The sequence below is a fragment of the Stenella coeruleoalba genome (assembly GCF_951394435.1).
Source record: "Stenella coeruleoalba genome assembly, chromosome: 1".
NCBI classification, from domain to species: domain Eukaryota; kingdom Metazoa; phylum Chordata; class Mammalia; order Artiodactyla; family Delphinidae; genus Stenella; species Stenella coeruleoalba.
The window spans coordinates 68,259,617-68,403,795 of NC_137169.1; the positions used below are offsets into that span (position 1 = coordinate 68,259,617).

Sequence of the window (144,179 nt, forward strand, 5' to 3'; positions counted from 1 at the left end):
GTCCTTTGTAAACTCCTTTCTAATTGGTTAAAGTAAAAAAAAACCCACATCCTCATAGTATATACACACCCAATCATTGTATATATAATATTTACTGTTCATAGTCGTGTTCCCACTAGGCTATGGGTGCCTTGAAGGAGTGGGTGTGTGTCATGCAGGTGTCTCTCCAAGGCTGAGTGTCTAATACGTAGTGGGTGACAATCAGTGTTTTGTTACTGAACAAAGGAATGAGTGTTGCTTTTGGAGGTATAGCTCCTTTGGGTCACTATCTAGATTGTAGATCTTCCATCCCAGAACTTACTTGTTATCTGATGTGATAATGAATTGGAAGGAATTGCTAAGGTAGAATATGAATGCTTTTATTTTGTGAATACTCATAGTTGATACTCTTGATTTCCTCAAAACAGTAGTTCATTCCCCTGATTCTAGGAATATATGACATTAAACACTTGGTTGGACATGTTATTGGTTAAGTATTATTATATAGGCTCAGCCTCACAATAAATGAGTTTTCCATAACTCAGAGAGAGACAGAAATCCCAAACTACACAATCACATTTTCTTCCTCAAAAAGGCTGATCACTCTCATGTGCAATCGGTTTACAATAACTATATATTTTTTTAAGACTTAAGAATTAATTTGACCTGGAAGATAAGAATTCTTGGTTATTTCATTGATTTTATGTGACTGTCATTCAGCCCACATGTTCTATAGGTCAGCAATTTGATTTCAGCATTTCATCTTACTCAGTTGGCTCTAGCAGTGGGATTGATTTTCAGATAAGAAACCCAGAGAAGCTCACTTACTATTCTTATATTTCTCAAAACAACATATAGCTCTAGGAATGAGCTTCCTTCTACAGATAATGAAGAGCTGATGGTCAGATAGTTACTCTTTGACTTTTGACAAAGAAGTGCAGCTGGAGTAAAGGTTGTGTGTGAAAGCCAGTTAGGGAAAGGGGTCCCTGGAACTGCCTTTGTCACCCTAGCTGGAGGCAACCAGGCTCAGTCTGGGTCCTGTAGATATCTAACCCCTGACTGTCTTGTCTTTCCTACTGAGCCATTCAAATAGCTGTAAGGAGAGCCTCTTTTTTAGAACTGAAGAACTGATCCATGGTCATGAAATAATCTATTGCTGTCTCCACGCTGCATTTTTCTTTTAAAAAACACTCAAACTTTAAATTAATAAAACACTCCTTTCTTTGATTTCTTCAAAGGGCTTGGGGAAGCCTCTGAGTATAATCTCTCCTTAGGTTATTTCATTCACGCCCATGGCTTTAAAATCATCTATTACTATGACTCATATATTATAGCTCTTCCTTGATCTCAAAACTTGTATATCCACTACGTTCCTGATGATCCACTTGGATGTTTGTTGGAGTGAATGGGTAGCTGGAGATGAAGATCAATTCAATTTTGAACATGAGAAATATAAAATTTCTATTAGATGTCAAATTAAGATTGCAGAGGTAGAAAAGTGAAAAAAAGCTCAAGACGTCCAACATTTAGGTGTCAGTAGAGGAAGGGCCAACAAAGGAGACTGCTGAGACACCCAGAGAAATAGGAAGAACACCAGGAATTGAGGCATCACAAAATCAAGTGAAGATTGTGCTTTAAGAAGGTGGTCACATTTCATACTCTGCTGGGAGCCAGCGGAAGGTGAAAACTACGGAAGTGATCGTTATACTTGACAGCATGGAGGTGGTTAGTAACACAGGGGTAATACAGTGATATTGACAAGTACTTTCAGAGGTATGGGAGGTCAGAAGCCATACTGAAGTGGATTCTATCACGAACTGTCAAATCGGTAAGGCAAATAGCAAATAATTTATGCCATGCAATTTTACTCTGTAAGAACAAGCAATGATAGTAAAGGCCCCCAATCTAAAAAAAAATGGTACAAATGAACCTATTTACAAAACAGAAATAGGGTCACAGATGTAGAAAACAAACTTATGGTTACCAAGGGGGAAAGGTGGAGGGAGAGATAAATTGGGAGATTGGGATTGACATATACACATTACTATATATAAAATGGGTAACTAATAAGAACCTACTATATAGCACAGGGAACTCTATTCAGTACTCTGTAATGACCTATATGGGAATAGAATCTAAGAAAGAGTGGGTATATGTATATGTATAACAGATTCACTTTGCTGTACAGCAGGAACTAACCCAACATTGCAAATCCATCATACTCCAATAAAAATGAAACAAACAAAAAACCACAAAAACCTAAAGCATGCATATATACATGCATATATGTTTGCACACATGGAAGGGCATGTGGATGAATACAAACCATGTTATTAAAACATCCTTACATAAAACATCCTTATACCATTGCATTCCTTTACTAGGTACAATGAATATGCATATTTATTTAATTAAAAATTAATTAAAATGTTGAAAAGAAAAGGGTTCAGAAGATAGAGAAGTGGTTACAGGGTATTGTGAGACTTTTTGCTAAGCTTTGTTTTGAAGCAGAGCAGGAATATGGGACAGTAGCTTGTGGGTGGTGCCGAGGAAGGAAGACTTTTAGAGAATGTCTGAACACTTCAGGATGATTGAATAGACCTGGTGAGATTGACAATGCAGGACAAGGGGATAACTGCAGAAACAAAGTTTGGGGAAGATTTCCATGTCTTAATCTCCTAGTTGAAAAATTATCACAGGGAACTGAAGACAATTCAGGACCTTGCTTTGTGGAGTCATCTTCCTTATACGCCAAAGTGTCTCAGTGATGGAAAGTCAAGGACCTCAGGGTGAGAGAGGACAGCTATGTTTTCCTCCTTCCTCCTCCAATGGCTGTCACCCAACTCTTTGTCCAGAGATGTGACTGTGGTAACGCCTTTAACCTTTGTCATACTTGAATGTTACCACATTTTCCTCAATCCCATATTTCAATTCCATACTTCTGTTTCCTCCTGTTTACTTTATACTGTAAGCCTTCTTGTATGACTAAGTAGGTTTTACAAGCCTGCATAGATGCTTTATATACTTCTGCTTGCTTTTATTGGAACTTTTTTGTTAAGACAGTCTGTTACGAGCAATCTTTATAAATCTTTGGGGCTGAGAAGTTTCTCACTAATAATGAGCCTCATTCTTTCTCTCTCTCATCTCCCACATAGAAATGGGTGGAACAGTTCTTTTTGGTGACTCCTTACCCAAGAGATGGAGTCATTATGAGAGTTCTTGAACAACAGAACAAAATGACGAAGAATGTAGTTTTTGCTACTTGAACAACTTTCAGGCTGTGACTTATCCTAACCCCAGCTTACATACTTGATAAGCAGACACTTATTCTTTCAAAAATAGATTGAAATTTGAACAACATTGCTGTTTTAAATTAGCAAAGGCAGTGTAGCAAGAATGCTATGTCATAAAGTGATACTCCAGCTATTATTTTTACCATGCCTGTTCTTGTTGGAGAAAGTGGCCAAGACTATATTCACTTCTTTCACCCTCTAAATATGTTGAAAGATCTTTTCACACATTGAGGGAAATATTACAAATCTATGCCACCAAGAGGAAAGATGTAAAAAACCAGGAGATATTTTATCTGGAGAAAAGAAGAATAAATGCTCCATGCTTGATATCTTAAAAACTTTTGAAGAACTATTGTTTATAACTGGAATAAACTTATTCTCCATGACCAATGAATGGAAGCTATAGGGAATCAGATTACAGCTAAACACAAGAACAAATTCTCTCACAGTTGAGAAGTCTTCCTGGGAATTCTTAGGTCACCTCATTGGAGACCTTTGAACATGGAAGGGAAGAAGGCACCGGGAGTATTATTCAGGAGGACTAAAAACAGGTTTTGTGGTTAACCTACGTAAGTTAAATACCATTTATTAAATTTTTTTTGGTTACAAAGAATTGTGTAGATTTTGCAGATATGGGAAGCCTAAGAGGAAAATACAAGTCATCTTTATATAATCTTAGTATGTGAAAATAAACACCAGTAATATTTTGATCCATAGGGCATTTAGATTATTTCTGCTCAAAGGTGCCAAGAAAAGGGAACAAGTGGGGCCCTAAGTGTGTGAATTTGCAAAGCTATGATCACACAGTACACTCTTTTGTAGGTTACTTTTCTCTTGTACCACTTAGCAAACATTTCTCATGTGGTCATGGTATTTTTAAGGTCAGTTTAGTAAACACAGTTTAGGTACACAGTGTGGATGTACTGTAATTTCTTTAAGCAAATAGCCTTTGTGTGCATTGAAGTTTGCAATGTTGCACTCTTAAAATCTGATGTGAGCATCATGTGCATATTTTTGACTTCTTTCTAATGAGACATCCTCTGAAGTGGATATGTTACAGCAATGTAAATATTTATAAGGCTTTTGGTTCATATTAGGTGATTTGTAATTTTCTTCTTAATTCTGAGATTCAACCAAATCTTGCACCTAGGTAAGTTACCACGTCAAAGGTCACACAGCTAATTATAAGCAGATTTACTTCTAATTGTATTATCCACTATCATGTGGATTGATATAATTTTCTATGAATACAAAATTCAGAACAAGGGATATGTGTTTTTCCTCTAGTCTTCTTGCTACTCTTGAGATAAAATGGGGAAATTATTAACTGATTTATTTATGTTCAGTGATCTTTTTCCTTCTCTTATCCTTATTTTTCACCTCTTTCTGACTACATATACATTGGCTTGGATAAATTGTGAGTTCATTGAGTGTAGAGACCAGTTTACACACATAATTTAATGGACAATCTTGATCTTGAATTTTCTATGTAGGCAATTATATCATTTGCAAATACTATTTTTTCTTCCTTTCCAATACTTACCTCTTATTCTTTTCCTTTTATGCGTTGGCTAGGTCATCTGGAGTAATGGTGAATAGTAGCTGTCAGTGGGAATCCTTATTTTGTTAGTAATTTTACAGATTTCCTCAGTTATCTTGTTCCTTCATCTGGTACGTAGTCCTCTGCCTCTTCATTTTGTCTATCTTTCTGTGAATGTGGTATCTGTTCCACAGGCTGCAGAAGTGTAATTCTTCTAGCTTCTGCTGTCTTCCTTCTGTGGATGAGGCTATGTAAGAGGCTTGTGCAAGCTTGCTGATGGCAGGGACTGGTGGTGGGTACAGCTGGGTGTTGCTCTGGTGGTAAAACTTTAACCTATTTGTCTGCTGATGGATGGGGCTGTGTTCTCTCCCTGTTGGTTGTTTGGCCTGAGGCGACCCAGCACTGGAGGCTACAGGCTTTTTGGTGGGGTTAATGGTGGGCTCCGGGAGGGTTCACACCAAGGATTACTCCCCAGAACTTCTGCTGCCAGTGTCCTTGTCCCCGTGGTGAGCCACAGGGTCTCCTAAAGAGACACTCCCTGTCTCTTTAGGAGACCCTCCAACACTAGCAGGTAGGTCTGGTTCAGTCTCCTATGGGGTCACTGCTCCTTCCCCTGGGTCCTTATGTGCACACTACTTTGTGTGTGCCCTCCAAGAGTGGAGTCTCTGTTTTCCCCTGTCTTGTTGAATTCCTGCAATCAAATCCCGCTAGCCTTCAAAGTCTGATTCTCTGGGAATTCCTCCTCCCGGTTCCAGAACCCCAGGTTGGGAAGCCTGACATGGGGCTCAGTACCTTCACTCCACTGGGTGAACTTCTATGGTATAATTGCTCTCCAGTTTGTGAGTCACCCACCCAGTGATTATGAGATTTGATTTTATTGTGATTGAGCCCCTCTACTGTTGCACTGTGGCTTCTCCTTTGTCTTTGGATGTAGGGTATCTTTTTTTGTGAGTTCCAGTGTCTTCTTGTGGAAGATTGTTCAGCAGTTAGTTGTGATTCCAGTGCTCTCGCAAGAGGGAGTGAGCTCATGTCCTACTCCGCCATCTTGAGCCAATCCCTCTTGGGCCAATTTTGATAATTTATTTTTCTCTAGAATATCATCCATTTTATCTAGATTTTCAATTTCATCTGTATTTGTGACTATATTGGCTTTCTTATTGCTAATTTTGCATATTATTTGTTCTTTCTCTTTTTTGCTTTTCTTCAGATTTGCTAGATGTTTGTCTGTCTTATTCATGCTAAAAAGGTTTCATTTCGCAATTTCTAGAAATATTACATTTCTAGTTTATTAATTTCTGCTTCTATCTCTATGAATTCTTTCTTCTGACTCCCTTTTGGCTTACTTACTTATTCCTTCATTAGCTCCTTTAGAAGAATGGTGAATTAACTTGTTTGATATTTCTTATTTTCTAATAAATACGTTTGGGGTTGTATTATTTTTATCCCATGCTCCTCGATTTCATCTTACTGTTTCAATGTGCTATCGTTGCCTTTCACTTTAAAAATTCTATAATTTCAGAATCAATTTCTATTTAACCCAAATTATTTGGAGGAAGATTTTTAAAGTTGCAGATGTTTAGCTGGATGGTGGGGGTGTGGAAGACACCTGCTAGTAAGAATTGCTTTTATCGCAGTGTGGTTAGTGAAGCACACTGTAATAATTATACATTTTGGAATTTATTATGATTGCTTTTATGGTTTGCTATATCATTAATTTTTAAGATAATTCCATGATATCTGAAAAGAATGAGTATTTTATTGGGTACAAAATTCTACATACTAATAAATCAAGCTTATCGAGTTATTCTAATCCTCTGTTACCTTATTTAATTTTTCTCTCCTGGATCTAACAAGTATTTCTGAGGTCATAGTTCTTTTTCTCAGAATTCTATTTTTTTCTAGTAGCTACTAAGGGATCTATATTTTAAATTCTTATACTTAATAATATAGAATAGAAATCTAACACCTGTTTGATTCTCTTTCATTTGGGGATAATTTTAAAAAAAATATTTTTGTAAGTATGTAGCATTTTCTTTACAGCTATGGAGTCAAAAAAATCTCATCAGAAAATGTCTAGGTATCCTCCCTGACATTAAAGAATCAAGCCCTTGTTGGGGAAGAGTTTTCTCTTATGTTTTCAAACTGGCAAAGGAAAGAGTATGTGTGCAAATCTTGAAGATCTTTGTGTATCTGGAAAACTACAACTGGGCTCGTGTGCTTGGAGATGTGTGAGCTCAGGGAAGAATGGCAAAAGATGTAGTTGGGAGGTAGACAGGACCTAGATCATGCCGAACTTTTGGGGGAGAGAGGTTGGCTTTCATTTAAGCATATTGGGAAGATGTTGGTGCATGTCACGCAAGTCAGTGGCATTATTTAGATTTATATTTTAAAAACCTGTTCTGGGAGTTGTACGGAACATTGGAGGTAGACAAAAGTGGAAGCAGGAGACTAGCAAGAAGGCTATTGTAGTATTCCAGGTGAGACTTAGAGTGCGGCTTGAGCTATGTTGTGGGGCAGAGAAGTGGGAGGAATAGATGGAGTCAGGGTTTATATTAGAAGTGGGACCAACTAAATTTACCAATGGATTCGATAAAAGGGATTGGGGAGTTGAAGAATTAAGGAAACTGAGACAGTTTCAAATTATTCTGTTGGTGGAAAGGAGGTACAGAATTATAATGGAGTATTAGAGACACTGTTAAATTAACCCTGCCTTCTTATGCATTATCCTCATTCATTCTGCAAACATTTGTGGCGTATTTTGTGTGCCAATAACTGGGGTTGCAAAGAGGACTGCAATCCCTTTCCAATTCTCAACTAAGTCCCAGAATTATCCTTGATCTGGTGAGCATAATCTCAGGGGCATGCTGTTCCTTAAATGATATGAGCATGACAATGGAGCTGTGTTGGGAGCTTTTGTTGGGAGTGGATCTCCAGCATCAGCAGAAGCTCAGTTGCTATTCAACTGATTGATAAAGTCTGGCAGCATCTCCCAGTCAAGAAAGATGCCAAACTCTGGCTGCTCAGCAACATTCTGTTTCTATAGAGGCACAATATTCTCTGACAGCTATTTGGAAATAACAAGTATTCTTGGAAAATAATCCAACTTGTCGAATTGATAACAGTCAGAAATCTAAATTAAGGTGGAACAATACAATTGCTCTAGTTCACTAACAGTATATACATAAATATATAATATAATTATATATTAAATCAATATGTATTCATTTAATTTAAATTTATTAATATAATTTAAATAAATTAATTTTAAAATAAATAAATATAACTATATATAATATAGCATATTCCATATATACATAAGTGGAATAGAGAAATTGCATTGTTCTACCTTGATTTAGAATTTAGATTCTTATCAATTTTATATTGAATTATTTTCTGAGAATATTTGTTATTTCCAAATATGTGTCAGAGAACATGGCACTATTAATAATAACAAAAATATTATTATTCATATATACTGATATATATGTGTATATATATATATTACTCATTGTTAGTGGAGTTGAATATACACACACCATATATTGCAGAGACTATTTGTAAGTACACATAAATTCCTAGAGAATTTTCTAGTTTGTCAGTCCAGTAGTAAATCACTTGTGGAGAATTTGGGAAGCAATGCTGCATAAAAACCAAACATGAATGTTAAGAATTTGGCTGAAGTTAACTCATGGAAAAATCCTGTGATAAAATTAAAAGGTCTGGAAAAACATTAGGGCAACGCAAGGAAGAATATAAAAATTTACAGATTTATTTAATAAAAGAACTTTGTGATTTTGATTGATGTAGTAGAATGGACACATTGTGGTGTGATAATTGCTGGAAGAACTTAACACTGACGGAAATTCTTCTCAAGAACATAGGAATGGAAATAAAACACTCAATTGTATACCTCTTGAAATCCAAGCTAGAAAGTCAGGACATAAGAATCATTTAACAATGTGGTACTACATATTTTATAATCACATCACCTGTAAAGTGTGAGTATATACCTAATATATATGATTTTGAAGTCATCAGATGATAAAGGAGAGAAATGGATAAAGAGTGTTGAAACATTAACATTTCACAGTTTTAAAAGTGCCTGGAAAATAAACTAGACTTGAGTATTTCAAAATGAGTTTATAATAGCCTTGCAAATATCTCTTTCCACTGTCCCACATAGAAATATAAGCAAATTCTACCTAGATTAAACACAGTGCTGATGGTTTGGCTCATCATTTTAGCAATGCAGTAGCCAAGTGGGTTCAGGTAGTTGAGAACAGACAAGTCTTATGCTTGGTGTTATCTCACCATTGTGTTAAGTACACAGGAAGTGATGAGTGAATATTTCACGAATTTATTAACATTTCAGTCCCCTGTTATAAGTACGTTTTTGAATACTAAATCTAGTTTTTCAGATATTCAGAATTGCTTCTGTGTTAGGTAAACATCTAAGAATTTATAGTCTGATTTAACTCTTGTACATTAAACAAACGAATCACTGTATATCAAAATCTGTATTTTATCTTGCACTATGTAGCTTGCCATATTGAATAATAGTTAAGAGAATGGGCTTAAGAGTTAGAGTGACCGGGTTTTAAATTCCAACTCTAGCACTTAATAGCTGTGTGACCTTGGGCAAATTACTTCATGTGTAAAATGAGGATAATAAGAGTACCTATTTCACAAGGTTGTTGAGAGAATAAAATGAGTTAATGCATGTAAAACAGCACTCTTTTTTTTTTTGTGGTACGCGGGCCTCTCACTGTTGTGGCCTCTCTTGTTGCGGAGCACAGGCTCCGACGCACAGGCTCCGGACGCACAGGCTCAGCGGCCATGGCTCACGGGCCCAGCTGCTCCGCGGCATGTGGGATCTTCCCAGACCGGGGCACGAACCCGTGTCCCCTGTATCGGCAGGTGGACTCTCAACCACTGCGCCACCAGGGAAGCCCTAAAACAGCACTCTTTGAAAGAGATTTTTACACATGTTGTTCTTCCTCCTCACCTCCATTTACTCTTAGACCTCTTCCAATCTGGCTTCTAGCCCCATCACCTATTGAAATTTCTTTTGTTAAATTCACCAATGACCTCCATATTATGTTGATTTTTCTTCGTTTCTCTTATGCTCAACATCTTAGTAGCCTTCCTCTTTTACTTATCTTTATTTCTTCCAAGGTTATTTCACTCTCACCTACGATTTTAAAAACTGTCTACATGCCAACAGTCTCCAAATGCGACCTCATGAGAAATGTTTGCAATGTGGTACAAGAGAAAAGTAGCCTACACGATAGTACACAGTATGATCCCAGCTTTGCAAATTCACACACTTAGGGGCCCACTTGCTCCCTTTGTTGGGCACCTAAACAGCCACATACGAATGCCCTGCAGATCAAAATATCGTTGGCGCTTATCTATACATACTAAGATTATATAAATTGTATAAACAAAATTTGAGGTCTGAAGACCTGGGTTTGAGACCTGACTTCATAACTCACTTTCCAGACTTTCTCATAATACGGCACAAAGAACAAATTACAGTATTTAGTATTTAATATATATTGATTTATATATAGTATGTAGTTCATAATATACAGTACTTAGTATAGTATGTATACTAATATACATAGTATTAGTATAATATTTAGTTTAATATAGTATTTAGTTGTTGTTGTCTAAGTCACCAGATATTTCCACTTTCCTAAACATCAATTCTTAGAACTTTATTTGACCTCCTGGTAGCATCTGTCATAGTTGATTACTTTTTTGTCCTTTACCTTTACTTTTTTTTCTTTATTCCCCCACCCCCCCACCCCCCCGCCCGCAGAATATCACGTCTGTCTGGTTTGCCTTCTACGTATCTGCTGCTTCTTAGTTTTTTTTTTTTTTCCTGTTCCCTCGTCATCAACCTGAACTCAGTATAAAAGCCCTTCCTCTTCTTACCTCTGTCTATACTTATTACTCCTTTGGTGATCACATTTGGTTCCCTAGTTTTAAGCATAATCTATAGGTAGACATTCCCCATATTTACATCTTCAGTCGGATCTCCAGGCTTATGCATGCAATTGCCTGATCAACACTTTTACCTGTAGTTCTAACAGGCATCTAAAACTTAACATATCTGCAACTGAATTCCTGCCTCCCTCACCAAACCTTCTCTACCCCAGTCTTACTTTTCTCAGCTAATAGGAACTCCATCCTTTAGTTGCTTTGGCCAAGGTCTTGGAGACATTTTGGCTCTTCTTTCCACTCTGTGTCAAATCCATCGGTAAATCTTACTGACTCTACCTTCAAAATATGTTCAACCACTTCTCACATTTCCACCACCTGGTTCCAAGCTACCATCATATCCTTCCTGAGCTAGTCTGGTTACCTCCAAACTGGAGACCTGAAGTACGAGAGGGAGTCGACAGAAAACACGGTAAGAGCAGTTATGCCAGATGGAACAGCTAGTTCCAGGACCCAGGTCTCCTCCCTTAGAATGAAAGCTCCCCAAGGGAAGGGATTTTGGTGTTTTGTTCAGTACTATGTTCTCAGAGTGTTACCCAATGCCATAGCAATGCCTCAAAAATTATTTGTTAAGTAAATAAATTTTCACTTTTAATGATATCTTATGACAGGGAACCTATGGATTTCAGTTGTACAATTTCTTATACAGTTATGAAAATTTTGCAAATAATTATTTTTGTCAGTGTTACTTCTCTCTGCCTTGACTATCTTATTCTTTTTAATTCTACCTTCTAGTATGCTTTATATTTCTATGATCTTTCCACAAACTATTTTTTTACCTCAAAAAGGGAAGGAGAGAGAAGTAGGAGAGTGATATTTTGTGATCCAATTTTTTTGCAACTTGATATTTTTATTCTTAAGTGTGCATATTAAGATTTGTAATATTCATTAAAACAATAGGAAAAAGTTAAAAAAATTTATCTTCATGAACATATTTTTTCTTCATGAACATTTATCTTGTCATTTCTTGGGAAATATTTTCAATCTAATCATAATATATATTTTTATTTTGAAATTTTTGAACTTCTACTTAAAAAATAATAAGTAAAACATATTGCTATTAGCTAAAATTCCTAAGTTTCCATTAGCCATTTGTAAACTGTGTTTTTTAAACAGCAAAAAAGAAAATCTAATTAGAATCATATATATTTTCAGGTTTTCCTTTGATGAACAATGAAAAATGACTACTTTTCAAATGGAACTTTTTCATCTCTTCCTTTTTTTAATCGGGGAAATGAGAGTAAGACCCAAGCATTTGTTTGGAACCTTTTGCACAGTCAGTTCAGAGACGTTTAATACTCACTTATCCCCATAGGCCCTGTGGGTTGGGAGAATGGGACTGCTCAGTGCCAAACTTCTGCCCTGCCAGGTCAGCTGCCTGCAGCTGCTGGGAACAGCCCGAATTGGGGGGGATCCTCCCAGAGTCTTTGGACTTCTGCTTTCTGTCATTCTGAATCACTTGGTCTACATTCCTGAGTTTTCTACAGATGCTGGTGAATGGCTAACATTATTTTTCATATTATCCCTAAACCTTTCTTTTCTGGAAGATGTCCAGAGAATCTAGGCTTAGTTTTTATAAAATTATTATCTCAAACCTCATAAAAATACCAAGGAAGAATTTTGAGAGCTATGAATCATAAAATCTGTCTTCAGTGCTTGTAGACAGAAAATGCTAGTGGGCATAGTAATAGTTTCACAGTTAAGATTGTTACTGCTTCAGTAATTAAAAATCGTTTCCTTAATTGTTATTTGGTTTTAAAAGAAAGTGAATTCATTTGAGCCATTGGTTGTTACTTCTTATTTGTAGCTGGTTATTTTAGCCTGTACCAGTTTCAGCCTACTTCACCCTGCACACTGCACACACAAAGGTATGCAAATTTTGTTTTTGAACTTAGAACCCTGGGAACCATTAGGAGACAGAAAATGCTGTCACGTTATAAATACAGTTTTTTGAATAATTTTAAAATGAAATGTTTTTAAAGATTGAGTTATACAACTTTTTTCCCTCAAATATTCAATCTAATACTTAAAAAAAAAAGCTCTCTGAACTATTATTTTAAATCTTTTAACTTTTTATTGGTGTTAAAGAGCTCTTACTACTTAATTAATTTCTTATTGGACTCTAGAGAAAAGACACTTTAAATAAGCATTTATTATGTTAGAAAAGATCATATTTTACACTCTGAGAAATATAACTATATCTACACATAGCATCACTTGTTATTGGATGTACTCTTAACCCTTTCATATTTGTAATTCTAAGAAAAGCTATTTGTTTTGTATTATTAATATTAATAAGATCACATATTTACAAGTGAGCTTTTCTCAGAGGGATTCCTCTCACTGCTTGACTTTCACTAGTCTGAGAAGCACTTGCTTTTTCTTTCAAATAGCCTGAAGAATTGATGCTATGTATGGGTTCTGGCCCATTGGAATGAATTCAGGGCACTGAGCTGGAGCAGGGTAGCCAGGTTTCTGCTATTTAAAGCGTTAGCTTTTCAATGGTTAAATTCAACGTTTCCGATATAGAGGCGACCCAGGGGGTGTGGCCTGGGTGGAGGCTGTGTGCATGGGCACTGCAATGCTTGAGTTGGCACCTAGTTATCTATTGGCATGAAAGTATTTCAATGTTTTAAAAGCCAGATCTCCCATTCTGGTGCATATTGAAGAGTATTAGTACTAGTGGTAGCTCTGTTATTATCCCCCATTTGCAGTTAAGGAAATCAAGACACAGAGAGATCAAGTACCTTGCTGAAGGTCACAACTAATACATGATGAAGCTGGAGTTGAAACAGGAATGTTGGTGCCAGGACCTGTGCTCTTAGTGTGTAATACAGCTTCAGAGAAATGAGTGCTGCTTATCCTTTTTTTTTTTTTTATTATTTTTCAGTTTAAAATTTTGCTTTATTTATTTTTGAAATTGAAGTATAGTTGATTTACAATGTTGTGTTAGTTTCAGGTGTACAGCAAAGTGATTCAGATATATCTCTCTCTATGTATTTTATATATATTTATATCTATATTCTTTTTCAGATTCTTTTCCATTATGGGTTATTAAAAGGTATAGAATATAGTTCCCTGGGCTATACAGTAGGACCTTGTTTTTTATCTGTTTTGTATATAGTGGTTTGTATCTGTTAATCCCAAACTCCTAATTTATCCTTCCCCCACCCTCTTTTCCATTTGGTAACCACAAGTTTGTTTCCTATGTTTGTGAGTCTGTTTTTGTTTTGTAAATAAGATCATTTGTATCATTTTTTAGATTCTACATATAAGTGATATCATATGATATTTGTCTTCCTCTGTCTGGCTTATTTCACTTAGTACGATAATCTCTAGGTCCATCCATATTGCTACAAATGGCATTATTTCATTCTTTTTTATGATTGAGTAATATTCCATTGAATGTATATACCACATCTTCTTTATCCATTCATCTGTCGATGGACATTTAGTTTGCTTCCATGTCTTAGCTATTATAAATAGTGCTGCTATGACACTGGGGTGCATCTAACTTTCTGAATTAGAGTTTTTGTCTTTTCCAGATATTTGCACAGGACTGGGATTACTGGACCATATGGTAACTCTAGTTTTAGCTTTTTAAGGAACCTCCATACTGTTTTCCATAGTGGCTGCACCAATGTACATTCCCACCAACAATGTAGGAGGGTTCCCTTTTCTCCACACCCTCTCCAGCATTTGTTTGTAGATTTTTTGTTGGTGACCTTTCTGAATGGTATGAGGTGATACCTTGCTGTAGTTTTGATTTGCATTTCTGTGATAGTTAGCGTTATGCTTATCTCTTTAAAATAAATTTATTTATTTTTGACTGTGTTGGGTGTTCATTGCTGCACGTGGGCTTTCCTCTAGTTGCGGCAAGTGGGGATTACTCTTCGTTGTGGCACGCAGGCTTCTCATTGTGGTGGTGGCTTCTCTTGTTGCAGAGCACAGGCTCTAGGCACGCAGGCTTCAGTAGTTGTGGCACGCGGGCTCTAGAGCACAGGCTCAGTAGTTGTGGCACACAGGCTTAGCTGCTCCGCAGCATGTGGGATCTTCCCGGACCAGGGCTTGAACCTGTGTCCCCTGCATTGGCAGGTGGATTCTTAACGACTTCACTACCAGGGGAGTCCTATGCTTATCTTAAGCTTCAATAAACAGTGCAGGGATTGAGTGGAAGGGAGAGTGATGGACTCTAAAATAGACATCAAGCTTCTTGATTCTTTACCCCAAATGACATCCATAAGAAATTCAGTTGTGAAATGACCTTGAGAAACCAAGAAGGAGAAAATTGCAATAGAATGATGTCTGGTATATACTTTTTTAGCTTGCAAAAGTATGGAAGACTATTTTTTTTATTTTTTATTTTTTTGTGGTATGTGGACCTCTCACTGCTTGGCCTCTCCTGTTGCGGAGCACGGGCTCTGGATGCGCAGGCTCAGCGGCCATGGTTCACGGGCCCAGCTGCTCCGTGGCATGTGGGATCTTCCCGGACCCGGGCACGAACCCATGTCCCCTACATCGGCAGGCAGACTCTCAACCACTGCGCCACCAGGGAAGCCCTGGAAGACTATTTATGTAAGTCCATATTTCATACGGAAACAGGTTGATTTAAAAAGAAGTGAGAAGGGAGGAGCTTCAAGATGGCAGAAGAGTAAAATGCGGAGATCACCTTCCTCTCCATAAGTACGTCAGAAATACATCTACATGTGGAACAACTCCTACAGAACACCTACTGAACGCTGGCAGAAGACCTCAGACCTCCGAAAAGGCAAGAAACTGCCCACGTACCCGGGTAGGGCAAAAGAAAAAGAAAGAAACAGAGACAAAAGAATAGGGACGGGACCTGCACCAGTGGGAGGAGCTGTGAAGGAGGAAAGGTTTCCACACACTAGAAGCCCCTTCGCGGGCGGAGACTGCGGGTGGTGGAGCGGGGAATCTTCGGAGCCATGGAGGAGAGCACAGCAACAGGGGTGCAGAGGGCAAAGCGGAGAGATTCCTGCACAGAGGATTGGTGCCGACCGGCACTCACTAGCCCGAGAGGCTTGTCTGCTCCCCCACCGGGGCGGGCGGGGCTGGGAGCTGAGGCTCGGGCTTCGGTCTGAGCGCAGGGAGAGGACTGGGGTTGGTGGCGAGAACACAGCGTGAAGGGGGCTAGTGCGCCACAGCTAGCCAGGAGGGAGTCAGGGAGAAAGTCTGGAACTGCTGAAGAGGCAAGAGACTTTTTCTTCCCTCTTTGTTTCCTGGTGCATGAGGAGAGGGTATTAAGAGCGCCGCTTAAAGGAGCTCCAGAGATGGGCGCGAGCCACGGCTATCATCACGGACCCCAGAGACAGGCATGAGATGCTAAGGCTGCTGCTGCCACCACCAAGAAGCCTGTGTGCGAGCACAGGTCACTATCCACACCTCCCTTCCGGGGAGCCTGTGCAGCCCGCCACTGCCAGGGTCCCGGGATCCAGGGACAACTTCCCCTGGAGAACACCCGGCACGCCTCAAGCTGGTGCAATGTCACACTGGCCTCTGCTGCCGCAGGCTTGCCCCGCACTCCGTACACCTCCGTACCCCCGGCCTGAGTGAGCCAGAGCCCCCGAATCAGCTGCTCCTTTAACCCCGTCCTGTCTGAGAGAAGAACAGACGCCCTCAGGTGACCTACACACAGAGGCATGTCCAAATCCAAAGCTGAACCCTGGGAGCTGTGCGAACAAAGAAGAGAAAGGGAAATCTCTCCCAGCAGCCTCAGGAGCAGCGGTTTAAATCTCCACAATCAACTTGATGTACCCTGCATGTGTGGAATACCTGGATACACAACAAAACATCCCAAATTGAGGAGGTGGACTTTGGGAGCAACTATATATATATATTTTTTTTTTCCCCTTTTTCTCTTTTTGAGAGTGTGTATGTGTATGCTTCTGTGTGTGATTTTGTCTGTAAAGCTTTGCTTTTACCTTTTGTCCTAGGGTTCTGTCTGTCTGTCTTTTATTTTTTACTTAAAAATTTTTTTTCTTAATAATTATTTTTTATTTTAATAACTTTATTTTATTTTTATCTTATTTCCTTCTTTCTTTCTATTTTTTTCTCCCTTTTATTCTAGCAGTGTGGATGAAAGGCTCTTGGTGCTCCAGCCAGGAGTCAGTGCTGTGCCTCTGAGGTGGGAGAGCCAAGTTCAGGACACTGGTCCACAAGAGACCTCCCAGCTCCACCTAATATCAAATGGCGAAAATCTTCCAGAGATCTCCATCTCAACGGCAAGACCCAGCTTCACTCAACGACCAGAAAGCTACAGTGCAAGACACCCTATGCCAAACAACTAGCAAGACAGGAACACAACTCCATCCATTAGCACAGAGGCTGCCTAAAATCATAGTAAGGCCACAGACACCCCAAAACACACAACCAGACGTGGACCTTCCCACCAGAAAGACAGGATCCAGCCTCATCCACCAGAATACAGGCACTAGTCCCCTCCATCAGGAAGCCTGCTAACCCACCAAACCAACCTTAGCCACTGGGGACAGACAGCAAAAACAAAGGGAACTATGAACCTGCAGCCTGCGAAAAGGAGACCCCAAACACAGTAAGTTAAGCAAAATGAGAAGACAGAAAAACACACCGCATATGAAGGAGCAAGGCAAAGACTCACCAGACCTAACAAATAAAGAGGAAATAGATAGTCTACCTGAAAAAGAATTCAGAATAATGATAGTAAAGATGATCCAGAATCTTGGAAATAGAATAGAGAAAATACAAGAAACATTTAACAAGGGCCTAGAAGAACTAAAGAGCAAAAAAACAGTGATGAACAACACAATAAATGAAATTATAAATTCTCTAGAAGGGATCAATAGCAGAATAACTGAGGCAGAAGAACGGATAAGTGACCTGGAAGATAAAATAGTGGAAATAACTACTGCAGAGCAGAATAAAGAAAAAAGAAAGAAAAGAAATGAGGACAGACTCAGAGGCCTCTGGGACAACATTAAACACACCAACATTCGAATTATAGGGGTCCCAGAAGAAGAAGAGAAACAGAAAGGGACTGTGAAAATATTTGAAGACATTATAGTTGAAAACTTCCCTAATACGGTAAAGGAAACCATAAACAACACGAAAAGACAACTTTCAGAATGGGAGAGAATATTTGCAAATGCAGCAACTGACAAAGGATTAATCTCCAAAATTTACAATCACCTCATGCAGCTCAATATCAAAAAAACGAAAAACCCAATCCAAAAATGGGCAGAAGACCTAAATAGACATTACTCCAAAGGAGATATACAGATTGCCAAGAAACACATGAAAGAATGCTCAACATCATTAATCATTAGAGAAATGCAAATCAAAACTACAATGAGATATCATCTCACACCAGTCAGAATGGCCATCATCAAAAAATCTACAAACAATAAATGCTGGAGAGGGTGTGGAGAAAAGGGAACCCTCTTGTACTGTTGGTGGGAATGTAAATTGATACAGCCACTATGGAGAACAGTATGGAGTTTCCTTCAAAAACTAAAAATAGAACTACCATGCAACCCAGCAATCCCACTACTGGGCATATACCCTGAGAAAAACATAATTCAGGAAGAGTCATGTACCAAAATATTCATTGCAGCTCTATTTACAATAGCCAGAACATGGAAGCAATCTATGTGTCCATCAACAGATGAATGGATAAAGAAGATGTGGAACATATATACAATGGAATATACTCAGCCATAAAAAGAAACGAAATTGAGTGATTTGTAGTGAGGTGGATGGACCTAGAGTCTGTCATACAGAGTGAAGTAATTCAGAAAGAGAAAAACAAATACCGTATGCTGACACATATATATGGAATCTAAGAAGAAAAATAAAAAGGTCATGAAGAAACTAAGGGCAAGTTGGTAAGAAAGACATAGATCTACTAGAGAATGGACTTGAGGATATGGGGAGGGCGAAGGGTAAGCTGTGACAAAGTGAGAGGGAGGCATGGACATATATATACACTACCAAACGTAAGGTAGATAGCTAGTGGGAAGCAGCCGCATAGCACAGGGAGATCAGCTCGGTGCTTTGTGACCACCTAGATGGGTGGGATAGGGAGGGTTGGAGGGAGGGAGACGCAAGAGGGAAGAGATATGGGAACATATGTTTATGTATAACTGATTCACTTTGTTATAAAACAGAAAGTAACACACATTGTAAAACAATTATACTCTAATAAAGATGTAAAAAAAAAAAAGAAGTGAGAAAAGGTTATTAAAGTTTTCAATGAAATTTTAATGTGAGAAATGTTATGAATATATAAAATATTTTAAATATAAATAATATACATTACATCATTAAAATTTTAATGTGAGGAAATATTATGAATTCCTAAAGTGTTGTGTATCATAAAATGGGTAACAACATGTAGTGATTGTGCTCTAAGTTTTGCTAGATCCTTTAATTCTTACTCCTCCTGACCATATATTGTTTCATCCTTGATCCCATGTTGGATTTTTTAGAGAGAATGAGAGCGCAGCTGCTGTATGTGAGGTTAAGCTCTGAGTGAGCACCAAGCAGTGTGCTAGCTTGTGGACTCATTAGTTACGAGAGGACATTATCATGTTCCATGTCTAGCACAGCGCCTAGCTGGTGGGTGCTCTATAAATACTAGTTCCAAGTACCAATGTTTGAAAATTTGGGATGAACACAGAGGCAGATGAGCTAACCTTTCAGGGCACAATGTACAAATTCTTCAGTGAGAAGAATTCCATTCTTACATATTGCCTTTTTCTCTTTTGATCACTTCAGTTTTGTTAGAACAAAATGACAGTAATAATATATTCCAGTTTCTTTTGGCATATTTGCTGTGGGGTTAGTTAGCAGAATTTGATTCAGAACGCAAGCTCTGGATATTACTGCCTGAATTTGTCTCTCAATCCACCACCTACCAACTTTGATACCCTGGACACATTACTTATCCTCTTGGTAATTTCCTCATCTGCAAAATTGGAATAATAATAGCACTTGCCTCATAGTACAGTCCTGAGAATAAAATATGTTAGCGAGTTAATATAAGTAAAGTACTTAAGAAAGTTCTTGGGACCATAGAAAAGGCTCAAAAATGTTGATTACTTCTGAAAGTCCAAGCAGGCAGATGACCACCTAAAGTTTACTTATGAAAACAGGAGATGTTAAGAATTTGCAAAGTGTGCAATACTCGATGAGAACCATTATTAGATGTCTGATGAATGACTGAGAGAAATAAAGAGACTGCTCTAATTGATTGAGATCTAACCATCTTGTTAATCGCAGAGCAGGAGATCAAGACAAAGTGGCAAAACAGGGGGCCCAGCTTACTGTGCTCCTGATGGTTAAGGCTATGCTTCATTACTAAGTTCGTGCGGATAATAAGACAATGGCTCTGCCTAATGTGGAGATCAAATGAGCCACTAGAATGGAAGCATCATATTTAGTCAAACATTAAGTTTAATTAATTAATTCTTTTCACTGAATTGTTTTTGAAGGTCAAGTGTATGCTGCAGCAGAGGAGTACTGGAGCCATTCTCCTCATACATTTGAATGCACCCACCAGCCACAACTCTCCCAGCCATGGGGAGTTATTGGCTACCTCCCCACTCACACACTCTCCCCCACAGAGTGAAGATCTTCCTATGTTAGTTTTGCCATAATTACCTGAGGATCTTGGACAAGTCCCCAGTGTCTTCTAGGACTTCTTTCTCCATCTTTAAAATGAGGAGTTACGTTAGATGTTCTCTCATTGAACTTTCCAGTCTGCTATTATTATAAGGTTGTGACAATTTGTTCAATCAAATTTGGAGAGAACTAGAGTTATCAGTTACTTCCTTGCTGGGCTTGGTTAGGCAAGCTATTTAGACTTCTCGAACTTCAGTTTCTTTAACTGTACAATGAGGAACAGAATAGTATTTTCCTTATAGGGTTGTAGTGAGGATTCAATGATATGGTATGTGTGAATTACTGGGAACAATGTCTGGCTGTATGGCAGACACTCGATAATATTAGATATTACCGTTATTTATAGCAAAGTTGGCAATATATTTAGAAATTGTCAAATTAATTTCAGCCCATTGTTATTAATATAAAACAGTACACTAGAACCTCACATTGAAATTTAAGCTTCCAGTTAGGTTCCCAGGTAGGACATTTATCTTAGACATAAAATGCTAGTGGATGTTAATAATAGCCAAGATTGCTTGAATCTTTTGGTGCAGTGTCTATCGTGTGCCTGACACACTTGCATCACTTAGTCTGTACAGCAATCCTTTAAGGTAGATATTGCTATCCATGTTCAATTGCTTTGCATGTAAGACATAATTTACTCTTTACAATAATACTCTTAGGTAGGGACTTTAAAAAAAACCTCTGTTAACAGGTGAGAAAACTGAGGCTTACAGAGGTTAAGTAGTGGGGCCAGTATTCAAACCCAGATCTTTATGACTCTAGTGTGCTTATTCACCTTTGCACGTTACATGTCACATCATGTTATACATCTTCCATCATGGTATCTCTCATTCACGTGCTAGGAACAGTCCTCGCCCCCCCACCTTAAAGAACTGGCATTTCTCCCTTCCTTCTTTGTCTGAAACAACTATATGATTATTTCTTCCTTTACAAGAGACCTATTAAGAAGCTTAGATCCAAATATGAGACTCAAATACAGTAACTCTATAATGCTGACAAATTGCTTTATAATGCTGATAAGTTTCCCTGCTATCCTACTCTCTTATTTGTATTTTGCCCAGCCCTGATTTTTAATTCTAAGCTTGTCTTTTTTTTTTAGATCTTTATTGGAGTATAATTGCTTTACAAGGTTGTGTTAGTTTCTGCTGCATAACAAAGTGAATCAGCTATATGTATACATACATCCCCATATCCCCTCCCTCTTGAGCTTCCCTCCCACACTCCCTATCCCACCCCTCCAGGTGGTCACTAAGTACTGAGCTGATCTCCCTGTGCTATGCAGCTGCTTTCCACTATAAGCTTGCATTTTTTATTTAACAAACTATTAGATATAAAATAAACTACAAGGATACATTGTACAACTCGGGGAATATAGCCAATATTTTATAATAACTATAAATAGAATATAATCTTTAAAAATTGTGAATTACTATATTGTGCCCCTGTAACTTATTTAATATTGTACATCAACTATACTTCAATAAAAAATAAGTTAAAAAATAAACTTGCCTTTTTATTAGCCATCTGTTTATTAAAACAACCCCCTTTAGGCTACAGTCAGATCTTTTGTGGAGCAAGATGAATGAATAAATAAATAAAGCCTATATCCATAGCTTGATAAATTGCTTAACAGGGTGGATTAAAGATACAATAGTTATTAACTGAGAGTGACCACTGCTCCTGGTTGTTTCCACAAGGTTTATGAATCTCAAATAATCACCTGTAAAATATACATTTTTGAGAGTCAGTAGTGTGGGTTATTATCTAGAGTTGGAATTCTGTGAGGTAATAAACATTTTAAAAGCATGCCAAGACTAATATGTCATTCAATAACTGTTGACTGGTTAGTCAAACATTCTGAATTAGTAACTCTGAATGTATGTACCCCGAGAAGTAGTCCTTCACAGAGATTGTACAGCATATAGACAAAACGAAAAGGTGGAATAATTTTAAAGAAAGGAAACAAAAGGGGGTCATATTTCAATCTAATCATTCAGGGGTGATTCAATTCAATAGAGACTTCATTTCTTTCACAGAAAGAAATGTTCTAAGATGTGGCAGAGGTAAAGTAATTGTGTGAATAACGCTAGGCAGTAGGGCTTCTTTGGATGCCTTTACCACATTGTGAAATTCTCTGTGAGTGCTTCTCAAGATCACATATGATACAGTCAAATTCTCAACTAAATATTTTAAACTACTTGTATGATTTCACTTTATACAGTTTAACTTTATTAATGCAACTGGTATTTATTGAGTCCTTACTGTGTTCCAGGTTTGGGTTGAGATAACCTGAGGGAATTCCTATCCTCGTTGGGATAGGCTGAGAAATGCCCACCAAAGAAGTTGACATAGTCCCAGGAAGCTGTGAATATGTTAATTTCTGTGGCAAAGGGACTTTGCCGGTAGGATTAGGTTAAGGACCTTGAGACGAGAGGTTAGCCTCACAGGATTATCCCTGTGAGCCCTAAATGTGATTACAAGTGTCTTTACAAGAGGGAGGCAGAGAGAGATTTTCCTTCAGGAGAGGAGAAGGTGGAGATTGGAGTGATGTGCTACGAAGGTATAGGAAGGGCCCACAAGCCGCGAAATGAGGGTGGCTTCTAAAAGTTGAAAAAGAGAAAGAGATGGATCCTCTCATCAGAGCCTCCCTGCTGATACCTTGGTGTTAGCCCAGTGAAACTGGCTTTGGACTTCTGAGCTCCAGAACCATAAGAGAACACATTTATGTTGTTTAAGCCACCGAGTCTGAAGTAGTTTGTTATTGCAGCCATGGGATACTAAGGCATTCACGGAGATGTCATCCTAGAGGGGGAGAGAGCAAATAATAATTACAATAAAGAAAGAAATCATATATTATGTTAGAAGTTAATAAGTACTATGGAAAAGAGGAAACGTAGTGCATGGTAAGAGGGATGGAGAGGGTCTTATCCGTGCAGGGGTGCTGGTGAGGCATGGGGGGAACAGTTTACAGTATAACTAGGAATAGAACTCATTGAGAAGGGGAGATTTCAACAAAGACATGAAGTTGGTAAAGGAGTTGGCTAAGCGGATATCTGTGGGAAAATTATTCCAGTCGGAGAGAACAACAGTACACATGCCCTAAGGTAGGAAAAAAAGCCAGGGTGATTAAGATGATGAGGTAGAGAAGGATGATTAGAGAGGTAGTTGCAAGCTGATCGCGTAAGCCACCGTAAAGTCTACTGTTAGGAAAATGAAACCATTTTACAGATTTGCTGGAAGGTATTTTCTAGAAGATGATAAATATCTGGTCAGTTAAGTTAAATAGGCTTCAATTGAAAAAAATTATTGATAGGGTAAACTAGGGGATAACCCTAGACCCAGAGACATCTTCTAAATTAGTTTCGAAACACCAGTTTGGAAGAGTGAAATCAATTAACTGATGATGTGTGTGAGACAATAGTTTTCCATTGCTTTTGAGTGTAAATACATAAGGACTGTACTTAAACTGAATTTCAGCGGATATCACTGCCTGTTTTTATTTTATAAAGTTTTGATTGATTATTTCAAGGTCAAACTTCACAATTCTGAGGAAATAATTTCTTCTTAATTTTTTTCTTCTTCTAGCATATGATTTTGGATTACAGTGCAGTTTTGGTATAGTCTATATCTGGATTTAATGTACCTGAAATGGACAGATTCCACATGTGAGGCAGGGGTAACTATCAATACATTTTAGTTGGATGGGTCAGCCTCAGGCCCTCATGGCCGAACAGCCTGGACTGACCAATTGGAGCAGATATCTTGGTAAGTTGAAGGCACAATGACACAGTGATTGCCAACCTAATCCTGGCCCAGTGGTTCATTTCATATTCCAAGTACTTTCAGGCTTTCAGAGGCAGCCTGGTTTACCCAAAGTATTTTCCATACCACACCCTGATGTGGTTAAGTTCTAAAATCACCTGTAGATGTGGTGTGATTATAGCTCAACTCCTCTTTCTTCTTCACATGTTATATTTGGGTGATGTCTACCATGCCAATTCTATCAAAGGCCTCTTGCCCACTTAAATTTTAGCTGCATAACTTGATGGCAAACTTACTCCAGAAAGTCTGGAATCGTTGTATCCAGAATTTTGTTCAAGCTAAACCCATAAACATTTGTTGAATAAATTAGTAAACCAGTGGTAGAATTAGCAGGGAGTGCCTGTCTTTGTTAGAATCTTCTCTAGCAGATTCCTGGGCTTGTTCTGATGGAGCGGTCGGTGGACTCAGACCACAAGCAAAGGGGAACTGGAGTGGACTTTGCCCACGGGGTACGTGGGAAGAGTCCTAGGCACTTGCATGTCCGGTGGGCTGACTTACGCTAATTCCACTTCATTCACCCACTCTTTACAAACAGGCTTTTCCCTTGGTTTTTTATTCTGTCCTCTAGTTCCTTGTGTGACTGGTTCTCTGTACGGAATGCTGTCTAACTGCTGGTGCCCTGACCATCTTCATGGTGTATGGGAGGGTCGTTTTCATGTAGAGGCCAAGCAGTAGGATTAGGATTTTGTATCAGGGTTCTCCAGAGAAACAGAGCCACTAAGTTGTGTGTGTATATGTATATACACTGAACATCTGATTAGAGCAAAAAGGCAGGCGTCCCCAACTGAGAAGGAATTCTCCAGTGGTCTGCCTTTAGACTGGAACTGGAGCATGGTCCTTCTGGGTCTCTGCCTGTGGGCTGAACACTCATGTAGTATATTACATATATATGTATATAATATATACTTTATATATAATTTATATATATAATATGTGTAATATATATATGTAGTGTATATATGCACACACACGCATACACAAGCACACACACACACACCCCTTATTGATTCTGTTTTTCTGGAGAACTAATACAGAATCCTAAAGAGCATTCTAGCCTAGTCATTTCTCTTTTCTGTTCCCTTGCCTGTTGTTCTCCAGTGTGTAGATGAGACGTCTGAAGATCAGAGGAGTCCAGTGACTTGTCCAAGATGATCAGCTAATTAGTGACTGAGTTGGTATTTTGAGCTATCGGTGGGGTAGGGAGAGAGGGCGCATCAAAGATGACTACTATATTGACCTGCTGGATACCTGGGATTGTCTAAAGGAACAGAGATGTCAGGAGAATGTTCACATTTTGAGACAAAGTTTGACCCTCATTCAATTGTGTTTAAACCATCAGCTGTGGCAGAGACACAGAAGGTAGTCAATGTGCAAGAGAGGTGTTCTGGAAAGGGAGACATCTCTGTCTGATGATTGTCCTGTTGAGAATAGAGATTTATTCTCAGTTATGATGATGTGAAAGAACAAACTCTCAGCATGTGTGAAAAGAGCCAAGTTTCTATTTGTCAAGGCTGCAGCATTCTAACAGCAGCATTGTTCCCTCTGATTAGTGAAAAATGCCTCTGGCTGACATTTTCACAAGATGAGAGCCTCTTACAGTCGGAAAAGTCACACTCTGAAAGCCAAATTTTTTTTGAATTAAAAAAAAGTCATGACCATACAGAGCTTTCAACCTTCAATTTGATTAAAAAAATTTTTTACGATAGAAGAAGAAACAATGTCAACCACATTAGAATAAGTTCTAACTGGTCTTTTTGAAAATGAGATGTGATGCCTCAGCTCTGTCTGGGTAGGAAACATGTTGTGGAGAACGTGGCTAATAAGTTGCACAATTCAGTCTGAGAACGACTTTTCCTCTCAATTTTTTTTTCTGCCTTGTGTGTTGGATAACTTGAGAGTATTTTTTGGTTTTAATTTACTCAGCCTATAATTTTGATCTCCACTTCACATTGTCTAGAGAGATATGGTTACTGAGACAAGGGAAAACACAAATGTATGTGGTGATTCAATACACTCTAATGATCATCAACAAAGGAAATGTGCTAAGTTTAAGGGAAGATACAAAAATATAGATGACACAGCCTCTCTGTCAGTTTAGCAGGTAGAAAGCTTTTAGTGCCGTAAGGGAAAAGTTGTTACAGGAATTTATTCATTCACTTACCAAATGTTTATTGAGTGTATGTTATAGCCTAGAGGTACCCAGATGATTAGGATCCAGTGTTCGATGTGTGTAAGCTGAGAAAGAAATGCAAAAAGCAGAAAAAAGGGCAAAGATACTAAAATATAAAGCTTTTCCTTCCTTTGTGGTCTGTCTCTGGCCTTGTCTTGGTGTTGTTTATTTGCTAGTTGATGTTCTAAGAAAATAGAAACTAAAATAATACATTACTAGCATGAATTTCATTGTTCTCTATATGGTGCAATACCAATTCAAATGCAAATATCACATTTCACTTTGGGGTGGAGTCACCGAAATTACACAATTTGTATTTTGTGGCTTGTCCTTCAAGGTTTCCTCTAGCTGGTCAGAGACAAGCTCAAGACCGAATGAGGAAGGTTGGAAGGAAGAAGAGAAAATCCGGCAGCCTGGAGCTGGCTGAGGGAGCCCTGGGGGCATAGGGGCCAGTGCAAAACCCTCACAGATACCCAAGGGTCCCGTTCTGTGATTTGAGGTGTGTATGCATTTGCTGGGGCCTGATGGCTACTGGGTTCCTCCTCCCCTCAAACAAGGGACCCATGTGCAGTGTCCCGGTAGGGGACTTGGGCCAAGGGAGTCTAGCCAGGTGGCTCCCTGTTTCCACGGGCCCATTGCCCCACCCCACGGTAGATGGGAGACCCCTCAAGATCTTAAACTTCTGTGCCAGGATGTGCTCAGTACCTGGTTGAGGAGGTGAGAGGCTTGTCCTGCCCTGGCCCAGACAAGTCTCACCCGGAGTGGGAATGGCAGCAGCCATGTTTGGCCCAGAGATGCCAGAGTGTGTGCCTGATCTCCACCCTACCAAAGCTCGTGGCCAGGCCCCTTCCCAGGTAAAGAGTGGCAGCAGTCACCTGCTGGGGGTGTCAGAGGAGACTGGCTGAGGTCTGGGACAGGGGAATGAGTGGCCAAGAACCCATCCCAGGGAGGCCCATCCCAGGGAGGTGGGATTGTACAGGAGTTGGAGGTCTAAGCCCTTGGTTCAGGCTCCATTGTCCCACTGCACTTCACTTAAATACACAAGTTCAAAGATAAAATGATGAAGTGATTTCAAGGTCGCACTGGCTGCCTGCCCAAGAAGGCAGCCCTACTCTGGAGCTCGGCTTGTGGCTACTGTTTCCACAGCTGAGATGGCTCCATCTTTCAAGAAAAGCAGTTTCCCTTTTGTGCTGAGCTGGAGGAACAGTGAACCTATCCCTATTTTCTTCTTCAAGCTCTCTTTACTTAAATTGCAGTTCAAGGGACTCATTTGTAATGTTTTTTAAGGGGAGGTTTTCTTGACTTTAGCAAGGACGGTCTCATCATCTTTCATGGTGGTTTCAGATTTGCTCTGGATTTGGGTGCGGGTGTTTTGAAACTTCACTGAAGCAACATTCACGTGAAAACCCTGGACAAACACTGAATGCAGATGAGGAATCAAGATGACCCCTGATAACTACTTAGCCACAAAGGACATTCCGTGACAGCTGCCAATACTGGGAAAACCCTGCGTGTCCAACCACAGCGTGCGGGGGCGTCTTGACAGCTTATCATTTTCAGGGAGGCGGTTGGGCCAGGGGTTAGGGTCAAGGAGTTGAACAGACCTGGTACTGAGTTCCTCCTCTACCATTAAGCAATTTAACCCCTTAATCTTTCTGTGCCTCAGTTGCCTCTGTGCAAAACGAAGATCATGATTTTGCCTTTTTAAATAGAGTTCTAGGGTAAGTTAATTGAATATATATGTAAAGTGTTTAGCATTGAGACACAGCCAATTCTCAACAGATGTAAATTCTATATCTTTTCATATGCAAGCATGCAAAAAATAGTGAAGGAGACAAAGTTTCTTTGCATAACACTGTCTTCCTTTTTGGCCCCTGTGGGGTCCCCAGTGCCTTCAGGCATTTCTGTGATGCTGCATCTGGTCCATTCTCTCTCCTGATGCAAACTCTTGCTTGCCACTTTCACTTTTGTCAAACACTGTATGTCTTGTGTCTCACCTGCTCAGGGCCACTTAAAAATGATAGTTTACTGGGTGGATTAAATTTGCTTCTTAGTTGGATCCTAGCTATCTATATGAAATATTGAAGTCAAATAAATCAGGAAGAAAAGTATCAAAAGGGCAAATGGGAGCCAGGAAAAGGATGAAGGTGAAATGGAAAGAAAAGTGAAAAATCGGTCATTAACAAGAACTAGCATACTAGTTTAGATTTTAAGTTTCTTGAAGGCAGAAGCTGGGGCTACATGATCCCTGCATCTGAAAAGTCCTTAGCATAACACCTTGCTCAGTTCGAGTCTAATAAACTTGTAGAATAAATAAATAAATAGAACTTGTAGAATAAATAAATAAATAAATGCCTGGTGATAGGCATCCAGGGCTCCAGAGGGACTAGCCAGGGACAGGGTCCAGGCTGATGGGGAGGTGTGGGAATAGACGGGAGTTTTAAGAGGATCTGCATGGCCCCCTGTCCCTGAATGAAGCAGAAATTGCTGAGCACCTCATGGTTTGGGTTGCATCTCACTTTCATCATAGCTGTGTGATCTTGGACAAAGAATTTATGTTTTTTGGGCTTCGGTTTCTTCCTTTCTCCTCTGTGTAATGAGGATAAAATGACCATCTGATGGTGTTGATGTGTGCATTTAAAGAGCCTGTCACAGTGCTGGGCACAGGGCAGGAAGTCAATAAATATTATCTTGCTATTCTGCTTCCTTCCAACCTTTCCCATCTTTTCACCTCATAGACTTTCCATTCTGCCTGTCTTGAAGAGTTAACAAAAACATCAGTGCTAAAAAAGTGGCATTGTGGGTCTTGGATCTTGTGAAAGGATGTAGATGGATTATTGAAAAACTTCTTGCACCAAAAGAAAAACAATACAGGCATTTGTCCTTCTTGTGGTAGGCTTAGCAGCAACAAACCCTGTGCATAAAGGACAGCACTTTATGTTTTATTAAACCCAGAGGCAATACGAAGTGTTGGTAAGAATATGGGTTTTGTGGTCAGATAGACTTGGTTTTGTCACATGTACTTGCCACTCTAATCAGGCAAGTTACTTCTTTGTGCTTGGGTTTCCACTTCTGTAGTATGTCTACTTCATTCATTCATTCATTCACTCATTCATGAGCACTTCCACAGCATGTGCAAGGTGCTGGAAATACAATGGCAATGATAGACATGCAGTTAGCACGATGTACAGAAACCACAATAACTTTTGAGCACTGAAGCCTGAATAGGGATCAGGCAATGTGTGAGGGGTTGGAGGAAGATTGCTAAAGATAGAGGTGGCAGAAGGCCAAGGGACAGTTTGTAGGAGTTGAGGATGTCAGTGTTGCTGTGGCAAAGAGTTTAAGCAGTGAGGAATGAGAGTTAAACCTCGGGGCAGAAGTAGGGGGATAGATTAGGAAGAGCCTTGAAAACCACCCTTAAAGAATTCAGAGTTTATCCTAAGGATGACAATAGTACTTCCGAGGGGAACCAGAGTCCAGTGGGAACCACTGAGCATGGTAGGTCTGTCAATGAATAATAATTTCCCCATGCATATATGGAAACTCGGTCCGTGAGAGATATATGTTTCAGATTAGTGGGGAAGGGAGGATGTACAAATTTGATAGGGCTGCCATAACAAAGTACCACAAACTGGGGGACTTAAACAACTGAAATGTATTGTCTCACAGTTCTGGAGGCTAGAAGTCCAAAATCAAGGTGTTGGCAGCATTGGTTCGTTCTGAGGGTTATGAGGGCTATGATTCTCTTCCAGGCCTCTTTCCATGGCATGTAATTGGGTCATCTTCATGTTCACATGGTGTTCTCCTTGTGTGTCTGTCTCCAAATTTCCCCTTTTTATAAGGACACCAATCAGATTGAATTAGGGCCCACCCTGATGGCCTCATTTTAACTTGATTACCTCTGTAAAGACCTTATCTCCAAATAAGGTCACTTTCTGAGGTGCTGGAGGTTAGGACTTCAATATTTGCATTTTGGGGGACACAATTCAACCCATAATAGTGGGATCATTTAATAATGGCGCCACAAATGTTGGTTATCCATATGGAGAAAAACCCTGGATTCCTACTTCACAAATACTCAAAAATAATTATCTGAAGGATTAAAGACTCAAACGTGGAAGGCAAAAATGTTAGAACATTTAGAAAATATATTGTAGAATATCTTTATAATCCAGGCTCTGGAAGGCGTTTTAAAATGTGACACAAAAAATGTTAGAGTACAGCATAAAATGTGAGATTAAAAATATTTAAATTTGACACCATTAAATTAAGCACTGCTTGTAAAAAAAATGATAGCAAAGAAAATGAAAAGGCAAGCTGTGATTTGGAAAAAGATGTTTGCTCTACAACTGATAGAGGATTAGTATCTAGAACACATAAAGAATTAATAAGAAGATAAATAACCCAGTAAAAATTTGGACAAAAGAGACAAACAGATATTTCACAGAAGAAGAAACAGAAATGCAAAGAGAAATATAATTTAGTTTCCCAATGTGATATCACTTTACAACCATCTGGTTGGTAATAATTAAAGAGATAGACAATTGCAAGTGTTATCACAAATGTAAAGGAAATCTCTTAGGCACAGCCTTATCTTGGCAAGTTAGACATTTTCATATGCTATGACCCAGTAATTTCACTCTAGGTATATATCCTAGAGAAACTCCTACACAACGTGATAAATACAAGATTATTCATAGTAGATTATTTCCTAAGAACAAAAAACTGGAAATAATCCCAATGGTTATTAACAGGATGATATTCTAAAAATTTGGATATCCAAACATTGACTATAGAATTTTGTAAATGAATATTACTGTATACAATATGTGTGAATCTTATAAATCTTGCATTAAAGAAACAAGTTACAGAAGGTTAAGTTACAAAACAAGGAAAATTAAATTACATATTGGTTCATCTGGTTATTTATGTGATAAAACAATAAAAGGCAAGGGAATGATGACAAACAGTTCAGGATAGGGGTTATCTCTGGGGGATGGATACAGAGGAATGAAATGGAGGCAGAAATATGCAGATAGATGTAACGATATTAGTAATGTTCTAGTCTAGCCCTTGTTATGGATGGAATTACTCCCCGCCCTCCCCTCAAATATGTTGAAGTCCCAACCCCGGGTATCTCAGAGTGTGACTGTATTAGGAAATAGGGTTGTTGCAGATGAAATCAATTAAAATCAGGTCGTACTGGAGTAGGGTGGATCCCAAATCCAATATGACTGGGCTCCTTATAAGAAGATGGTCATGTGAGGACAAAGAGAGAGAATGGCACGTGAAGATGAAGGGCAGAGATTGGAGTGAGGCATCTAAAAGATAAGCAACAATAAAGATTGCCAGAAATTCATCAGAAGCTAGGCCAGGTTTATGGAACAGATTCTCCCTCAGAAGGAACTAACCAACACCTTGATTTTGGACTCTAACCTCCAAACTATAAGACAATACATTTCTGTTGTTTAAGCCACTCAGTTTGTGGTACTTTGTAACAGCAGTGCTAGGAAATTAATGCCGTCCTTAAATTAGATAGTAGGTGCATGGGTGTTTATTTTATAATTCACAACTTACAAATGCATTATGTATGTTACTTTTCATGTTTCAAAGAGTTACATAATAAAAGTAAAAAGACAAAAGAAGTTGTTATTAGTTTCATTACTACCAAACTGGGCATAGTTTCTAGTATTAATGTCAATGGCAAGTTCCAGAAAAGTTTTCCTAGACAGTTTTATTAAAACTATAAAAATCAACTTCCAATACTTCCTTTGATTTTTATGGAGTTTTAATTTCAGCCTCAGTGTTACTGAGTCCCAGTTTCTCTGACTTTAATTATAATGTGCACACTCTTCTGAGCAAAGTGATCTGCATCTTATCCTGAATGAAGATGATTGCCAGGTACACACCTGTCATGGTATGTTATCTCCTTGCAGACAGGCTGACATCAGCTTTGCCTCCATTAAAGGGAAGCCACCAAATCACATCAGGGTTTTGGACACATGCTCCACAAAAGTAAGTACCTCCCCCAGCCTAGAAGCCATACCAGAGCAGAGGCTTGGATTCTTTGTCCACACAGCTGTACCTCTGCCTCTTAGAAACAGTGCCTGACACAAAGTAGGTGCTCAAGAAATTTGTTGAATGAATGTATAAATTAAGAGTTTTATGTGCGTCCACTTAGCAGTAGCAATACCAACTACCACTTTTCAGAAGTTTATCAGCCATCCCCTCCCCCCACACACAATTTTTGATCTGTTTGTTTCTCTCATCTGCTGATTGGCCAGCTAGTCTTCCTTATATAAGCAGTCAGAGGCTGCCATTGGGAACTTGGAATAGGGGATCAGATTTGGGTGTGATAAGGCCAGACATATATTTTTTTCTTTTAAGAGTAGTTAGCTGTTTAATCTTCCATATAAATTAGTAGCTTTCTCTACTGATACTAATATATTCTTTCTATCTTGAGAAGAGATGTAGATGCTTTAGAATCTTTTATTGAGACTCAGGTGAAATGTGTCGATTAAGGAATGGATTCTAAAAAAGGAACTCCAAGAATACATGTGAAGTGGATGCTTTTTTTTTGCGGGCCTCTCATTGTTGTGGCCTCTTCCGTTGCGGAGCACAGGCTCCGGACGCGCAGGCTCAGCGGCCATGGCTCACGGGCCCAGCCGCTCTGCAGCATGTGGGATCTTCTCGGACCGGGGCACGAACCCATGTCCCCTGCATCACCAGGCGGACTCTCAACCACTGCGCCACCAGGGAAGCCCTACTGGAAGATTTTTAATCACAGTCTCCACTTCAGTGCTTGTGATTGGTCTACTTACATTTTCTGTTTCTATTTCTATTTCTTCCTGTTTCTGTATTGGAAAGTTTTTTTTTAATAGGATTTATCTAGTACTTTGAAAACTAAATTAATAATGTTTTGAATATATTACATAATAAATATTATGACTTGAAATTGCATTAACGAGAATTTTCTCTTTCTTTACCCAGTAGATTGAGCAGCTGTTGTTAGTGAGATGTGCCAGTGAGAGATGGGGACTGTTCAAGATTTTGAAGTGTGATACTGGAAATGTCGGTTATAACATTGATGAATTCAGACAGCGTTGGATAAGTGACAAGGCATAGTCCTGGGTGAGGACGGAGAGATGAATGAGACTTCTGCAGGAATTCAATTCAGTGGGAGAGACATAAGTAAATAGGTAATTGCATCTAATGTGATTAAGTGCTGTTAATCACTAAAGGAAAGAATAGTTCTCTGTGTCATGCACATTTTCCATGTGGTTTATTACATAGTTGTTTTTTGGACACTGGTCATCCAGATGTAATATTTCTCTACTAACCAGAATATTTGGTTAACCAAATTTTTCAATTCCCTGACCATACCTGAGTAACAGTTTATTTTACAAGTTATGATCATATCATTAAAAAAACCCTCAATATTTACCACAGGGGAAAGCTGTGCAATCATTCTTTTCTATAGTTAATGGCTAATTTATTTTATCTCACTGTAGCACTTTATGATCCTTTCCAATTTCTAGGAATTTAGAGGCCCTTTCTGATTTTAGAATGGAGAAAAGAGAGTTTATTTCCATGTGGCATTGGTTTTTCACAAAAGCCGTGGCAATATTTTACTGATAAAAGAGCAAAGGTCAGTAATAGATTTCCATAAGTGATTAGCTATAAAAATGAGATAGTTAATAGGTACAGATCAAAACAATATTAGCAAAAAGTGGTTACAGCATTAAAATGGCTCAAATTATAATTCCTAATGAAGTAGTGGATTTTTCTTTACTTGATCATAAAAATAATCTCCACAAAATTTAAGAGTCACATCTCTTTGGGTAAACATACCACTAGAAATTCTCTCACCATTGGGCTTTTTTGATCATTAAAATGTTACTAATGCTTTATCTGCATGTGTCCTGTGAGAATACTGCTTATCCCTTTCCCTTCTCACATTCTTTAGAAAGCTAGGAACAGTCCAGTCCTCTAAGTGACAGTGAATCCTAAGGCAGTGACTTTCCATTGACAACACGTGGCCCGAATACCTGTTTTTAACTTCCTGGGGATGTCGGTCCCTAAGCCCAAATACACCATCTCTTTCCTTCTACCTGGTTTCTTTATCCTTTTTGAGCTGGATTTGGGAGGAAGTGTCTGCAATCTGCAATCTGACAGTTCAAGACGCTGTCACGACAGCTTTCTGCAGGCTTTCCTCAGCTCTCCTTATTCCTATTTTACAGCCGTAGAGATGGCGCCTTTAGCTGGAGAATGAGTTTAAAACAAAACTTTTCCTTAAGTGGTCGGGCAGCTGAGGGGGCCGCTCTGATGCTGAGGAGGGGGACGTAGCACCCGAGCGCGGTTCTCAAGTCCCTCCGGGTCCGGCTCTGGACTCCAAGCAAAAGGGGCGGAGAGGAAGGGGCGGAGGTCAACCGCGCCCTCCACCCCGCCCAGGCGGTGAGCGCCGCTAGGTGCTAAAGGATCGGGGGAGCCCAGCGCACCCGGCAGGTTCCGCGCTGGGAGCGCGCGCAGAAACACGCGCGGCGAGACAGAGTCGGAGCCCGGGCCGGAGCTGGAGCGAGAGCGCGGCGCAGAGCCCCAGGAACCGGCGGCAGCGACGGAGCGAAGCCGGGCGCGGGATGGCCCACGGACCCGCGCGCTCTTCTGCTCCACCTAGAGCCCTGCCCGCGGCCCGGGATGCCAAGGTAAACACCCCTTCAGCGGCTGGATTCCCACGCGTTGGCCACCCGACTGAGGTTTAGCCACCCCACCTCGGATGCCCGGCGGCAGCAGCAGCCGGCGGCACCGGAGGGCACCTTAGCCTGAGCTGGCCAACAAGTTTGGACCAGATGCCCCAAGCTGGGGAGACCCGCAGAGCAATGTCTGATCCGTCTGGAGCCTGAGGTGCGCGCCTGGGGACCGGGTAGAACGGATCTCAGAGGAGGGAAACGGGTAAAGGAAAAGATCCCCTTCCCTCTCCTTGCTTCCCCGCCCGCGACACTTCGACTCCGGCATCCTGGCCAGCGCAGGCCTTTGGCGCCCCCCGGGGTGGGAGGGAAATCGGCCTCTGGCGTTTGAGCAATCGCAGAAAGTTTCAGGCAGTTCAGAGGTTTGGGAAGGATGTTGCAAGCAGAGGCCTGGGGGCGGTGGGGTAGTAGTGATCGAAAGTCGAGCTGTGAGTAAGACCGGAGGAGGCGGCCGCCCTCCGGGCAGTCCCGGGCGGCCCCACTTGGGCAGGTCCCAGGAAAGGCTGGCTCCGGAATTCCTAGCCTCCCAGAAAGCTGCTGGGGAAACGCCGGTGGAAATAGCTCGGGGCGGGGTGGCAGTAGTGGCGGGTATAGAGGGTCTGTGACTCAGGCCTCAACTCACTAGAGAAAGAGCGACAAATAAATAATTCGCCTGGGATGTAACTACCCTGAAGCTATAACTTAGATCAACAGCATCTAGGCAGATGCGCCCACAGTGAGGGCGGCCTGCCTTCTATGCTCTCATCAGCCAACATTTCTGCACAGGTGGTAGCTGGACCAGAAAATCTTCCTAGAGACTCAACACTGAGCCTTCCAGGGGTCACTGATGTGTGTGGTTTGCTGTTATTTGACCTAAATCAAATAGTTTTAGAACTTATTCAGAGACGCCCCATGCAGCGTCAGTGAGCTTGTGGCTCCACTTTGCACCCTCCCAAAGTTTGGAGAAGATGATTTTGTCTGCCTGACAGTCATAGGTCTCAGAGAAATAATCTGCACTTTGGGGACAAAGCTCATCAGAGAAAAAAGCAGAAACTTTGAAAGTCACCTAGTTATTAAAATAGACTATTATACTTTAAAAACTCAACTGGGTTTAAATCTAGCTTTGTTAAGCGACTTCGTAAACCTTAGGAGTTTTAAGGTGTCAGTGAATTGTCAGGAGGCAGTTTAGGAGGTGCCCAGTGGCAGAGTAGCCATAGAGGTTAACCAAGGGGTCTCAATTCTGGTAGCTTCTTTACCTTGAAAATGAAATGTGGAACTGCAGGCAGATGTGTGCTATTTTCAGTATGATGCAACCTTGCTCATGACAGGCCAGATAAGTCTGATTCCCACCACAGGGTGCTGGGGAGCTTTGGCCTTCAATGTCAGATGAACAGTTATCCAGGGCTCATAATTTCTCTGTCTTTATGCTACAGATCTCTGGACCGCAAACCTGCACTGTTTTGAGAGGGAGATGACTTGAGTGGCCAGCTCTTATCTCCACAACAATGTCCACGAACAATTCCAAACAGCCAGTGTCTCCTGCAGCCGGGCTCCTTTCAAATACAACTTGCCAAATGGAAGAAGAGCTTTCAATATCTTTTTCGATAACCTTCATGACAGTGGGAATCTTATCAAACAGCCTTGCTATTGCTATTCTCATGAAGGCATACCAGAGATTTAGACAGAAGTACAAGTCATCGTTTTTGCTTTTAGCTAGTGCTCTGGTAATCACAGATTTCTTTGGGCACCTCATCAATGGAGCTATAGCAGTCTTTGTATATGCTTCTGATAAAGACTGGATCCATTTTGACAAATCAAACGTCCTTTGCAGTATTTTTGGTATCTGCATGGTATTCTCTGGTCTGTGCCCACTTTTTCTAGGCAGTGTGATGGCCATTGAGCGATGTATTGGAGTCACCCAACCAATATTTCACTCTACGAAAATTACATCCAAACATGTTAAAATGATGTTGAGTGGAGTGTGCTTTTTTGCTGTTTTCGTAGCTTTGCTGCCCATCCTTGGGCATCGTGACTATAAAATTCAAGCGTCGAAGACCTGGTGTTTCTACAAAACAGATCACATCAAAGACTGGGAAGATAGGTTTTATCTTTTACTTTTTTCATTTCTGGGGCTCCTAGCCCTTGGTATTTCATTTTTTTGCAATGCCATCACAGGAATTTCACTTTTAAGAGTTAAATTTAAAAGTCAGCAGCACAGACAAGGCAGGTCTCATCATTTTGAAATGGTCATCCAGCTCCTGGGTATAATGTGTGTCTCCTGCGTTTGCTGGAGTCCGTTTCTGGTAAGGACCTACGGTTTTGACAATTTTTGCTTTGTTCAGTTAATCGATATTCAATACAAGGTTTCTTGTCTTTTCAAAGTTGGTAGTCTTGATGGGCAATGCTGTTTCATCTTTTAAATGCTGGAACTTACTTCTACTCAGAACTTACTTTAGTTCTCAGCTCTGGCTTAGAATTAAGCTATTTATGACATAGATGGTTATTTCCCCACAAGCCCAGAATTAAAAGAAATCTCTCCCTAAACAATTCTAACCATAGTGTTACCTGTTGCAGTGTGGTATAAAGTAATTTTCACAAAAGTAACATAGTTTTAATATACTGAATATGATTAGTTTCTAAAATGTGAAAAAAAAGGCTATAAAACAATATTAGAATGGACTCCAGTAAGTCTTGATAGAAAACCACATGGACTTGTAATTTATAGACTGGCTGCTTCTCAGCACACAATGACCAGGTCTCAGCTCGCAAAGGGAGGTGATGGGTTGAGATAGTTGGATAGTGTAGGTGAACTAGATGGGTAGATAAAGAATCACTAGTTCACTAACCCAGGATGATAGTAATGCAGGGAGAGGTATGATTGGCAGGAGAGCCAGGGATTCTTCTCTTATCATTTCATTCCTTCCTCTTTTTCAATTTAGCCAGCAGCTATATTTAACAGCTTGGTATTTTTATTTGGAAATGATGGCTAAGTTTAAAGAATTAGCAACAAACATAAATCATTTATATGACTTTCTAGGTAGAAGACAAAATACTTATGATTGATAAGTATGACCATAACTGTCTCCAACAGTTTACTTTATGATGGAAAAAGTGATAACATACAACGAAAGAGAAAACATCCTTCTGTATGTAGCTCCTGATGGCAGTAAAGATATTTTGATCCCTTTTTTTGTACCAGTGGGGAAACAGATTGGTATCCAAAGATAGTAATACAGGTGATACCCAGGTAGAGGTAAGGCAAAAGGGTGAGACAAAGGTAGACATAACACAAAGGTCATGGTCATACCTTGCTTCGTGTTATGCAGGTGCTTGTTAATAATGCAGTTCTTCTAGGCCCCCTTAGGTCCATTGTCCAAGAACTGTTGCCAGTAGGGTTTTAATAAACAATCCTGATGGTCCTGGTGAACAGAAAAGTCTTTGAGAGCTGTTGCTGCAGACAGATCCTATGGTAGTTGATTTTATTCTGCAAAAAGATTTCTACTTTTAAAATATTTCTTGGGCTTCCCCGGTGGTGCAGTGGTTGAGAGTCCGCCTGCCGATGCAGGGGACGCGGGTTCGTGCGCCTATCCGGGAGGATCCCACATGCTGCGGAGCGGCTGGGCCCGTGAGCCATGGCCGCTGAGCCTGCGCATCCGGAGCCTGTGCTCCGCAACGGGAGAGGCCACAGCAGTGAGGGGCCCGCGTACTGCAAAAAAAAAAAAAAAAAAAAAAAAAAAAAATTTGTTTCTATCTCTGTTATTTCCTCACAATTTGAATTTGGCTTCCGGAATTTTTGTATCATTTAAATATTTTTTTCGTGATGTTCCAGAACTGTCCTAGGGGCCCAACCGAGGAGAGGATAGGCTACATCTGTCAATGGCAAGTCAACGTTTTGAGGCTGGCTTATTGTCAATTTAGGAGGCCTTGGGTGACCCCAGTTAGGGGTCTCATCTGAGCTCATAGTTCAGTTGTTTGAATCTGAATAGCAGAGACGAGTTCTATCAACACATCGAGTCATTTCAGTGTTCATTCTTAGAGAGTTTAATTTATGCTACTTGACAAAGGAAATTCCCTTAGAGTAATGCTCCTCTTCTTCTTAAACTTTTAAATAGAGTAGCTTTTTAAAATAAACAGTGAGTCTGAGCAAAAACGAAATTAATTTGAGGGTTGGAAAGGGAATACTAAGAAAGGGAGAAAAGAGGTAGCTGAATATATTTAAAGAAAATGTAAAAATGAAGGTCCTAGCTCTGGAGAAAACCTGAAAACCATGAAATAGTGAACTTAATGAGAGACAGATAATCTGGACAACTGGGCTAATCACTGGTGTTTTGGTTTTTGCTTGTTCTGAGTCACCTTTAAAATTCTACTTAGTTCTGGCTTTTGACTTTGAGAAATAGGAGTTATAGGTTAACTACTGTAAGGGAATGGAAAGTAACAAAATTTCATCCTCACCATGGATATTTTGAATTTATGTTTTTCTCTAATTTCTTGTCCTGAATTTTTGGTTTTCTTTACTGTTAAAATAGATATTACAATTTAATTCATATTTTGAACATATTTCCTAGTGGAATATAATTTTATTTTTGTGAAACATTTTCTGAGGTCTGCGTTCTATTTAACTGTGAATTATTGCTACACCTATGACACCAATGTATCAATACTTCTAAAATGCTTTTTAGTGTGGAAAATTATTTCTGCATTAGATGTGTAGTAGGTCTACCACAGATACCCCTGCTGGATTGATGTTTTAAGTTGTTTCAAGCATTATTTTCAGTTTCTCTTGTGGAGTCTTGGGTCTTCATGGCAAGTTCTGTCTGAAGGATTTATAACTTGTGGCCTGGACATAAGTGCCTTGCACATTACATTAAGACCACCAGACAGTTCTAAATGGAACCTGAGTGAAAAACCCAGGCTTGGGAATGCCAAAATAACACCTAACACTGATTCCTCTGTTGAACCATTTCTTCTTTACTACGTAAGTGCCCAGGAGGAACTGCATAGGTATTAATGACTGAGCCATTATTCTCCACCCTATATTTTAAAAGCTTCTTGTTTAAAAAATATCTCTGAAACCAAGCTTCTAAATTCCCATAGATGCACTATAGTTGTGACATCTTCCATGTCAATGGCCTACTTTACACCATGTGCCTTCTCTCTATGATTGATGAGGATGAAATGTTGGATTTGTCATTTGAATGAACATCTGAAGACACTCTTTGACCTGTGTTCACTGTCATTTTCAAGCCTCAAACTGGAATGGGGTACAGGTGCATACACTAAAAGGAGGAAGTGAGTAATGCGGATGTTGGTGTCTGGGTTTGGCAAGATTTAATGCATCAAAACATCAATAGTGGCATAATTTCTAAAATTTTTAAAATTTGTAGCTGATGAAAAGGGGGATACTTTATTAAGTTTGATGATTGACTTTAATACAAAGGTAAGATGATCATGATGTTTGTTAGAAATCTCTCTTTTAATAGACTTAATTTTTCTTGAGTAGTTTTAGGTTTACAGAAAAATGAGTGGAAAACAGAGTTTACATATAGCTCCTCATGCCTCCACCCCTCCACCCCACAGTCATCCTTATTATTAACATCTTGCACTGATGTAGTACATTCGTTACAATCAATGAGCCAATACTTGTACATTATTATTGACTAAAGTCTGTAGTTTACATTAAGGTTCTCCTTATGTTGTACAGTGTGTGGGTTTTGACAAATGTATATTGACATGTGTCCACCATTGCAGTATCATATAGAATAGTTTCACCACCCTAAAAATCCCCTATAGCTTTTTTTATTAATTTAATGTTTGTTTGTTTTTTTCCCACAAAGGGGAAAATGTGTGTGTGTGTGTGTGTGTGTGTGTGTGTGTGTGTGTGTATTTTCAGGAACTGAAATTTAGAAATGTACAATTGTAATATTAGTTTAAAATATAACTTGTTAATGACTTAAAAAAATTTTCAATAACTGAATTTTATAGTTTTAAACATGGTTAACTCATATAAATTCATTTAATTACAATCCCAACTGAAAAATCCAGGAAAATACAATAGGTACTTATTAGCTTACAATTCCATTTAGCAACAAGTTAATACAAAAATCTTTGAGAGTCAAATGGCAATTATAAAATTGTCTTGCATGCATTCTAGGTAAATCACTTTTTCCAAATAAATCTTGAAGATTTTTTCTGATGTTTCTAGAGTGACGGAGAAAAAGAAGACATTTAACAGCACTTCTAAGTAACATTTCCTTAATAGTCTTTGCTTCTGTCTTTCTACAGGTACTGATTCTTTTTAATGTTCCATTTCTAGAATATGTAGTCCTAAAAGGAATTTATTATTATTGCTATGCTTATTTCACTAGTTTGGCAGAGCATTAAATACTTGTTGACTGCTTGACTGTAACTTAAGTAGTATGAATGTCAAGAGATTGGAAATGATTGACCAGAATGTGGATTCTGAGTTCTGTAGGTGAGCGTTAATTAAGCAAATATTGAAACCAAATGGTAATTTTTAATCTGTTCCTTAAGTCAGCAACTGTCGAGTTATGACACAATTAAACTTCAGGGATCTTTTCTGGAAGGCTGTTTAGTTTGTTTACCTTCTCTTCAAGGGTAGAGGTTCATTTTGAATTGGGAAAAGAAGTATAAAGTATATGAAGAGAAAATGATACCTTATGTAGGTGAGTTTACCCAAGAAATGTGTTTTCTTGTGTAGGTAGAGTTTGAATTTGATTTTTCTAAGGTTGTTACTCTTCTGCTAGTATTTCTAGTCATATAGTTAAACATTTGGTCACTAAGATGTTTGTCAGATATAAATCAAAAAATGAATGGTTAATTGAATTCTACTGAATTACTAAAGGTATTGGCATCATAATGACCAGGTCTTACAGGGCTAGTGGCAAACGATGGAACAACACAACAGAATAGGACATTTTGACTACTAGTGAAGATTGCTTTCTTTGAGAGGCTGGCTCTCATTATTGTATGTAAGACCTGTGTAATGGAAATCTGTGTATGTGTCTTGTGCACCTGCCTCTACACTGAAAGGACGGTGAACAGATGTATAGTTACATGCTTCAAGTGAAAAGAAAAATACGGAAAATGTATAAATATGTATATACATAATGTGTACATGTTTGAATTATTTCCCAAACTAAAAAAATTAACTAATTTTTAAATTAGTTTAAAAATTTAACTAATTAGATCCATCATTGGATCTAATTGTACCAAATAAAAAGGGCTTTGAATGGGTTTCATTCTAAAATTAAAAACAAAATGGACTCTCACTCTCATATAGTTTTATGTCAGATCTTTTTGGTTATTCTTGCATTGCTGCTGATCTTAGAGGCGATTTGTCGGAAATTGTTTTAGCTGGTTTCCTCTGTGAAGTGGGAATGCTCCCCGGTTTGGAATGTGGAAGTAGCAATCATGATGTCTGGAGAAAGGACTGGTAAGACTTAGGTTCTACTTTTAGGAAATTCGTAAACAACTCAGACTCATGCAGCTTAAAATTCATATCCAGACGAAAAGGTATGTTTTAGAGATACATTAAATATAGTTTCTATGATGGGAATTCAGGCTGCTCTTGTGTTTGGGTGGACGTGGAGTACGTGGTGTGAGGTCAGTGACAGGAGCTGGCAGAGGAGCAGTTCTGAGAGATTTGGGAACATATTCCTGTCCCTGAAGCCTTGGTGTTCTCTTGCCTGGAGTACTCTCCTCCTGACATCCATGTGGCTCTCCCCCGACTCCTCTCTTAAATCTCATGTTGTCTAGGTAGTCTATCTTAAAAAGTACCCTTTCTCTTCTCTCCTCCATTGCTCTGCCTTATTTACTCTCATAGCACTTAGCAGTATTCAATAACATGGGGTACATTTCTCTGTTTATTTTGTGTTTTGGCTTCTGCCTCTAGCATGTAAGCTCCTTGAAGGAAGGGACCTCGATTATTGCTGCGTCCTCAGTTCTGAGACCAGTGCCTGGCACAGAGTTGAGCTCAGTAAGTATTTGCTAAATGAATCTCCCATAAAGGAGGGCTCAGTGGGTAATGGCCCTCATTTCCACTTTGGACCCAGTCTGCTGATGAGGTCAGGACTTAATTGGTCGGTCTCGGGAATACTTCCAATACTTTGAATTGGGATTTGGATTGGAGAAGTCCGAGAGGGGAACGTGTGTTCAGAGGTTCCCCAGGAGTATTAGTTGGAAATGGTGTCCTGGAGAATCCTGAACATTCTACAATTTGCATCTGGTACTAGAATTTAGGAATTTTGTCAGCATCATGGATAAACTAGGAATGATATTATTTTGTTATGATGTTTACATGCCAATTTCCTCTGTTAGTCTCAATGGTCCTTGGTAGCTAGGAGCTATATTACTGGTTTGTGTTTTAGTTTCTACAAGTAGTAGGTCATAAACCAATGTTAATTGAATGAATGGACTAAGGAACCAAGTATTAAATACAAAGTATTGAAGGCAAAGGAAACAATTAGCTGATATAACTTATTCATAGTTATATTTGCCCCATTATTATCTTTAGCGCCACCTTTTTCTCTACATGCACACATTTTTTCTCCCAAAATGTATGTATTTTTTACTGGTGTTTTATCTTTGAGGGGGTCACTTCAGGAGACAGAAGGAAAAACTTTCTTTGAGTAAAGACCTGCAGATACTGGTTGTACATTGTTATAAATAAAATCTCCAGAGTAATTGTTGAAATTTCTCTATAAAATGGGCTTGCTTACCTCAAGCCTTTGCCAGCTGATTGAGTGACTACATGGCTCAATTTGTATTGCTAATCAGACTAAAAGATTGAGTAGGTCTTTTATTCATGGAGGATTAATTCTCAGAGAACTCCAACAGACCTGCTTAGTAGACATGGTGCCCCACCCAGATCCCCTTTGTGGTGAGTTTTGCCCCTGGGGAAAGTACCCTCCAGTCAAGGGAGCTGCCTTGCCCGTGGTTATGCCCCCCCTCTTTGGTCATTCTGCGTACAGTGACAGGTGGATGTGGGGATCCAAAGCACTTACCCCCTTGCCTCATTTGGGACATTTCTGAAGGGTCATATGCGCTTCAGAGCTTGTAGCTCCATTCCAGCTCTGCTTCTCCCTGTGCCAAGTCCTGCTTTCCTCATCACCTCACTGTGCTCAGAAAAATGCCTGCATGTAGATCTCTGTCTCAAAGTCTGCTTCCTGCAGTATCCGGTTTAGGACCGTTTTCTAGAAGTCCATTTGTTCACACATTATCTAAATATAAAGTATATTACACATAGGTTTACAGTGTGATTTGGTAAATATATTGAGTTATGCATAGGCCTTTGGAATTGAATTCATTTGAGTATGTGATCTCTCTTCATGGAAAAGTATGGTGCAAAATTGGACCAAAAGTCAATCAATTAAAAAAAGACACTGCTAGGTTGAGAATTTACACAAAAGTCTGTTGATTTAGTTGTGCACGGTTGTCTGGAATACTTAGGTATTTTAAGTTTATTTACTCTTGGCAAAATATGGCTTCCTGTTTTTAAGGAGAGAGACATAAAAACGCCCAAAGATATCAGACATTGAGACGGCACTTACAAAATATTACTTGAATGATTCAAGTGTAAATGAATCAGAAACATGTGGATTAAATTTATACCCGCATGAATCTAAAACTCTTCTCGCTTAATGTGTTTTGGGGTTTTAAATTAAGCCCCCAAACATTTCAAGAACAATTCAAGATGTTGATTTGCCCCAAATCTCTCTGGGTTGCCAGTTTTAACTTTATTTGCTTAGTCTCATCCTTACAGGAGGTATATAAAATGCATTTGCATTTATGTTTGCTTCGGAAATCATTTACAGCCACACCAGATTTTAACTGTTATTTCAATGCCATTTATCTGTATTTAGAGAGGATTTCATTCAATAGGAGAATTTTGTCTTTTGATATTTGCAAATATTACCTTTCAAAGCTTGTGTAAATTTGTCATTCTGTCAGTCCTCCGTCCTGGGTGTCAGGATGGTAATGCCACAGAGGAGTGGGTACAGTTGTGGCTTTATACAGACAGGGAGATATTTTTTCTCACTCCTTCTAAGCTATTGAATCCCCAAATTAAATTCAGATTGTGAAATGCCAAAACAGAGTATGGCTGCGGTGTGACGGCAAAGGAGACAGAGACAACTGGATTGTGTAAAAGATTCCCTTTAGCTTTTAGTGCACAGTCCCAAGTCAAGCATTTCTTTTAGAATGCTCTAGTTATTTAAGCACAGGCGGGGGGTGGGGCAGGGTCCCAGCCCCACCATCTCTTAGCTGTGACCTGGAGTTACTCTAAACCAATTTTGTACATCCGTGAACTGATTATAAAAATGGATCTTACTTAAAAGTACCACTGGAAAATATGATTTGTCCTCCTTACAATCTCATAACATAGTGATTGGCATACAGTAAATGCTCAACACAGTCCCCAGATCCTCAAGCGTCTATTGCCGTTATTGCTACCTGCCATCTCAGTTAAAAATAGTCATCTGTGTTTAGTCCGGATGTTTTCCATTTCTCCTGTCTTGAGAAGGTTTGGTCACGCTGGGATCAGAAAACGTTCCTGAACAATGTCCCTCGAAGGTTCAGATTATTGTGCCTCATTTCACTGTCTCACCAGAAGTAAAGATGTTTTTGTGCTAATCTTTCACATCTTATTTGAATTCAAATAATCTAATAATGTAGTATTATAATTATAATAATGTATTAGATATTAACTTATACATTGTTGAACCAAGCTAAAATTAGCAAAAACTATTGAGACTGTTATGTATAAAGTACTACTATTGGGGCTGTGCCCAAAAGATAAAGCTTTTTCCTCGAAGAGCTGACAACTTAGTTGGAGTAAAAGATATACTCGAGGAGCTAAACTATTAGCTCAGTGTCATGTAGTAGTTAAGAGCCTGGGTTCACGTCCTGTTTCTTCTGGTTCCTGTGTGTCCCTAACCACTCTGTGCTTCAATTTCTTCACATGTAAAATAGGTAGAGTAATAGTATCGCTTCATTGGGTTGTTGTGAGGACTAAATAAATGAATAGATGTAAGTTAAAATAGTGCCTGACATAGTACCATATGCTTCAGTTATTATACTATTATCGTTATGTTGCTATTACTGGCAAATATTAATGCTGTCGACCAATAAAAGCCAGCAAAAGATCATCTCTCAACAAGCTGATCAAAGGCACTTTTTAATTAGTTATTAAGTGAATAAGGGTGCTATAGTAGGAAGCCGTTACTTCCAATTTGGTAGTCCACAAGGAATTATTTGTCTACTTGTTTGACAAACTTTTATTGAGCACCTGCCAGGTGCCAGGCAGTGTTCTAGATGCAGAATAACAACCTCTGTGATTTAATTGGTCACTATATCTATGGCCTTAATTAACAGTGTTTATAGAAAAGGAAAAAGGAAGACATATATAGAAAATTGAAATATGAAGATATTTGATTATAATTTATGTTAGAATAAAATAGCAGATACATGTCAATCCCAAACTCCCCAACTATCCCTCTGCTATGTTTAAAATGGATAACCAAATAAATGCCTTTGCTTGAAAAAAATACAATAAAATAGCTATGGCAAAAAAAAAAAAAAAAAGAAAAAGAGTAGCAGGCATACTGTTATGAATGTAGTGGATAAGATTATTTTTGGTAACTTATAAATATCTATAGCATATCATTTAGAAGGAAATATTACTGGAAAAAATTGTGATCCAAAGTCAAGTAATGTAAATTGTAAGGTAAAACAAGGAGAAAACAGATACTAATGTATATAATTTCTAGAGATATAAAAGTGTAAGAATAACAAACTCTTTAGTATTTGGGACAGGCTTGAACAAGATTAGAATACAGCAGGTTGTAATAAATTAATATTAAAAGCCAGATTTTTTAAGTAATGAAATATGAGTAGTAGAAAAATTAAATCAGATGATAAAAATTTCATAATTCAAAGTAATATTTTATACTATCTTTTGACAAGGGAAGTGACTCAGGATATAGAAGAGAAATAAATGTTGTTGAAATGAAACATCACAAAACCCAATCATTCCATCCAAGAATTTAGGTTAAGAAAGTGTTAGCAAGGACTGAAGGTAAAGAAAAACAAGTTGCTATGAACATTAATAATATAAATGAAGAAAATTAAAAAATCATTTATTCTTTAATCTACTTGTTAATTTACTCACTGATTTATTCTTTGAGCAGGTTTTTACTGAACAAAAGGCTGGGTGTCTCTCCACGGGATATGCTGCAACCCAGCATATCCCGTGGATAGGCTTAAATTAGAAATGCAGTAAAGCATAGAGACAGAGACATGACCTGGGAAAATTTTCCTGAGCCAAATTCTAGGAATCATATTTTCTAGCTCCTTCAATTTACCCACAACCTTTGTGCTCGCTCCTCCAATCTCTCTTATGTGCGTCCTCCTTTTCCTTTTCTTTCTTCTTTTAGTATGACATAAATAAAACTATTTGTATTTTTTTGACCTTGCCTGGGAGCAGGGTAGAGGGTTAATTGCTTTAGTAATAGTGGAGGAACCTCTGGGTCCAAAGGTGTATTAGTATTAAATAATAAATAATAACATTGCTGTAGCAGCAGCAGCAACAGTCATTGTTGCTATTACTTTGATTACATCTTCCCCTGTTTTGCTTCTCGCATTTTTGTTCATGGCAGAGGACCAGAAAACAAGGAAAATAAAAACCACACAACAGACAGAGAGACGGAATGCAGGATGGGGAGCGAAGCAGGGATGAAGCAGCGAAGGCAGCAGAAAGCTGGCATATATAGATGTGAGGGTGGAGAGGCACTCTCATGTTATAGGAACTCTGCTGGAAAGGAAAGACCTCGCCTTATTTCCACGGGCATCTTATCCTTATTAAGGAATATTAAATTTCATGTGTTATATTCCTTCAAGCTACTTTGAAATAATGCAATGTTTTCTTTAACTATAAAATTTTATTGTAAGAAAGTACATCAAGCTACAAATTAAAATTTTAAAAAATCTTCCAAATCTGAGTACCCAGAGATAAACACTATTAACATACTGGGTGCATCCTTTTACTCATCTGATACAGAATACATATTAGTTTAATTTCTTTGATTAACAGAGTGAACTTTTTTTCTTATATTATTGGGCATTATCTCCTTTCTTTTGTGAATGTGTGGGTATCTGTAAATGATTTTCAAGAACTTTTTGGATAACAAAGACCAGATAATGCTAATATATAAAAATAATTATAAAATCAATTGTTATAAAAGCAATTGTTTTTCCGTATTCATTGTTCGCCTTTTAACTTAGTATTTTAATTATACAAGTAGTGAATGAATCCATAATTTCTTTTGTAGTTACTGCTTTCTGTTTCATGTTAAGAAATACTTTTTCAGGCTAAGATGACATTGGTATTCATTTCTTTTTTCTTCTAGCACTTTTGCTTTTTCATTTTTTTGTATTTATGTTTTTAATACATTCATAGTTTATTTTGGTTTAATTTGCAAACTAATAACATGAATTTTCTTTTGAATGGTTAGCTAGTTATTCCAAATCATTTATTAAATGGTCTTTCTGCAGCTGTTCTAAATTCCTACCTTTATTACATATGAAATTCTTAAATGTGTTTGGATCTTTCTTTTTTTTTTTTTTTTTTTTTTTTTTTTTGCGGTACGCAGGCCTCTCTCTGTTGTGGCCTCTCCCGTTGCGGAGCACAGGCTCCGGACGCACAGGCCCAGCGGCCGTGGCTCACGGGCCTAGCCGCTCCGCGGCATGTGGGATCCTCACGGACCAGGGCACGAACCCATGTCCCCTGCATTGGCAGGCAGACTCTCAACCACTGCGCCACCAGGGAAGCCCTATTTGGATCTTCTTTATTTCATCCTATTGATCTAAATTTAACTTTACGTACAATTACCATTTTCTTCACATTTTATTTAGACTTGTGTTCAGTTTATCAGTTACAATATAGAGTGTCCCCTTTCGTGATCATAATCATGTTTTGAATAATAATTTTGTAGTTTTGTCATAACACAAAATTTGAAATTTTTCTTTTAAAATTAGTCTTTCCAGAGGGCTGTTTAGTTTAACAGTTTAAAAATGCCTTATATCCTTTGTCAGTTGCTTCACCACTGTAAAGCAATTATACTCCAATGAAGATGTTAAAAAAAAAATGGCATACATCAACTTACAAACCTTACTGTTTTCAAGTTAGTTAACTTCTTGTTTTTTTTCTTTCTTTCTTTCTTTTTTAGTTAACTTCTTATTATCAGATTTTGTAAATATCCCATGGGCATTTGAAAAGAATTTACACTCTTTTTTAAGCTACAAAGTTCAATACATAGGTATTAAATCAATATTATTGGTAATAGAATATTATTTTCTTATTATTCTTTCTAATTGTTCTGTCAAATAATGTGTATGAGGGCTTCCCTGGTGGCGCAGTGGTTGAGAGTCCGCCTGCCGATGCAGGGGACACGGGTTCATGCCCCGGTCTGGGAAGATCCCACATGCCGCGGAGCGGCTAGGCCCGTGAGCCATGGCCGCTGAGCCTGCGCGTCTGGAGCCTGTGCTCCGCAACGGGAGAGGCCACAGCAGTGACAGGCCCGCGTATGGCAAAAAAAAAAAAAAAAAAAAAAAGTGTATGAGAACTTGGAATTTTATTATATTTGTGTTTTGTTAGTTTATATTTGTATTTCTAATGGTTTTCATTGGATTTCGATGATTTAGATTTCAACATAATGTCATCGGGGTTAATTCATGTCTTTTATATCTTTGTTGTAAATTATTCCTTTTATAAACATAAAGCAACCTTCCCTCTCACTTTTAAAACAGTTTGCCTTAAATTCTTTTTATCTTATACTGAAGGTGAGCATTATTAGTGCAATGAAAGCAATAGAATTTTCGGGTTTTTTGCATTTTGTTTGTGCGTTTACTATTATTGGGATCGTCTAAGAATCTTTTTGTGCCATTCTTATTAATGGAATACAGCATCATCATAACATTCAAGCAGAACAAGAAGAGCTTTTCTCTCCCTCTCTGTCATGCCCCCAATACCTCTTGGTTGAGCTCTAGAATTCTGACATTGAAGAAAATACAACATGGGGAATAAATTTTCTGATATTCTGTAGTATGTACTCTGGTGGGTGCTTTAGTTCTGCTAATTTGGGAAGCATGAAGTTGAATCAGAAGGGGGGGGTCAGTGAAGGGAAGAGCATGGCTAATTTCCAGTTTAGAAAGTAGGTCAGTTCTACCTGTTCCCACGAATTTGTTACAGACCACAGTGGACCTCAGCACCTGTAACTGGCCTGTCCCTGCTCCAGGTTGTAGTTTGGAATTGCCCAAGACCTATGCACTAGGAAGAAACTTCTGAGAATGTTTCTGCAACCCAGCATATCCCGTGGATAGGCTTAAATTAGAAATGCAGTCTTTTTGGGGAAAAGCCAGATTAGAATTGCATATAGAAAGAAAAAACAGTGTGAATGCCTTCTTTCTCCTCATTTCCTAATATGAAAGCTTATTTCCACATTGCAACACAGAAGTAACAACACATATCTCTTTCATTATGCTTGTGTTCAGTGCAGTGAACAGAAAATTAGTTTCTGATACAGTTTAATATTTATATGCTTCTATAATGACATTTTTGTGACTGACCATTTCAGTGTTTCTCTCATATACTATTTCTGAATCAAAAAATGACCTGACATACAAAAGAGCTAAAAAAAAAATTCCATAGTCTTTATAATCTTTGCTAGCATGAGGTGGTTTTGAAGCTATTATAGGGTGTGTGGTGATTGTTTTTTCCATTGAAAGTCCAAAGACAGCTAAGGCAGACTCTTTCTTATTTCAAGGGAATATAAAGAATTGCTGTTTTCAATCAAGAAAAAAAAATACTAAGCAGCTCTAAATGTATGACATTTAGAGGACATCTTTGCCTTTCTAGTTCATCTCTCTAAGCTTGTATCAGGCTCATCTGTGGATACGGATGCCAGGGCCAGCTTGCTAAAAGCATTCCTGGATGATGGAGAAGACAACAGTATGTCTCAGAGTAATTTCCATTGTGTGCTATTGACCTCCTGATTGCGCACTTTAGGTTTGTCTGTCTAAGATAAATGGTAGTAATACAAAAGCTAGCCTGCTTATTTCGAGGGTTTTAGATTGACGTGGATTTCACGTTTGATTTGGCAAGCCATTTTATATTTGGCTGTTACGATGAATGAATAACCAGCTTTACCTATATCGGTGCCCTTGTCTCGAATACCTGCTTTGAGTATGAATTGACTTAATCTATAACCACAGCATTGGAGTCACCTTTCTCTTGGAATTCTTGGTTTGTTTTACGTGGTTGCCGAAAGCTCAAGTTTATGTCAATTCAACTTGCCCAGAGCTTATTTATCTGCTAAACAAGATAATGAGACAAGTAAGCAATCAGTGAAAAATCACGCATCACAGTGATTTCTGAAGGATGCCCAGCATATTCAGGTCCTGAGCAGAGTAACAAAGCCTCGTGAGTCCTGAGGAGTTTCTTTGTTACCTCCACCCCCCTACCCACCTTTCTCCAACAGCAAAACCAAAACGTTTCAGCTTGAAGGATGAAGGTGTGTATTCTGGGATTAAGCTCATTTTTCCTGTCCACTGAATGCCACTGGCATCTGTGGGAAACAGGAGCCTTCTTTGTGGTAGGTAGAGGGAGAAGTTTGGTCTCCCTATTCGGTGACAGATTACCACCTAGCCTGAGGAGGGGACAGAGGAATTAATGTGCTAGCATGACTTTAAGTACAGGTGAATACAGTTCCGTAAATAATGCTTTTATAATTAAAATCAGAACACTCATATATGAATGTTGCTTAAGTAACTTAAGTATTTTTCCTTCCAAAATTTCTTGAAGAAAATCTAACGTTTCATAAATGAAATGCCGAAATTGCATGGTTTAGCATGAAGTATATAGTCAAATGTATATACGGCTGGTGGCTAAAGATCATCTCTCTAGGAGAATATGTCGCTATAGCATGTTACACTGATGCAAATCTGATTTTGTTTTTATTAGAGAAATTACAATTCTGGAAGTCTTGATTTGTTTTTATTTATATCTAATGATTTTCTTCATGAAACCTGTTCTGATTATTCTAACCCACATTTATCTCTCTTTCTATGGATAAAGTATAGCATCAAATTCTATATAGTCATAAATTTGCACTACTTGTCTTGTGACTGTCTAATATCTCAAATGGACAGGGAGCCCCTAATGACAGAGTCAAGGCCATATGTTTCTACTCTATTTCTTGTGGTGTGTGGTACACTACTTGGAGAGGTTCAAGGAAAATGCAGCTCATCCATTAGAATCCTTTCGTTACAAAAGAAATTAGTGAATGAAGCAACATCCTTATAATGATGGTTATTAAATGCATATGATGTCACATAAGGATTTTATTTTTAAATGTTAGTTTTGGAAAAAAGCAGTAAAGTTCTTGAAAGGTAACTAGAAACTATAACTGTGGTGATCATTTTAAACGTAAAGTTTTTGCCTAGAAATTTCATTTTGTAGTGTGAGAATTAATTAAAACCCCTCATCTATATAGCTCCTGCCATATGTCAGACAATGCTCTCAGCAGTTTACAGATGTTAACTCACTGAATCCCTATTACCTTTTCAATTGTATATTTCTTCAGACATGGAAACTATTTACGATTCTGTATGTTCAGAAGGTTTACCCAAAGAATACAATCGTATTCTTGGACATTATTTGCATTTAGCTGGACATTATTTGCATTTAGCATCATGAGCAGTTGTAACATCACTGGCCATGTGTTACAATGCAAATTTTATATAGTTAAAATTAAGATATCTTCAGATTTCAGTCAAGAGAAGAGCTCTGACATGAAGATAGCTCAAAGACATTGAGATGGTTGTAATTTGTGAAGAAAGATGAACAGGATTAAAAGGAGGATTATTTTTGTACTCTACTATTTTTCTGACATAGGCCTGACTGGGAGTAAGTCCTTGAACAAATTTGCTAAAAAAGTCTGCCTTAAATAAATTAGAAAAAAAAAATTGCTTCTCTTCTTCCTATTGATAATATCCTTAGTCTCCTACCTTTTCCTGCTGTCCCCAAGCTAAATGGGTCCTAATTTATCTGGGTAAATTACAAAAATGATAATAGCAGCTCTGTTAGTTGCTATTGAATATCAAGAATAGCGTGCCATGAAGAGCCAGTTTCAGAATTTTGATTACAGCAAAACAAACTTTTATCCTGAAAATGTGTTTATCTCTCAGTGAACAGCCTCTTTGTCCCAAATGTCTTGCAGTCATAACCAGGCATGTTTGCAGCTGGAAGAAACCATCATCCTTGATTTTTAGAGAGAGCTGAAGATATGGCCTTAGTGAAAATTCACTCTAAAAAAACCCTAAAATGCATCCGTAAATATAATATGTTTAGAAATGTTCATTTATTCAATAAATATTTTTCTTAGAGCCTTTCATGTGTCAGAGACTGTTCTGTGTTCTAGGAGCATGGTGCTGGATAAGACAGGCAATATTCCGTCTTTTATGGAGGTTACATTCTTCTGAGGGTGGTGGTAGCCAGGGGTAGGGACTATTTGGGGGGAGAGAGAGAGAGAGAGAGAGAGAGAGAGAGAGAGAGAGGAAGAAGAAGTAAACAAAGAAATTAACAGAATGACTTCGTATAGCTGTATGTGCTATGACAGAGGGTGGGCTGGGACTCTTTTAGATTGGATGGTCAGGGAAGGCTTCATGATGAGGTTAGCCCTGGATGACAAAAAGGAGTCAGCCACAGGAAGATATATGGGCAGGGTGGTCGGGTAGAGGGAACAACCAGCACAAAAAACTCAGTGGTGGGTATAAGCTTCTTGTAATGAGAAGCAAAACCATTTGTTTTGGTTTACCTAACCACAGGTAAGGGTGGTAGGATTTGAGGATGGAGAGGAAGGCAAGGGTCAGATTTTCAAGGACGTTTTAGGTCACTGTGAGTTTGGATTAAATTAGGTTGAAATGCTTTCTTAACAAGAGAAAGATATGATCTGACGTATGGCTTTAAAAGATCATTTTGGTTTCTACATAGAGAATGGATTACAGCAGAGCAGGAATATGGCAGAAAGTTGTTTGAAAAATTTCATTTGAAATATAAGTAATGTATACATTGCTTTTCTAGAACTTATATTGGGAAGTAAGGCAAATAATAAATCACTGTTAAATAAAGATTAGCTTGTGAGTAACAAAGGAAACACTTTCGAAACAATTCTCCTTAAGGCTTAAAATACAATTATATTGTGTGGCAAAAGTTTTAAAGGAAACATTTAGTTTCATCTTATCTATTCTACTTGGTTTATAATCTCAGTACATCTTCTTTGCTGCCTTAGCAAAGGGCATTTTGATGAACATTCATTTGGTTGAAATATGCAGTTATCCATCCTATTTTGCTTTTGAGATGAGGTTATTTGGCTCTCTTTTAATTCTCTCTCTTTTTTTTTGCGGTACGCGGGCTTCTCACCGTTGTGGCCTCTCCCGTTGCGGAGCACAGGCTCCGGACGCGCAGGCACAGTGGCCATGGCTCACGCGCCCAGCCGCTCCACGGCATGTGAGATCTTCCCGGACCGAGGCATGAACCCGTGTCCCCTGCATAGGCAGGCGGACTCTCAACCACTGCGTCACCAGGGAAGCCCTAATTCTCTTTATTATTGTAATCTTTTTTGATTTTGGTTTTGCACAGCTACACACACACACACACACACACACACACACACACACTCACACTCACACTCACAAATTTGATAACTTCATGCTTTAGTTACAAATGATTTTCTGTTTCTTGACCCTAGAACAGTGGTCCCCAACCCTTGGGCTGGGGACCGGTACCAGTCCGCGGCATTTTAGGAACCGGGCCATACACAGGAGTGAAGCTTCATCTGCCACTCCCCAGCGCTCCCCATTGCTTGCATTACTGCCTGAACCATCCCCCCTCGCATCTATGGAAAAATTGTCTTCCACGAAACCAGTCGCTGGTTCCAAAAGGTTGGGAACCGCTGCTCTAGAGAAATCAGCTTTGAAATGCCCTAATAATTATTTTACAACAAAAGAAAAATGTTCAACCATTATTGTGTCTATGATAACAGTATGAAGGAAACACATGTACATGCATTTCTAGAAGAGTGTGTATTACATGTCAGATGGACCATGGGCCAGGAGTTTACATATCCCTTGTTTGGGGTTTTTAGGTTTTGACTCTGGAATTAAAAACTTTTTTTTTTTTTTTACTATTGATTTTAATACTATAGTTCCCATTGTTTAAACTGTATAACGCAGGAATGGGGCATATCCTTTTATTTTACAGAGCTTTTCTACAGGGCCTTAAAGTATTTAAGGGCAGAGAAAGAGAGCAAACCCCACCATAACAAGCCTCAGCTAATTCTGACTTGAGAAGAGGCTGTGTTTTCTGAGTCAAGGTGCTTAACTATTCTCTAGCTTCTGTTGCTGGGAAGAAAGGATCAGTATTCATTCCTTGTTGAATGGCATAGTTAGGACCTCAGTACAATTCTTTGACTTGGAAAAATTGTTGTTTCCCACTTTAGTTCTGCATTCACTTACCAAATATTTAGCAGGCACCTACTATAGTCAAAGATGTCTTGATTTTTTATGTTGTCTACATCAATGAGCATCTTCATCAGAGTTGACTCCACAACATAATGACTATACTGAGTCTCTGTAGCCTATTCTTGAATCTCTACTACTAATTAGGTGAGTTCCCATAGCCTATTGTAGTGTGCAGAAATTTCTTTTTCAAAAATTTTTAAATTTTATTGAAGTATAGTTGATTTACAATGTTGTGTTAATTTCTGCTGTACAGCAAAATGATTCAGTTATATATATATATATATATATATATATATATATATATATATATATATATATATGTTCTTTTGCAGAAATTTCTCACTACCCAAGTTTGGATATGCTAGCCACATCTCCTTTGACAAATTATTAAGGATTTTTGTAAGCTTAAATTTTAACTTCTGTAAAATATGGTTAACAGTACTGATTATATCTATATACTGATTTAATCAAGTAACCTGTGAATTTTCACATGACATCTGGTAAGCACCCAGCGAAAGGTGCTGTGTGATTGTTCTGATTATTATTATAACCATTATTCCAAATGATACTCTAGTAAAACTCAGTGGTAATTTGAAAAACATTCACTAAGTGCCTTCCATGGGCATTTATTTGCACATGTGCTACATGGGTATATAAACATGAATAAAATGAGATCCTAACTTCAAAGGAATTTGTAGTTTATTTGGGGAGGCAGGAGCAGAACTGGCTCTGTTACAAGAGAACCCTGTGAGCAAGTGCCCATGACCTTCCAAGGAGCAGCTTTGCTGGAAACTTCATCTATGTTTAGTCTACACCAAACAATGGAGGGTAGAGAGTTCTTGACCAAAGCCCCCTTGACTTCAGGCTTATGTGGTCTCTGGTGGTCTTTGGGTTTAGTGAAATAGGCGCTTAACTACCAATCATGAGATGGAGTTCTCTTCTAGAATTGCAATTCTTGTCTTTTGATTCAATCATTGATTTATAAACTTTCTGTTTTCTTTTCTTCCTTGGATTAAATGGTCTCATCTTTTCCTTACACTGATTTCTTTTCCATAAACTTGTAGTAAACACCATTTTCGGTTTGTACCGCCTCCTTTCTTTTCATGATGTGTTTCTTAATATGAATGTATTTAATAAAGTCAATTCTTCTCGAAGATGCCAACCTGACATCGTTTCACCTTTTGGGATTTTGGACCTTTGCAATTCAGGGTTTTGGATCTTGTATCTTTCACTGGTTAACCCAACCAGGGAAATCTGGAGGCTAGTTCAGCTCTTCTTTATCAAAACACTTACCTGAATGCAAAGCCTAATTTCTTGTTGATTACATATGTTTATCTCCTCTTGTTTACTTCTGGGAAAAATCATGTTCTTTTAAGCAAGGCCATTTTTGTGGTATTATTTGCAAAACAGCTTAGGAATCCAATGTCTTCTATATTACCACAGAAGAAGGGCTTGGCTTTCTGGTATTGCAAATAATGCCACAAAACTTGGTAGCTTGATGGAAAAAATAACAGAGAATTTATATACTGGAAAGAATGGAGTGGCATTGGAACCAGTTTGACAGTACTGCAAGGATGAAATTTCCTGAGCATTTTCTGAGACTCTCCTAAGGGAAGAACAGTCTTGATACCTTTGATGGTCATTTTCAGACCTACTAGACCTTTCTTAGTGATATGAATGAATCATTAGTGCAATCTGGCAACAAACTGCCTTCAGTTTGGGATCAATCATGATTAAAGTATACAGAGGGTGTCTCTATTGCCTTCCTTGAATGCGTTTATAAAGTGAAAACAACTTGACCTCTTTGGTCATCTATTTTAAATATAGTAGCGTGTACATGTCAATCCCAAACTCCCAATCTATCAATCCCCCCACCCTGACCCCCAAGTAACCATAAGTCCATTCCTTATGTCTGTGAGTCTGTTTCTGTTTTGTAAAGTGGATCTTTCCATTTCCTCAGTTTTAAATATTTTATGGCTTTGTGCAATGCCAACTATTGTTAGTTAGGCACCATTGATGTTGTGATAGTGAACAGCTGCACAAATAATATTTCAAAAATTATCCAAAGATGGAAAGGAATAAGTGCAAAATTCTGAGATAGTATTTTTTAGAAGTCATTTCTTGACATTTCTAAAACAATTCTATGTTAAGAGGAGAAACAAATTATCTGTTGGGAAGACCAGGATTGTGATTAAAAAAAAAAACAACCCACCAATTTGACCTCTTAAGCTGCTTTTTATGTTAAATTTACTTACCAATCTGGTGGATTTTGTAAAAGTACTTATTTAGTATGTTGACATGCTTTAATTACTATTTTTGATTGCCCCTGGGGTCTGAAAATCAAGCTCCAAGGATTATTACCCTAGTCATTTCATAATTTGAAGGCAGGTAATGGCAAGGTCCCCAGCATTTGCATTCTCTGAAGACTGAGTTCATGTGGGGAGATGTAATTTGAGCTACACGTTTTTACTCTGTCCCCTCAGGCAGGATAGGATGGTCAGCTTGCTGGTCACGCGCAGGCCACATGGGTTGGTTTTGATTTCTTTTTTGTTTTCTGGCTGAGCTGTGCAGCTTGTGGGATCTCAGTTCCCCAACCAGTGATTGAACCTGGGCCACCGCAATGAAAGTGCTGAGTGCTAATCACTGGACCGCCAGGGAATTTCCTGGTTTTGTTTTCTTACTTTCCCATTCGCCATCCCTGTAGACATGTCTTTCTCCCTTCTATGCCAGTTCTGTTTTTTGTCTCATGCATTTTTTAAGTAAGCCAGCTTGCCTTGTTGATCTAATTGCACTCTCTTACCTTTCTTTGTAAGTACAGGAAAAAATAGTTAATTGACAGAAATTCTTCAAAGAAAGTGGAAGGCTGAAGTTTGTTCTTCCCAGCCAATTCAGGGAGAGAAATATAATGATTACTTAATTAATAATTATAAGTCGTGAAGCTCTTCTTCACCTGGCATATACCTGTATGGCTGAACTACTTCTTTATTGCCCGTGCCATTCTAATTGATTGGTAGCAATGTTCTAAACATTTTGAATATCACCATTGATATGGTATATTTTTATTAACAAAGTAATATCTGTTCATTAAATATGGTTTGGAAAATACAGAAAAAGGAGAATTGAAAAATGTAAGCCCCTGGTTTCCCTGGTGGCGCAGTGGTTGAGAGTCCGCCTGCCAATGCAGGGCACACGGGTTCGTGCCCCAGTCCAGGAAGATCCCACATGTCGCAGAGCGGCTGGGCCTGTGAGCCATGGCCGCTGAGCCTGCGCGTCTGGAGCCTGCGCTCTGCAACGGGAGAGGCCACAACAGTGAGAGGCCCGCGTACCGCAAAATAAATAAATAAATAAATAAGTAAAAGTAAAAGAAAAATGTAAGCCCCTTTAAAGGGCTTGTTTATTTCTTGATTAAGTAAATTCCTAGTTTATAATTTCTATGCTATTTTGAATGTTTTTTTCTTTTTCTTATATTCTCTGGTTGCTAATGTTAGTGAGGAGAAGTGTTTTTAATTTTTCTGAGTTGGTCATGTATTCAGCAACTTGCTGAACTCTTTTATTGGTTTCAATCATTTATTGACTCTAATCATTTCTAGACAACAAAGGGTTGATCCCTTTTCTTCTAATTCTTATATACCTCATTTTTAAAATAGCATTGGCCAGGAATTATAATACTAAGTTAGGCGATGGTAATAATAATAGATGTTCTTATTTTATTCCAGATCTTAAAATGCATCTATATTTTCTCCATCAAGTATAATGCTGTTGTAGGTTTTTAATACACAAATTTTAGTTTCCTAATTCTAAGTCCCTCATAAGTACTGTATTAGTTTTCTATTGCTAGATAACAAAGTCCTACAAACTTAGCAGCGTGAAATTGCCCACTTTATTATCTCACAGTTCTGTAGGTCAGAAGTCTGGGTGGGTTCAACTGGGTTCTCTGCTCAGGGAATTGAAATCATGGTAAGAGTGAGGTTGGGCTCCAACCTAGAGGCTTGGGGGAAGAATTCTCTGCAAAACTGATTAGGTTGTTGTCAGAATCCAGTTCCTTGTAGCTATAGATCTGAGGTCCCCATTTCCTGGCTGGCTGTCAGCTGGGGGCTGCTCTCTGGTCCTAGAGGCAGCTGAACTCCCTTCTCATGTGGTCCACTCCATCAACAAAGCAGAAATGGTGTGCTGAATCCTCCTTACATTTGGAATCTTCGCTGGCTTCTCGTGCTACCTGCTGAAGAAAATTCTCTGCTTTTAGAGGAGCACCTGTGGTTAGATTAGGTCCACCTGTGATAGTTGCACTGTGTTAAGGTCCACTGTGCCTTTTAATATAATCGCGGGAGACATATCTCATTGTATTCAGGGATTGGGTTGGGACACCTTTAGGGAGTCATTCTATTGTAAAAATTTTGCTTACGACAGGTACATACCCAACTTCTCTTAAGTACTGTTGATATTCTTCCATGCTTTCCTCAAGGCATATACACAGGTATTAGAGAGGCTGTATTAAGGGTGTGATTTTGGGAGCCAGATTATCTTTACTAACCATTTGACCTTGGGCACGTTAATTAACTTTGTCTCTTTTTCCTTATAATTAAAATGGGAATATTTGTAGTACCTATTTCAGAAGGTATGTAGTAATTATGCAATAAGTTTCAGCTATTATAATTATTATAGTAATCAAACTAAAATGCTACTATTTTGTAATCTTTATTTGCTTAACTACAATATAAATGTTTTATCTTATCTGTAAGCATTCTTAGGCAACATCATTTTAATGGCTACAAACTGTTCCATTGTGTAGGTATCCTATAACCTATTTTACAAATCCCTGCTTATTGGAGGCTGCTTCTGCTTTTCTGTTTTATAAAGAACATTGAGGTGTGCATCCTGTGGATTTTTGCACACTAATTCTATTTACTTCCTTAGAATAAATTCATAGACATGGAATTGATCGTTTCAAGGGGAAATATCTTATGAAGATGTATGGGGTATTTTGCCAAGTTGTCCTACAGAAAGATTGAACTAGTTTGTACATTTCCCTCTCCTTTCTCCCAGAAGTCTGACTTACTTTTTAAAAAACTTAAAATTATGGAATAATATATTTAAGGAGTGAGCCTAGGGTGGTCAGTACCTTGAAGCAGTGGAAGGAGGAGAATTAGTACAATTCAGAGCTCATGGGGAAGTGGTCAGAAATAGAAGTCTGTGTTGGAGAATAGCATCTGGGGAAAAGGAGAATGTGAAAGACAAGTGTAAGTACCTTTGGACTACCTAGGAAATTGACAATCTAGGGGTCAGAACCCTACATAGCTTTCAGATATGACATAAAGTTCCATTTAGAAAATAACTCTTTTTGTGTGTGTGTGTGAGGATTACTAACATTGCAACAGAATTTTATTTTAGTTATTTTTTTGTGTGTCAATGGCACAATATTTTAAACAAACTTATATAGTAAGTAGATTCTACATTGTTATGTGAGCTGTATTCTGTGCTCTAAAAAGTAACTGATAAATGAATGCTATTTCAAAAGTTTGTAAATCAGGGACTGTCTATGGTTCGTTGTTTAAAGAAGTGATCCAGAGGATTTTTAAAGTACTCAGGTCACTCATTAATTCGAATGTTGTACTGATACACTGCTAACTCTTGGGAACTGTATTCCTAGCATGTATAAAAGTGGCCTCCAATTCAGCAAAAATATCAATACCAGATTTCTGGAAACAAAATCTCAACAGCTCTTTGGAACACAAAGATCTGGTTGTAATTGATAGCATAAAACAGTGTATGGATTCCTTAATCTTGATGGTGCCTTTTAGGCAGCTGGTGTAGTAGCTTATTGAGTATAATCATCTATTCATTGAAAAAGAATGATATAACTTGATAAGGGCACTTGTTAGAGGCTGGTGAAACCTTCTCCATCTCTGTACTTGCCCTCTTCAACCTCCACACTCAGCACACTCAGCAACTGCACACACCCAGGCTTGATGAGTTAGTTTACCCCAGAAGGTATTAGAGCCAGTTTACTCCATCTGACTCCAACAGAATGAGGAAGAGAGTAAATACATGCTATCTATAGTATTACTGCATTTTTATTAGTTCTTGAACCCAGAACCAGAAAATCCTAATAATATCAACAATAATAATGACATCTTTAATAATTATGCTAACGCTCATAAGCAAATACTAGATGTACCTTTTCAGGAATTTATTATGTACCTGACGTAATACTAAGTGTTTAAATATTTTATTTAACCTTATTCACTTATAAACTTGTTTTTTTTTTTTTTTTTTTTTTTTGCGGTACACGGGCCTCTCACTGTTGGGGCCTCTCCCGTTGCAGAGCACAGGCTCTGGACGCGCAGGCTCAGCGGCCATGGCTCACGGGCCTAGCCTCTCCGCGGCATGTGGGATCTTCCCGGACCGGGGCACGAACCCGTGTCCCCTGCACCGGCAGGTGGACTCTCAACCACTGCGCCACCAGGGAAGCCCTAAACTTGCTTTTATTATTCCCATTTTACTGATGAGGAAAGTAAAGCACAGAGAGATTAAGGAAGTTGCCCAGGCTACATTGCTAGTAAGAAATAGAACTATGTTTTAAACCCAAGACTCTGACTCTAAAACCTATATTCCTTAAAACAACAACAACAAAAACAATCCAAAAAAAACTATACAAGCTTTTTTTTTTTAATTTAGATTTACTAAATAGTTGCAAAGATGTTAAGGAGAGTTTATATCTATCTATCTATCTATCTATCCCCTTCACCCAGCTCCCCCTAATGTTAACATCTTGCTTTACCATAGAACAATTATCAAAACTAAGAAAATCACATTGGTACAAGATAATTAACTTAAATATAGACTCTATTTGGATCACTGGTTTTTCTATTATGCCCTTTTTCTGTTCCAGGATCCAGTCCAAGATCCAGCATTACATTGTTGTGACTCCTTAGTCATGTCTTCTTAGTCTCTGTGACAATTTCTCAGTCTCTCCTTGTCTTTTTTTGACCTTGACACTTTTGATGTATTCTTGTCTTTATTTTGTAGGATGCCCCTCAATTTGGCTTTGTCTCTGGATAGTAAACTGATAGTATTAATTGCTAGTTCTCTTAACAAAGATTGAGTTCATTTTTTTGTATAATTAATTTATACTTGTGTGTTTGTTTTGATGGACTGTATCACTTTTCATCCCTGGAATCCTGAGAAGCTACCCAAGGATTACATAAGCGGCAACATGCCTCCCACTGTTTCTTATAGAACTGGAGAACTCCATGCTGGAAGGACTCCTGCAGCCAGAAATATTTTACTTGTTTTTCCTCCCAGACAGTGCCTCAGTGACTCAGTGGGCTGGAGGTCTGTGAGGGATCTCAAATGTGCTTACATGTTCAAGTGGGTGCCTGATTCCTTTACTATCTGCCTCAAATTTCTTCGTGGCCCTCACTTGAGCCAGGAATTACAGAACTCAGTTTTAACTGTTCATACAAGGAATTGGTTATACCTTCTTTATCATAAGACTTCTACAATAGGGACTGAACAATACTAAGTTAGAGTGTATCTGGCCATCTTCACAGTTTTGGCAAAACCATTGTGGTTGCTGAGGCATGTAGAAAGAAAAGCAACAAGGAAGCATTTCTATTGAGATCTTCAAGCAAGTTGGCAAGGTCATGTCCCATGCATGCCTTAGGGAAGGTTTTTTTTTTTTTTTTCCTGTTTTTTGTTTTGTTTTGCTTAAAACCCTTTAATGGCTTGTCAGGTCTACAGAATAATGGCCAAATTCCTTAGTCAGCCAGAAAAGACCCACCCATGATATCCCCAGCTTTCTTTTCTGTGCTCTCTCTCTGAGGCCTTGATCACAGGACTTATACAGCTGTGTTTATTTTTTAATGAAGGTTGAAGTTCTCACTAGAAAAGAGGGGCTTAATAATTAATCTTGATATCTCTAAGTACCTAGTACTGATTTATAATAGATGCTTTATAAATGCTTATGAAATGAGTGAATATCTGCATTGGCTACCTCTTTTGTTAGGTAAGTCAGCAGAAATGTAAAGAAGACATGAAAAGGGCTACTTTAATGATCAATAGAAGAAAGGCAAAACATGTGATTGTATCCTGCATGCTATTTTTTGCTCTCTCTCTCACTGGCAAGACAACTAGACTAAAATAGATCTGCCTCAGTAACTGAATATGTTTTGCCACAAGGAGCTTGGGAATCACAGTTTGATTTGAGATGTTGCAGATCTAGTCCCAGCTCTGACACTAAATATCTATTGGGCAAATTCCTTATCTCCTTGGCCCCAGTTATTTTCTTCCCTGTGAAATGAACAACTTAAGCTACATGATTTTTAAGGTTCTTTCCAATTCTAACCTTTTATACTTTTCTATAATAAAGTATTTGTCTTATGTCAATCGGAAGGGGATCATAATAACTTTATCTAAAACTCTATACTTTGAACAAATGCAAGAATTTTTTCTGCTACTAGTTATGCCTAGGGTATCCACCATGGCTTAATTGAAAAGTTCATGTATATCCTCCGACTGCTTTTTAATGGTATGAAAATGGTATCCCAATCACCAGTTCCGACATGTAAGATCAATATCAGGATGCCTAAAATGAAGCAGTCCATGGCTATTATAATATTTCCAGCCTTACTTAACCTTTACCACACTTACGTGCTTGAAGATGTAACAAGGGACCTGCAGTGCAATTCTGATGCTGACTGGCCAGAGTTATTTCAGATTTTACAGATTAAGGGCACAATCCCCTGCAAGATTGCCCTTACTTCAGACACTAACTGCAAGCTTGGGGATTCTCAGGCCACCTGCATTTCTGACCAACTGGAAATAAATTCAGGCATTCCTACTACCTCCTCAGGTTTGATAATTCTCTAGAATGACTCATAGAACTCAGGAAAGTGTTATGTTTAATGTTTTACTGTAGAGGGTATAAATCAGGCTAGCCAAAGGAAGAGACCCATAGGGCAAGATCAGGGAGGGTCCTAAACATCAAGTTTACATGTCTTCAGGGTGCTTCACCCTCCCAATACATCAAGGTGCAGCACCAACCAGGAAAGCTCACCCAAGCTTTCGATGTCCAGAGGTTTTATTGGATTTCATTACTTAGTAATGATTGATTGAATCATTGACCCTGTCACTCTCCAGGAGGTCAGGCTGATCTCATGTGGTTCAAAGCTCCAACCCATTAATTACATGAGTGGTCTTTCCAGCATGGCCTGACCCCATCCTGAAATTATTTATGGGTCCACCATGAGTCACTTCATTAGCACAACTCAGGCCTGATTCCAGGGTCCCATCGTAAATAATAAAGACAAATCTATCATTTGGGAAATTCTAAGGGCTTAGAGGCTCCTGCCTAGGAACCAGGGGACAATGGCCACCCAAATTCTTTTTTATATTACAGGACCAAATGTGGTATTACAATATTTTGTTTGCTGTTTTGAAATCTTAGAAACTGTTTCAATTCGCTAGTTATAAAGTGTAAGCAATCTTCTGAAATTAGTGATCGGCTTATGTAATAAATCTACATCATGATCATACCAAGGAGTACTATTGTTGATTTTGGTCTATTACTGAGACTTATTTATATTAGATTGGCAATATGCCTTTAAAAGCAAAACATACAAACAAAAAATCCCAGGTCCTGCCCCATACTGCAAGAACTATACACAATTTAAATTATTCACTGGAACTAAAAGCTTATTGCTAGATCTTTATTTCAAAGTGGTGTCCTATTCAGTGATAAACAATTGAAGACAACCAATACATTTTTCCAAGAGGCCGCTTAAGTGTAGGGTGGACGTAGCATCAAGTTTAACACCACACTGAGAGTGGAGAAGGCAGGAACATTCCTGAACCTCCATTATAGGCATGATTCATTTCTACAGAGAGTCTTAAATGAGGTGACTGAATCCTGCTAGGCATGTCTTAGTGCTCTTGCCTTTTGCTTTGTTTGACGTCATTTGTCAGCAAGGAATGATAGAAATGTGTGGTGTGAGTGGACAGAGTAGAGGTAGCCTGGATAGCGCTAACATCCAGTTTGCCACAGACATCCAGGGTCCCAAACAGTTTCACCTATAGGTTCTCCTGAACACTGAGGGGCACGACAAGAACACCAGTGATTTTACTGGAATGAAGCCAGGTCACCAGCATTTTCGTATACTCTTTAAGATGTAGATCCTCATTTGGGACAAATAGAAAGAATGGGGTCACCACCTATGTCATTCTTTGGCAAGCTACCAGTGAGGCAGTAAGCAATACCTCAGTCAGTAGCATGGCAAGGAAATGCTCATAACAAACACCGTGATTCGTGAGAGTAACGTGAGTGAAGTGTCTTTGGTGGAGCAAAAGTTTGGGGTCAGTATTGAGTCAAGGAGATGTTTCATGGATGGGTTGCAGTCACCCATTAAAAGGGATAGAATGCACTTGTGTTCACTGTAGAGATAACCAGGACTTACCCATAAAATAGGTGGAAGACGCAATCTGCTTCATAAAAGGCCGATCTCAAAAGGCCGTGTAGCTCTTGTTAAGGATTAATGACAGCATGGCTCATGTTTCTTTTCTAGTAGAACACGTTGGCAAATTCTCAGTCTTCTTCTTATACTTTACCAAAAGCCATACACTTCAGCCACAAAGGCAGCTGATATAATTCACATTATCAACTACGAATTTTTAGGTAAGATAAAATGCTTTATAAAACACAGAAATGTTGCAGTCAGTACTTTTTTTTTTTTTTACATCTTTATTGGAGTATAATTGCTTTACAATGGTATGTTAGTTTCTGCTTTATAACAAAGTGAATCAGCTATACATATACATATATCCCCATATCTCCTCCCTCTTGCGTCTCCCTCCCACCCTCCCTATCCCACCCCTGCAGGTGGTCACAAAGCACCAAGAGGATCACCCTGTGCTATGTGGCTGCTTCCCACTAGCTATCTATTTTACATTTGGTAGTGTATATATATCCATGCCACTCTCTCACTTCATCCCAGCTTACCCTTCCCCCTCCCCATGTCCTCAAGTCCATTCTCTACGTCTGCATCCTTATTCCTGTCCTGCCTCTAAGATCTTCATAACCATTTTTTTTCATAGATTCCATATATATTTGTTAGCATACGATATGTTTTTTGTCTTTCTGACTTACTTCACTCTGTACGACAGACTGTAGGTCCATCCACCTCACTACCAATAAGTCAATTTTGTTTCTTTTTATGGCTGAGTAATATTCCATTGTATATATGTGCCGCATCTTCTTTATCCATTCATCTGTCGATGGACACTTAGGTTGCTTCCATGTCCTGGCTATTGTAAATAGAGCTGCAATGAACATTGTAGTACATGACTCTTTTTGAATTATGGTTTTCTCAGGGTATATGCCCAGGAGTGGGATTTCTGGGTTGTATGGTAGTTCTATTTTTAGTTTTTTAAGGAACCTGTTCTCCACAGTGGCTATGTCAATTTACATTCCCACTAACAGTGCAAGAGGGTTCCCTTTTCTCCGCACCTTTTCCAGCATTTATTGTTGGTAGATTTCTTTTTTTTTTTTTTTTTTTTTGTGGTACGCAGGCCTCTCACCATTGTGGCCTCTCCCGCTGCAGAGCAGAGGTTCCTGACGCACAGGCTCAGCAGCCATGGCTCATGGGCCCAGCCGCTCTGCGGCATGTGGGATCCTCCTGGACCGGGGCACGAACCCGTGTCCCCTGCATCGGCAGGCAGACTCTCAACCACTGCACCACCAGGGAAGCCCGGTAGATTTCTTGATGATGGCTGTTCTTTTTTTTTTTTTTTTTTTTGCGGTACGCGGGGCTTTCACTGTTGTGGCCTCTCCCGTTGCGGAGCACAGGCTCCGGATGTACAGGCTCAGCAGCCATGGCTCACGGGCCTAGCCGCTCTGCGGCATGTGGGATCTTCCTGGACCAGGGCACGAACCTGTGCCTCCTGCATCGGTAGGTGGACTCTCAATGCCTGCGCCACCAGGGAAGCCTGATGATGGCCATTCTGATTGGTGTGAGGTGAAACCTCATTGTAGTTTTGATTTGCATTTATCTAATGATTTGTGATGTTGAGCACTCTTTCATGTGTTTGTTGGCAATCTGTATATCTCCTTTGGAGTAATGTCTATTTAGGTCTTCTGCCCATTTTTGGATTGGGTTGTTTGTTTTTTTGATATTGAGCTTCATGAGGTGATTATAAATTTTGGAGATTAATCCTTTGTCAGTTCCTTCATTTGCAAATATTTTCTCCCATTCTGAGGGTTGTCTTTTCATCTTATTTATAGTTTCCTTTGCTGTGCAACAGCTTTTAAGTTTCATTAGGTCCCATTTGTTTATTTTTGTTTTTATTTCCATTACTCTAGGAGGTGGGTCAAAAAGGATTTTGCTGTGATTTATGTAATAGAGTGTTCTGCCTATGTTTTCCTTTAAGAGATTGATAGTGTCTGGCCTTACATTTAGGTCTTTAATCCATTTTGAGTTTATTTTTGTGTATGGTGTTAGGGAGTGTTCTAATTTCATTCTTTTACATGTAGCTGTCTGGTTTTCCCAGCACCACTTATTGACGAGGCTGTCTTTCTCCACTGTATATTCTTGCCTCTTTTATCAAAGATAAGGTGACCATATGTGCGTGGGTTTATCTCTGGGTTTTCTACCCTGTTCCATTGATCTATATTTCTGTTTATGTGCCAGTACCATACTGTCTTCATTACCGTAGCTTTGTAGTATAGTCTGAAGTCCAGGAACCTGATTGCTCCAGCTCCGCATTTCTTTCTCAAGATTGCTTTGGCTATTCAGGGTCTTTTGTGTTTCCATACATATTGTGAAATTTTTTGTTGTAGTCTGTGAAAAATGCCATTGGTAGTTTGATAGGGATTGCATTGAATCTGTGGATTGCCTTGAGTAGTATAGTCATTTTCACAATGTTGATTCCTCCAATCCAAGGGCATGGTATATCTCTCCATCTGTTTGTGTCATTTTTAATTTCTTTCATCAGTGTCTTATAGTTTTCTGCATACAGGTCTTCTGTCTCCTTAGGTAGGTTTATTCCTAGGTATTTTATTCTTTTTGTTGCAATGGTAAATGGGAGTGTTTCCTTAATTTCTCTTTCAGATTTTTCATCATTAGTGTATAGGAATGCAAGAGATTTTAGCGCATTAATTTTGTATCCTGCTACTTTACGAAATTCATTGATTAGCTCTAGTAGCTTTCTGGTGGCATCTTTAGGATTCTCTATGTATAGTATCATGTCATCTGCAAACAGTGACAGCTTTACTTCTTCTTCTCCGATTTGGATTCCTTTTATTTATTTTTCTTCTCTGATTGCTGTGGCTAAAACTTCCAAAACTATGTTGAATAAGAGTGGTGAGAGTGGGCAACCTTGTCTTGCTCTTGATCTTAGTGGAAATGGTTTCAGTTTTTCACCATTGAGAATGATGTTAGCTGTGGGTTTGTAATTTATGGCCTTTATTATGTTGAGGTAAGTTCCCTCTATGCCTACTTTCTGGAAGATTTTTCTCATAAATGGGTGTTGATTTTTGTCAAAAGCTTCTTTTGCATCTATTGAGATGATCTACAGTTTTTCTCCTACAATTTGTTAATATGGTTTATCTCATTGATTAATTTGTGCATATTGAAGAATACTTGCATTCCTGGGAAAAACCCCACTTGATCATGGGGTATGATCATTTTAATATGCTGTTGGATTCTGTTTGCTAGTATTTTGTTGAGGAGTTTTGCAACTGTGTTCATCATTGGTATTGGCCTGTGGTTTTCTTTCTTTGTGACATCTTTGTCTGGGTTTGGTATCAGGGTGATGGTGGCCTTGTAGAATGAGTCTAGGAGTGTTCCTCCCTCTGTTATATTTTGGAAGAGTTTCAGAAGGAAAGGTGTTAGCTCTTCTCTAAATGTTTGACAGAATTCGCCTGGGAAGCCATCTGGTCCTAGGCTTGTGTTTGTTGGAAGATTTTTAATCACAGTCTCAATTTCAGTGCTTGTGATTGGTCTGTTTATACTTTCTATTTCTTCCTGGTTCAGTCTTGGAAGGTCGTGCATTTCTAAGAATTTGTCCATTTCTTCGGGGTTGTCCATTTTATTGGCATATAGTTGCTTGGAGTAATCTCTCATAATCCTTTGTATTTCTGCAGTGTCAGTTGTTACTTCTCCTTTTGCATTTCTAATTCTGTTGATTTGAGTCTTCTTCCTTTTTTTCTTGAAGAGTCTGGTTAATGGTTTATCAATTTTGTTTATCTTCTCAAAGAACCAGTTTTTCATTTTATTGATCTTTGCTATTGTGTCCTTCATTTCTTTTTCATTTATTTCTGATCTGATCTGTATGATTTCTTCCCTTCTGCTAACTTTGGGTTTTTTTGTTCTTCTTTCTCCAATTGCTTTAGATGTAAGGTTAGGCTGTTTATTTGAGATGTTTCTTGAGGTAGGAATGTTTTGCTATAAACTTCCCTCTTAGAACTGCTTTTGCTACATCCCATAGGTTTTGGGTCATCGTGTTTTCATTGTCATTTTTTCTAGGTATTTCTTGAATTCCTCTTTGATTTTTTCAGTGATCTCTTGGTTAGTAAGTAATGTATAGTTTAGCCTCCATTTGTTTGTATTTCTTACAGTTTTTTGTCCTGTAATTGATATGTAGTCTCATAGCATTGTTGGAAAAGATACTTGATATGATTCCAATTTTCTTAATTTTACCAGTGCTTGATTTGTGACTCAAGATATGATCTATCCTGGAGAATGTTCTACGAGCACTTGACAATAAAGTGTATTCTGTTGTTCTGGGATGGAATGTCCTATAAATATCAATTAAGTCCATCTTGTTTAATGTGTCATTTAAAGCTTGTTTTTCCTTATTTATTTTCATTTTGGATGATCTTTCCATTGGTGAAAGTGGGGTGTTAAATTCCCCCACTATGATTGTGTTACTGTTGATTTCCCTTTTTATGGCTGTTAACATTTGCCTTATGTATTGAGGTGCTCCTATGTTGGGTGCATAAATATTTACAGCTGTTATATGTTCTTCTCGGATTGATCCCTTGATCATTATGTAGTGTCCTTCTTTGTCTCTTGTAATAGTCATTGTTTTAAAGTCTATTTTGTCTGATATGAGAATTGCTACCCCAGCATTCTTTTGATTTCCATTTGCATGGAATATCTTTTTCCATCCCCTCACTTTCAGTCTGTATGTGTCCCTAGGTCTCAAGTGGGTCTCTTGTAGACAGCATATATATGGGTCTTGTTTTTGTATCCATTCAGCCAGTCTGTGTCTTTTGGTTGGAGCATTTAATACATTTACATTTAAGGTAATTATCGATATGTATTTCCTATTACCATTTTCTTAATTGTTTGGGGTTTGTTATTATAGGTCTTTTCGTTCTCTTATGTTTCCTGCCTAGAGAAGTTCCTTTAGCATTTGTTCTAAAGCTGGTTTGGTGGTGCTGAATTCTCTTAGCTTTTGCTTCTCTGTAAAGGTTTTAATTTCTCCATCGAATCTGAATGAGATCCTTGCTGGGTAGAGTAATCTTGGTTGTAGGTTTTTCCCTTTCATCAGTTTAAATATGTCCTGCCACTCCTTTCTGGCTTGCAGAGTTTCTGCTGAAAGGTCAGCTGTTAACCTTATGCGGATTCCCTTGTATGTTTTTTGTTGTTTTTCCCTTGCTGCTTTTAATACTTTTGTTTGTATTGAATTTTTTGTAATTTGATTATTATGTGTTTTGGCAAGTTTCTTTTTGGATTTATCCTCTATGGGGCTCTCTGCACCTCCTGGACTTGATTAACTGTTTCCTTTCCCATATTAGGGGAGTTTTCAACTATAATCCCTTCAAATATTTTCTCAGTCCCTTTCTTTTTCTCTTCTCCTTCTGGGACCCCTATAATTCGAATGTTGGTGCATTTAATGTTGTCCCAGAGGTCTCTGAGACTGTCCTCAATTCTTTTCATTCTTTTTTCTTTAGTCTGCTCTACAGTAGTTGTTTCCACTATTTTATCTTCCAGGTCTCTTATCCGTTTTTCTGCCTCAGTTATTCTGCTACTGATTCCTTCTAGAGAATTTTTAATTTCATTTATTGTGTTGTTCATCATTGTTTGTTTGCTGTTTAGTACTTCTGTATCCTTGTTAAACATTTCTCGTGTTTTCTCCATTTTATTTCCATGATTTTGGATCATCTTTACTCTCATTACTCTGAATTCTTTTTTCAGGTAGACTGCCTATTTCCTCTTCATTTGTTTGGTCTGGTGGGTTTTTACTTTGCTCCTTCACCTGCTGCATATCTCTCTGTCTTTTCGTTTTGTTTAACTTACTGTGTTTGGGGTCTCCTTTTTGCAGGCTGCAGGTTTGTAGTCCCTGTTGTTTTTGTGTCTGCCCCTAGTGGCTAAGATTGGTTCAGTGGGTTGTGTAGGCTTCCTGGTGGAAGGGACTGATGCCTGTGTTCTGGTGGATGAGGCTGGATCTTGTCTTTCTGGTGGGCAGAATCGTGTCTGGTGGTGTATTTTGGGGTGTCTGTGACCTTATTATGATTTTAAGCAGCCTCTCTGCTGATGGGTGGGGTTGTGTTCCTCTCTTGCTAGTTGTTCGGCATAGGGTGTCCAGCACTGGAGCTTGCTGGTCGTTGAGTGGAGCTGGGTCTTAGTGTTGAGATGGAGATCTCTGGAAGAGCTTTTCCCGTTTGATATTATGTGGAGCTGGGAGGTCTCTGGTGGTCCAATGTCCTGAACTCGGCTCTCCCACCTGAGAGGCTCAGGCCTGACACCCGGTCGCAGCACCAAGACTCTGTCAGCCACATGGCTCAGAAAAAAAGGGAGAAAGAAAGGAAGGAAGGAAGGAAGGAAGGAAGGAAGGAAGGAAAAAATAATTAAAATAAAAAATATAATATAATTATTAAAAATTTAAAAAAATAAAAATTAATAAGAAAAAAGAAAGAAGAGAGCAAACAAACCAGAAAAGAAATCCAGCAATGATAACAAGCGCTAAAAACTATACTAAAAAAATAAAAATAAAAAAGGACAGACATAACCCTAGGACAAATGGGAAAAGTGAAGCTATACAGACAAAATCACACAAAGAAGCATACACATACACACTCACAAAAAAAGAAAAAGGAAAAATATATATGGTTGCTCCCAAAGTCCACTGTCTCAATTTTGGGATGATTCGTTGTCTATTCAGGTATTCCAGAGATGCAGGGTACATCAAGTTGATTGTGGAGATTTAATCCGCTGCTCCTGAGGCTGCTGGGAGAAATTTCCCTTTCTCTTTGTTCGCACAGCTCCTCGGCTTCAGCTTTGGATTAGCCCCCTCCTCTGCATGTAGGTTGCCCGAGGGCGCCTGTTCTTTGCTCAGACAAGACGGGGTTAAAGTAGTTGATTCAGGGGCTCTGGCTCACTCAGGCCGGGGGGAGGGAGGGGTGCGGATGCGGGGCAAGCCTGCAGCGGCAGAGGCCGGCGTGACGTTGCACCAGCCTGAGGCGCACCGTGTGTTCTCCCGGGGAAGTTGTCCCTGGATCGCGGGACCCTGGCAGTGGCGGGCTGCACTCCCCGGAACGGGGGTGTGGATAGTGGCCTGTGCTCGCAAACAGGCTTCTTGGTGGCGGCAGCTACAGCCTTAGTATCTTATGCCTGTCTCTGGGGTCCGCGCTTTTACCTGCGGCTCGCGCCTGTCTCTGGAGCTCCCTTAAGCAGCGCTCTTAATCCCCTCTCCTCGCGCACCAGGAAACAAAGAAGAAAGTCTCTTGCCTCTTCGGCAGGTCCAGACTTTTCCCCGGACTCCCTCCCGGCTAGCTGTGGTGCACTAACCCCCTGCAGGTTGTGTTCACGCCGCCAACCCCAGTCCTCTCCCTGCGCTTCGACCGAAGCCCAAGCCTCAGCTCCCAGCCCCACCCGCCCCGGCAGGTGAGCAGACAAGCCTCTCGGGCTGGTGAGTGCCGGTCGGCACCGAGCCTCTATGCGGGAATCTCTCCGCTTTGCCCCCCGCACCCCTGTTGCTGTGCTCTCCTCTGCGGCTCCGAAGCTTTCTCCGTCTGCCACCCGCAGTGTCCGCCCACGAAAGGGCTTCTAGTGTGTGGAAACCTTTCATCCTTCACAGCTCCCTCCCACTGGTGCAGGTCCCGTCCCTATCCTTTTGTCTCTGTTTATTCTTTTTTCTTTTGCCCTACCCAGGTACGTGGGGAGTTTCTTGCCTTTTGGGAGGTCTGAGGTCTTCTGCCAGCGTTCAGTAGGTGTTCTGTAGGAGCTGTTCCACATGTAGATGTATTTCCGATGTATTTGTGGGGAGGAAGGTGATCTCCACGTCTTACTCCTCTGCCATCTTGAAGGTCCCCTAGTCAGTACTTTATTTCAGAAAGAACATCAACTCAACCTAGTAACTGTATATAGAGTTTTGGCTTTATCTAAAAGTTGAATTTTTATGACTTTTAAAAAAGCTATGGGATTAAAGGTTTAAATGGTATAAATGTAGTAATTTTTCATATTGTCGTAAAATGGTTTAGTTTTTAGACAATGACTGCTGGCCTCTGAGTCTTAACTGTATCTTGAACTAACAAAAGAATTTATTGTAATTTTTGATGATGATGACGATGATGCTAATACACCAGTAAATGACAGCCTTTCTGAGGTCTTAAGGAAGTGATGATTAATGGAATGCAAAAATGTCATTTTAATTGCATTCCCAAAATCATTTCAAAGAGACACATCAATGACATGCTTATGCCAAACTTTTAAGGTCTAAGTTTACCACTTCAAATATCTGAGTCTCTTACCTAAAATAAAATAATAAATTTAAAAAGATCCCCTTTCCCCAAACCCTACAACCCATTAATTCTGCTTCTATTGGATGTTGAACATAGAAGTATCATGAACTTGATGAGTGTTGGCTATTCATTTATTTATGATATGATGTGGCCATTGCAGCAAATTGGGATGGTTTTCTGCATTACTGAGAAGACTGTATACCAATTCACAGTTAGGCACTCACTATGTGCCCAGCGCAGGGTAAAATAAGAGTCATGGTTTGTGACCTCCATGGACCATAAAATTTCTTCTCATTCATTCTTTCATTTGGTATTTATTGAGCACCTGTTACATACCGCACATTGAACAAGGCACTTGGGATAAAGGAGTCCACAAGACAAAGTCTTTTTCTTGATAGAATTTACTGTTTATTGGAGCCATGGTATGTGCTTCTGAAACGGTTGAAACAGCTGAAAATTCACATGGGAGTGAATTTGTTTGGATTTAGGCCAGTAGACTGTTGTCTAGAGAATGCTAGTGTATACACTGATTTACAACTAAGGAAGACAAATTTCAGTTTGCTACTTAGACACCCCAAAGAAAAATTAAAAGTGTAACTACATCTCTCCAGAGAATTAAGTTCAGAAAGTAAAAAAAGAAATCTCAATGATTAACAAGTTGTCTTATCCTGGTGACCAAACAACCAGACTGACTCAAGTGCTGCCATGAAATGGAATTATTAATTAAATTGACTGGATAATCTGCGAGGCCTGATTTTTTTTCCTGACCAGAAGTATATGTTGATTTCATTTTGAACTATACTCATATTATGCTTTAGATTTAAATAGACATTGGTTATAATCCTGAGCCAGACTCTACCTAGTTATGTGTTCTGTGTCTCAATTTGTTCATTTGTAAAGAGTCTGTAACAAACTTACCCATAAGGTTGCTGAGAGCCTTTGCATTTTGTCTGTGGGCTTAGGTTGCCTTTTTCAATGACTGATTTTCTCTTAAAAATGGTGGATGTTTTTTCTCTTTAAAGGGACACTCATTTCATTAAAAATTCCCATTACATAATAAATTATTGTGCTAGAGCCTAGAGAAGGCTTTAGAAAATCCTTCCGAACTTCTGTAGTAATAAACCGACTTTGCCTGTAGGAAATTTCTCTTTGGAAAAACATAATGTGTTTCAGGGCAGATGTTTTACTGAAACACCTTAACATCTGTCCTGAAACACCTTACTGCTACAGTCTGCTTTTGCTATTAAAACAGTGTTGCCACTAAGTGTCCATTGACAGATGAATGGATAAATAAGATGTGGCACATATATACAATGGAATATTACTCAGCCATAAAAAGAAACAAAATTGAATTATTTGTAGTGAAGTGGATGGACCTAGAGTCTGTCAAACAGAGCAAGTCAGAAAGAGAAAAACAAATACTGTATGCTAATATATTCCATATATATGGAATCTAAAAAAACAAATACCATATGCTAATATATTCCATATATATATTCCATATATACGGAATCTAAAAAAAAAAAAAGTTCTGAAGAACTTAGGGGCAGGACAGGAATAAAGACACAGACGTACAGAATGGATTTGAGGACACAGGGAGTGGGAAGGGTAAGCTGGGACAAAGTGAGAGAGTGGCATGGATATATATACACTACCAAATGTAAAATAGACAGCTAGTGGGAAGCAGCCACATAGCACAGGGAGATCGGTGCTTTGTGACCACCTAGAAGGGTGGGATAAGGAGGGTGGGAGGGAGATGCAAGAGGGAGAAGATATGGGGATGTATGTATATGTATAGCTAATTCACTTTGTTATAAAGCAGAAACTAACACACCATTGTGAAGCAATTATACCCCAATAAAGATGTTAAAAAAGAACAACAGTGTTGCCAGCAGTCAAAGTAGTCTTTTATTCCCCAAATAGTGCACCTCCAATACTACAATTGATTTCCAACCAGTTGTTCTCTCTTTAAATCATAGGTGAGTTGTTAATAATTATCTTAGTCATGACATTTTAGATAAACATTTCTTGATTAGGGTGAGAATATCTTATGCATCTCTCGTTGCTAATGTTTAGAGCATAACCAATATTTCTTTAGCCTAACTATGGGTTTAAGGTAGATACTCATAGCTAGAAAAAACCAGAGTTTACAATACTGCTAAAAGCATAATTCAAAGTAAAATGCCTCAAATCATTTTTATAACAAGGTAGGACATATAAAGAAACATACATATTTTCATACACGTTTTCTTTTTCTAAGACTTAAAATTTTTTTCCTACCCATTTTTTATTTTCAATGTTGCCTAAGAACAGAAATGATCGACTAAGGATAACAATTAGAAGTGTGGATTAAAAAAAGATTCAAAAGGGTATTTGAAGACCAGTCAAAAGGATGAGAGGAAAGAGACTAATAAAATGATAATCATGCCATTTATCATGGGGTAGATAAGAAGAAGAAAAAAAAAACACAATGCTGAGCTTTGTCTATTCTATCACTTTACATCTATTAGTTAATATTAAAAAAAAAATACCTTTCCCTTCTGGATAAATAGCTCTCCTCTGCCCTTGCAGCTTTTTGACAACCGTCCTTCTGAGCCTAAGTTGGTATCCAACTCATATGACTTACCTGTCAGTTGCATCTGTTGTTATGGCACAAGAGATGTGGAGCAATACATTTATAAGCATATGTTCCCGACTTAAATAAAAGTTACTAGTGAAAGTATATTAATAGAAATACCAGGTGAGAGAGTGCTAGAATCAGATAGAAAGACAACTAGACATAGGCAGACAGAAATAGAAACCTAGAGATTTAAAAATGAGACCTACCAATGCCAGGGAGACCAGTACATGAATCCTTATTCACCATCTCCCACTCCTCAAATCCTGACTCCACCACATTTTAGTTGGGTGACCTGGGGCAAACTGCCTAACTTCTCAGTGCTTCAGTTCCTTCATCTTAATATAGGGATAATACTGCTTTCCTCAAAGAGTTAACAGGTTTAAAAATATTAGGTATAAAGTGTTAAAACAGTGCTTGGAACATAGTGACTACTCACTAAATGTTAATTGTTATTTTCTTTTTATCTTCTTGTTCATGAACGTAACATAGCACTACTGGTCTCATTACTGGGAATGGATCACAGGCTTTGAAGCCAGATAGACTTGGATTTAAATCCTGCCTCTGCCATTTACCAGCAGTGCAAACTTGGGCAAGTTAATGTCTTTGTGATTTAGTTTTCTTATCTGCAGTATCAGAAAAATAGTAACTACCGTTGGGAGTTTTGTTAATATATATCTAGCGCCAACATGACTTTTCCTTTCCCTTTCTGAAGACAGATTGGGATTCCATTATTCCTACTATGCCCAAGCCACCTTAGGTGAGCCTAGTCTTCCTGTACCACTCTTGTGACTGGAGGTGTCAGACACTGAAAGGAATATCCAATGGCCAGCAGTAGGTGGCTTCTCTAAAATTAAATCAAACTGATTACCAGTGAGTTTGATTTAACAGTGGTTGAATCTAACAACTTATTATGTAGGAAGTGCGAGAATGGCACAAGCTCGCTCTTTTTTTTTTAAATGGTAGTAAACATTACATTCTTGTTCAAAGAATGAGATAAATTTTTAGACAATTTTTGAAATCTTTTCTTTGAGTTATACTTGATGTACAATATTATGTAAGTTACAGGTGTACAATACAGTGATTCACAATTTTTAAAGATTATACAATTTATCTGAATGAAGGTAAAGATTATTTTATCAGTGTTTCAAAAAAGTTTTTCATTTTGACTTTTTCAGTTTGTTTTGTCTCCTTTGGAATTACTGTTTGCATTATGTTTTGATTTGGTTCAAATTCAAAAACTTTAAAAAGGTAAGTCTCTTTCACTCTTGTCCCATCCCTGACGGGCAACCACTGATATTAGTTTCTTATTTATTCTTCCAAAGACATTTTATGAATATGCAGGTAAACATAAATATATGTATAAATTATTTTCCCCTTCATACAAAATGTAATATATGCTTTCCTGCACCTTGCTTTTTCACCCTTAACAATGTGCCACAGAGACAGCCCTATTAGAATATATCAAGAGTGTCTCACATCTTTTTTTTTTTCTTACAGTACTTTCTTATATAGATATACAATGTTTTTTTTTTTTGTTTGTATTTTTGGCGTTTATTTATTGATTTAAATTGAAGTATAGTCGATTTACAATATTTCAGGTGTACAGCAAAGTGATTCAGTTATATACTCTTATATATATTCTTTTTTCAGATTCTTCTCTATTATAGGTTATTACGAGATATTGAATATAGCTCCTTGTGCTATACAGTAGGTCCTTGTTGTTTATCTATTTTATGTATAGTGTGTATCTGTTAATCCTAAATTCCCTATTTATCCCTCTCCCCTTTTCCCCTTTAATAACTATAAGTTTGTTTTCTATGTCTGTGATTCTATTTCTGTTTGGTAAATAAGTTCTTTTGTATCATCTTTTACATACATATAAGTGCTATCATATGGTATTTGTCTTTCTCTGTCTGACTTACTTCACTTAGTATGATAATCAGTACAAGCTTTTTAACCTCTAAGACAGAGAAGTCTCTGTTGTAGCACCTTGAATGCACCCATTCCCCCTGCCTCCCATTTCCAAGCTCCCAAATCCTTCTGGGATCTGGCCAGTGGAAATCTCTGCATCTGCATCTGTCCTCTTCACCCTCCCATATCATTCTCAGTTTTGACCAGAGACTATGACCCTTCCCTAAGGACAGGAAAGATTTCTGGGGAGATATTTGATTTCTAACCTTAAAAAAGTTAAATATTTAAAACTCAGTGTAATTAACCATGTCTCTTTAAGTAAATAAGCACTTTTGGGCAGACTAAAACTTAATGGTCTGAAATATCTGAGGCATTCGTTGAAACACATGTCCACATAAGCTTTCTTTTATGTCTATTGTTTTTCACTTTGTATCCTTGACTTGGATCTGGGGTTGTCAGGCCTGCTTTCTGCTTAAATCTCTGAACTTCTGTTCTTGAAATTGCCTGTTTCTTCTTGTCTTTCTCACCTAAGCTGTGGGAGTCTTTTCCCTATTGTCCTGCGTAAGGTAGAGGAGAAGGATTTGAGAAAGTGAAAGACATAATTCCTATCCTCAAGACACTTACAATATAATTGAAGGACTACTATACATATACTGACATTATCTCATTATATTTTTCGTATTACGCTGATACTATGTCTGTCAATGCTCATGAAGTGGTGCCAAACATGATGGGAACGTATTTAGAATGAGAGATTACCAAGCTACAGAGAGCTTAGGGAAGGCTTCCTGGAGAAGATGGGGTAGGAAGGATAGAAGGATACGTCATTCCCAGTGAGGGAAGGACAGGAAAATGACATGTTTTTGGCATTTATGAAATATTTGATAAAAGAATAAAGAAGTTGAAATAAGATAAATGAATAAGTAAAAAAGTTGAGTTTGGAAGACCAGTTAGGAGCCTGTAATATAATGTTCTGTTTTTTAAGTGATAAGACACTGAAGAGGGAACAGGATGTGGGTTTGAGGGACATCATCAAAGTGGATCAAAGAGCGTATGCATTGGTGCTGCCTCAGGTTTGACATATGAGGCTCTGGAACTGGATGTTTATACCATGAAGTAAATCCACTGACAGAGTCATAAATCTGTGACTCTAACTCTGCATATATTTAGATGTATGAATATATTGATGTATATTTATACATTCATATATCTAAGTGTGAATAATTTGGAAACAAGCAGGGAAAAGTGAAGGTTATCTTACTCTACATATTCACTAAGAGTACAATTACTAAGAAGCTTATTTCCTATAATGTGCTAGGAGTTAGGATCCATTCATAGGCTGCATGCCAAGGAAAAACTAGCTGACATACTCCTGGAAGCACAGGTAGGTAGTTTGTCCAGATCACAGGAAATGACTGTTCCGTTGAGCTTTGTACTTACTGGACCATTTATAGAATGTTAATTTTATTTCTGACTAGTGCAATTTTTAAAAGGAAGAATGAAACTAGGGTATAAGAGGTAGACAGCCAGGAGTTTGCAAACTGTGTTGTATGGGAAGCAGTTGAAGAAATGAAGAAAATATAAGACCAGCGTTATCTTTAAAGTATGTGAAAGGCTGACATTAAACATGTGCACTTATTCCATGATGCTCCGGAGAGGAAAAATTAAGATACATAGAATAAATTTTAGCTTGTGAAAATAGAGAATGTTCAACAACTCACACAGTTAAAATGGCAGAGATTCTCTCATGAGTAGTGCTGAGTCTTTCCCACTAGTTACTTAAGGACACCTGCAAGGGATTTGTGCTTTGTGGAGAAGACTGGACTAGATAAAGGAAACTTTCCTGTGTTCATTAAGATTTTGTGATTCTGTCTTCTCAGGTGAAGTGATGTACACAGGTACATGTGTACATAATAAATGAAGCACATTTTGTTTTCCCTTCTCTCAGGATTAAATTATATTTTTGCTTTCTTTGAAACATGAACGTAGGTCTTAGTGGTAGTGATCACAAAATCACATAATCATTTACTGTAGCTCATGACTAGATTTGGGCCGAGAAACTTTAGCATAGTTCCTCGGACCCCTCTGACTCAGAGATATCAGTCCTGAACCTTGTTTTATGGCCTCTGCCTTATTCTTGGCCTCTCATAGGGGCAAGTTGGATATATCTGTGTTAATCTGAAGGGAAAAAGGGAAGGGCTTCTTCAGGCATTTTTACAACTGGAGCAGGGCTTCAATCCTGCCCCACTTTCTTCTTCCATCCCCACCACTGCCTCAGGGTAGACTGAGAGGTCGGCTGGAGCAGAAGATTACCGGCCCACCTTCTCTAGGCCTGGTTGCCGTGAGAGCTCTGTTCCCTCAGGCAAGTGTCTCTCTCAGTGTCTCCCACCCCCTAGGAAGCTTTGTTTACTCTCCTGAGTGAAGTTTGGTAAGAATATTGAGCAAGTAAATTGCAGGGCCCTTAGGCAGTCTGGTGTAGTAATTAGAAGGACAAGCCCTGGACATGCTTTCATTCAGGCCCTGACATTAACATGGACTTGTCCTTTATCTTATTGAACCATAGTTCCCTTATCTGTAAAGTATAGATAACAATAGTACATATGTCATAAGGTCATTGTGAGGTTTATTTGACCTAATACATAAAAAGAGCTTTCCTAGCACAGGGCAGTACTCAGTTCTAATTTTAGTTGTTATTATTTGTGGCTGTATCTCTTACTCATAGGTGGCATAGCATGTTGCTCTGGTTTACAGGAGACTTTCTGCCTTTCCCATGATTTAGGATCCCATAACTGCCAGGATGACCAGTTCTTATGGTCTGATGCTGGCCTGTGTTTTGTGTTTTTTTTTTTTTTTTTTGCGGTACGCGGGCCTCTCACTGCTGTGGCCTCTCCTGTTGCGGAGCACAGGCTCCGGATGCGCAGGCTCAGCGGCTATGGCTCACGGACCCAGTTGCTCCGCGGCATGTGGGATCCTCCCAGACCGGGGCACGAACCCGCGTCCCCTGCATCGGCAGGCGGACTCGCAACCACTGCGCCACCAGGGAAGCCCTGGCCTGCGTTTTGATGGTGGTCCAGTTCTATGATAGAGCCTGCAGTTGTAGTAAAGATGTTCTCTTAACTGTATAGTTTGTTCTCATTCATTTATGAGTAAGTTTCTCTCATTGTAGCTCAATACAATCTCTATTTGGTTTGTAGAACATATCTTTTGATTGTATTCATTTCACATTTCCTACATTTTTTTCCTTAAAGAAATCACATGTGATATATATGTATATGTGTGTGTGTGTGTGTGTGTATAAACATTTTATTTATTTAAAATTTTTGTTATATTTTGTATTCTGGGATAAATGTATTTTATTCCTTTGAAAAGTGTCAGAAAAAAAATATAAAACTTGTGTTTTTTTTGTAAGGCCTAGCAGCAGGGGACCATGTGGACGATTATTCCTAGGAGTTCTGGCATAAATTTTCCCTCTAAACAGACTCAAAAAAAGTGCAGGCCTGGGAGAAGATACCGGAATAGAAAATGAAAATACACGGATTCTACAAATGAACCTTCTCTAGAAAGATTAATATTTTGTTCTTTCAAGTATTATACTTTTTTTCTTCTCTATGCACTGTTCAGTTGAAAATTTTTCCCGCTCTTCATTTTGCACCTGATTTCCTCAGCCGGCACGAAGCAGCAAAGATGCATACAGAATATTATGGTTTAGGACAGTCCCATTCTAGGGGGAGTTATCTTCATATAGCATGCCCTGTTTTCTCACTCTTTGTAACTGTCCATGTCTTTAGGCAGAGACAAAAATGTGCTGTCAATCGGACCATTGGTTAATCCTCTATCAACAAATCAAACAGAAAAAAAAATTATTGTACAAGTGTTTGTATTTTGCAGCACTGATGTAGACTTTAGGGGTAGACAACATTTCACAGCTCTTCTAGAGTTGTGGTATAAGAAATACCACGTGTTTTTGTCCGTTTCTCCCTGCACTATAATATTTCTGTCTTACTTATCTCTGAATCATTCACCATGTGCAAATACTGTCTTAATTTTAATGAGTATTCAATAAATAGGAAATGAGTGAAATATTACCTTCTATATTCAACAATGTAGAAATTTATAAAATTCATGTATGGGAAAAGTTCATAGTTGAAAGATATATCCTGTTAGAGCCTCTACATTTCAATTTGTTACTTAAAAAAATCTATTATTTGGGAGTTACACTAGAGTAAGTTTTTTTCTCAAGGTTCTTGTAGTCACTGATGCAGAGATAAAATATTCTATTTTAAGAATAAATGCTAGAGTTAAATCACCACAAATATATTAAACTCTAAAAGTTACCTGTTGTATTGAGATGGATTCAGTGATTTATATAATGTACCTTTTCCAAAATTGCCATTAAGGCAATTTAAATGAAAATGAAATGAAATTTCTAATTTGCAATACTCATAGGTGCTATGACATTTAAAAATCATTCATCTATACCTGGTTCTTTACTCACTAGTTATCCAAATTAACACATAGATTGAACTTCTCAAACTTGGAGGTGTAATGAAATGGTTCCTTGGTAAAGCTTCCAGATGGACCATTGTCATCATCTGGTAAGACTGGATTGTAATCACATAATCACAATTAGCCCCCATCTCTGTGGTTATTCAAGTGCCAACCCTAAAGATCAGTCTCTGGATGACCATGCTATAAGGGACAATAACTTGCTAATCAGTGAACTGTACTTCTGTGTATGCTTTCAGTCCCCAAAGAAAGTGTCCCTGAACTGAGTCTTTTATGATGACAGAAAGGAGGAAAGGAATGGTCTGCTTCTTGGAATAAGAAAGCTATGTGTGAGGGGCTTCCCTGGTGGCGCAGTGGTTGAGAGTCCACCTGCTGATGCAGGGGACACGGGTTCGTGCCCCGGTCTGGGAGGATCCCACATGCCGTGGAGCGGCTGGACCCGTGAGCCATGGCCGCTGAGCCTGTGCGTCCGGAGCCTGTGCTCTGCAATGGGAGAGGCCACAACAGTGAGAGGCCTGCGTACAGCCAAAAAAAAAAAAAAAAAAAAAATGAAAGCTATGTGTGAAAATACCTGCTTTAGTGACTAGATGAGAACCATGTATAGTTGTCATAGACATTGTTCATATGAAAATAGATGTTAATAAAATGCTAGAAAATGGCTTTGTATCTAAAGAAGTTGGACATTCTACCAGAAATGGTTTTTTGATTATGTATTCATTTAAATTTCCTTAAAAAATGGTGCCAAGGAGAAATACAAACTCTAACAGAAACAAAATTCAAAATTAGTGAAGTCTGAGTAAATGAAGTTTTGATGTACTAGAAAAATTGCAAAAACTCATTATTTTAATTACTGCATCTGTGATCATGTACCAGCAAATAGCTCTGCCTATGGTACCCTTTATATGTCTTTATTATATTACTTACAAATGATAACTGTTTGCTTTCTTGTCAGTCTCTCATCATAGGGATTTCATTCATTTAATTCATTCAACAAATACTGACCTGCCCTACTCTGTGCCAGGTGCTGGGGATACAGCAGAGAACCAGATAAAAATACATGCCTAAAAGATGATATTTTAGTGGCAGAGACAGAAGTAAAAACTAGATAAAGAAGCAAAATATATCATATGTTGGGATTTCTCTAAATATTGTTCTTTGCATCACTAGCATCTACCACAAGGCCTGGACATCGTAGACACTCAAACTACTCATGCTGGCTTGATTTACTTTCGTGATTACTCAAAGGAACAGAATTATAATTCTTGAATTTACCATTGCTTTTAATTGTGAGCAGCCACTGGAGTGCTGATACCAGTCAACAAATATACAGACTTAGGGTAGGGGATGATGGAGTAACTTCCAGATTAAAACTTGAGTGACCATGAGCTCTATTATCTGTGAGTAAAGTAGCCTGGTAGATTCATTAATTTGGTGACCTTAACAGTTGATATAATTGTACTATGGGGCCCAAATAAATGGAGATTTTATTTTAACACCTGTTTTGCTCTTTGCAACTAGCAATGAACATAAACACTCTGGCCCATACACGTCTTTGATTTCATTATTTCTCTATTGTCTTAATGTTGAGTGTCTTGAGAAGTATCAGGTTAATTTATTTATTTTTTCATAGAGTATCCAAACATTTGGCCTTTCCACTTCTCAGTTAGAATTCTAATCATAAACAAAGATGACCAACTGTAACCTGCCAAGGTCCAATGGAAGATATTTTAGAAAATAACACATAATAGTTACATGTCGGGTGGCTCTTGGAAACTAGATGAAAGGCTGCGTGTGTGATGAGAATCTGTGCATGGCTCTCTGGAATCCAAGTTCCGGTGGGCTGGCTGGAGAAGAATGCTTTCAGGGCTTGTGAGGTGACTGTTGATGGAGCCTAGGGAAAATGGTAGACATTCCTCTTCTTACCCCAACTCCCAACCTTCTACCAGGCTTATCAGGGCTGAAATTCCCCAGCAATTCTGCAGCACCTCTCTCACATACACATAGACATTCATAAATGATTAACAATAGCTCTGATTCTTTAGTACCATAGTACAGGCTTACCTTGGAGATATTGTGAGTTCGGTTCCAGACCACTGCAATAAGCTGAATATCGCAATAAAACGAATCATGAACTTATGGTTTCCCAAGGCATACATAATTATATTTACACTATACGGTAGGCTATTAACTGTGCAATAGCATTATGTCTAACAAAACAATGTACATACCTTAATTAAAAATACTTTATTGCGAAAAAAAATACTGACCATCATCTGACAACACAAGGTTACCACAAACCTTTAATTTGTAAGAAAAAAATGCAGTATCTGTAAAGTGCAATAAAGCAAAGAGCAACAATACAAGGTATGCCTGTATATTTCAACAAATTACATGGGAAGAAAAGATACAGATTACAAAAGCGATGCACAAGGTATCCAACAAATTAGTAAATTAGAGACAAACCAAAGGAGAAAATCAAAATCCTCTGTAGTTCTACTATCTGGAGTTAACAAAGGAAAATATTGAAATACACTCCAGGTTTTTTTTCTATGCGTGCACAAAATTATTATTATTTTTTTAAATTGGGATCATACAGTGAATACAGTTTGGTAACTTGCGGGACTTCCCTGGCAGTCCAGTGGTTAAGACTCTGCTTCCACTGCAGGGGGCATGGGTTCGATCTCTGGTTGGGGAACTAAGATGCCGCACGTGCCATAGGGCGAAGTTTGGTAACTTGCTTTAAAAAAAATTAAGACTGAATCACAAACATCAATGCTTTCATTTTTTCCCATTACATGAAATTACCATAATTTATCCTTTGTTGCATACTTGGTTGTCCTGAATTTTCAATAATATACTATTGTCAACAATATACTATGATCTTTCTTTTACATGAATACTCCACCCACATCTTTACTGGTGGGTAAGTGGTTGGTGCTTCTCCCAAGCTAGGCCCTAAAGCAACCTCTCTTCCAGGTTGGGGCTGGGGGTCAAGGGAGGGAGAGAGAGGGAGTGCCTGGCCACTGCCCTGGTGTTCTGGAGAGAAGCCTGGGTACTGGCTGCCCTCAGCAGAGGACTCAATGGCTTTTCACGGCTGGTGACCACACTGCTGCTTGCAGGGAGGGAGGAGAGTCAAGTCAGAGAAGTGTGTGTCATGTAATTCAGGTGGGTTTTTTTTTTAATTTTTATTTTATATTGGAGTATAGTTGATTAACAATGTTGTGTTAGTTTCAGGTTGTTTCTAAACTAGGCCCAGCTGTTCCATGCAATTGCACCAAGCATCTTTGTTCCCGACTACACAGAGCCATGTCTTGGCTGGGCTCTGAAATCTCCAGGAACACACCTAGTCATAAATAGGAAATGCATTCACTTAATATTCATGAGGCAAGAGGAAGATTGATTCCTTCATTCTTGAACCAAAAACACCCTCCCAAAACTCAGCAAATAGATTTTAAGTTCCATAAGGGCAGGAAATGTCTGCTCTGTTTGCCACTGTGTCCTCAGTGCCTAGCACATTTCCTGACACATAGCGGATAATCAACACATATTTGATGGGTAAAGAAAAAACAGGAAGTGAAAATATTGGGTTGGCCAAAAAGTTTGTTCAGGTTTTCTTGTAAGATGTTATGGAGAACCTGAACGAACTTTTGGCCAACCCAATATCTCAATCTGATAGCCAGCTGGGGCTTGGCTCTGCTTTCTTCTGAGAGAAACAGGGCTCATATAGGCTTACTTCTTCAATCCTGCTGGCTAACTTGGGGAGCAGGGATATAGGACTCTGGACCTGACCCAGGTACTACTGTATGGGGACTAATTTTCTCTGTGTTTGATACATTTTTCCCCTACAAAAGGACCCATAAAGGAAAGAACCATTTCCCAAAGAATCTGTGTGGACTGCAAGATCTTGTTCCTTTGAGTGGCAACAAACCACCTTGGAATCCTTTACTAGTGGATGGTGTTGTGTTAAAACTTTTAGAAGCATTCTAAGCCTCAGAATATTAGACCTCTGTCATGGATGAGCAGATGTTTCTCTGATGACTAGCTGCTGTGCTTCTAGAAATAGCCTCAATGAATAAAAAATAATACAATTTTATTCATTCAGCACTTACTATGAACATCTTAGGTATCAGCTTTGTACCAGATATTAGAAATAAAAATAAAAAGAAGAGATGATCATAGATATACAGGATAATACATAATTATCAGGCAGTGTGGCAAGTGATACAACTGGGTATAGACAGGGTGCTGGGGCAGCACAACTTGCTAATTCATCTCGGTGAAGTCGGGGAAAGTTTCATGGAGGTGAGCCCATTTTGACATGGGGTTTGAAGGATGGGTAGGAGTTTGTCAGGCAGAGAAAGAGGGAGTAGAAGTTCAAAATGAAGAGACTTACACAAGCCAAAGTTCAGAAGGGAATGGTGCATTTGGGACAGATGAGGCCTTTACAGCAGTTGGAGCAGGGGGTGTTGGCAGGAGAGATGAGGTTTAGAGGAGGATTTCAGATGTATCATCAAGAAGGCAATTAAGGAGTTTCTACTTTGTTGTGTAGATAATGAAGGTTTTGGTAAGGGACATTTTTCCTTCAACCATCAGTATCACCAGGCCAAATTAAGATATTTCTTCTTGATAATGACCCATCAGGAAGACCAAGAAGACTTGATTTTCTTTTCATTTGGGTTTTAGGCTTTTACATCTTCTCTTAATCCTGGTGGCGTAATAATCTAAGTCTCCCTTAAGTTTTCAGTTTTACTTTTGTTCATTTATTTGTTATTTGTTTTTATATCCTAGGTGTTTTCAAAGATATCTTGTTTGCTCTGCAGTTGTTCATTTAGAAGTTAAAGCTGGGCTCAGTGATTAGACCAGTTCTAACCTATAGCTGGGATCATTTATGGAACTTATTCTACAAAATGATCTCTTTAACATTATGAGTGGTCGGGAAATGGACACATGAGACCAAAATCTACATTGTTATCGTTAAGTCTCAATGGTAATGAAGAGGGGAACCCACTTTCTCAAAGCCCTTAGGAAATCCCATTGCATTTTGGAATATTTTAGCCAAGTTAAGGCTAGGGTAAGAGATGAAGGAAAGGGAATATGAAAGAGAAGACATTAGTATCATTGTAGTCACCAAGCAGAAAATTTTAAAAGTAACATTCCAGAACAATATAACATACCATGTGCAAATTAGTATCAGATGCGCTAAATAATTTTTTTAAAACTCTATAGTTTATCCAAACTTTAGCTTATCTATACTTTATTTGCATAAATAAACTTTAGTTTTTTCATTGAAATTTACAAATATGTGTTGGCTTTGAATTTTCTCTTCCCAGAAGTAAGAGAAGGTCTGTTGCTAGGATCAGTGTCTGTCCTCTCTTGGGTCATTCTATTTGTGCACATTTGACTTGCCAGATAAGTTATCATTTTTGTAGTTCTGATGTCAGTTTGAATTCAAAGGATTCAGATGTCTACATCAATGTTTCTGTGACTGTTCATTTCTTTTTCTCAGTATTTTGCAAAATAACATCACTTTGTGGAAAGTGAAATGAATAGCATAAAGCAGTTTGTTCAGTTAAAAAACTATAGGACTGAGCTTTGTGACCACCTAGAGGGGTGGGATAGGGAGGGTGGGAGGGAGACGCAAGAGGGAGGGGATATGGGAATATACGTATATGTATAGCTGATTCACTGTTATACAGCAGCAACTAAAACAACAATGTAAAGCAATTATACTCCAATAAAGATGTTAAAAAACAAAACAAAACTATAGGACTGAGAAAATGTCTCTCAGCTGATTTCCGTATTTTGTTTTGCAGGTGACAATGGCCAGCATTGGAATGAATAGGCAAGATTTTATGGGTGCCTGTGAAAGAACCCTTTTTACTCTTCGAATGGCAACATGGAATCAAATCTTAGACCCCTGGGTGTATATTCTTCTACGGAAGGCTGTCCTTAAGAGTCTCTACACATTTACCAGACGCTGCTGTGGAGTACATATCATCAGCTTACATGTTTGGGAGCTCAGCTCCATTAAAAATTCCTTAAAGGTTGCTGCTATTTCTGAGTCACCAGTTACAGAGAAAGTAACTCAGCAAACAAGCACCTAGTTCAGTAGCATGGTCAATCAGTGTAGGTCTAGGACCAAATTAAGGAAAGTTTTGGCAATATTTCAGTTAATGTATGAATACAGAAAGCCTAACTGGAAAAATCAACCCTCAGCCAGATAGTCTGGGGGGCACTTTTGTCAGATTTGGCTTTTGAAATTTGTTAAATTAACTGTATAATTGTGCATTTTCACATGTTTTTGTCAACTGGAGGTAAACGTGATGAACTAATGCCACAGGAGTCAAATTGAAAACAATTTTGGGCTTATCTGTGTTATTGATGCTTTTGGAACAAGTAACTCTCTTGAAGCCTGTAGCATTTACTTGGCCTACTACCTGTGCAGTGAAATGGCTGTTTGGGGCTGTCACTGCTCTATAGCAGTTCCTTATAGACTAGGCACAGTGAAGCGGAGTGCCCTCTTTTGATCTGGTCTGTTTTACCCCAGATTATGTAGCCTCAGTTAGTGTGTTGTCATGTCACAGTGGATTCGTTGTGGCTTTTTAGAATGACTTCCACGTACGTGACGTGTGGCTGTCAGTTTGCCTGATCTTGTGAGCCTGTTTAGAATGAGCCTATCCTTGTTATATTTGACAGATATGACTGCTTGCATTTATTATTATGGAGGTCAAGTGTTGTTTGAAGATATTCTTGTTAAGTCATAGTTTTCAAGTAATCACCATTTCCTCTGAAAATTCTAGTGTGTAGTCAATAATTTTTAGAGAAACAAAGGCTCTGTGAGCACGTGTGTAGGTGACATGCATTATAGCAGTTCCTAAGAAGCTCTGCCATGGATAATGCAAACCAGTAGAACTTAAACCCCAAGTGATAGATGCAAAGAACATTGGCAAATGCGCTTTACTTTTAGAGTCATTGACACAGTGTCATTTCTATGTCAGGGAACAAAAGAAACACAACCTCTAGAGAATAATATTCAAAGACCATCTGCAGCTAGTGTGGTTCTTTCCACTTACACACACACACATACACACACACACTCTCACACACACAAAGAACATCAGAAATTTCAGTTGAAGAGGGCTCCTTAAATCTGTAATGTGGCATCTTCTAAAGCCTGTGCTACCAGTGCCGAGGAGAGGGTTGGCAATTAGCAGGCATTTTGAGACCCTTATAATGGCTAACCAAGAGATCAAGGGTTGAAATCTTTCCCCAAATTTCTCAGTGATATTTTAAACTTTATTTTTGCTTGTTTGTATAACTTAGCCCAAAGAATTTTAGTAATCATTCAAAATGTCGTGGGTCTATCACAGCATAGGGTAGCTAGTTCTGCTTTATAATAGGGAAATGCATTTCTGTAGAAAGAGTCCCTTCATTAACTGGGGTCTGTTTTAAAATTAATCTTCCCCAATGAGACTGATTTTAGATTCTCTAGGAAATCTGTGCAGTTCAATTAGACTTAACACAAATTTTTGCTTTTGACTGGTAATTTACATTGGAAGTTATTGTTAACTTTGGTCAATGTTGGTAAATTCTAATGAATACATTAAAAGAAATTGGGGCTCCCCTGGTGGTGCAGTGGTTAAGAATCCACCTGCCAATGCAGGGGACATGGGTTCAAGCCCTGGTCCGGGAAGATCCCACATGCTGCGGAGCAACTAAGCCTGTGCGCCACAACTACTGAGCCTGCGTGCCACAACTGCTGAGATCCGCACGCCTAGAGCCCGTGCTCCGCAAGAACAGAAGCCACCGCAATGAGAAGCCCGTGCACCGCAACGAAGAGTAGCCCCCGCTCGCCACAGCTAAAGAAGGCCAGTGCACAGCAACGAACATCCAACTCAGCCAAAAATAAATAAATAAATTAAAAAAAAAGAAAACAGTCTCAGTGAAGATTTAAAGACAACTATCTTTTTTTCCAATGAATTTAAAGTACGGCAACATACATATACACACTGGCATATGATATTCTTAGTTTATGACCAGTAAATGATGAATCATACAAATGCAGGTCATTCTCATATATAGAGTACTGAGTAGGTGCTTGATACTTGCCAAAACTGGAAAGAATTTCTTGGTGCAAATGAGCATGGATGTGCAAAGTTTTTGTGCATTTTTAAACTGGCGATTACATACTGGTTATTTTAAGATATATATATATGTATATATCTTCAGTGTATATACTTAAAAAAAAGCCATTGCAGTTTGTTATCGTTGTTGTATTACATAAATGTTCTCATGTGTTTTAGGAGCACTTAAAGACTAAAAGAACTTGCAGATGGTTTAGAGGAGATATGTATTTCCTACAGTTGCTTGAGAGAGTGTTGGTGTTTTGTGAGATGAGGCACAAGGAACCAAAGCTCCATCCTTTCTCCTCAGGCTGGGTAGCATGCTGCAGCGAACACTCCCATAGAGCCTGATCTGGGAGAGATGTGGAGGAGAAACCCTCATTCAGAGTTTTAGGCCTCTTCTCCTTGTGGCTTCTACTCAAATGACAGAATTGTTGCTCTATATCATGACCCTTGGCCATTATGTCATTCTGGCCATGTGTGTCTGCATTGAGGAGATATTGTGACATGCCCATGTGTGGGAGAGTATGAGCTTAGCATGCAAGATTTGGGGGAGTGACAGGGTGGTCATTCTCTGCATAACCTGGAAGGGTTATCTCTATTATCTGAGCATAGGTTTAGGGTAACTAAATTGGTTTTATGATGCTGTTAAACTCAAAAAATAAACACCAAAAATTGAAAAAAAAATTAGTCAAAGAATATGTGTGTTTACATTGTGTTAGGCTTTTTTTGTCCACAGAAAATGAAATAAAGTGAACACAACAATATGCATATCTGACTTCAGAATTTTATTTCTGTTATTATATGTATTTCAGTGTAGTCTGGCAATTTATTGTATACGAAATAATAAATGGAGCATCTACCAATAACTTTCATATACTTGTTCAAAGTACTGGAAGTAAATAGTGTTCAGCACATTTACCAGTTTTGAAGTTTTACACTCTATTTTAAAATTTATCATTAGATCATCAGAGTAACTGAATTTCCCTTCTCATTGGATAAAGTAGTAGCTAGGCAACTTCACATGCAGTTTGATCAAATTATTTCTGGGGAATTATATTACTCTAGGCAAATTACTTGAAAATAGCAGACTTTTTCTGATGTTAGTGAACTTAAAAAAAAATGAGACCAAAAAACCCCCAACAGCACATGGGTTTCTATGCTTCTGAATGCAGAGACAGATAACACTGATTCATAATTAGCTGTAAGTGTATCCCCAAAACATTAGATTGTTTGCTGATGGATTTTAACTAGGTGACAGAAATATGTTCTTTAAACATTTTTTCTAAAGGTAGAAAGTTGCTTCTAACTATCTGTATTGCTGAAGCGGAAAATACTTAAAAGTTAACACACACACACACACACACACACACACACACACACACACATATATACACAGATATATCTGTCTTGTAAAACAGATGGTCTTCTTTGATCATTTTCAGTCTTAAAATGAAAAACTTACTTCAGTTTTGTGCTAATCTGAGTTTAGAATCCAAATAAAATTATTTGTTAAATAAATAAAGTGTGAACTTTTTGTGAAACTTATTGCTAGCATCACCTATATCACCATTATTGCTCTAAATTCATTGTCTAAGGTGAGAATATAAAGGATGGGAGTGTACATTTTCCTGCTTCTTCATCTGGAGGTCAGAATATTTTACCACCTGGTAAAGAATAGTGTTGGACTTCAACTTGTTATTGACATATTTTAACAGCAGATGAAATGTTATGTGAATAAATGTATTTTGTTCTCTTCATACTTGTTGGATTGTATAAGAGAGTAAAGAGTGATATGTGTATTTTGTGGCTTCCATCAGTATGCAACTCATGTAATTTTAGTGCTTTGACTAGTTTAAAACTTTAAACAAATGATTTTTAAAAAAATAAACTTGGACTGATGTTTATCAAGAGTGGTTATTTTTAGGAAGATCATATAAAACTTGGAACTCTTGAACCTACCTAAACTTCCATTTTTACCTGCTATTAGACGGGAAGAATTTCAGCTTGTTTTCCATTATTACCTTTTGCTATCCCTTTCCTGTCCACTCTTCTGTGACATCTGCTTCCTTTCTTTTACCTGTGCCTCATTTTAGGTAGGTCATAATTCTGATGGGAATCTGATCATTTCCAAAACACAGTGGCCCAAGTATACGTGTGATAACAAGCAATCCGCAAATCTCAGTGCCATAAACCCAGAAAGGTTTGTATCTCACCTGTGGATGCTGTCCACTCAGAAGGGGAGCTCTGCTTACCGTAACCACTCAGAGACCTCAGGGGACAAAGCAGCCATCATCTTATATGTTGCTGTCTGCAGTGCTAAAGGGAACAACAGCCTGGTGAATCATGCACTAGCTCTTAGAGTTTACACCTGGAGGTGATACATATTACTTTTGCTCACACATTTCTGGCCAAAGCAAGTAATATGGCCTCACTAACTTCAAGCGGGGCAGGTAAATGCAATACTATAAAATGTCCAGGAGGAGAACTGAAAATAATTGGTAGATAGCACTAGTGATTTCCACATTAGGTAATTTTTTTTCATTATTGCCTTTCTAACGGCATTCAAACTGGAACCAGGTTTAAAAAAATTTTTTTTTAATTTAGAAACGTCATGGGATTAAAAACATTTAGGTCTCATTCACCTAAGAATCTTGTAATCTATAAAGATAAGACAGAATGAATGCTATTATATATTCCACAAGCTTTTTGAAATTAATAGAAATTTTAGATGACAAAAAAAAAAAAACAAAAAACACCATAGAATAAAAAGTGAAAAACTTGGTTCTTAAAAATGCAGGGGGTGGGACCTTTCTGTACAATGCCTAAGAATAGCTTAGTTGCAACACTGTCTGAAATAGTTCCTTTTTAATAAATGAGGATATTTGAAATTTATTTTTGCCTTTGCATTTTCAGTCTCTTTATAATTGAATATCTTGATACCTTGATATACTCTTTGCCATTGAATTTTATTGAACTGTCAGAAAACCCAAAGTAGTATAATAGCACTAGAACAAGATTAAACTACATTTCTTTTCTTTTTCTCCAAGTCTCTTCATTTTGAACCCAAACATGACAGTATATGGAATGAATCAGAAACTTGGCTAAATTTAAACCTTAGGAATCTTTAGATGTAAGTTCATATACACCAAGTGTCCTGTTCAAAGATTCTGTAGGAAGTTATTGCAAAGAATTTCTGGCAGAGCTGTCTTTCTGCCCTGCAAAAATATCAACTGAAAGTAATATGATAAGGATATGATATGCAATTATGAAAAAGTAGTTGGAAGGTTTTTACATTATCAAAAATCTCATATTTGTTAAAGTATACTTTTTAATCATCTAGTTTGTGAAAGAATAATGAAAATACTGTTTTATACACATCTTATTCATAAAAAGGAAAGGTAGAATTATTGAAATCTAAAGGAACTATATTTTGGATTTGAAGTGCCCTTTACAATTTTACTTAGGATGTAAACTCAGTCTTAGAGTTTTGTATTTAATTTCATTTGAATTATTTTTAATGTCTGATTGGTAAACTCCAAATTAACAAAGTGCATCCTGCCGTTACAGTGCTACCTTTCCCATGTTAAAGGAGGCAATTCAACACTAGTACACACCAACATCATCTTAGCTTTAAAAAATGAGATCATATGAGACATCTATTGTGTTCTGCACTTCTTAATTTCAATTGTCCATGTCAATATATTCAGAATACTCTTCTTTAAAAGCTAAATAGTATTATATAATATAAATGTGCCATAACTTAAAGAAACAATTTTCCTATTGAAGGAGAGTTGTTTTTGTTTCCAGTTATTTCCCTTTTTTAAATAATGCTATTTTTATATGCATACCTTTATACTTTGTGTGTGTGTATGTTGTGGAATTGCTGGCTTAAGACATGCTCATTTTCAGTGTTTATATGCATTGCTAAATTGTGCAGTGTGTACAGCCATTCTCTTCTAAAAGAAGATGCCCTATTCCTGACATCACCACATCACCTACCGTGTATTCCAGCAATCTTTTTTTTTTTTTTTTTTTTTTTGCGATACGCGGGCCTCTCACTGCTGTAGCCTCTCCTGTTGCAGAGCACAGGCTCAGTGGCCATGGCTCACGGGCCCAGCCGCTCCGTGGCATGTGGGATCTTCCCGGTCTGGGGCACGAACCCGAGTCCCCTGTATCGGCAGGCGGTCTCTCAACCACTGCGCCACCAGGGAAGCCCTCCAGCAATCTTTTCATGACAATAAAGTCACCAATCTTATTGGCAAAAATAAAGCATATTTAAGTCATCCTTTAGGTTACTTGCATTTCACTTTGCTAATGAAGATGAGCATGTTTTCATACATTTATTAGTCATTTGTGCTTCCTCTATAAATTTCCTGTTCCTGACCTTTATCTATTTTTAATACACTCATTTTTTCCTCTTGACTTACGGGAAGACTGTGTATATTAAGGATATTATCTTTGTCAGCTTGGACTGGTCTAATGAAGTACCATGGACTGGATGACTTAAACAACAGAAATTTATTTCTCACAGTTCTGGAGGCTGAGAAACCCAAGATTAAGGTGTCAGTCAGTTAGATAACTGGTGAGGGCTCTCTTCCTAGCCATCTTCTTTCTGTATCCTTACATGGCAGAGAGAGAGAGAGAGAGAGAGAGAGAGAGAGAGAGAGAGAGAACAAACTACTGTCCGGTCTCTTCTTATAAGGGCACTAATCCCATTATGAAGACCTTGCCTTCGTGACCTCATCAAAACCTAATTACCTCCCAAAGGCCCCATCTCCAAATACCATTACATTGGGGGATAGGGCTTAAACATAGGAATTTTGTGGGGTGGGCAGACACAATTCAGTCCATAGCAGTTATTAATACTTTTTGATATATGTTACAAATACTTTTGTACCAGGCTTCCATTTTCTTCTGCATTGAAGGTGTCTTTCACTATATAAGAATTTTACATTTTTACTTAGGTAGAACTAACCTTTTATGGATTCCTTCTTTTGTTTCTTGTTTAGAAAGTCCTTCTGTCCTCAAAGGTTATAAATATATCCCCCTATGTCATTTTCTACAATTCAAGTTTTGTTTTTTATCTTTAAATTGTGTAGTTTTCATGGAATTTATATTTTTATGTCATGTGAGATGGGTATCTAACTTTCCTTTTTAAATCCCAGATGTATAACCAATAGATCCAACATCATGCTAGCAATTTCAGAATTTTTTTTTAAGTTATATTCTTGAAGTCTTATCTTGGGTAGATTTCTATTAGGCTTTTTGAAGTATTGCACTCAGCCCATCTGGCCTCTATTATTAACTCAGGATGGAAAACAATTGTCTAAACCACACAAAAGTAATACTACATTTAGTATTCAACAATACCACTAAGACCTATCACTACTAGGACTCAGCCTTTCAATTGTTTTTCCAGAAAAGAATACAATTTTATGTACTGCCATTTTTCCTGTTTGCCATATGTTTTCTGTGACCATCAACAGTTTCCAACTTAAGGTTAAGCGGGTTAATGAGGAGATGTATTATTTTGCTGGGGCTGTTATAACAAAGAACCACAGACTGGGTGGCTTAAACAACAGAAATTTATTTTTTCACATTTCTGGAAGGTAGAAGTCTGAGCTCAAGGTGTCAGTTGGGTTGATTTCTACTAAGGCCTGTCTCCCTGCCTTGTAGATGGCTTTCTTTTCCCTTTATCTTCGCATGGTCTTTTGTTTGTGTCTAATATCCTCTTCTGATGAGGACACCTGTAATATTGGATTAGGGTCCACCTTAGAGTTCTCATTTAACCTTAATGACCCTCTTTAACCACCCTATCTCTAAATTCAGCCACATTCTGAGGGACTGGGGAGCTAGGACTTCAACATATGCATTTCAGAGGGACACAATTCAGCCCATAACAAGAGTATAGTCTGAGACATTAAGATAAAGTTATGGTAGATGGACCATACAAGAGTTGAGTCTTACCTCAGGTTTATTATCCAGTGGTTCTCAAATGTTAGTATGCATCTCTTTTACATGGAGGTCTTGCTAAATCAGATTGCCAGGCCCCATCCCAGTGAGTGATTCAGTAGGTCTTGGGAGGAACCACCGAATTTACATTTTTAACAAGATCCCAAGGGAAGGTCCCTAGGCAATGCTGGTCTGAGGAACACACTTTGAGAACCACTGGCCTAATCAACTAGGCTAACCAGCCACAGATGGCATGATATGAAACATACAAAGAACCATGAAGCTTTTTGACAGTGCAAAACTGTACCACTGTTTTAGTACTGGCATTTTAATTATTTTCCTAAACACATTTTTTGCTCCAAGCCCAAACAAATTTGACCTGAAAAATGTAAAAACTATCCAGAAAGTGGCTAGAAGAACATGGGCTAATATAGATTGACAGTAAAAATTGTATACAAAAAGACAAAGCAGACCTAAGTGAGGCCACGGTTTAGATGCCTATAAATTTCTTACTGGTGTCAAAGGAATTTTTGTGTTATGTTGTAGACTGGCAAAATTCCCATAGTCTAAAAATATTGCTTACCTTTTAATTCTAACCAAGAGCTTTTAACAAGGTTGTTTGGATAAATTTTATATTTTCCTCCCCACACTTTCAGTGTTTATAATCTTTTTTGATCCTTGTGTTTTCCACTCTTGCTTGAGTCCAGATGATCTTAAAATAATTCCCTGCTCTGATAAAATAAATCTTCAGTCAGTTTTTGGCTTCCCAGAGGGGTACTGAGACTTTTCAGTTTCCAAATAAAATATAACACTAATACTTTTGGGTCAAGTAAATTATTAGAGTGGTTTTTATTAAAAAACAAACAGAATAACAGTAGACAATAAATGGACCAAAACTAAATACTTGAATACAAAATCTTGAATACAAAATCTCATGCTAAAGGCATTAAAATACAAGGTCTTTTATACAACTCCAAATAAATGGTATTTCTAAGGTAAAGGGGAAAAAAGCTACAGAAGCAAAAGCCCAGGCTGTGTTTTTTCAAAACACAGTTCTACCTAGGAAAGTTCCTCTCCCTCTTAAGAATAATATATCATTGGTTACTGGGAGACTTACAAAGAATATCAAACATAAACACAGATAAAAATGTTTTAAGTAGCTACTTCTTTAAATAAATATATCATTCTGAAATCTCAGTGCCAAATGTACTAATTTATAAAACTTGGCCTATTAAAAGAGTGGAAAACAGCAATTGGATATAGTTTTCTGAAGACTGTGACATTTGTCATCACTTTATGATTTTGGTTTTATAAGATTAGTGATTTCCTCACAGCAATGCTCAAGCAAAACAGAGAGCTTAAAAATGTCCTGAGAATTAAAGAAGCTAAAGTTAGAAGCACTACATAGCTATTTGCTTTCCAAATTGTGGTTGGGCAGATATTAAAATTGTCATTTAGTGATGCTTTCAGTAATGCCTTAAGAAACAATGGCATTTCCCATGAGGTAGCATTTGCCAGATGATCTAGCTGAGGCTCTTGTGGATCCTACCCTCTTTCTGGTTTGTGGTACACACCTCCCAGCCCTTATTAATTGCACTAATCAGAAACTTGTGGTGTTTGGGAAGAGTGTTCCAAGAAGAACTCCATGTGCCAGGGCCTTGAGGTGGAAAGCAGCTTGCATCTGTGTGGTGGTTGTAGTTTCGTGCTATAATAAGGAGGTATCAACTGGCTTTGAGGGCAAGTTGTTGGCCCTCTACTGATTTAAGCCCAATATAGCTTATGTCCAACTAAAATAGAAATACATTTTGGACTAGCTTGCCTTTACCTGTCAAGAGAACCTATCGTCGGTTGTGATTCAGTTCAGAACTGATTCAGCAATTCAATCTGACCTAATGAAGCAGCATCAACCACTTAGCTTACGGGCTGGCATTGCAGTCATTCACCTGTACATGTTTAGAAACTTCCCATAATTTTGATTTGCGGGGAGTAAGCATGAGGGGAAAAGAATGATTTTAATGTCTCTAGCTTCAGAAGAAAAACATCTGCAAGAATGGAAGATGATCCACCATCACATTACAACACTGCTCTTGGAAATAATTCAACTCTCATAAGCATTGCCAGTAATTCTTTATAAAATTATGATCACCCCCCTGAAATTCACCATTTCACTTGTAATGCTAAGTAAATTTTGCAAGTAGGTAAGAGTGTCATTATTAAATTTGTAACTATTAATATCATCTGCGCCTGTGTGGTTCGACCTTCACTTGCCCAACGACACATTTCTTTATGGATTTAAATCATTTTTTCTCTGATAATTAAGCGAGGGTAGATGGCTGCTGAGTCCCAACATGTAAGCTTTTAAATTTTGCTCTTCATTACAATTACTACTGCAAGTCAAGTATCACATTTTACCTGATCTATAGCTGCCTAGCTGTTGTTTTTTTAAACCACTTTGTTTCCCAAAGAGTCACCACTTTGACCATTTACCCTGAGTGTGGAATTTTCTTCCTAAAAATAACTATGACTATTTAACCTACCTGCTTTTGAATTATTTCCATTCTTCTTTGCCTTCAAATTTGGTCCAAAGTACTTAGCATGACAAACAAAGCTCTTCACTATCTTGTCTATAGTGGATCTTTTCTGGAGAGTCTGAGCAAACCTATAAACCATCCAGCCTTCGCTGAGATTTCTGAGTCTCCTTTTATCATTTTCAGAGGTTTTTACCAATAACTATTCTTGTACTCTGAGACTAATTGAATCTGACCACAAGTAGACCTCTTTATCAAGTTCTGAAAATCGGATTCTCTTGCCTGAAATTTTATTCATAAGCTTATCAGTGATCTAATTTGATCTTTACTTGGTATTATTATTCCATTATATTATTATGTCATTTTAAATAGACAAAATCTATAGCTTGGTGAAACCATTTGCTTAAGAGCACAGAGAGAGGATTAAAGCACCAGTCTTAAAATTGAGGCTACATTGCTGCTGTGAAAAATAATTTTTAATGTGGTGGTATAATTAAAGAGCCACATGAATTACCTAATTTATAGGACTGGACATTGAAGCCATTATTAAGAATTCTATTAGTCTGATGTTATTTAAAAGTTATCAAAGGATTCTGCATAAAGAAGATGTGGCACATATATACAATGGAATATTACTCAGCTGTAAAAAGAAACAAAATTGAGCTATTTGTAGTGAGGTGGATGGGCCTAGAGTCTGTCATACAGAGTGAAGTAAGTCAGAAAGAAAAAAACAAATACCGTATGCTAACACATATATATGGAATCTAAAAAAAAAAAAAAAAGGTTCTTAAGAACCTAGGGGCAGGACAGGAATAAAGATGCAGATGTAGAGAATGGACTTGAGGACATGGGGAGGGGGAAGGGTAAGCTGGGATGAAGTGAGAGAGTGGTATGGACATACATAAACTACCAAATGTAAAATAGATAGCTAGTGGGAAGCAGCCACAAAGCACAGGGAGATTAGTTCGGTGCTTTGTGACCACCTAGAGGGGTGGGATAGGGAGGATGGGAGGGAGACGCAAGAAGGGGTAAATATGGGGATATATGTATATGTATAGCTGATTCACTTTGCTATAAAGCAGAAGCTAACACACCATTGTAAAGGAATTATACTCCAATAAAGATGTTAAAAAAGAAAAAGAATCCATTGTGAAATAAACCAGAGTGCCAACTACAACTGTGGTACAAAAATATGCATGTTACAAAAGTTAATGTACCAGAAAAAACCCTGAAATTTCTACTGAGCTTTTTTTCTAAATGCACATAAAATATGTGATATTGCTCTAAAATAGAATGATGAATTAAGTGAAAAGTTCCCCAGTCATCAGAATCTTTTTACAGACAGTAAATTTATAAAAGAGTAGCCATGAAGTACAGATCTATAATTATTTTGTTTTCTCTCATGTTTCTGCTGTTGAAGCTCAGTGTTCAGTGGGATTTAAAACATGTCATTAGCTGTATTCTAAAGGGTCTAAGTAAAATAGAATAATATGCTATCAGATTCATTAAGGGAATGAATTGGCTTTTAGCCAATCACTTCAAAATTGATATGCAGTACTTACTAAAAGAGTATGCTGCCCCAAATTCCTTTCAACTAGTGGGAGCCCTATAACTAAATTCTGGTCCATGGATATCAGGAGAAATGTTTTGTAGGACTTGTTTTGTAGGAGAAAAATTGACTGAAAGAAGTTACTACAGTTAGTTGGAGTCCATTATTTCCCATTATACCTTTCCTCCTTCTGCAACTCAGACACGATGACTGAAGGTCTTCCTACCATTTTGGATTGTGTGGTTACCTGCCTATGTTTTTCTCTAAGAGTTTTATAGCATCTGGCCTTACATTTAGGTCTTTAATCCATTTTAAGTTTATTTTTGTGTATGGTATTAGGAAGTGTTCTAATTTCATTCTTTTACATGTAGCTGTCTAGTTTTCCCAGTACCACTTATGGAAGAGGCTGTCTTTTCTCCATTGTATATTCTTGCCTTCTTTATAAGAAATAAGGTGGCCATATGTGCGTGGGTATATCTCTGGACTTTCTATACTGTTCCATTGATCTATATTTCTGTTTTTATGCCAGTACCATGCTGCCTTGATTACTGTAGCTTTGTAGTATAGTCTGAAGTCCAGGAGCCTTATTCCTCTGGCTCTGTTTTTCTTTCTCAAGATTGCTTTGGCTATTCGGGGTCTTTTGTGTTTCCATGCAAATTGTGAAATTTTTTGTTTTAGTCTGTGAAAAATGCCATTGGTAGTTTGATAGGGATTGCATTGAATCTGTAGGTTGCTTTGGGTAGTATAGTCATTTTCACAATAATGATTCTTCCGATCCAAGAACATGGTATATCTCTCCATCTGTTTGTATCACCTTTAATTTCTTTCATCAGTGTCTTATAGTTTTCTGCATACAGGTCTTTTGTCTCCTTAGGTAGGTTTATTCCTAGGTATTTTATTCTTTTTGTTGCAGTGGTAAATGGGAGTGTTTCCTTAATTTCTCTTTCAGATTTTTCATCATTAGTATATAGGAATGCAAGAGATTTTGGCACATTAATTTTGTATCCTGCTACTTTACGAAATTCATTGATTAACTCTAGTAGTTTTCTGGTAGCATCTTTAATATTCTCTATGTATAGTATCATGTGGTCTGCAAACAGTGACAGCTTTACTTCTTCTTTTCCAATTTGGATTCCTTTTATTTCTTTTTCTTCTCTGATTGCTGTGGCTAAAACTTCCAAAACTATGTTGAATAACAGTGGTGAGAGTGGGCAACCTTGCCTTGTTCCTGATTTTAGAGGAAATGCTTTCAGTTTTTCACCATTGAGAATGATGTTGGCTGTGGGTTTGTCATATATGGTCATTATTATGTTGAGGTAAGTTCCCTCTATGCCTACTTTCTGGAGGGTTTTTCTTTTAATCATAAATGCGTGTTGAATTTTCTTGAAAGCTTTTTCTGCCCCTATTGAGATGATCATATGGTTTTTATACTTCAGTTTGTTAATATGGTGTATCACATTGATTGATATGGGTATACTGAAGAATCCTTGCATTCCCGGGATAAACCCCACTTGATCATGGTGTATGATCCTTTTAATGTGCTCTTGGGTTCTGTTTGCTAGTATTTTATTGAGGATTTTTGCATCTATGTTCATCATTGATATTGGCCTGTAGTTTTCTTTCTTTGTGGCATCTTTGGGTTTGGTGTCAGGGTGATGGTGGCCTCGTAGAATGAGTCTGGGAGGGTTCCTCCCTCTGCTATATTTTGGAAGAGTTTGAGAAGGATAGGTGTTAACTCTCCTCTAAATGTTTGACAGAATTCGCCTGTGAAGCTATCTCATCCTGGGCTTTTGTCAGAAGATTTTTAATCACAGTCTCAATTTCAGTGCTTGTGATTGGTCTGTTTATACTTTCTATTTCCTCCTGGTTCAGTATTGGAAGTTTGTATTTTTAAGAATTTGTCCATTTTTTCCCAGTTGTCCATTTTATTGGTATATAGTTGCTTGTAGTAATTTCTCATGATCCTTTGTATTTCTGCAGTGTCAGTTGTTACTTCTCCTTTTGCATTTCTATTTCTAATTCTGTTGATTTGAGTTCTCCCTTGTTTTCTTGAAGAGTCTGGCTAATGGTTTATCAATTTTCTTTGTCTTCTCAAAGAACCAGCTTTCAGTTTTATTGATCTTTGCTATTCTTTCTTTTATTTCTTTTTCATTTATTTCTGATCTGATCTGTATGATTTCTTTCCTTCACTAACTTTGGGTTTTTTTTTGTTCTTCTTTCTCTAATTGCTTTAGGTGTAAGGTTATGTTGTTTATTTGGGATGTGTCTTGTTTCTTGAGGTGGGATTGTATTGCTATAAGCTTCCATCTTAGAATTGCTTTTGCTGCACCCCATAGGTTTTGGGTCATTTTGTTTTCATTGCCATTTGTTTCTAGGTATTTTTTAATTTCCTCTTTGATTTCTTCAGTGATCTCCTGGTTATTAAGTAGTGTATTATTTAGCCTCCATGTGCTTGTATTTTTTACAGATTTTTTCCTGTAATTGATATCTAGTCTCATAGTGTTGTGGTCAGAAAAGTTACTTGATACGATTTCTATTTTCGTAAATTTACCAAGGCTTGATTTGTGACCCAAGATATGATCTATCCTGGGGAATGTTCCATGAACACTTGAGAAGAAAGTGTACTCTGTTGTTTTTGGATGGAATGTCCAATAAGTATCAATTAAGTCAATCTTGTTTAATGTGTCATTTAAAGCTTGTGTTTCCTTATTTATTTTCATTTTGGATGATCTGTTCATTGGTGAAAGTGGGGTGTTAAAGTCCTCTACTTTGACTGTGTTACTGTTGATTTCTCCTTTTATGGCTGTTAGCATTTGCCTTATGTACTGAGGTGCTCCTAAGTTTGGGTGCATAAATATTTACAATTATTATATCTTCTTGGATTGATCCCTTGATCATTATGTAGTGTCCTTCTTTATCTCTTGTAATAGTCTTTGTTTTAAAGTCTATTTTGTCTGATATGAGAATTGCTACTCTAGCTTTCTTTTGATTTCCATTTGCATGGAATCTCTTTTCCTATCCCCTCACTTTCAGTCTGTATGTGTCCCTAGGTATGAAGTGGGTCTCTTGTAGACAGCATATATACGGGTCTTGTTTTTGTATCCATTCAGCCAGTCTATGTCTTTGGGCTGGAGCATTTAATCCATTTACATTTAAGGTAATTATCAATATGTATGTTCCTATTACCATTTTCTTCATTGTTTTGGGTATATTACTGTAAGTCTTCTCCTTGTCTTGTGTTTCCTGTCTAGAGAAGTTCCTTTAGCATTTGTTGTAGAGCTGGTTTGGTGGTGCTGAATTCCCTTAGCTTTTGTTTATCTGTAAAGGTTTTAATTTCTCCGTCAAATCTGAATGAGATCCTTGCTGCGCAGAGTAATCTTGGTTGTAGGTTTTTCCCTTTCATCATTTTAAATATGTCCTGCCATTCCCTTCTGGCTTACAGTGTTTCTGCTGAAAGATCAACTATTAACCTTATGGGGATTCCCTTGTATGTTATTTGTTGTTTTTCCCTTGCTGCATTTAATGTATTTTCTTTGTATTTAATTTTTGATAGTTTGATTAATATGTGTCTTGGCATGTTTCTCCTTGGATTTATCCTGTATGGGACTCTCTGTGATTCCTGGACTTGATTAACTATTTCCTTTCCCATATTAGGGAAGTTTTCCACTATAATCTCTTCAAATTTTTTCTCAGTCCCTTTCTTTTTCTCTTCTTCTTCCGGGACCCCTATAATTCGAATGTCGGTACATTTAATGTTGTCCCAGAGTTCTCTGAGACTGTCCTCAATTCTTTTCATTCTTTTTTCTTTATTCTGCTCTGCAGTAGTTGTTTCCACTATTTTATCTTCCAGGTCACTTATCCGTTCTTCTGCCTCAGTTATTCTGCTATTGATTCCTTCTGGAGAATTTTTAATTTCATTTATCATGTTGTTCATCATTGTTTGTTTGCTCTTTAGTTCTTTTAGGTCCTTGTTAAACGTTTCTTGTATTTTCTCCATTCCATTTCCAAGATTTTGGATCATCTTTACTCTCATTATTCTGAATTCTTTTTCAGGTAGACTGCCTATTTCCTCTTAGTTTGTTAGGGCTGGTGGGTTTTTACCTTGTTCCTTCACCTGCTGTTTCTCTGTCTTCTCATTTTGCTTAACTTACTGTGTTTGGGGTCTCCTTTTTGCAGGCTTCAGGTTTGTAGTTCCCATCGTTTTTGGTGTCTGTCCCCAGTGACTAAGATTTGTTCAGTGGGTTGTGTAGGCTTCCTGGTGGAGGGACTGGTGCCTGTGTTCTGGTGGCTGAGGCTGGATCTTGTCTTTCTGGTGGGCAGGACCACGTCCGGTGGTGTGTTTTGGGGTGTCTGTGACCTTATTATGATTTTAGGCGGCCTCTCTGCTAATGCGTGGGGTTGTGTTCCTGTCTTGTTAGTTGTTTGGCATAGGGTGTCCAGCACTCTAGCTTGCTGGTTGGTGAGTGGAGCTGGGTCTTAACATTGAGATGGAGATCTCTGGGAGCGCTTTCACTGTTTGATATTATGTGGAGCTGGGAGGTCTCTGGTGGACCAATGTCCTGAACTCAGCTCTCCCACTTCATAGGCACAGGCCTGACATCCAGCCGGAGCACGAAAACCCTGTCAACTATATGCCAGGTATGTGGGGAGTTTCTTGCCTTTTGGGAAGTCTGAGGTCTTCTGCCAGCATTCAGTCAGTGTTCTGTAGGAGTTGTTCCACATGTAGATGTATTTTTGATATATTTGTGGGGAGGAAGGTGATCTCCACGTCTTACTCGTCCACCATCTTGAAGGTCTCTTCACAATGGAGTCTTAAGTTGTGTCTTTTTTGACACAGAGATACTTTATTCAAACATGCATTCATTTGATTTTTATCTTGATTTTCCTACTTTTGACAGGAAAATGGCTTTGTAGATGCTGCTGGGTTTCCCCAGCCACATCCTCTCCACCCTTTGATTTTGGAAGTGACTGTGGTGGATACTTCCCTGATTCCTACTTCAAGCCCTAGCAGTATCGCTCAGTTTTTTCTGCCTCAGGGCTTTCCCCAAAGTTAAGGGAGCTGATTCTGCCCAGAGTTCGTTGGGGCAGGTGGTGGGGTGGTGGAATGAAGTGTCCCTAGTTGCAGCCCTCAACTAATGTAGAGAGGGGGAAGCAGTGGATGAATACATCAGCTCCCATTATTTGAAGGAAAAATTCTGAGGTGGCATCTTCACAGTTCTCAGAGGTCCTTGGGGAGGACTGTGTCTCCATTGTTTACTGCAGCACCAGTTCAGTAAAGGATATTCCCTTGTTTTTCTCTCCTTCGCTTTCTCAGTCTTCCTAACTCCCTCATTCTGGCTTCCTTCATTCCTTCCCAAATAAACTCTCTGCGTTCAAGTCCCTGTCCCAGGCTGTGCTCTCTGAGAAACCCAACCAAGACTCACATTTACAAGAAATGTTCAACTTTTCTAACTCTGTTATTAGAAAAACTATATCAACAACAGCATAAGAACACTGATGTTTATCCCTTCCTACTCAGCCCTAGTTTTTGAATAAAACAAGGAATAGTGCAGATTAAAGTAAACTGGAAAGAGTTATTTCCTACGCAAAGGGAACAGTGCAACTTAGTTCCAGTCTATTTGTAATTTCTGGGAATGGGCTAGATCTCTTAATTTTTCAAAAGGACATGGAATATTGCTAATTGAAGTTTTCAAAATAAAGTATTCAAAATAATTGTATTTAGTATGGATTGCTTTTAGTCTGGATTAAGTCTTTGGATTAGCAGTTAATAAAATAAAATTACAATGTCAGTAAATGGCTTTCCTGCAAGATAGCCAGACCAGTTGGTGTCAAGTAAGTAGGAATAAACATAATAAAAATGTTCAGAATCTAAATGAAAAATACAAAGTCTTATTGAGAGACACCAAAGAATATTTGAAAATTGTTAAGATGTAAATCTTCCCTAAATTAACCATTAAAACTAGCGCAATACTAATGAAAATTACATCAATTTTTTTCAATCTGAAAAAATATAAAGGTCATTTAAAAATAAACAAAATTAACCTGATTGTTTAAAAAAATAGGAAAGATACTTGCTAAAGCAGAGAGTATTAAATTTATTATAAGTTAGAGTAATTAAAACCTTGTGGAACCACAATAATATATCATTTCACACCCACTAAGATGGCTATAATAATAATAAACCAGGATTAACAAGTGTTGGTGGGGATGTAGAGAAGTTTGTGGTGGGAATGTAAAATGGGGAAACTGCTATGGAAAACAGTTTGAAGTTTTCTCAAAAAGTTAAACATAGAATTAGCATATGACCCAGCAACTCCACTTCTAAGAATATACCCAGAAGAACTGAAACAGGTATTCAAACAAAAACTTGTACACAAATGTATCACCAAAAAGTGGAAACAATGCCCATCAGACATCAGTTGGGGCCAATATTTACAGAATTTTGAAGAGAAAAGTTTTGATCAAAGAAAATTATATCCAGTCAAGGTGTTGGTCACGTGAGTTGCTAATGAAAAAATAAATTCAGATACACAATAGTACAGAGAATTTACCCTAAAAGGATACTTTTTGAGAAATACTTCAAGTCATATATATGTCAACAGAAAAATAAATAAAGGTCTATAACCCCAAAATGAGTAATTTGTGGTGTTAGAGGAATGGGATGAGTGTGAAAAACATTTCAATATAAAATAAATTGTAAGCAATTATTTTAAAATATTGCTTTAAAATACTGTAAATATCAAAAGTAATTCTTAAATGAAAACACATGTAATATTAAAAATGATAATTTGATATGACTAATATATATTGAACTCCTAGGTTATATTTACAAATATAGATTGGGAAGAAAAAAATAAGTAAATTCCCATTTTACTTGGAGTGGTGGTAAGGCAAATTCATTATTGATTTTGGTAATCAGAAAATTATAGTATTTTTATTTTTTTATCTTAATGTGATTAGCAGCATATTTTAAAGCAGGATATATCATTGTTAAATCACTGGAGTAGATAAAAGCTAAGAATGTTTAGCCTATGCAATAAAATGTAAAAGAAATGAGTATTTTTTTTAAAGAGGAAGTATGAAATAAGAGAACTGTTATATCAGTTATGAAAATGGATACAAATAGCTTAATTTCCCCTATTACATAGCAACATTTCATATTGATTTAAAATGGATATTTCAACAACAGGCTGCTTGTAAAAGCATATCTAAAGTAGTGACACAGGTGATTAAAAAACAAAGAATGATAAAAAGTAATAAGGCAAGTAGAAACAAAAAGCAAAAGAAGAAATATTAAATTTCAAAGAAAAGACAATTCAAGACAAATCATTAAGCAAGATAATTTTATATCAATAAGCATGGTTCACAATGACCGTATAATAGTCATGAACCATTTTAGCAGAATATGTAACCTTGCAATATTTCATGTAAAAAGGTGTTAGAAATATACAGATAACTTGATAGAAGCAATAATTTTAGAATACTATAAAGCACTCAACTAACTAAAGAAATTATACCCAAAGGCCAGATATTTTAATAACAAAGTCAATCATTTTAAAATTTGTATACATTTTAAAATTAATTACGCACAATCACCTAAATTACTATTAGATGTAAAATACAATTCAGACTCAACTTCATACTATTTAGAGAAAGTAAAAATGAAGTTTTCATATTAAAACATGAAATACATCATCTAAAGACCTGCTCAAGAGCAAATTCAAAACATTAAATATTTTGAAATTTAAAAATAATGAATTAAACATTTATCAAATGCATTTGAAAATGAACAACAAAAATATATTGAAGGCACTATGAACAGGGAAATGTGTAGGAAAGGTAAAACTAATCTCATTCCTAAAACTCAGAGGATGAGCACAACACCAAAAATGATAGACAGTACAGAGCAAATAAGAAATTAGTAACTCAGAAAGTAAACAGAACAAGGAAACTGATAAAAATCTAAAAATTGGTTGTTTGTCTGAGGGAAGGAAACCCAACAATCTAATATTCTTGAAAAGCCTAGCAAACAAAATTGAAATAAAGAGGGAACTACTAAAATCAATACTGAGAAACTAGATATAGGGACACATATCTAAATTATTTTTAAAAATTAAGAAATGCTGCACACAATTCCATGCTTGCAATATTAAAAACCTGGATAAAGTTGATTATTTCTATTCATCCCAACTTCTCCTGCCTCAATGTACATTGTAAAAAATGAATAGTATTTTACAGTGTACAATACTGGTTTGTTACCTATAGGTATTATGTTGTATAGCAGATCTCTACAACTTATTCATCCTGGACAACAGAAACTTTGCATATGTCCAAACTCATGAAGGGTCTGCATGAGTTTATATGAAATGTATACAGTATTTTTGTGTATAAATTATACCTCAATAAAGCTAAAGATGAAAAGAACAGTATTCAACTAATTTCTTATAATGGCACAGGCTGAATTAATTTCAGAATATAGACTCTATTACTGTTTTACTTTTGTCAAAACATTGTTTAATTGTTTTGTCTCCAGTCCCTTTCTCTAATAATAATTTTATATACTACATCTCTTCTTATCTACTTATTAGATAGTTTATCTATCTTTAATCTCTTCTTTCATAGAACGTTATACATATAAGCCCTCCAATATTTGTAAAACTCTTTTAAACTTCCTGGAAGCAGTTTGCTAGCTCCTAAGGTGAAGATAAATTGGAGTCTTATTACAAACACCAAAATATACACTTATTCCGGTAGGTATAAGTGTAAATTTGTGTGGTCTTACATCTTCCCCCAAATGTATTATGCTTCAGTGGTCTCAGCTGGATATCTGGGTTAAAATAAAGAACGAGAAGCCCATACTTCATTTGATCTCAGCTTTCCTAAGGTCATAAATAATGAAAGACAAATTGTGCCTTCCTAGTATTTCCAAAGAGTCATCAGGCATAAAGGCATGGCAGTGGAACAGAGCATTAGAATATAATCAGGCTATTTGTATATTAACAGAAGCAACACCTGTTGATCCTGATCTCTGAACTTTGTGTTCTTCAAAACAGGTGCTTAATTTTCCTGTGCTAATAACTCTGTAAATTGTAACATTATATTATCTTCATTGGAAATACTGATCTTTCTTTCACTCTTAACAAATATTTGTTAAACACCTTTCAATATGTCCTAATTTTAAAAGCCATATATTAAAACTATGTAATAATTATTAAGCTCGTGGCAACTGAGTGGTCAATGTTCCTTTCATAAGAATAGAAAACATAATGGGAATTTGTAGTCTATATTGGCTATTATTAATTTAATAACACCTGGTAGTTTTAAGCATAAAAGAATTTGTCCTTGGTTTCTTTTAAAAAAATAATTTATTATAGTTGATTTACAATGTTGTGTTAGTTTCTGGTGTACAGCAACGTGATTCAGTTATACATATATATGATAGTTTGCATATGCTAATCCCAAACTCCCAATCCATCCCTCCCCCGCCTCTCCTCCCCCTTGGTAACCATAAGTCTGTTCTCTATGTGAGTCTGTTTCTGTTTCATAGATAAGTTCATTTGTGTCGTAATTTAGATTCCACATATAAGTGATATCATATGGTATTTTTCTTTGACTTGCTTCACTTAGTATGATAATCTCTAGGTACATCCCTGTCGCTGCAAATGGCATTATTCCACTCTTTTTTACAGCTGAGTAGTATTCATATATATATATTCATGTATATATATACACCACATCTTCTGTATCCATTCATCTTTCGATGGACGTTTAGGCTGGTTCCCTGTCTTGGCTTTTGCAAATAGTGCTACCATGTATAAGGATGCATGTATCAATATCTTTTTGAATTATAGTTTTGTCCAGATATATGCCCAGGAGTGGTTTCTTATAAAACATGAAGCTCATTGATTAACATAATGTGAATACATCTTCCTTTGATTTCTTGGCTCAGACATATCATTTAACTCTTTTGAACCAATTTTTCTCATATGTAAAGTGGAAACATCATTTATATTCTGGGATTGTTTAATGTTTTAATAGATAATAATGATATGTAATATATGAACATCATTAACATGTCCATCATTTCTGTTGGTGATATCAGAACAGATGTTTGCAGTTGTCTGGCAGTTAGTCTAGGAGAGGATCAGAATGAACAATAATGAAAGCTTAGTCCAGGCATAGGGAACAGTATATTCAAAGATATATCCATGTGTAAAATCATGGTGTGTTAGAAATACTGTGTCCCTGGTGCTTAGGGTGAGATAGTCAAAGATGAGTCTGGAGAGTATGGTACAGCCTGGACCTTACTGAATTTTATGTCATCCTAAAAGCCATGAAGAGTCACCAAACTGTTTTACATGGCAAATCACATAAGATTTGCATTTGAGAAAGAGTCCTCTCACAGTAGTGCGCAGAATGTGTCGGAGGGACTGTTGCCCTTGTCTAGTCGAGGGCAGTGTTATGAGCCCTTGATGAGCCCACTGATGATTCTAAGAGGGACAGTGACAGTGAAGAAAGAGAGAGAAGGACAGAACAGAGGGCTAGTACATACGAGGTAGATTACCAGGATTCAGTGACAATGGTATTTAGAGGGCAAAGGGAAGAATAAAGTTTAATTTCAATGACACCGATTTAGATAAACTAGGAGGAGGCTCATGTTATTCTCCAAATTAGAGAACAGAGGAAGATCAGGTTTAAGAAGGAAATGGTGAGTTTAAAGTGCCTTATCTTCACCACAGATAAAGTTCATATTTCCAGTTGCCAGCTACATACAAGAGTCTTGGGTTCAGTTGGGTGTATGACAGCCTTCAACATGTATGTCATAATTGAAGCCATGGGAATGGACGAGATTTCTTAAAGTGAGATGCCAAAGGCTGTGTTCTGGGGGTCATTGTTATTAATAGTTAGGCAGAAGATAAAATAGAAACCAGAGTGATTCATTTAAATGAAATAATGGAGGAAAATAATTTATTAGACGTAGTACACTGACATTACGGATCAGATGAAATGTTGGATCTTATTGCTTCATGAGAATGTTTCATTTCAGCAGTGCCAGAAATTATATTCTGCCTCATAGAGAAAACCTAATTAACAGTGGTTAACTAAAAACAGCGAGATTTTTTTTCCCCTTTTAGGTAATGAGAAGGTAGGAGGAAGGTATTCTAGCTGGTATAGCAGCTCCAACATGTTGTTAAGATTCTAGCTTTCTGCCCTGCCACTGTTAGATGTGAGTTTTCTTCTTGTTTCTGCTACATAAGTGCAAGATGGTTTTTCTGCTTCTGGCCATTTACTTGCTTCCTAAGGGAAACTGCTCTCCCCAAGGTGTGGCTGAGGAAAGCAAGGGTGTCCATGTTCCATGCCTTGTAAACGTATCGGCCATGTATGATTGTACCAAGATGAACACTTTTAAGATGGCCTGGAAAGTGTTGATGGTAGTTAGCAGGTCCCACTAGATTCACTCATTATCAGGAATTTGAATAGGGAAATTTAGAGAAAATTACTTAATTAGTAGCTCGAGAGGAAATGGACATAGTAACTGAGCCATGTTGGTAGCAGAAAAACTAGAGTGATGCAGGGACTCTCATAGCGGGAAGGGTTAAAAGTTGACCAGATTTTTACAGTTGCCCTGGTGCCTGAAAGACGTTTTGGTGCCATGAGGGCCAAGAGCACTGTGATGTCTCTTCTTCCTGTTCGGGCTGGGTGCTTGGCTTTTCTTGAATTTCCTTGACAACTGATCATGTGCCTAGGATTCTTACTTTCTTCATTTTCCTGTGCATCCTACCAGTTAGATCCTCATTAATTAAAATAACTTGACTCTGTATTTTGCAAAGAGAATCACAAACAAACATACGCACACATACTTTATTCACTATTCTTTGAACATTCTTGCTAGATTCTAACCAATGATTTTAAGGAAATAGCCAATAAAGTGAAATCAAACACTCATGAAATCATGAGAGCAATATCTGTAAATTTAAGACAAGTAATGAAGTGGAAACCATTCTGAAAGTTAGTGAATTCTTGCCAAGGTTAATTACTTTATACAGAATGGGAAAAATATAATACTTATATTTTGAAAAATAATAGTAAGAACTATGGAGTATATAAAAGTTGATTTCTGGATACTTTGAAATTTTATCTGAAGCCATGTCAAATCAAATCAAATACATTTAATATTATCTTAGCAAAGATATTAAGAAGCTGGAGAGTATACCTGCCTATAAAATGAAATTATAAAGATCTTGAGCTTTCATAAATTATCTATTGTGTGGGAAAAAGAATAAACACAATATTTACTCAGTACTGAATATATGGCCTATACAAAAAACTGAATTTTCCAGAATAAATTATGCCAGACTATGCTTCATCAATCATAGATATAGGATTGTAAGGTGAGTCAGAAATAATCTCAGTGACTAGGATTTGAGAAACTTAAAGAGATTGAAAGCAAAAGATTCTCAGATTCAATGTTATCACTGCACATGTCTTTCAAGTGCCAAAGATTTGAGAGGACACTAGGAAACAGACTTATGAGTTATATCTCAGAACCACTGGCTAGTATGTGATCTGAAGCCACCGCAATCCAAAGATTCTGACAATGTTGTTCCTCTTCTCTTTCTGTCCATCAGTATGTGTGAGCTAATCCCACCGTATCCCAGCTTGCAAATTTTCCATCTAACTGGATTCAACCCTACTCTTCTGGGACTATCTTGATGCATTTAAAAAATAATTTTGTTGAGTGAGGGAAAGATTGGTGATTTAAATAGTCATAATTATTATCTGTAATTTATATATTTTTGTGCAAATGTATTTTCAAGATCTGTGTCCTGCACTGCGTGGAAAGCTCTGTGAGAGCAGGGACCATATTTATTCTGTACACTTCTCTCTCTTCAGTGCTTAGCTTAGTAATCAGGCACATAAGAGATGGTCCATAAAGATTTGGTACATTAATAATAACGGAAAATAGTTTTAAAACTTATCTGCCCAATTCTCCAACCCTGCCATTTTTATCAGCTGTTTATTCTTTATTTCTTGACCCTTAATGGCATGGTTTAGATTTACTGGAATCTGATGCAAGATAGTAGGGATGATACGAATAATACAAATGAAGAGGTACTTTAAAATTTGCTTTCTAGAACATTGAAAATTTAACCTTAATCAGTATAATTCTCACAACATTCAAGTTTTTTGGAAGTTTTTCAGGAGATTTAGTAAGTAGAATTTTTATTATTTGCTGCAGTAGAAATATGAGATAGGATTATTATCTGAAAAAAAATATTGGTTGACTGGAACTAAATGGAACTAAAGATTCCAATGCAGGTCCTATTAGTTGCAAAGAGTAATTTTCAATACACCATGGTGTTTTCTACAATATACTATTTACCACTGAATTGAAAATCAGACTTCAAATAATAAGAAAAACTTTTATTTATATACATATATTTTCTATTATCATTCTTTTTAAAATTTTTGAATAGTTGTAGGGAGCTATGTTTGCTGATCTGGTGGAATCTGAAATGCTTTTATTTAATTTCAAGAAATAAATGAATTCACAACTATTTTATAGAAAGAAAAGAGAAATTTACTTATAATTCTTTTAACATCTGTTATTTTGTAGATGGTTTCCAAGATAAGAAAGTATACTTATTGCTTGTGGTAATGTCATTATTAATATACTTTTATTATTTTGACTGAATAGTGTTTTTATATTTCACTGAACAAACTATAAAGCTGAAGATTTTATTCACAACACATTTGAGATCTAAAAACTAGTTCCCAGCAGTCCTAAATGCTTGTAAACAAATTAATATATTTGTCTGTAATCTGTTTCTTCCTCTAGTCTCTCTGCCTCTCTGTCTGATTCTCTCTCCCTTCCTTCCTCTCTCCTAGCCTTCTCATTATGCTACATTCTGACTAAAATTAAAACGTGGATTTTTAGAAGCAGTTTTCTTTACAGCAGAAGTGAAGTCATTCGGTGAGAATGATATTTAAGTAGTGTCCAGTTCCACTTTAGGTAAATCATCTATTTTGCCAAACTGGTTTGGCTGTTGGCATTTGAGTTGACCTATCAGGTTAGTGGAGAAAACAAACTTTTAAGTCAGGCAAATGTTGGCTATCTGCCTTATTAAAAAATTGTCAAAGTTTTGATCTTTGAGCTTGCTTAGGAAGTGTTTTTAAAGTGATAACATTTGGTTTACATAACTTTTGTTTAAATAATCTTTTTTATATAAATACTAGCACTGGTTCAGGTAATACAAAAATGGACAAAAACCAGTTCCTGATTCCTGACAACAAGAAACGTTTCCTGGTCCACAACAGTGTTCTACAATATGTAAGGCAGAAGTTAAACTACTCTCTATCTTCAGTAATGGCTGTTTGGGGGCATGTTAGGCTGTGAGGCAGAGGGATGAATCATTGAACATTATCTAAATACAACCTGGGATACGCATTCTACTGGAGTTTCCAAAAATCAGCTCACAGAGAGAAGAGAGGGGAAGATAAAGGGATGAACAAATGGTGAAGTGACAGGAACACCTCATGAGTTCCTCAACACTCATATGTCTAACAGGCAACTGAAAAATGCTACATAATTGTTTAACATCTAACTTTGTATACTCAAAGTGGAACTTTTGGATCCACGTGCCAAATCTGATCTTTCCTCAGTTTCCAGTTTCCCTTTGGCTCAGAAAATGACACCTTCATATAGTCAATTGCTTAAGCCAAAAATTTAGAAATCGTTCTTTGTTTCTTTCTGCCAGTCCCATATACAGTCCATTAGCAAGGTCTCCTGGCTTTACCTCCAAAATATTCTTCCTACCTCTTAATTTATTTTTATCCTGATCACCACCACCCTAGGCCAATCCATCATAACTCATTTGGATAGTCACCCACTTTTGCCACCTTCCCTTGCCATCCCTCTTCTTTTCAGCATACATAGTGATGCTTTCAATCTATCAACTAGATCTTATCTTTCTTCCACTGAAAACCTTCAATGGCTCCCTATTACACTTGGGATGAAACACAAACTCCCTGACATGGCCAATCAGTCCACACTTGCTCTGGTCCTTGCCAACCTTACCCACCTCATCTCACACTTCTTCTGCTGTTGCTCCCTATACATTACTTTGACCTTCTTTCTTTTCCTAATCATGCTTGTTACTGCCTCAGATCTTTCTTTGGTTGCTATTTTCTGTTCTTGAAACTTTTTTTTTGGTCATTTTTGTGGCTGGTTCCTCACAATTCAGGTCTTAACTCAAATGGTACTTCTTCAAAGAGGTCTTCCCTGACCACCCTATCTAAAATATCTCCCTGTAACTCTCTACTACGTAAGTTTGCTTTTATTAGCGTATCAAAATTTTTGCTATGTGACACTAACTTGCTAATTTATTTGTTCAATTATTTATTTTCCATTTTTCTCCCACTGAACATAAAGCTCCTTGAAGGTAGGGACTTGTCACATTCAAGGTCCCCATCCCAGCTTCTAGAAAGTGCAGAGCACCTTGCAGGCACTCCATATATACTCGACAAATGAATGACTGAATGCATGAGCAGACAAAATTATAGAGGGAAGTAATGATCACTAGGTACCATCATAACTTAGTCAAAACCAGGTCTTGGCAGAATAATCTAATTCTCTTTGTGAAGTAGGTTTGCTCGACCTAAAGACTTGGGTAATGCTGTAGACATAAAATATATGTAGACAAGATAGAGAAATGTAAATATATGTAGACAAGATAGAGAAATGTACATATATGTAGACAAGATAGAGAAATGTAAATTAAGTTTACAATTGTTTGGGTTCAAATTGCTCTCTTCTTTGAATACATTATTTCACCGAATTGACTTAAATGAATATTACTGAGTTATTACTATATGCTAGGCACCTTATGAGGTAGGAGACATTCATTTACATTTGTGTGTAACACAAGACTTGTGGAATCTAATTTGAAAACCAAATTAGATTAAAAATAGCACGATAGGTTGACATAATTGTCTAAATTTAACAGAAAATTAATAAGGATTAACATAAGGATTAACAGAGTCCTGAAACGTGTTTGTACAAAAGATTTAAACATGACAACACCCAGAAAAAAAAATCTGTGGGTGCTACCCAACTGTCAGTTTAAAAAATTAGAGATAGGATGTAGCTGATAAACATACCTCAGTTGCCTTAATAGAAAGCTTACACTCTGCCCAAAACAGAGAAATTCAGTCCTGAGAGGCAGAACAAGAACAAAGGCTAGAAATGACAAGGGGATAGGTTTAAATATTAGATTAGGATACACTTTCTAGTAATCAGATTAAGAGTTTGAAGAAACATCTTCCACTACTTGTTGGATGACCATTTTTGGAGTAATTGTGGAGAGGCTTCATGCTATATTCTATTCTGTAGATTTACAGATTTTCAGTAGAGTGTGCCTTGTTGAACCCTTCAAAGATAAATAGGTAAAATGCATCAGAACACCAAAAGAATCTAGAAAATATGTAGTGTCATAAGTATAGGAGTGTAGCAAGGGAACCCCCTTGTGGCAGGATAATATTATTCCAAACGAAGACTGTAACTAGAATTCATTAGATTTTTCTTATCTTATACCCAATGTTTGAAGTATGAGTTAATTGTACCATATTCATTAATTTGATGTCATTGTTTGTTTTTGTTTCCTTTTCTCTCTTTTAAAAGCAACTTATAGAAGTATAACACATACAGAAAAGTATACAAATCACAAGTGTATAGCTCAATAAATTATCATAAATTGAACATACCTATGTAACCAGCACCCAGATCAAGAATAAGAATATTACTAACACCAAGAACACTCCCATTGTTCCTGCTTCTAGTCACTGCTCCTGCAAGGGCAGCCACTATTCTGATTTTTAACACCATAGGTAGGTTTTGACTATACTTGAACATTGATAAATCATACATTATGTATTCTTTTCCCATCCTTTTCCCATTTTTCACTTAACATTGTTTGTGGGGTTCATGATATGAAGATATCATTCTTTTGCTCTCATTGCTGTACAGTATTTCATTTTGTGAATATACCATATTTATTTGTTCTATTGCTGATGGGCATTTGAGGAGTTTTCAGCCTGGGACCATTACAAACAGTGCTGCTATGAACATTCTTGTGCGTGTTCTGTGATGAATACGGATAGGAGAATGCATAGGTGGTAGAATTGCTGAGTCATAAGGTACCCTTATACTCAGCTTGCATTGATATTGCCCACTAGTTTTTTTTGTTTGTTTGTTTTTTGCAGTATGCGGGCCTCTCACTGCTGTGGCCTCTCCCGTTGCGGAGCACAGGCTCCAGATGCACAGGCTCAGCGACCATCGTTCACGGGCCCAGCCGCTCCGCGGCATGTGGGATCTTCCCGGACCGGGGCACGAACCCGCGTCCCTTTCATTGGCAGGCGGACTCTCAATCACTGCGCCAACAGGGAAGCCCTGCCCACTAGTTTTTAAAATGGTTTTACCAGTTTATACTTCCACAACCAGAATTGCCATTGTGCCACATTCTAGCCAACACTTGGTTGATCTTTATCATTTTGGTCACTGTGATAGGTGAATAGTGATATATCATTGCGGTTTTAATTTTTACTTTCTTGATTATTGATGAAGTTGAATACTTTGCATATGTCTATTCACCATTTATGAAGCACTCATTTTTCTGTTGGTTTGTCTCTCCTGATTTGTACCTGTTCTTGAAATATTCTGGATATGAATTCTCTGTTGCATATACGAATTGGGAATCTCCTCTCCAAATTTGTGAGATGTATTTTCATTCCTACAGGTGTGTCTTTTTATAAGAAATCCTTAATTTTAATATTTTTCACTTTGTCAGATTTTATAGTTACTGCTTTTTGCACCCTATTTAAGAATGCTTTGCCTACTCCAAAGTCTGGAAACGTTCCATATAGTTTTCTACTAAAAATGTGATTGTTTTACCTTTTACATTCAGATTTGTAATCCATTTAGAAATAATTTTTGAGTAGGGTCAAAATTAATTTTTTTCTGTTTGGTCTTCTAATTGACTCAGAACCATTTATTGAATGAACTATCCTTTCTTCACTGTACTGCAGTGTGTGTTTATCATTAATCAGGTGACTGTGTATGTGTGAATCTGTCTCTATAGACTCTATTCTGTTCAACTGGTCAATTTCTCTATCTTTCATCAACCACACACTATCTTAATGATGGTTTTATAATAGTTTTATAATAGTGAGTCCTCCAGTTTGGGTGGTGTTCTTCTTCTGTTCCAGTTATCAATTTATTGCCTCCTGGCTCCAAATTCACTCTTTATTGCCCAGTCTCTGATGAAAATTGTCCTTTTAAATGTTTTCCCTTTGTCAGTTGGTATGAAGTTGAGCATTGTTAGTAGAGGGCACTGGAGAGACATTGCAAGAGAAGGGTTTTGATTCCCGGTTCTGCAAATGCTGGAGCGTGCATGGCTTCTCCAGGTCCAGCTCCTGCAGCATGCGCAGCTGGCTATTCCAGTACCAGGCTCCTGCAGTACATGGCAGCCAGAAGCACCCAGCAGCCTGCGGCGTTCCCCAATACCCCACCTCGGGTAGTTTTGTGCCAGCATGACTCCAGTGAGACACCGCTGTCTGAGCAACTTTCCCCAGCACCCCAGAGAGTAAATTTCCAGCAATTTCCACCAATGCACGCAACAGGCATTTCTTTGCCATTTAGAAAGCCACTGCCATACTTAAGATCTGGGGTTCTTTGCCCTACTGGGACGTCTGGCTGTGTGTTCTAACTCGTCCTAAGGGGATGACTGTTCCTTATATCTGCTATTTATGAAGTTTTTAGTTTTTACTTCTAGACAATCTGTCATTGTTACAATCCTCTGTTACTATAACTAGTTCTTTGTATTAAACTTTCCCAGATTAAATTACAGTGTGGTTTCTTTCTCCTGATTTTATCCAGGTTGACATAATATCTTTAAAATAAAGTCTTCCACTCTGAACATCGTACGTTTTTCCATTTAGTTAGTTCTATTCTTGTACAACATTTGATAGATTTATTACTTTTTTTAACATGCATTGATGTTATTGTAAATGGTATCTTTTATATTTAGTATTAATTTTGTTATTGTTATATAGGAATCTAACTGATTTTTCACAATTTGCCTTTTATTCACTGAACTTGCTAAATTCACATATTATTGCTAACAGTGTGCCTGCATAGTCTTCTGTATTTTTCCACATACATATTTAACATTTATGCAAATCACTGAATTTACTTTTTCCTTCTAATTCTTATGCCTTTTATTTCTGTATCTTGACTTATTGCATGTTTACATTTAACACCTTCAATACGAGGTTAAATAGAACAGGTAATAGCAGATACTCTTTCTCTTGGAAAAAAAATTCAGTATTACACCATTAACGGTGATGCATGCTATAGTTATTTATCATTAGATACTCTTTATTAGATTAGGAAGGTTCCTTCTATTCCTAGTTTGTTAAGGATTTTATTATTATTTTAAAATCATGAGTGGGTGTCAAATTTTATTAAGTATTTTCTCTTTGTGTAGATCTTATATTGTTTCAAAACTTTTTGTTTATTAATACGTCAAATTAGTTGCTTTTCTAATGTAAAAACACTCTGCATTACTGCAACGAACCGAAGTCGTTGGGATGTACTATCTTTTTTATTCACTGATAGATTCAATTTCCTAAATACTGTTTAAGATTTTTGTATATATGTTGATAGTGGTTTATAGTTTTCCTTTCTTGTCTTATAATGTCCCTGTCAAGTTTTGTACATAGGTTACTCTGATCTCAAGTTTTGTATCTACGTTAACTGATCTCAAGATTTGGGAAGTGTTCTTGAAAGTTTTGTATAATGTTTGTATTATTCATTCTTCCTATATTTAAAAGATTTCACTAACAGAACTACCTGGGTTTGGGGTTTTCTTTGTGAGATTTTTCTTTTAATTTTTATTTTGCAGTAGTTTAGATTTACAGAAAAGTTGCAGACATAGTACAGAGAGTTCCTATAAAGTTCCTACATACTCTCAACTCAGTTTCCCTTAATATTAACATTTCCCATAATCATAATACAATTATCAAAACTAGGAAATTAACATTGGTATTATACTATTAACTAAATTACAGACATCATTCAAATTTTGTCAGTTTTTCTACTAATGCCTTTGTCCCAGGATCCATCTAAGATCACACATTGTATTTAGTTGTCTTCTTAGTCTCCTTCAGTCTGTGACAGTTCTTAATTCTTAATTCTTGTCTTTTATGACCTTGACACTTTTGAAGATTTCTGTTCAGCTTTTTTTTGTAAAATGGCCTTCGATACGACTTTGTCTGATATTTTCTTATGAGTAGATGAAAGTTATGCATTTTACCAAGAATACCATAAACGTTATATGTTCTTCTCAGTACATGATAACTAGGAGTACATAATAGCAATATATTTATCCTGTTAATGTTAACCTCAATTACCTAGTTAAGGTGGTGTCTGCAGAATTTGTCTATTTAAGTTACTATTTTTTCCTTCAAAATTAATAAATATCTTGGGGGAGATACTTTGAGACTCTGTAAATGTCCTATTTCTCCTCAAACTCACAACTCATTAATTTTAGCATACATTGATGCATCTTATGGAATTTACCTAATATTGATTTTCTATTTCCCTCATTTTTCCTACACTTATTAATTGGAATTCAGAGCTGTACTTTGTCATTCATTTATTTACATATTAAATTATTTATATCAGGATGAGTTCATGGCTATTTATTTTATTCTATGTGTTATAAACTAATATGACTATTATTTATTTTGCTTCTCAAATTATTTCCCCTTCAGCCATCCTGTGTCTTTTTGACATTTTTTTGGAGCACCGTCTCACGTTCTGGCACCGCAAGATAGTCATTTCTTAGTTGACGGATCTAGGAATATATGTTGCATACTAATCCACACATACACATGCATCTATATTTCTGTATCTATCTATCTGTATGTGTGCTTATACCAATTCCTGCAATTCTAATACAGCACTACAGGATTCCTGCTAGCCTTCTTCCTTTTCTTATTTGTAATTTCTTTGGCAAAAAGAAGCATAGTTATTATTATTTACAATATATTTAATTTTCCTTCAATTCTAGTTGGAACAAACATTAATTTATTTCAAAACTGCTAACCCAAACCCCTATTGCTAACACATTTAGTAACTGGAATAAGGTGTTTTACAGTTCTTTTTGTCTTTAGCATTAGAGTATTTAGTCAAAGTACTGTTTTTCTCAGTTACCTAGGTTAGTTCTTTTCTTCTCCCTCCCTCTCCTTCAATGTGGTTCCATCATTTCTGGGCACATGGTTAGGTTAAGTTCCTTTGCTACAGTTCATATTGTATTGTGGGTTCCTCCCACATCTTGATTGATTTAAATTGTTTATTTATTTGTTTTGGTATGTGAAACATTACTATAGTTCTACGAGTAAGAGGCAAACCAAAGGACATACTTAGAGAAGTGACGTTCCTTCCTTATACCTACTACTCCTTTTTCAGTCCCCCTTTTACTCTACACCTTCCCCACCCCATTAGTAATCAATCTCTTTAGTTTCTGGTTTAGCATTCCTGTACAGTCATCCCTTGGTATCCCTGGGAGGATTGGTTTCTGGACCCCCAGTAGATACCCAAATCCACAGATGCTCATGTCCTATATATAAAATGGAGTAGTATTTGTATATAGCCTACGCACATTCTCTGGAATACTTTAAATCATATCTAGATTACTTATAATAACTAATACAATATAAATGCTATGTAAATGGTAGTAAATACAATGTAAACACTATGTTGCTGGTGTGTGGCAAGTTCAAGTTTTGTTTTTTGGAACTTTCTGGAATTTGTTTCTGCATATTTTCAATCTACATTTGGTTGAATCTGTGAATGTGGAACCCATGAATATGGAAGGCTGACTGTATTTCTTTTGCACAAATGAGTGGATACATGTATATTTTCTTACATTCTTTCTTACATGAAAGGTAGATGACTATAGATACTCTTATTTGCACTTACTTTTTTCACTTAATAGTAAATTCTGGAAATTACTTCATATCAGTTCATAGAGATTTTTTTATACAGCATAATTCTCCATTGTGTATTGTACCATTTCTTCACCCGATCTCCTATATATAGGCATTTATGTTGTTTCTAACATTTTGCAATTACAAAGAATGCTGTAATGAATAACCCTGTGTATATGTATTTTTGCATTGTTGGAAGCATATCTTCATGGTAGATTCCTAGAGGTGGGATTGTTGGCCGAAAGGTAAGGACATATGTACTTTTCTTACCTACTGTTCAATTCCCCTCCTGAAAGGCTGTACCAGCTTGCATTCCCACCAGTAATATATGAGTGCTTGTTTCCCTCTAGTTTCACCAACAGAATGTGCCATAATTTAAATTTAAAAAATTTAAATACAAGTGAGAAACGGTATAGCAGCGCTTTCTACATTTTCATTTCTCTAATTATGAGTGTTTTTGAACATCTTTTCATGTGCTTGATGGATATTTTTATAACTTTTTGTCTGTTCATGATCTTTGTGGAAAGATTTTAAATAAAAGATTTAATTTCTTTATTAGAGAGTGGAAATTTTAAATTTTCTATTTTTTCTTCTATCAGTTTTAAGTTGGGTTTTTCTAGAAAAATTTCCATTTTATATATATTGTCAAATATGTTGACATAAGCTTCTAATAATATCTTTATTATATTTTTAATGTCTTTAGGATTAGGTAAGTAGTGATAGTGATGCCTACTCTTTCATATCTAATGTTGATCATTTGTGTTCTCTACCTATCATTCTCTCTCTCTCTCATTCTCTTGATCTGTCTTGCTAGGAGTTTATCAGTTTTGTCTTTGCAAAGAATCAACTTATGGCTCATTATACTGTGAGAAAGCCAAGCAACCATGTCAGAGAAAATCAAGACTTCTAGCCAACAGCCCCAGGAAAGCTACTAACCAGCAGCCAGAAACAACTTCCAACTTCCAGCCTTGGGAGTGAGGTCATTTTGGACTTCTCGCTGTTCTACACCCCAGCCAAAATCAAGTGAAGCAGAAGCACTTAATGGTGAATGCATAGAATCCTGATAAATAATTGTCATTGTTTTAACTCAGTAAACATTAGAGGTACTTTGTTATGCAACAACAGGTAACTGAAACACCAAAACAGAGCTTGTGTCACTATCTAAGTTAAATAAGATAATAGTCTACACTAGGGATATTAGAGAGAAAAATATTTTGTAGTGACAGCTTTGCTCATAATTTGGATATAGAGTGAAAAAAAAAAGAGAAATTAAGAAGAATTCCTAGGCTTTGTCTGAATAAAGCTAGATGGGTATTGGTATCCTTAACTAAAACAGGAACTACTAGGGGAGAAGTGAGGTCATGTTTGAAGGCAGGTTTTGTTGTAGGCCTGTTAAAAACTTAAATGCTTTTTAGACATCCAGTAGAGATATCAAGTGGTCAGCCTGATGTTCTGGGAAGAGGTCAGGACTGAAGACATGCATTTAAGAGTCCTTGGCATATCAACATAGGTGATATTTAAAGTAAGGGACTGTTTGTTTTTTTGGTATTGAGTTGTATGTGCTGTTTGTATATTTTGGAATTTAAGCCCTTGTCATTTGTGAATATTTTCTCCCAGTCTGTAGGTTGTCTTTTCAACTTGTTTATGGTTTTCTTTGCTGTGCAAAAACTTGTAAGTTTGATTAGGTCCTATTTGTTTATTCTTGCTTTTATTTCTTTTGCCTTGGGAGACTGACCTAAGAAAACATTTTTACGATTTATGTCAGAAAATGTTTTGCCTATGTTCTCTTCTAGGAATTTTATGATGTCATGTCTTATATTTAAGTCTTTAAGCCATTTGGAGTTTATTTTTGTGTATGGTGTGAGGGAGTGTTCTAACTTCATTGATTTACATGCGGCTGTCCAGCTTTACCAACACCACTTGCTGAAGAGACTGTCTTTTGACCATTGTATATTCTTGCCTCCTTTGTTGAAGATTCATTGACTGTAGGTGTGTGGGTTTATTTCTGGGCTCTCTATTCTGTTCCATTAATCCATATGTCTGTTTTCTGTGCCAATACCATGCTGTTTTGATTACTGTAGCTTTGTAGTACTGTCTGAAGTCTGAGATGGTTATACCTCTAGCTTTGTTGTTTTGGCAATTCTGGTTTTTTTATGGTTCCATATGGTTACATATGAATTTTTTTGATTATTTGTTCTAGTTCTATGAAAAATGTCATGAGTAAATTGATAGGGATTGAATTAAACCTGTAGATTGCTTTGGGTAGTATGTCCATTTTAACAATATTAATTCTTTCAGTCCAAGAACATGGGATATCTTTCCATTTCTCTGAATCACCTTCAGTTTCCTTTACCAATGTTTTATAGTTTGCAGCATATAAGTCATTCACCTTTTTGGTCAGATTTATTCCTAAGTATTTTATTTTTTTGATGCAATTTTAAAAGGGATTTTAAAAAACTTTCTTTTTCTGATATTGCATTGTTAGTGTAAAGAACTGCAACAGATTTCTGTATGTTAATCTTGTATCCTGCTACCTTGCTGAACTTGTTTATCAGTTCTAATAGTTTTTGTGTGGAGTCTTAAGGTTTCATCAAATCAAAAAATGAGCAGAAGACTTAAATACACATTTCTCCAAAGAAGACATAGAGATCTCCAAGAGGCACATGCAAAGATGCTCAACATTGCTAATTATTAGAGAAATACAGATTAAAACTACAATGAGGTATCACTTCACACTGGTCAGAATGGCCATCATCAAAAAGTCTACAAATAATGAATGCTGGAGAGGGTGTGGAGAAAAGGGAAACCTCCTACACTGTTGGTGGGAATGTAAATTGATGCAAACACTAAGGAAAACAGTGTGGAGATTCCTTAAAAAAACTAAAAATAGAGTTACCACATGGTCCAGCAATCCCATTCCTGGGCTTATATCTGGAAAAGAGGAACACTCTAATTTGAAAAGATACATGTGCCCCAATGTTCACAGCAGCACTATTTACAATAGCCAAGACATGGAAGCAACCTAAGTGTCCATAGACAGATGAATGGATAATGAAGAGGTGATATATATATATATATATATATATATATATATATATATACACAATGGGATATTATTCTGCCTTAAAAAATAATGAAATAATGCTTTTTTCAGCAACATGGATGGACCTAGAGATTATCATACTAAGTGAAGTACGTCAGGCAGAGAAAAACAAATATCATGATATCACTTATTTGTGGAATCTAAAAAAACCGATACAAATTAGCTTATTTACAAAACAGAAACAGACTCACAGATGTAGAAAACAATCTTATGGTTACCAAAGGGGAAAGGGGGCAGGGGAGGGATAAATTAGAAGTTTGGGATTAACAGATACACAGTACTATATATAAAATAGATAAATAATAAGCACTGACTGTATAGCATAGGGAACTATACTCAATATCTTGTAATAATCTTTAATGGAAAAAAATCTGAAAAAGAATATATTTTTTATATATATATATATATATATATATATATCACTGAATCATTTTGCTGTGCACTTGAAACTGACACAACATTGTAAATTAACTGTATTTCAATAAAAACACTAATTGTACCATATACAAAAAAAAAAAAAAAAAAAAAGAAAAATAGAGTATGGGACCAAATCAAATCATCCAGGATGTGAGAGTGTTAATAGAGAAGTAAATGCAGGTTTGTTAGTGTTCTATTGTTATAAGCAACAATAGTCAATGCTCATTGACTTAAAGAACAGGAATGTGTTACATGGATATCAACAGGGAAACTGGAAGTAGTCTTGTCCAGGAGTCAAGGGAGAAGGGGCCCAGTCAAGCTTCTGTCACTGGGATAGTTTGCTTAGGACACATGCCCTAACTGCTTCAGGACATGTACTGTCCTGCTGCTGGATTCAATGTCCTTGGTCCAATTCTGAAAGTGAAGAGTTCCCCAAATGCCAGAGCATAAATTCCCAACACTCTGGGAGAGGGATTCAGAAATGAATAAATCGATTTAAAGAAAACGATGATTTAACACACTTGAGTTGGAAGAGTGAAATTTGTATCTCTTTTAAATATATTTCTATTTTATGCTCATGATTACTGTGAAAATTTTATTATGCAACATTCTTTTTCATTTAATAATAAAAATGTTAAATGTAGTAAAATTAGTAAATTTGACATTTTTCATACCACAGTTTATTGTAGCCCCAAATGTGAAATTACATAAGCATTGTAGGCTGTTCTTCCTGAGCCTGAGTATCATATTAAAATCAGTTCACTGTTCATCTACAATGCAGAATTATAAGAAATCAATAAATGAATAGCTGTATGTTTAATCATAAGGAAAGGAAATTATTTAATCATAGGAAAATATTTATTTTCATTATTTTTATTTTCTCAAAGAGACATTTTTCTTTAAATATGCTCTACTTTCTCTTTAGAAAATGGGTCACAATGGTCATGACCAGGCTCTTCTTTAACCTTGGGGGTTTCTAAATTGTCATTCATCTGTTTAATTTAATTCATTCTTCAAATGTATATTAAGCAGCTGATGAATAACAAGCAGAAGTGGAGACTAACCACAGAGGAAAAGGAAGAAAGCCAAGGAAGGAAAAATGCTAAGGAGGAAGAAAATAGAAAAGGAAGGCATTATGGGATGAGGAAGCAAAATAAGTGGAAAGAAAACAAAATGTTCAAAGCAAGACAGTACTGGGAAGCTAGAGACTCTGAGTCTGTATCTGGAAGAGGCTGCAGAACAACAGGAAGCGCGAAGAAGGAGAAGGAAGGCAGGGCCATACCTTTCTGTCCCCCGGGTGAGGCAGCCGTGGCTCTCTGGTCTTCCTAACTACACACAGTGTGGGGGATGCTCACTGCTTTTGGAGGAGGCCCCCCATTCAGCTACAGGAATAACTCAAGTGACAAAACACTTTGGCCATTTCAGTCTTTAAGGCCTGAGTCTAGGGTTTAGAGTCTTACTCTAGGCAGAACTGGGAAACTTTTTTTTTCCTGTTTGACTAAAAATTTTTTTAAATTGAAGTATAATTGGCTTACAGTGTTATGATAGTTTCAGGTATACAACACAGGAATAAGAAGAGTAAATGGGCAGCAATATGGATGGACCTAGAGAGTAATATACTTAATGAAGTAAGTCAGACAGAGAAAGACAAATATTACATGATATCACTTATATGTGGAATATAAAAAATAAAACTATATGCAAAACTGAAAAAGACTCACAGACATAGAAAATAAACTTGGGGTTGCCAAAGGGGAGAGGGAAGAGAGGGTGGACAAAGTAGGGTTATGGGAATAACAGATACAAACTACTATACATAAAATAGATACACAACAAGGATTTACTGTATAGCTCAGGGAATCATACCCCTTATCTTATAATAATCTATAATGGAACATAATCCGCAAAAATACTGAATCACTATACTGTATACCTGAAACTAACACAGTACTGTAAATCAGTTATACTTCAAAAAAAAGAAAAAAAAAGGACTGATAGATGAATGGACGAATGATTGAATAAATAAATAAATGCAAAAGGCTAAAAAGTGGTTTCTTTGATCTCAGTCTTGCCCTTTGTGATAGTCAGAAATCTATGATGGCCCCCCCATGACCTACACCCTTGTGTAACTCTCTACCCTTGAGTGCGAGAGAGATCTGAAAATGATGGGATACCACTTCCATGATTAATTTATTAGCTTTAAAAGAGAGATTATCTTCAGTGGGTGGGCTTGATGCAATCAGGTAAACCCTTAAAAGAAAGGGGCTCTCTCTGAAGGAGATTTGACACGAGGGACATTCTGCTGCTGGCCTTGGAGGATTCTGTTGCCACCATGTTTTGTAAGCCTCAGATGAGTGAGACCATTGGCAAGGAACTGGGAGCATCCTCTTGGAGCTGAGAGTGGCCTCAGGCTGGCAGCGAGTAAAGAACAGGGGACCTCAGTCTTACACTTTCTCGGAACTGAATTCTGCCGTAACCGGAAAGAGCTTTCCCAGAGAAAGATGAGACCACTCCTGGCCAACACCTTGAGTGAGAGACCCTGAGGAGAGAATCCACTTGAGCCATGCTGGTCTCCTGATCCATGGAAAAACTGTGCCATAATAAATGTGAGTTGTTTCAAAGCCTCTAGGTTTATGGTATTTGTTACAAAGCAAGAAACAACAAATACACTTTTCTTTCTAAGACGTTCAATTTTGACCATGCCACCCCCTGCTTTTAGAGTGTGAATGTTGTCTTCCTGATAAAAATTCAATTTAAATAAGACTTTTTTCCCCCCCAGGTGTGTATATATATTTTTTATTTTGTACAATTTATTTTTTTAAACAACTTTATTGGAGTATAACTGCTTTACAATGGTTAGTTAGTTTCTGCTGTATAACAAAGTGAATCAGCTATACATACGTATATATATATCCCTGTATCTCCTCCCTCCTGCGTCTCCCTCCCACCCTCCCTATCCCACCCCTCTAGGTGGACACAAGGCACTGAGCCGATCTCCCTGTGCTATGTGGCTGCTTCCCATCAGCTATCTATTTTACATTTGGTAGTGTATATAACTACATGCCGCTCTCTCACTTCGTCCCAGCTTACCCTGCCCCCTCCCCATGTCCTCAAGTCCATTCTCTATGTCTGTGTCTTTTAAAACCCTGATCACCTCCCTAGCCTCATTGCCTGCCAATCTGATGTTGTCACTCCATTCCAGTCAGACTAAAATAATTGGAGGTCTCATAACACTGTGCTCTCTCTTGCTTCACTTCTTCCTTGTAATTCATGTCTCAGTCTAAACTTTGATCTTTTAGCAAGCTTTTTCCTAGTGCACTAAGACTGGGTGAGGCCACCATCATCCTGGTCCCCAGAAAATCTCGTTCTTACTCCACTTGTAGCCCTCGGCACACTAACATAATTGTCTGTGTACCCGACTGTCTCCCTAACATAATTGTCTGTGTACCCGACTGTCTCCCTGAATACACAGCATGGTCCCTGAGGGCAGTGGTTTTATCTTACTCAGCATTTTCCTTCCCAGGATCTAAGTCTGTATTGAATGAATGAATATATAAACAGGAAAAGAGGCCGCACACTGCCTTACGTATGCATTCAGGAAAAGCCAAATCATAACCTGTTTGTTCCAGTGCAGAGAGTCTGGGTTTTGAATACCAGATGGCTGCACCACTCTATCAGCTCCATTACTTTGGGCAAAGTCTCTTAATGTCCTTAAGTTTTATTTTCATACTCTGAGAAATAGGGATGCTAATAGTGTTTACTGTATGAGATTGTTTTGAGCAGAAACTAGGAAAATGCAGGTAGGTGCACAGTGCTAAATACATAGTTATATGCACAAGAAATTATTAACTATTAATTTTATCGCAATTTTTAATTAATAATTGCCATTTCATGCATGTCTAGATGTGGGCTGCAGAGGGGACCAAAGATCTTTTTCCTGTGCTCAACAGGAATCTTTTTATTTTTTTCTTGTTTTCTGTCTCTTTTTTACTAGAGAAAAAGAAACTTAACAGCAGGTGGCTTGCTGTCTCCTGATTGTTTGCTGCTGTCTCTTTTTTACTAGAGAAAAAGAAACTTAACAGCAGGTGGCTTGCTGTCTCTTGATTTTTTGCTGCTGTGAGTTTCACTTTCCTTTCTTATGAACAGGAAGCCACTGATCTCAGCAGAACCTTCAGTGTCCCAACTGTGGCGGTTCCATAAATCAGAGAGAGCAGTTGAAGCCTCGTCCAACTCTGAAAAACCGGTAAGTGACATGCTGCCATCCAATGTTTCCTAGCTGTGTGCGAAGAAAGTTGCCCGTTTTTCTTTCTTTGAAAAAAGTTTCAGAGTGAAATCACTGCTAATGATCATGCTTTTCTCTTTCACTGGTTTTGTTTTTTAATTAATATTTCAAAAACAGAGAACTATAGAGAATAAATGAACTCTACTGTAATCTTATACAGTTCTACCTGATTTTTCGAATGATTTGCTTTATTTAATTAGAATGTGGAACTTTTATTTATTTATTTTTTTTTTGTGCGGTACGCGGGCCTCTCACCGTTGTGGCCTCTCCCGTTGCAGAGCACGGGCTCCGGACGTGCAGGCTCAGCGGCCATGGCTCACGGGCCCAGCCGCTCCGCGGCATCGTTCTCAAGATTGATTTGGCTATTCGGGGTCTTTTGTGTTTCCATACAAATTGCGAAATTTTTTGTTCTAGTTCTGTGAAAAATGCCAGTGGTAGTTTGATAGGGATTGCATTGAATCTATAGATTGCTTTGGGTAGTAGAGTCATTTTCACAATGTTGATTCTTCCAGTCCAAGAACATGGTATATCTCTCCATCTATTTGCATCATCTTTAATTTCTTTCATCAGTGTCTTATAATTTTCTGCATACAGGTCTTTTGTGTCCTTAGGTAGGTTTATTCCTAGATATTTTATTCTTTTTCTTGCAATGGTAAATGGGAGTGTTTTCTTGATTTCACTTTGAGATTTTTCATCATTACTATATAGGAATGCCAGAGATTTCTGTGCATTAATTTTGTATCCTGCTACTTTACCAAATTCATTGATTAGCTCTAGTAGTTTTCTGGTAGCATCTTTAGGATGCTCTATGTATAGTATCATGTCATCTGCAAACAGTGACAGCTTTACTTCTTCTTTTCCAATTTGGATTCATTTTATTTCCTTTTCTTCTCTGATTGCTGTGGCTAAAAATTCCAAAACTATGTTGAATAAGAGTGGTGAGAGTGGGCAACCTTGTCTTGTTCCTGGTCTTAGTGGAAATGCTTTCAGTTTTTCACCATTGAGGATGATGTTTGCTGTGGGCTTGTCATATATGGCCTTTATTATGTTGAGGAAAGTTCCCTCTATGCCTACTTTCTGCAGGGTTTTTTATCATAAATGGGTGTTGAATTTTGTCAAAAGCTTTCTCTGCATCTATTGAGATGATCATATGGTTTTTCTCCTTCAATTTGTTAATATGGTTTATCACATTGATAGATTTGCATATATTGAAGAATCCTTGCATTCCTGGAATAAACCCCACTTGATCATGGTGTATGATCCTTTTAATGTGCTGTTGGATTCTGTTTGCCAGTATTTTGTTGAGGATTTTTGCATCTATGTTCATCAGTGATATTGGCCTGTAGTTTTCTTTCTTTGTGACATCCTTGTCTGGTTTTGGTATCAAGGTGATGGTGGCCTCGTAGAAGGAATTTGGGAGTGTTCATCCATCTGCTATATTTTGGAAGAGTTTGAGAAGGATAGGTGTTAGCTCTTCTCTAAATGTTTGATAGAATTCGCCTGTGAAGCCATCTGGTCCTGGGCTTTTGTTTGTTGGAAGATTTTTAATCACAGTTTCAATTTCAGTGCTTGTGATTGGTCTGTTCATATTTTCTATTTCTTCCTGATTCAGTCTTGGCAGGTTGTGCATTTCTAAGAATTTGTCCATTTCTTCCAGATTGTCCATTTTATTGGCATAGAGTTGCTTGTAGTAATCTCTCATGATCTTTTTTATTTCTGCAGTGTCAGTTGTTACTTCTCCTTTTTCATTTCTAATTCTATTGATTTGAGTCTTCTCCCTTTTCTTCTTGATAAGTCTGGCTAATGGTTTATCTATTTTGTTTATCTTCTCAAAGAACCAGCTTTTAGTTTTATTGATGTTTGCTAGTGTTTCCTTCATTTCTTTTTCATTTATTTCTGATCTGATCTTTATGATTTCTTTCCTTCTGCTAGCTTTGGGTTTTTTTTTTTTTTTTTTTTTTTTTTTTTGTTCTTCTTTCTCTAATTGCTTGAAGTGCAAGGTTAGGTTGTTTATTCGAGATGTTTCCTGCTTCTTAAGGTGGGCTTGTATTGCTATAAACTTCCCCCTTAGAACTGCTTTTGCTGCATCCCATAGGTTTTGGGTAGTTGTGTCTCCATTGTCATTTGTTTCTAGGTATGTTTTTATTTCCTCTTTGCTTTCTTCAGTGATCACTTCGTTATTAAGTAGTGTATTGTTTAGCCTCCATGTGTTTGTATTTTTTACAGATCTTTTCCTGTAATTGATATCTAGTCTCATGGCGTTGTGGTCAGAAAAGATACTTGATACAATTTCAATTTTCTTAAATTTACCAAGGCTTGATTTGTGACCCAAGATATGATCTATCCTGGAGAATGTTCCATGAGCACTTGAGAAAAATGTGTATTCTGTTGTTTTTGGATGGAGTGTCCTATATATATCAATTAAGTTCATCTTGTTTAATGTATCATTTAAAGCTTGTGTTTCCTTATTTATTTTCATTTTGGATGATCTGTCCATTGGTGAAAGTGGGGTGTTAAAGTCCCCTACTATGAATGTGTTACTGTCGATTTCCCCTTTTATGGCTGTTAGTATTTGCCTTATGTATTGAGGTGCTCCTATGTTGGGTGCATAAATATTTACAATTGTTATATCTTCTTCTTGGATCGATCCCTTGATCATTATGTAGTGTCCTTCTTTGTCTCTTTTAATAGTCCTTACTTTAAAGTCTATTTTGTCTGATATGAGAATTGCTACTCCAGCTTTCTTTTGGTTTCCATTTGCATGGAATATCTTTTTCCATCCCCTTACTTTCAGTCTGTATGTGTCTCTAGGTCTGAAGTGGGTCTCTTGTAGACAGCATATATAAGGGTCTTGTTTTTGTATCCATTCAGCCAATCTGTGTCTTTTGGTGGGAGCATTTAGTCCATTTACATTTAAGGTAATTATCGATATGTATGTTCCTATTCCTATTTTCTAAATTGTTTTGGGTTCGTTATTATAGGTCTTTTCCTTCTCTTGTGTTTCTTGTCTAGAGAAGTTTCTTTAGCATTTGTTGTAAAGCTGGTTTGGTGGTGCTGAACTCTCTCAGCTTTTGCTTGTCTGTAAAGGTTTTAATTTCTCCATCAAATCTGAATGAGATCCTTGCTGGGTAGAGTAGTCTTGGTTGCAGGTTTTTCTCCTTCATCACTTTCAGTATGTCCTGCCACTCCCTTCTGGCTTGTAGGGTTTCTGCTGAGAGATCAGCTGTTAACCTTATGGGGATTCCCTTGTGTGTTATTTGGTTTTTTTCCCTTGCTGCTTTTAATGTGCTTTCTTTGTATTTAATTTTTGACAGTTTGATTAATATGTGTCTTGGCATATTTCTCCTTGTTTTTATCCTGTATGGGACTCGCTGTGCTTCCTGGACTTGACTAACTATTTCCTTTCCCATATTAGGGAAGTTTTCAACTATAATCCCTTCAAATATTTTCTCAGTCCCTTTCTTTTTCTCTTCTTCTTCTGGAACCCTTATAATTCGAATGTTGGTGCGTTTAATGTTGTCCCAGAGGTCTCTGAGATTGTCCTCAGTTCTTTTCATTCTTTTTTCTTTATTCTGCTCTGCAGTAGTTATTTCCACTATTTTATCTTCCAGGCCACTTATCCGTTCTTCTGCCTCAGTTATTCTGCTATTGATCCCATCTAGAGTACTTTTAATTTCATTTATTGTGTTGTTCATCGTTGCTTGTTTCATCTTTATTTCTTCTAGGTCCTTGTTAACTGTTTCTTGCATTTTGTCCATTCTATTTCCAAAATTTTGGATCATCCTTACTATCATTATTCTGAATTCTTTTTCAGGTAGACTGCCTATTTCCTCTTCATTTGTTAGGTCTAGTGCATTTTTATCTTGCTCCTTTATCTGCTGTGTGTTTTTCTGTCTTCTCATTTTGCTTATCTTACTGTGTTTGGGGTCTCCTTTTTGCAGACTGCAGGTTCGTAGTTCCCGCTGTTTTTGATGTCTGTCTCCAGTGGCTAAGGTTGGTTCAGTGGGTTGTGTAGGCTTCCTGGTGGAGGGGACTAGTGCCTGTGTTGTGGTGGATGAGGCTGGATCTTGTCTCTCTAGTGGGCAGGTTCACGTCTGGTGGTGTGTTTTGGGGTGTCTGTGGCCTTATTATGATTTTAGGCAGCCTCTCTGCTAATGGGTGGGTTTGTGTTCCTGTTTTGCTAGTTGTTTGGCATAGGTTGTCCAGCACTGTGGCTTGCTGGTCGTTGAGTGAAGCTGGGTGCTGGTGTTAAGATGGAGGTCTCTGGGAGATTTTCACTGTTTGATATTATGTGGAGCTGGGAGGTCTCTTGTTGACCAATGTCCTGAAGTTGGCTCTCCTACCTCAGAGGCAGAGCCCTGACTCCTGGCTGGAGCACCAAAAGCCTTTCATCCACACGGCTCAGAATAAAAGGGAGAAAAAGTAGAGGGAATTAGTAGAAGTATGAGGAAAGAAAGAAGGAAAGGAGGGAAGGAAGGAAGGAAGGAAGGAAGAAAGAAAGAAGCAAAGAAGGAAAGAAGGCAAGAAGGAAAGAAAGGAGGGAGGGAGGGAGGCAGGAAGGAAGGAAGGAGGGAAAGAAGGAAAAAAGACAGAAAGAAAGACGATACAGTAAAAATAAAATAAAGTATAATAAAGTTATTGAATTAAAAAATACTTATTTAGAAAAAAAAAAAAAAGGGACGGATAGAACCTTAGGACAAATGTTGGAAGCAAAGCTATACAGACAAAATCTTACACAGAAGCATACACATACACCCTCACAAAAAGAGGTAAAGGGGGAAAAATCATAAATCTTGCTGTCAGAGACCACCTCCTTAATTTGGGGTGATTCGTTGTCTAAAGGAGGGAAGGAAGGAAGGAAGGAAAGAAAGAAAGAAGGTAAAGTATAATAAAGTTATTAAAATTAAAATTAATTATTAAAAATTTTTTTAAAAAAAAACATGGACGGATAGAACCCTAGGACAAATGGTGGAAGCAAGACTATACAGACAAGATCTCACACAGGAGCATACACATACACATTCACAAAAAGAGGAAAAGGGAAAAAAATCATAGATCTTGCTCCTAAAGTCCACCTCCTCAATTTGGGATCATTCCTTGTCTATTCAGGTATTCCACAGATGAGGGTATATCAAGTTGATTGTGGAGCTTTAATCCGCTGCTTCTGAGCTGCTGGGAGAGATTTCCCTTTGTCTTCTTTGTTCTCACAGCTCACAGGGGCTCAGCTTTGGATTTGGCCCTGCCTCTGCGTGTAGGTCGCTGGGGGGCGTCTGTTTTTTGCTCAGACAGAACGGGGTTAAAGGAGCCGCTGATTCGGGGGCTCTGGCGCACTCAGGCCGGGGGTGGGGGGGGGCGGGAGGGACGGAGGGGCACTGCGTGCGGGGCGGGCCTGCGGCGGCAGAGGCTGGCGTGACGCCGCACCAGCCCGAGGCCCGCCGTGCGTTCTCCCGGGGAAGTTGTCCCTGGATCCCGGGAACCCGGCAGTGGCGGGCTGCACAGGCTCCGCGGAAGAGGGGTGTGGAGAGTGACCTGTGCTCGCACACAGGCCCCTTGATGGCGGCAGCAGCAGCCCCAGCGTCTCCCGCCCGTCTCTGGGGTCCGTGCTTTCAGCCGCGGCTCGCGCCCGTCTCTGGGGTCCGCGCTTTTAGCCGCGGCTCGCGCCCATCTCTGGAGTTCCTTTAAGCAGCGCTCTTAAACCCCTCTCCTCGCGCACCAGGAAACAAAGAGGGAAGAAAAAGTCTCTTGCCTCTTCGGCATGTGCAGACTTTCCCCCGGACTCCCTCCCGGCTAGCCGTGGTGCACTAACCCCTTCAGGCTATGTTCAAGCCGCCAACCCCAGTCCTCTCCCTGCGCTCAGTCTGAAACCGAAACCCGAACCTCAGCTCGCAGCCCCGCCCGCCCCGGCGGGTGAGCAGACAAGCCTCTCGGGCTGGTGAGTGCCGGTTGGCACCGATTCTCTGTGCGGGAATCTCCGCGCTTTGCCCTCCGCAGCCCTGTTGCTGTGCTCTCCTCCGCGGCCCCGAAGCTCCCCGCTCCGCCTCCCGCAGTCTCCGCCTGCGAAGGGGCTTCTAGCGTGTGGAAACTTTTCCTCCTTCACAGCTCCCTCCCACTGGTGCAGGTGCCGTCCCTATTCTTTTGTCTCTGTTTTTTCTTTTTTTCTTTTGCCCTACCCAGGTACATGGGGAGTTTCTTGCCTTTTGGGAGGTCTGAGGTCTTCTGCCAGCGTTCAGTAGGTGTTCTGTAGGAGTTGTTCCACGTGTAGATGTATTTCTGGTGTATCTGTGGGGAGGAAGGTGATCTCTGCGTCTTACTCTTCTGCCATCTTCAAGGTTCCCCCTCTCTACTATAGGTTTTGTCAATAAAATTCGTAGTGCAAATTATAGCAGGTAACTTGTGGATCACCAAGAACAAGTTATATTTATAATCATAAAATATTTCATAATAGTAATGTTAAAACAAAAATAGCACTGAGTGGATGAAAGACATTTCTAATGTTTTTATATACTTGAAAGGAAATAATTATTTGGCTGAATGTCTACACTTTTGCTTAGAATTCTTACAGCTATGGCTGGTTTCAACTACTTCAGGGCAGGGGTGGTTGGCAGGTGGGGAATACCTATCATGAACTTCAAGAACATGTTAGAAATTTTCTACTTCTATAAACCTCAAAAGTCACATATTATGTTGTGGTTTTTGAAGTTTATTATTGATAATTTATTTTCATGTTTAACATAATTGCTGTTTATTCCAAGGTTTATATATGCTTAAATCTGAAAGGTTTTATGTCTGATTGTCTTTAGTTAAAACTGTTACTCTTACTTCTTTTACAATAGGATTTGAGATAAGATATTTTCGTGTCTTTTTATACAAGATACTAATCAAAAATAAATAATAACATATGAGAAAAAAGACTGAATTCTAGGAAAATTTATGGTAGAGTCTTGTGACCTAACCTTAGTCAACTGTTAAACTTGTCTTGTCTAAACAGGCTCAAGGAGAACTTATTGTCTGCTATAAGAACTTCCGAACCATATGGAGGCCTGGTTCACCAAATACGAATTCTGCTTTTGGGTCCAATTGGAGCTGGGAAGTCTAGCTTTTTCAACGCAGTGAAGTTTGTTTTCCGAGGCCGTGTAACAAACCAGGCCTTGGTGGGGTCTAAGACAACTGGGGTATCTGAAAAGGTGAGTCTGTTCTAGGTCACTCAGCCTTTGCTTCTTTGTTCAAGTTAATTATATTTGAAAAGTCTTTTGCTGATCAATTTCATTACATGTAGACTTCATTTCAATTCACAGTTTTTTAGAAAATGAACTTTTAAAGTTACTTTTTTTTTCCTCTGCAGTACAGAACATATTTCATTAAGGATGGGAAGGATGGCAACACCCGGCCATTTATTCTGTGTGACTCAATGGGGCTGAGTGAGAAAGAAGAAGGGCTGTGCATGGATGACATACCCTATATCTTAGAAGGTTGAATTCCTGACAGATACCAGGTAAGATTTGGCTAATTATTGAGAAAGTATAATTGATACTTGAAATGTTTATTTTTGCCCACTATCGACAATATTAGACTCTAGTGCACTGGCATTTATTTTATTAAACTACACTTGTTCAAGATATTTTTCTGCTTTTTGATATTCTATTTTATAAAGAATTAAAACATCCATAGGGTTCTTCTCTCATAGTTGTTATAACAACTCTGAATGTTGTTATACATTCAATTGCTTTTGGCTATGTGAAACAGAAGTCTAACTACATCAATTTCCTCACAAGGGTGATTTTTCTTATGTAACAGAAAGCTTGAAGGTAGGCCGCTTTGGGCAAGTGTGGAAGGTTATTAATTTCATGTGTCCTTCTGACTTTCTGTTCTGAGATCATCAGCATAAGGCTATGGATGTAATGTTTGCCCCCCACCCTCCATTCACATGTTGAAGCCTTAATCCATAGTGTGATGATGTTTGGAGACAGAGCAAGTTTGGGAGGTGATTAGGTCATGATGGTGAAGCCTTCATGAATGCAATTAGTGCCCTTGTGAGAAAGAACACAAGAGAGATGACCTCTCTTGCATCCATATGAGGACACAGCAAGAAGGTGGCTGTCTACACACCAGGGTCTAACCACACACAAAATTTACCAGCACCTTGATCTTGGATTTCCTAGCTTCCAGAACTATGAGAAATAAAAGTTTGTTGTTTAAGTAAACCAATACGGTAACTTGTTATAGCAGCCCAAGCTGACTAAGACATGTGGTTTTCATCTTTATATTCTCAAGATGTTCATGCTAAGCACTGTTGGTATTCCAGGCAAGAGGAAGGAAGAGATGAAAGAGAAAAGCTACTTTAGTCTGCCTTTTAAAAAAACTTTCTGGTTCCTTTTTATAAACATTTAGATCTTAAGTTGATTATTAATTCACCTTGTTCCAAATGAATAGGCAAATGTGCTAACATATTTTATTGAAAGTTGTATCTTTCCCTTCTAAATATGGGTATTTAGTTTTGCAATCTATAGTTTGTCCTATTAATGTATTTTTCAATTCCTTTATAATATTGCTTTTATTACCATATTGTCTAATTGTTTTAATTGCCATAGCAATCAGTTATGTCTTGATGACCAACTGGATGTCATATTCATTATTCATTTCTCACATGTTTTGGACTATTTTATACATATACTTTTCCTTTTCTAAATGAACTTGTTAGTGTTTTATTTGATTGTTTGTATTTGTGTTTGACTTGTTGGTGCTTTGATTGAAATTACATTAAAATTATATATTGAGTGTTGATATACATCTTTACATATCCAGTGTTTTTATCCAGAAACAGAGCATGCTTTATTTTTATATTCATGCAAACTTCTTTCATTCTTTAAAGTTATATTGTAGAGGTAGTTAAGTTTATTTTAAAATATTCTTTAAAAGAAATATTTATTTAGAGAATGTTAAACCTATGCAAAAGTGGACAAAACAATTTAGTGAATTTGCATTTACATAGCTTCAACAATTTTTTATTTATAGCCAATCTTGTTTCATCTGTGCCTACCCACTTTCTCCTCTCCTGTATTATTTGGAAGAAGATCTGAGAAGTCATAATATTTCATCCATAAATGAATATGCATTTAAATATATATATATTTAAATTAAATATATATACACATAAGGTCATATGTGTCTTTTATTAAACATAGGCATGATATGCTTATCACATTTAAAAGTAATAGCTGCTCTTAATGTATCAAATATTACCCATTTCTATTTCTCTTTTAAGTATCATGCACCTTTTATAACAGTTTGTTCAAAAAATTATTCAAATAAATCTATCCAGCCTCTTTTCCTTTTTTATTTCTTTTATTTTTTTGAAGAAACATGCTAGGTTTATTAAAAGGGTGACAAGAACAGAATACATAATTACATTTTTTTAAACGTTTTAATTGGAGTATAATTGCTTTACAATGGTGAGTTAGTTTCTGCTTTATAACAAAGTGAATCAGTTATACATATATACATATCCCCATATCTCTTCCCTCTTGCGTCTCCCTTCCTCCCATACACCCTATCCCACCCCTCTAGGTGGTCACAAACCACCTAGCTGATCTCCCTGTGCTATGTGTCTGCTTCCCACTAGCTATCTATTTTACATTTGGTAGTGTATATATATCTATATATACACTACCACTCTCTCACTTTGTCCCAGCTTACCCTTCCCTCTCCCCGTGTCCTCAAGTCCATTCTCTAGTAGGTATGCATCTTTATTCCCGTCTTGCCCCTAAGTTCTTCATGACCATTTTTTTTTTTTTAGATTCCATATATATGTGTTAGCATACGGTATTTGTTTTTCTCTTTCTGACTTAATTCACTCTGTATGAGAGACTCTATATCCATCCACTTCACTACAAATAACTCAGTTTCGTTTCTTTTTATGGCTGGGTAATATTCCATTGTATATATGTGCCACATCATCTTTATCCATTCATCTATCAATGGACACTTAGGTTGCTTCCATGTCCTGGCTATTGTAAATAGAGCTGCAATGAACATTGTAGTACATGACTCTTGTTGAATTATGGTTTTCTCAGGGTATGTGTCCAGTAGTGGGATTGCTGGGTCATATGGTAGTTCTATTTTTAGTTTTTTAAGGAACCTCCATACTGTTCTCCATAGTGGCTGTATCAATTTACATTCCCACTAACAGTATATGAGGGTTCACTTTTCTCCACACCCTCTCCAGCATTTATTGTTTGTAGATTTTTTGATGATGCCCATTCTGACTGATGTGAGATGATATCGCATTGTAGTTTTGATTTGCATTTCTCTAATGATTAATGATGTTGAGCATTCTTTCATGTGTTAGTTGGCAATCTGTATATCTTCATCGGAGAAATGTCTATTTAGGCCTTCTGCCCATTTTTGGATGGGGTTGTTTGTTTTTTTGATATTGAGCTCCATGAGCTGCTTGTAATTTTTGGAGATTGATCCTTTGTCAGTTGCTTAATTTGCAAATATTTTCTCCCATTCTGAGGGTTGTCTTTTCATCTTGTTTATGGTTTCCTTTGCTGTGCAAAAGCTTTTAGGTTTCATTAGGTCCCATATGTTTACTTTTGTTTTTATTTCCATTTCTCTAGGAGGTGGGTCAAAAAGGATCTTGTGTGATTTATGTCATAGAGTGTTCTGCCTATGTTTTTCTCTGAGTGTTTGATAGTGTCTGGACTTACATTTAGGTCTATAATCCATTTTGAGTTTATTTTTGTGTATGCTCTTGTGGAGTATTCTAATTTCATTCTTTTACATGTAGCTGTCCAGTTTTCCCAGCATCACTTATTGAAGAGGCTCTCTTTTCTCTATTGTATATTCTTGCCTCCTTTATCAAAGATAAGGTGACCATATGTGGGTGGGTTTATCTCTGGGTTTTCTATCCTGTCCTTTGATCTATATTTCTGTTTTTGTGCCAGTACCATACTGTCTTGATTACTGTAGCTTTGTAGTACAGTCAGAAGTCTGGGAGTCTGATTCCTCCAGCTCCGTTTTTCTTTCTCAAGTATGATAAATAGAAATGATTAAAAATAATATGCTTTGGAAGTTTAGAGAAGGAAAAAATTGTATTAAAGTGGATGGGGGAAGATTTCATTACTGGGGTGGTACTGGGAAATGGCTTTCAAGGAGGAGGACTACTTCAGTAAGTGAAGGGACAAAAAGGCGAAAATATTGAGGCCCTGGGGGCAACATAAATCAATACATCAATGAAGGAAAAGGCAGTGTGTATGGGAAGCATGGAGTCATTTAGTTTAGCGGAGGGCTGGATCTTTGGAGGGAGAGAGAAAGTGAGAAAGTTACATTTGCATAAAGTGGTTTTATTAATTAGGTGCATTATGTGGAATCACAGAAATGTTTTTTGAAAGAGTAATGATGTGACCAAAGTTAAGCTTCACAAAAATTAATCTGCTGCCCATGTGCACAATAGACTGGAGTCAAAAAGAACTTGGAGGTGGAAACAACAGTTGGGAGGATATAATGATAGCTAATATTTGTTGAGCACTAAATACGTGATAGATTTTCTTTTTTTTTTTTTACATCTTTACTGGAGTATAATTGCTTTACAATGGTGTGTTAGTTTCTGCTTTATAACAAAGTGAATCAGTTATACATGTACATATGTTCCCATATCTCTTCCCTCTTGCATCTCCCTCCTTCCCACCCTCCCTATCCCACCCCTCTAGCGGTCACAAAGCACCGAGGTGATCTCCCTGTGCTATGCAGCTGCTTCCCGCTAGCTATCTATTTTACGTTTGGTAGTGTATATATGTTCATGCCACTCTCTGTGATAGATTTTCTTATTCAATACTTATAACAACCTTATGAGATGGGTACTGTCATTACCACATTTGATAGATAAATAAACAAAAACACACAGAGTAAAGCATTTGCCAGTTTACTGACAATGTTAGGAAGTGACAGAGCCCTACTTTGAACCCAGGCAGTGTGGTTCCACAAATAAACTAGTCTAAGCATGAATTAAACATCAACATTAAACTAGTCTAGTAAAATAGACTTATCCTGAGAATAACCTTTAAAAGGAAGCTGAAGGAAATGATAGATTCTAATATAAGGGTGTTAAAAATTCTTCAATTTCAGAGTAGTTTGTATGGATCTATTAGTTATCTTTAGTTTGTAACTCATATTGAATCTATTATGTGTGTTCTAAATGAAAATTAGCAGTGATATTAGAACTTGACTTGCGAAGTTCTTGAAGAAATTCCTTTATGGGGCCAGATCTGTCTCCACATTCTCCAACAGGACAAGTATTGCCAAGCTCCTACTTTTTGATATTACTTTCATAATTTATATCAACATAAAATTGTATTTTCCACTGTTTTAAGATTTCTGGGTTTTAAATTCTGTATTGCAGCTAGAGGCAGTTCACAGAGAACTTGGATTTGTTCTTCTGACATCTTTGTGGTTAGTAATTATACGTCAGAGTGGGAGCTGGAGCCTGTCATGGACGTTCTGAACCTCTCTGCATTGAGACAGATGCTGTGGACTGCAGATGACTTCTTAGAGGATTTGCCTCTTGAGGAAACAAGTAGATGTTTTTG

General features: G+C 37.7%; 2 protein-coding genes across 2 annotated transcripts in view; both read left to right on the forward strand.

The window, feature by feature from the left end:
* Positions 1–36,722: 36,722 nt before the first annotated feature.
* Positions 36,723–89,692, forward strand: PTGFR (prostaglandin F receptor; the record flags this gene model as incomplete). The annotated part of the gene is made up of 2 exons (XM_079936512.1): positions 36,723–37,520; positions 89,402–89,692. The coding sequence occupies 2 exons, from the start codon at positions 36,723–36,725 to the stop codon at positions 89,690–89,692; spliced, it is 1,089 nt and encodes a 362-aa protein (XP_079792638.1).
* Positions 89,693–131,470: 41,778 nt separating this feature from the next.
* IFI44 (interferon induced protein 44) overlaps positions 131,471–144,179 on the forward strand; it is a gene marked incomplete at its 5' end in the record, with an annotated part of 12,787 nt that continues 78 nt past the window's right edge. The window contains 6 exon segments of the mRNA XM_079925766.1: positions 131,471–131,556; positions 138,584–138,779; positions 138,938–139,066; positions 139,070–139,087; positions 143,993–144,020; positions 144,023–144,179. The exon segment at positions 144,023–144,179 is cut by the window's right edge and continues 78 nt beyond it. Of these exon segments, the coding sequence (XP_079781892.1) occupies positions 131,471–131,556; positions 138,584–138,779; positions 138,938–139,066; positions 139,070–139,087; positions 143,993–144,020; positions 144,023–144,179 (614 nt within the window).